The sequence below is a fragment of the Pituophis catenifer genome, unplaced genomic scaffold (assembly GCF_029215685.1).
Source record: "Pituophis catenifer annectens isolate HBS135680 unplaced genomic scaffold, rPitCat1.0.hap2 SCAF_6, whole genome shotgun sequence".
Lineage (NCBI taxonomy): Eukaryota > Metazoa > Chordata > Lepidosauria > Squamata > Colubridae > Pituophis > Pituophis catenifer.
The window spans coordinates 34,015,977-34,125,743 of NW_027256886.1; the positions used below are offsets into that span (position 1 = coordinate 34,015,977).

At 36.4% G+C, this 109,767-nt stretch overlaps 1 protein-coding gene across 1 annotated transcript; it reads left to right on the forward strand.

Annotated features, from left to right (window-relative positions):
* Window positions 1–14,553: 14,553 nt before the first annotated feature.
* PIK3CB (phosphatidylinositol-4,5-bisphosphate 3-kinase catalytic subunit beta) lies at window positions 14,554–89,153 on the forward strand. The gene is made up of 25 exons (XM_070946110.1): window positions 14,554–15,055; window positions 33,129–33,240; window positions 39,292–39,376; window positions 39,733–39,916; window positions 40,776–41,001; window positions 42,413–42,636; window positions 50,243–50,425; window positions 51,529–51,690; window positions 52,837–52,923; window positions 54,416–54,667; window positions 56,128–56,224; window positions 57,321–57,451; window positions 60,441–60,494; window positions 62,160–62,348; window positions 65,655–65,776; window positions 70,765–70,908; window positions 73,481–73,580; window positions 75,941–76,119; window positions 76,958–77,067; window positions 78,123–78,201; window positions 81,962–82,129; window positions 83,583–83,706; window positions 84,767–84,912; window positions 86,683–86,815; window positions 88,874–89,153. The coding sequence occupies exons 4-25, from the start codon at window positions 39,764–39,766 to the stop codon at window positions 89,009–89,011; spliced, it is 3,201 nt and encodes a 1,066-aa protein (XP_070802211.1). The 5' UTR covers window positions 14,554–15,055; window positions 33,129–33,240; window positions 39,292–39,376; window positions 39,733–39,763; the 3' UTR covers window positions 89,012–89,153.
* Window positions 89,154–109,767: the final 20,614 nt, after the last annotated feature.

Genomic DNA, 109,767 nt, shown 5'->3' on the forward strand with positions numbered 1-109,767 from the left:
TTTCTTCAGCCACTGTGCAGAGATGGCATTTGCTGTCTGTTGCTGCCTTCTCAGTTTTGGCTTGCATGCATTTGTTCTTAAGGCTTGGCAGAACTAAAAGCCCTGGATAAGAGGACTATAAAAATAATGACAATGAATCATAACCTTCATTCAGACAATGATGTTGAGAGACTCTTCTTACCAAGGAAAATAGGTGGCCATGGAATATTGCAAGGGCATAAGACTGCTGAAGAACATCAGACACTGAATAAATATCTGAAGAACAGTGAAGATGCACTGAAGCTGGTATACTATGAAGACTTAGTCAGTACTGGAGAGACCAAATTGGCTCAGAAGAATAAAGAAGATAAAAGAGACATAGCAAGGCAAAGTGTTACATGGCCAATACATTAAAAATATCAGGTAAAGCAGATAACAACAAGACCTGGCAATGGCTACGAGTGGAAAAATTGAAGAAAGAAACACAGAAGGGCTATTTCTGGCTGCACAACACCAAATGCACACAAAAACAGAATTGAGAAGACAGGAAGAGATAGCCAATGCAGCCCCTGAAAAGAAGCTGAAGAAACAGTTTGGTTAGCTGCTGCAAGATTGCACAGAATGATTACAAACAATGGCATGACAAATAGAATGAATGGCAAAAGAAAGCAAAGGCAGTACCAATAGTAATAGGTGCCTTGTGTGCAATCCCAAAACAACTGAAGCATCAGTTGAAGACCCTTGGCATTGACAAATTCACCATCTATTAATTGCAAAAGGCAGCTTTACTCGGAACAGATTACATCCAGTGACTATATCTTTAACACCATCAAACATCATCATCTACCTATCCTACTTTCTTGGGAAAGACTTGATAGGTGGATAAAAATGCCAAATTCAGTCTAAACATGTGATTAAATATGTAAAAAACCCAATCATTTATACACATACACATATACTATGATTATTATTTACAAAAAGCATACCCTTATTGTATAATTATATAATACTGGAGGATTGTATGAGTTCATCTATAAAGTTAAGCCTGACTCAGGTTTGTCACCTTTTCCAATCTGTTCTATAAGTGAGTTTTTTCCCCAGAAAAGCTCCATGAAAAGTTTATTAATCCTTAATATTTAGATTTTGTTTGTATGTTTTCTAATGCATATAGTTTTGAAAGTAATTTTCCTTGACATGCACACATTTAAATATGCATAGCAACAGTGGCATGCCAGTTAGAAAATATATCATACAGTATTAATAAAAAAAAGTTAGATATCTGCAGAAACATTGGGACCATTTGCTGTTGATGAATCAGTGCTTTAGTCCAGAACAGTATGATTCAAACTTGGCAAATTTAAGATGTGTAGACTTTAACTTCCAGAATTCCCTGAAATGCTGGCTGGAGAATTCTGGGAGTTGAAGTCTACAAAGTTAAAACTGCCAAGTTTGAAAAACACTGGTCTAGTAATTTTGTTTAGGTGAGGGTGGCGTTTCCTACGTCTCAGCTAACATTACTTAACTTATAAAGTTGAAGAAATTCCAGTTGGAACAAATATAAAGAAAAGCTGTAACTTGAAGGAGAGTACATCCAGCAGCTTTTTGTTTCTGGAACAATCTGGTCTCCTACTTCTAATGTGCTCACCTGACAATAGGGCACATTAACATTATGTTGTGGGTTATCCAAAGGTTAGTTTTGATGTAGTGTTGTTTGGTTTCATTATGAATTATAGATGTGTGCCATTTTAAGGCAAGATGCAAATTGCTCTAGAGAACAATGCTCAGGTTGATCTGTGTAGACTGACAAGTTAAACTAAGAACAAAATGTAACAATAACATTTGCTGATTTCTATTACGTTATAATCTTGCCTTTCTTCAAGAAGTTTACAGTAGCACACATACAGTAATGCCCATATACTAATGCTTTAAATATGATAGATTGAGAGAATGGATCTGATCCACAGCCATCTACTGAAATTTTCTTCTAATTATTGTTTGTATATGTTTAGAATAAATAGATTCTCATATTTATGTCTCTCACCTATAACGTCTGTGAGAATGGATCTGTACCTATACTATAGCATGTATAGCATTTCAGTCTTTAGATGTTGACGCATTCAGTTGAAAAGGTATTGCACTGTAAAGATGAAAATTTAGCTCAAGCTTTAATCACTCTGTCCCCAGAAATAAACAGCAGTACATTCAAACACAGCCTTTTGTTCTTCCTACACCTACAGATACTATGACTGAACAGATGTGAAACACAGAAAGGCATGTCATTACATAACACTCGACAAGTCAGTACAGCAAAATAGACTATTAAAAAAAAACCAACAGGAACTTGGCATTTAATTGTACATTCCTATATAAAATACTAATAAAGGAGGAAACAAATTCCAGTGGAAGTCTTCATCTTGTAATCTCACTTGATTTTATTCTTTACCATCCTTTAAATAGCAACTGCTTGAACTTTTAAGAATTGCTTGCATGTGCATGTCACACTAGACACCCACATATACATTGTTTAAAGCTTTTATCACAACTTCTAATGGTATGCTTATATCCGTTAATGATCAGGAAGAAGTGCTGGAATAAACAGAATGTTTTTTTAAAAAAAACAACAACAGTGTGACTCATACCTAGCCAATTTTAGTAAAATACACAAAGGAAATATGAAAGTGATGGATTAGAAAGACCAGGATGAAGTTAGCTTCCTGTATTTTATATCTTCAACAGCCAAATGCATTGCAATTGAATGATTCACCTGTTTGGCACCTTGTTTTGTTGATAAAGTAAAAGAACAGTAGAAACTGCAAGAAATATAAAAATTCAGGTATCTAAAATATTTCTGACAATTAAAGAAAATAAATAAAAATTTGATATATATTAATGATGGGGTAGAGGCTAGAAAAATGGTATAAATAGATGCAGAAAGAGGAAGAACAGTATCACAATTTTAAACAGTTAATGTGAAACAATAAGTTTTATATGTTAAGAGTCACATAAATATATTAAAATATTTCATCCCTATTTAAGCTGTCCTTTTTCATTTCCGTTTTATAATGACACTTAGTTCCACTTATGGACAACTTTCCAGCTAAAAGTTCAGATGATTTTCTTCATATGAAAATTAAAAATCATGAGTTGCTATTGGGTTTCCCAACTTTGTGATACAATTCCCTAAAATGATCAATCAATTTAATTACTTCCCCCAATAAACTAATGTTGTTTAATTGTGATGAAGATTGATGAATAAACAAATATGCCACTTACTAAAAGATACATAACATTCATCTAGATTTAGGTGTGCTTTTATTAGCAATATCAGTAGACTAATCTTTAGCTTTTTTCTTACCATCTAACAAAAAAATTCAATTTTGCAAGTTAAAAATGTAAAATAATGGATAAAAAATATTGAATTTCACTAAAATGTACACTTCTATAAACAATTCAGAGACCATGGATGTACTATCACATAGCATGCCAGGAATCACCAGCCCACAGGAAGCCAACTGCCAATCAAAATCTTTCCAGATTTGCTCAACTACTTTCTCTGCGCCCAGCTCAGGCTTTTCCAGGCAAAGGGGAAGTGAGTTTTGACCGCCCTCACACTTTATCTATGTAAATCTAATCAGCTTTTTTAAAAAGTTTACAATTTCTACGTTGTCTATGATCTCCTGGAAGACTATGAGTCACAATTTGAGAAACCCCAAATTACAGGATAGAACTTTGTGATATACCATGTGATAATCCCATGGCACCATATTTGGAAATTATGTCTTCTACCTCCTGATAAAAGGATGCAGCTAGTACTCAACTTATGACCACAATTCAGCTCAAAATTTCTGTTGCTAAGCAAGGCAGTTGTTAAGTGAGTTTTGCCCCACTTGCAACCTTTTTTTACCATGGTTGTTAAGTGAACCACTGCAATTGTTAAGTGAATCATGCAGTTGTTAAGCAAATCTGACTTTCTCCATTAACTTTGCTGGTTGGAAGCAGACTGGTAAGGTTACAAATAGTGATCACATGAGCCCAGGAAAGGGCAATTGTCATAAATACATGCCAATTGCCAAGTGCCCAAATTTTCATTATGTGATCATAGGGATGCTGCAGTAGATTTTTTAGATTTTAGATTTTATTATATTTTTATACCGCCCTTCTCCCGAAGGACTCAGGGTGGTGAACAGCCATAATAAAACAATATACAAGACAAATTTAAAAACCATATTAAAATAATTCAATTTTGGCCAAATTTAAAATTCCCATTCTAAAACCCTTATAAAACCATATTAAAAACCCATATTTAAAACCCAATTAAAATTATTGTCCCATCAGACCAGCTTGCTGGAATAACAGGGTCTTCAGCGCATGATGGAAGGCATGGAGATCGGGGATCCTTCGTATATCCGGGGGCAATTCGTTCCATAGGGCAGGAGCCCCCATAGAGAAGGCTTTTCCCCTGGGAGTCGCCAGTCGCCATTGTTTGGCTGACGGGACCCTGAGGAGGCCCTCTCTGTGGGAGCGTATCGGTCGGTGGGAGGCAGTCAGTGGCAGTAGGCGGTCCTGTAAATATCCAGGCCCTAAGCCATGGAGCGCTTTAAACACATTGAAACGCACCCGAAAGACCACAGGGAGCCAGTGCAGCTCGTGCAAGAGAAGTGTTATATGGGAGCGACGGGTCGCCCCCCTTATCACTCGCGCAGCCACATTCTGGACCAGTTGGAGCCTCCGGGTGCTTCTCAAGGGGAGCCCCATGTAGAGAGCATTGCAATAGTCCAGACGGGAAGTGATGAGGGCGTGGGTGACTGTGCGCAAGGCTTGATCATTAAGTGTGAAAACAAGTCATAAGTCAATTTTTTTGTTTTAACTCCGAACAGTCACTAAATGAATGGTTATAAGTTGAGGACTACCTGAACTTTAGCCATGGTACCAAATGCTGCTGAAAATAGGAGTTGTAATTTTGAACCATTTTCCCAAGCTCAAAGGCTTTAAATAGGTTGTTAGTGAAACTGAAATTAAATGTTACTGATGGTATGCAACATACTATCTACTATCTGTAGATGCAGATACATGTACACACACATTCTCAAGGCGTCACATATCTCTACATAATCAGTGTGTTTGTTATAGCTTCATAAATCTATTTAGCTGTTCCTTGTTTGTACTCCAAGTCCTAGTTGAAATCCTAAACGAAGTTATCAGGAGAGAGGTGTTTTGTATATTTCAGGTGCTTCATATATTTCATTCTTATGTTGATATTTTTAAAGCAGATATCTAAAAATAATTTGATAGGCAAACGAAACACACAGTCATCAGAATGATAGCTTCAGGGACAAATGTTTGCTGCACGGTTGATTCAAATCCAAAGGTACTTTTTTCCAGTACCTTTTCCAGTACCTTTTCCAAAAAAAAAAAAAAAAAGAAGCAAGTGGCCTGTATAAATGTGAACTCAATTGTTTCTGCACTATTCATATTAGCCCCATGTTGCCCTTATGCTACAAATTCTACATAGTTTTTAAAATTCAATGGGATTTATATAAATATGTAAAGCACCTAAAATACCTTTTCATGATCAAGAACAACTACACTAGAGGTCTAGCTTTAATAATGACAGCTATGCCTCTATTATACTAATTACAGCTACTGAAAATGATACATGTATTCACCTATATTCAGTCACACGGAAAGCTATGAGGACTCTGTATGGAGATGTAACAATCCATTGGAATTATTTAATTATATACAACAAGAACAATTTGTATAGCAGTATTTTTTATAAATACAAGAGTCACTGTAATGTGGCAGCTGAGTTAATAGATTTGAATCAAGATGTTCCTGACTATAGGTGCTACTGTCACCTCAAATGGATCATACCACGTCTGAAAACAATGAAGTTACAGCAAACAAATAAACAAACAAGGATAGTTGGAAATTTGTTACACAATGCATTGGAGGTATGGAGAATCTTGATGTGGGAATAGACCAAGTCCAACTTCCTCTGGACCATGCATCTTGGGCAGCAGTTTGACAGTTTCTTAAAGTAAATTCTTTGAACTGAAGCAATGGGCCAAACTGTGCCCAAGAATGACGCTGTCTGAAGGAGTTTTGGCATGTTCCCGAGGGAATAGAATGGCTCACAATGCACTAGAACAATACATTCCTGGACTGATGAACTTTGAAAATCTTTACATCACATCTCTTTTGCTGAAAAACAAAGCAAATTACACTTTGCAGTACGTTCTGTTTGGGATAATAGATCTGATTTTCTGACTCTTAGATCTGGAAGAAGATATCCTGGAAGGGGAGCCTGCTGGATCTCAAGGGGAAGGGGTATTTCAGTGGGTGGGGGCTACCATGGAAAAGCTTTGGTTTAGGAAATTTCCAGACACTTCTAGTATTTAAAGCTTGAAACAGAATGTAAGTCAACAATGTTGATTTTAGTGATGACATTTAAAATGGAGATATAGCATTAACAAAACATGTTTACAGAGTACTCATTATAACATACAATATTTTAAGTCTTGAAATCTCTTAATTTCTACAAACTAGTATGGCAACTAATTTTTTCTCCAGCTTTGTTGGTATAAAATCTGTTTAGTTCCTTTCTAATTATGTTTTCCACCTAAGAAGAAAATTGTGTGTTTCACATAGGGGAGAGTTGAGCTTATGCAATTTCTGGGTATTATATTCATTGGGAAGTAAAATACTGCTTATTTATTTATTCCAGCTGTCCTAAGGACAAAGTACACCCTGAAATCACCGCTCCAGTAGGTTAACTGTAACTGGAATATTTCTCCTTTAGCATTTCATCCCAACACTGTGAGTAGTTGGAGATTACATGAATTCAGAATTAACTTTTTTCAAATGCCTAATGAGTTCTGAATAACTTGCAAGCTTGCATTCTCTTTTATTATTTTATATACTCATCCAACAAAATACTATCCTAATATAGAACTGAAGGAGGATGGAGGTGGGGAAGTTTATTGTAAAGAAGCACCAGGCTCTAACAAAGAACAACTGCATATAACACCTTCTTAGAAGACTATTTCGCTCAGTGTTCCAGCAACAACAAAGCATTCAGTGTACTGAAATATGGTAATTTTAGCTCTCTATCTTGGGAGAGAATACGCTGTGGTCAGTTTTGCTATCATGAGACAGCAGCTCACAAGATCAGATGCTGGGTTCCCAGATCACACGACTGGTAAGGTCCCACTGCCAGGACAACAGTGTAACAGGCATCCTATAGGCCTTTTCATAATTTAGTGATCACAAGTGATAATACATCTTTGTTTAAACAGGAAAGCTGTTCCTTTACTAATGGAATACTTACCTTGTGCAAAATGCTGACCATGCAAGGGAAAAAATAAGAGAAGTAAGAGTTGTGATGGGAAAAAGATGGTTTCTTTGATATTTTCCTATGGAATGGATCTAAGAAATTTTAGTCCCTGGACTTAATATACCTAGAGAAACCCCTTTCTGAATTGTGAGCTACTTCTGTTATGAAGCGTGCAATCAGTATGTGATCCATTATTCCATATTTTATGATTTATAATTGGTCTTCCTCACTGGGGTAGGGGACTTTATTTGACAACCTTGAGACAGAGAGGGGAAAAAACACATTGGGCCTTTCTAAAATATCCTAAATTCACTTAAATCAAATTGCATAATGGCTACTTGAATTAAATTGAGTTTTATAGTAGAACTCAAGTAGACTATGGTAAGCTTTAAAATAAAACAATAGAGTAAGTGAGCATTTATAACCTTGCACGTGATAGTTGCTCCAACTATAAAATGACAGAACGACAGAATAGCAGAGTTGGAAGGGATCTTGGAGGTTTTCTAGTCCAATTCCCTGCTCCAGGACGAGACTTTATACCTTTCCAGACAAATGGTTGTCCAATCTCTTCTAAAAAAAACTCTTCAGTGATGCAGCACCCACAACTTCTGGAGGCAAGTTGTGCCACTGATTATTCTCAGTCAGAAATTTCTCCTTAGTTCTAGATTGGATCTCTCCTTAATAAGTTTCCATCTGTTCCTTCTTATCCTGCCTTCTGGTGCTCTGGAAATTAGGTTGATCCTCTCTTCCCTGTGATAGCACCTCAAATGTTGGAAGGCTGTTATCATGTCAACCCAAGTCCTTCTCTTTATTAAGACTAGATATGCCATGTTCCTGCAACTGTTCGTGTTGTAGCCTCCAGTTCCCATCATCTTTGTTGCTCTTCTGTGCACTTCCCCCCCCCCACCAAAGTGTTTCTAAACATAATATGGAAAGGATACTGCAATAAGTAACCTCAGCCCCAGTAGCTATTGGCGCACCCATACCTGCCAAAATGCTGTTTCTGAGTCTGGTTTCTATCACTGCCATCATTTGATGCTTTCTAGGCAGTCATGAACATTTGGTATTTCTATCATGGTTAGATGTAAAGACATAGCCTTTATATTGGGGGTGGGTGAAGTAGACCAGTGGTCCCCAACCTTTTTATCACCGCGGACCAATCAGCCTTTGATAATTTTACCGTGGCCCGCTGAGCGCGCGCAGGGGTGGGGGCTTTGGGCCACACGTGCGTACCTGCGTGGGGCTCTCTTCCCTGGAGCCTTTGCGCACGGCCCAGGAGCTTTTGCGCACGGCCCAGGAGCTTTTGCGCACAGCCCAGGAGCCTTTGTGCTGCAGCGTTCATGTCCCCCGGCCGCTGCGCGGCCCGGTGCCAGGTACTCCACGGCCCGGCACCAGTCCGCGGACCGGGGGTTGGGGACCACTGAAGTAGACTAACCACAGATACCTCTAGTCTGGATTATTTCATTTATCCTTCTCTTATATAAATTCAAATAGCATGGATTGAAATGTTGTGCTATGAAACTAAATCAGAAATTGCATCAAAGAGATCTAATGGATCAATGTCCAATGTGGTTTTGGACTCATTTTGTATGTAAGCATTTTGACTAATTATTAAAATGACAAACGTTCTTTACTTTTATTTTTACTAAATGATAACCAGATGAAGAGAGATGGATACGACATACTTAAGTACAATCTAGCCAACCACATTTTAATCTACTGTGATCTATAAACCCAGCCCACTTTGCCAGTTTATTCTTTAATGAGTCATATAAGTGGTGAATCAAATAAACCACAGTTTAACTAAGTACAAATAAATGTCTATTGGGAACGAAGCCAGTAAAATAGACTTAATTAAACAGCTTAAGAAAAACGAGTCAGAAGCAGCAAGAATTAAAATTAATCACGTCTAGATTCTGGAAACACCACAAAAAAAATCTTAAATTATCATACCTCTTTGAATAGTGTGAATCCCAGGCATATAAGCATTTCCTCTAAAATGTATTTTCTCTGGTATTAGTGCACTGATTTCTGAGCTGGATTTACTCAGAATATATTATTACAAATATGTAAATTCACTTTAAGAAAAAGTTATATTTCCTTTTCCTCACAACAGATACTACAGGAAATCTTTAGCAGTCAAAGACTGTAGCAATCTACGTTTTCTTACTTGTATTATGAGTACCTTCACGTAGCCAATCTATGTGTTTCCTAGGAGTTGGAAATAACTTAATAGCTCATAATCAGTCATGAGCCCCATCTGTTACTACTGATCCACAGCAAAATCATGCTTTGATTACACTAATTGTCCTCCTTGTCCCCATGATGGTGCCCTCTTAATTCAACCCATGAGCGAGGTAGCCTTGCAAATTGTCATTAGTTCTATTGGTATAAAAATAACATTTCCCCATTTATCCTGGCACTGCCTAATTCATACTTAAAATGAATAAAACCTGATATACTTTGTGACCAATTATCTTGCAGGGAAAGTCAGTTGAGCTGTTGTGGGTGTAACTGGAGATGAGTTGGGAGTGTTGATGAGTGTTGGGAATCTTAAGAATGCCCTTTTCTGGTCACTTGCTAGCTTCCCCAGTTGGCCTTCACCTCTCACCATCTGCTGTCTCCATTTACACGTCATCTCGGGAATGCTTTTCATGCTCTTCACTTCCTGTTTTTGACACCAGCCTCTATCCAACCAAGGATCAAAAATACAAAGGAGAGCAGAGCAGATTTCAGTTAATTCATTCAGGGAAGAAGAGACTGTGTTTTGTATTTTCATAACAGTTAATGTAATAATAATTTATTAAATCTACATGCACCTCCCACTCTGTGAATCTACCGTGTTTCCCCCCAAATATGACCTATTCAAAAAGTAAGGCCTATCCTGATTTTGGGGGGAGCCTAATATAAACCCTACCCCAAAAATAAGCCCTAATGAAGGCGATGGGCATGGCTAGCACAGGAGGCAGTCTCTCCCTTCCCCAGTCACCTCATGGCTGCTCGGTCCCTTAACTGCGACCCGCAGATCAGCTGATCCAGTGAGGGCCAGGAGTTCTGTCCCTCTGGGCGCCTGGAGATGTTTCTGGCACACTCTTGCCAGCCCTAGCCCTGCCCATGGCACCAGGCAACCTTGCAGCCAAGGGCTCCTCTCTTCCGCAGCAACATCGTGGCAACAGTCTGAGCAACACCAAAACTCCAGTCCTGGCGGAGCACAAACTGTGCTCGCCGCCTGCTCCATAGCCACAAGGTGAGCTGTGGAAGAGATGAGCCCTTGGCTGCAAGGTTATCTGGTGCCATGGGCAGGGCTTGGGCTGGCAAGAGTGTTCCAGAAACATCTCCAGGCGCCCAGAGAGACAGAACTTCTGGCCCTCGCTAGATCAGCTGATTCGCGGGCCACGGTTAAAGAGCCGAGTAGCCATGAGATAATCACGCTCACTACCTCCTGCACCTCAAAAAACATAAGACCTCCCTGAAAAGAAGCCCTAGCCATTTTTTTGGGAATCAAAAGAAAATAAGATTTGGTCTTATTTTCGGGGAAACACGGTAGGCAATTTACGATTGTTAAAATATTAAAAAAAGAATAATACAAAAACATACAATCAGCAAAAGATAAAGGAATAAAAGTGGCAAATAAGCCTAAAAGGAAACAAAGGAAGAAGGGGCATCAATCAATTAAAAATTAATCTTTACCTTAAATCCTGCTTTTCCAGAAATTGAGGGATGTTGACCTGGTCCTAGGCCTTTCTTGATCATATGCTGCTCTCTCTCTGACAGTGATGGCGAACCTTTTCGGCACCAAGTGCCCAAAAAGTGGAACACGCGCACTGGAAACCCAAACACCAGCTGGCCAGTGTGCATGTGTGTGCCGGAAACCAGAAGAGCAGCTGGCGACGGCGTGCATGCCCACAGAAAGGGCTCTGCATGCCACCTTTGGCACACATGCCATAGGTTTGCCGTCACGGCTCTATGAGATCAGTTTCAATTACGCCTTGCTCCCATGAAGAATACTGAGTTATATTCCCTATAAACATACCTAGTTATTCAGTCATAATAGGGCCTAACTTTCTCCTTTCTGAGGCCATTTCTTTCTTGGGTTCCATATATTATTGCAACTTTAAGGATGCCGCAATGGAATGCAAGAAGATGAACAGGCAGATTAGCTTAATGAAGACAATGAAATGACATCCACCACATTTCTGCCACAGTGCCTGATTGGTAGATATTTTATCACTGACTGTTGAGAGCTGAAAAATAATAGCAAGGCCAGAGATTGCCTATAAGTAATAGTATACTTTGAAATATTCTATTACAAAAACCAGTGCTTTAGAACAGGTACAATAAGGGGGGACCTGACAATACAGACAAAAAAAATCATGCTAGCATTGTTTTGTCAGTCCGAGGATGAGTCAATAGTCCTTTAATTAATTAATTAATGAAAAGTGTGGAGTCTTCTTTATTTATTTCTGCTTAGGTCCAAATAACATTCTCCTTGCAGAAGAATCTATTTATTCATATATATATAACCTTATCAAAGCAAGGTAATTTCTCAGAATGATCAAGATTATGTTCACCTGTTTTATCTATCATTAACCTCCTCCTGGACAAACCACAATTTTGTATCCAATAATTACATTGGTCAAAGTGAACCAAGTCAATAGTAGCAATTAAACTTAAAACTTCACTAAGTCATGAAGCTCATGGAATAAACAGGCCAAACACAAAAGAAGTGCATGTATTATACTATGTGGTTTGGTTTATGTACTAAGAGTGGTGTATGAATTTAGCCGCTGTAGTTTATAACACTTTGTTAACATGACTTAACTCATATCACAACCTCACAGAGAAGAGTAGAGAATCATGTAAGCTATCTTTGGCCCATTGGGTCATTGTTTCAGAGAAGCAGAATGACTGCAGGTGGGCAAAAAAGCGGTAGGCGTGAGAGCAACTTCTGACTTCCTGCCAGCTTCCCCACTTCTTTGTGGGAAGCTAGTGGGGAACATGAGAAATCTTCCTTCCCCTTCCCTTTCCTAGTAAACAGGTGGTTACTGCACTTGGAGGAGGAAGCAAGTTAGTGGCTGACAGTGTGAACTCAGAAGAACTGACAGATAATACACCATTTTTCTGTTGACTTTTTCCCTACGAGGTTCCCATAAGCAAACACTTTTGCTAGTGAAAAAGTGGCAAGGAGCATCAACAACCATATCAGTACCTTCTAGTTTCCCATGGACTTGTGGAAAGCTGTTAGGGAATATTGAAAATGAAAGTAATGTATCTACAGCTGGCAGGCAGCACTGTACAGCCAGTATCAAAGAAGGGAAGTGGCAAACAACAACAACACCCAGACTTCATTCCCTTGGCAAAAATGGGTCCCGGCATTCTGTAACCCATTGGTACCCAATTTGGTAGCTGTTTCAGGTACCTTTCTTGACAAAAATTTGCCTTTAATGCAGTATTTCTCCCAACTGAAGGTTGCAAAGTATCAAACAGTCGCAAAATGTTTAGTACCATATAGATTATTGCTGGACAAAAATAAATCCTAAACAGAAATAGATATCTAAAATGTTACATAGATAAATGCCAAATTTCATTACAGTAGAATAGGTTGCACACTGATGTTGGGAGAGGCAGACATCAGAACTGATGTGTTCAAAAGTAGCAAGAAAAAGATAGCAGTGAACAAATAATTGAGGTTATTGTGTATTAAGAGGCAGAGAATGAAGAAGAGTCTGAGGTGTAACTCAACAAAGTGAAGACAAACATGGAACCCATAAAAAAATTCCACAGATACCATAGCCTGTTTAGGAGAATGCAAGAATACAAATAACATTCAAGTCTCCCACCCACCCCAGAAAAAGTTTGTCATGCAAGATGCAAGATGGTAAACAAAGCAAAAGGAATGAGAAATCAGCACTTCATCATAGTCTTGAAATGAGGGAGGTGGTTGCAAACATGTAGACTTTCCAATCAACAGAATCTAAAATTTATATGCTGCACTGGCTTAAAAAGATATTACCTAGTAATTAGAAGGGATGTGGTCACAAAGAATAAAACCTCATCTTCAATACTTATCTTTTAATGTAGGACTGGTTAATACTATAGTTATTTTAAAAAGCCAGTTTTATTTTAAAAAGTAAGTTCACGGCATTCAATATTATAAACAACTTTTTTTGATGAAGAGTTTTGAAGAACTCAGAAAGTTGCATCTTATACCTTGGTTGGTTTACTGGCTGAGCCATCATTGTTTTTAATAACAATTTATTGGGTTCAATAATTTGTCATGATTCCTGGTTTGTAGACCAGTGGCTGATTATGCATTAGCAATAACAAATCAAATGTTTTATTATGTGAGAATGTAAATTCTGAGTTAGTGGATTATACCAATGGTTTGGGAGTTAACATGGATTTTGGAATTTCACAGGTTTAAGTAGAATTAGAGGAAAATGTTATATATGTGGGTCCCCATTTTTTGACAAATTTAGTACCTTAAGTCTTAGGGTACATTAGGCTTATATAAGTCTATTGTAAAGGGGAACAACAGAAATAAAGTCTGTGAAAGTCAAACCATTTGACCCAAATTAACAGATATAGATATCAAATTCCAAAGATGACACCATAAAGTGTCACCTTAACATCAATATTTCATATAAACTTTAATCAATTATATAGAAATTTGACTGAATATGACAACAGCAAGTAAAACAATTTCGCGTAAAGCAAGATTAAAACAATAAAGAAGCCAAAGTTTTAGGAAATCAACATCAAATGTTATCCAAATAAAAGACTTAATCTTTTAAAAGTAACAATGATCTTAAATGTGGCAAAATTTAGCAGGCATTTCTCCAAACTGGGGGGTTATTTTTCACAAGGATCAACTGCCAAGCTTAGTCTTTTACCAGCTACAAATTTAAGGCATACTTTGTAATTATAGTCCATTGAGTACACAGGTATGCAATTTTGTATGAGACCGAGTTCGATGTCTACATTAAGTCAGTGGCTTTGTTCGCAGCACACCCTGAGTCATAAAGTTGCCAGCCACATTTTAGCGTAGGGGGTTACTTGCGCAACCTCAACCATGACTGAGTAAACAATAAACATGGTTTAGCTGGTCGTGGGAACACAGCCAAGGCAACCTACCCCAGCCTTTCCGCCCCTCCCACCACCCACCCACCCCAACCCCAAAAACTACGTGATTCCTCCTCGGCGTCATCGCTTCAGTCTTTCCTCGGCTACAGCCCGAAGCGAAGGAACCCAGAGACCGCCTTTCCCTCCGCAGCGCGCTGCGGTGCGGACGCATCTGGCCTGCGACGGATCGAACCTACCAAGCGGAACTCTCACTCTTCGGGTGGGGGGGTGTTTAACAAACCCGGAGAATAATGAGAGAAGAAAACGAAAGTACGTGTTGCAAAGAGTGACTTCTTTCACGAGATTGGCTGAGACGAATTAGAAGGCGGAGAGAGCGGAGGGCGAGAGCGAGAAGGGGCTGGTGGGAAGCTGTTTCCTAGGTAATGTTCGCCACCGGCGCCACCATTGCTTCCCTCCTCCCGCGGGTGCCTGCATTAGACGAGTAACGGGCTTCGTTTCCTTAGCCAGGCAGGCTCTGTCGCAGCTTGGACGCTACCTGAAGCCCAGCAGGTAAATACGTATTACCGGCGACGGGACTGAGGAGGAAAAGCCGCCGCCACCGCGGATTGAAGGAAGAGGAAGAGAGTTCGACTGCCGCCTCCACCCGCATTGGAATAGGTAAGTGTCTGAAACTAGAGGCGGTTGGCCGGAAAGTGAAATCACCCGATCTGTTTGGTGAGGAGGGCAGTCCGCCGTCGTGCCCAGTGCTGTCCAGCTGGGCTCGTTAGTGAGGAGGGAGCACCACGGGGAAGGCAACTCGGGACGGAACACGTTCGCGTTTGAAAAAGTCTGCCTGCTGGGCTGCCCTTGGGAATCTTTCCGGACCGCTGGCGTATATTTACCATACTTGGCTGTAGGTCCCGCAAGCGGTCTCAGAGAGACGAGATGCAACAAATATAAAAATAAAATATAATAAATAAGGAAACCCGTTCCCCCCCACCCGCCACAAGGGTGTATTTTATTGAGGTTTTTATTGTTTCGTAGGTGCATTGAGCTCAAAAAGATTGTGGCGCCATCGGAGGTGTGTACTTGGGTGTATGTATTCCTGCACTCCTCCTTTTTCTCCTCCCCAAATAATATTTAACTCCCTGGTAAAGCATGGCGTTTTTTATTTATTTATTTTTACATTTCTTCATTACAAGAGCATAGTAGAACGGTAGTAAGACAAAGATGTGTGTCTGACGTCTATATTAAAAAAAAATTGCAAGAGTAGTAAGCACAGAGGCAGACGGCTGCTGCCCTCTTTTTTCAAGCGATCATGTGAAGTTTAGTCACTTCGCAATCAGTTGGGATGAACAAGGAGGTTAGAAACAGCTGTGGCATGCTTAAAACTACGAAAATGTTAAAAAAAACCCTTGGGCTTTGTGAAAAAAGATGTTATCAGTTTTTGAGCATGCTATGTTCTGTAGAATGCTAATCTTCTTCTATTGTACCATAGCTCTGGAAGGTGAGAATCAACTGCTTCCATTTTAATGATTACAGTGATTTAATGATTAATAACATTGTTTTATTCGGATAATGGATATTATGTGAGAGGATATTTCACATCAGAGTGCTATTGTGTGTGATTTTAAAATAGCTTTCATGTTGTGATGTTTAGCACTCTTCTTACAAAAAGCTATTCTCCAGCTGTTTCCAGTTTTTCTTTTTCCAGGAAGAGGCAACAATAGTTCTGTAATAAAAATACACAAAAATAAAGCCTAAAAATCTGGGTGTTGTGTAAAAATTGGCAAATTCTCATTAATCTTTTCGGAAATTAGATGAGGCTATTTAACAGTGTTATTTAATTAAGATAAAGATTACTGCTGTGTCAATTGTACAACTGACCCAAGCCCGGCCCTTCCTGTTGACAGTTGGTATCTTTCTGGGTAATCCTTTGAGATTCTTAAATGAGGAAGGGGAAGTTGCTTGGGTCAATTATGTTCTCTCTCTCCAAATCTTAAGAGCTCATTGTACTTCTCATTATAGTATCAGACTAAATTAGACATTTTTCTCAGGTTGCATATGTTCACTGAATTTGAGATTTCATTGAAATACAACTCTGGCAGTTATGTATATCGTTTCATTAAAATAGTTTTTTGATGATTGTTGGCAACTTTCTTATAGTATATTTATGCATTTGTGTAATTTTTGGGTGGTATTTTAATTATTACACAGTAAGTGATTTATTTAAATCCAGATATGAATTCATTGAGGGTAATTTTTCAAAGAGAAGTTTGTTGGCAATGATAGAGTCCAAATTGAAAGTTCTTTTCTTTCTCCTTCTGCCAGCCAATTTATTTTCCTTTCTTTTCCTGCAAAGATGGCTATCTGATGAATAATACTATAGATCACTGTTGTAGGCAGTCTAGGCTGATTATTTACAGGGGCATTTTTTCATTTTGGTTGTGGGTTTCAGGTTGCTTACTCTGGTTTAAGAAAAACCACTCAGTAAACATGATTACATTGCAAGTATTTAAGTGCCAGGAAGAATATTAACTTTACCTTGAATCTACTAGACAAAATGCATTTTGTGGCTTGATGAGCTCTTCATGGGCATAATTAGAGACAAATTGATATACAGTAGTTTTAATAATACTAGCTATGGTGCCTGGAAGATAGGAGCTAATTGTCATAAAGAATAATGGTAGCTTTTTAGATATACATTCCAGTCTTGCTTGAAAATTCAGGGATGTTGGTGTAAATCTAGAAAACCTCACTTTTATTAACTTGATTTTGTAAGCCTGTTCAAGCATTATGTGAATTGAGAATTTTCACATTTGACTATTTAGATCAGGGGTGTCAAACTGGTGGCCTGCGGGCCGGATGTGTCACGCGCAGGCCATGCCCACCCCAGCTTCGTGAATGGGAAAAACATTGCAAAACATGATGCCACAAGTTTGACACCCGTGATTTAGATAGTCTTCCCTGACTATGCTGAATCTGTTTTTGTGGCAAGTTGATGTAATTTGTGAAAGCCAGCAACCTCTCTTGGTAATTAATTTCATTGTCAAACTGCTCTATTAAGAGAAAAATGAAATTATTTCTGTGATTTAGAATTGTGCTTCTGTTGGTGCAGCTTAGAATTACATTTCCCTTTTTTGTAGACATATCACACAGTGCTTTATAGTGAATAGGCAATCAAATGCTATGCCAAGACTTTTTCCCCCATCTAGTAATTATGCATTTGGTTTGTTTTTAGAAGGAATAAAGGTATAGTTAAGTTTTAGTCAGCATATTAGTTTCAGCTTATTTCTCTAACTGCTCAAAATCATTTTGAATTTTATTGCATCTAGAATATTTGTGTCATCAGCAAATTTGATATACCTATTGTGTTATTCAAGTAAAAAAAAAACTTTAAAATGGGGAACTGATTCTTGTAGTATTCCACTTGATATCCCTGCTCAATTGATGATGTACCACTAGTGAGCACTTTGAGTATGAATTTTCACACCATGCAGCCCTCAAACTTGCTAATCAAGTACCATCTGCTGTAATGTACTTTGATACGGTCAAAATGTATTTATTTGAAGCATTTATATGACTGCCCAATTAAGACATCCTGATTCTAAGTGGTATAGAAGCAAGAAAATGGGGGAAAAAAACAAGCAATGCAAAAGTTTTAAGTTACCCTTAAAATGTCCCAAACGAGTGGCCCCCCAACCTTTGGGCACCAGGGACTGGTTACGTGGAGAGAGGTTTTTTCATAGACCAGAGGAGGCATAGTTTAACATTCTGCCTGCATCCCGCAGATTGGGCCTCACTTGTTTACATGGTCCGGTTTCTGGCATGCCAGAGAACGGTGCCTGAAGGTTGGGAACCCCTGTCCTAAACAATAAAATAGTGGCTGGAACTGAAATATATCGTAAATCTTCAAATTGAGAACTCTGCTTATCCTGGCCCAAAGGTCTATGGAAAGAGCTAGTTTAAACTGTCTTGATAAATGCATGCTGACTTCTGATTATTGTATTGTTTTAAAAGGTTTATGCATTGTTCTCTATGATCCAATATGGAGTCTTCCTAAATATAAGTGTCATACTGAACTGTCATTTGCTGGATCTTCAAATTTCCATTTGTTCAAAATAGGAGCAACTAGTACTTCACCAGTACTTCAGAATTTCTGAAAGATAATATACAAGGATTCTGTAATACTATTAATTTTTTTTCAATACCCTACAGCGCAATTCTCCTGGTCTTAAGCATTTAAATTTAAAATATTTTTTCTACCAATCTGGAACTTCATTCCAGTCCTTCCCTACTTCCTGGTAGAAGATTCACTTTTTTTGTTAAGCTACATTGAACCAAACCAGAAGTTTATAGCAGTGCCTTTTCTTTATTACCTATTAGGTAATTTATTATATAATCTTTGTTACTTATTCTTTATAATCTGTTCAGTCTTCTAAATAGTCCCAAAGTGTGGTTGAAAAGAAATTGAAAAGATTATAGTAATCATGGTAAAACAAAGTAATAAGTAATATACAGTACTAAAATGTTAAAATGATAAATTCCTTAGGCAGCTATAGTAGGGTTACTGAGTCCCAAAAAAAGAAACCACACTGTTAAGTCCTATAGGGACTTTCCAGAAAATGCTAGAACCACTGGGTCTACAAAGCAGTGGAAAACATGCAGAATTCTAAATGAAGGCACACACATTCACCTACCTTCTCTCTCAATTGTACTATCATGCTAAGATATTTCCTGGATTTTTCAGACTTGTAATCCAATAGATTTGTAGCCCTGCTCCATTTTCACATGCATGTTTTGTTCTTCCAACCTACAAATTGTCAGTAGCAACAAAAATATGAGAAATCTGAGCATGGTATAAATTACTTAGTGTGAATATCATAAGAAAACTATGCTCAGATAACATTGTTTGTCTCCATATGTACGAGGGAGATGGGCAGAGGTGGGTTTCAGCAGGTTCTGACCAGTTCTGGAGAATCGGTAGCGGAAATTTTGAATAGTTCAGAGAACCGATAGTAAAAACTCTGACTGGCACCGCCCCCATCTATTCTCTGCCTCCCAAGTCCCAGCTTAAAGGAAGGAAATGGGGATTTTGCAGTACCTTCCCCTGGAGTGGGGAGGGAATGGAGATTTTACAGTATCCTTTCCCTGCCACACCCACCAAGCCATGCCACGCTCACCAAGCCATGCCACACCCATGGAACCGGTAGTAAAAATTTTTGAAACTCATCACGAGATGAGCTGTTAAGTTTGATAAGTAAGTTTGATAAGTATGTAAGTAAATTATTTATTTATTTATTTATTTATTTGATTTGTATACCGCCCTACTCCCGAAGGACTCAGGGCGGTGAACAGCCAACAATAAAATACATAAATACACAAAATTTAAAAACCCGATAAAATCAAATTAAACTTTTTGGCCCAGACAAATTAAAATACCCCAATTAAATAAATAAATAAATAAATACATACATACATACATACATACATACATACATACATACATACATACATACTTAATTATAGTACAAAACTATTCTGGAGGAGTGTAAAAGAACTTATTTGATTTTACATTCTGCGCTTCTTCTTTTTTCTTCCTGAACATCAAGTTATATTTTGCTTTAAGTAATTTTTGATTTGATATATGCAAATAATACATATTTTATATTAAATTTAGTCAATTGCTAAGCAAGTAAACCAAATAATTCATATATATTATTTAGCTATTTACTATTCATGAGGTTTATTTTAAGCTATAAATAAATAGTTGCCTTTATTTATTTAGCTTAAATGCAGCTCCATTTCTCAAGATGCAGAGTGGCTTACAATTAACAACTTCAAACTAAAAGCACTGAGCCGCCCAGAATTGTTTGCTAAGATGGATAGCTATAGAAATCAAATAAATAAATAAATAAAACAGAGAAAATCAGTAGCATAATCATAACAGCCATATGGCCATAATGTGTCACTTACCTGTAAAGCAAAATATTCAGGCATTGCAAGTATATCTTTGAAAAGCTATGTTTTCATGGATCTTTGAAAACATAATAGGGAAAGGGTGGTCTGAGTCTCTGAGTTAAAAGGCAGAGTGGCGTCACTAAGAAAGTTCAAGCACAAGGTTCGTGTAGGCATCTCTCTAGGTTTGAGATTTTCCACAAATCCTTTCTGCTACAACTCACTGTATAGGCAGGATCATTTCTGAGAAGATTGAAGATATCCAAATCTGAGCCACAGAGGTTTTAAAGATAATAACTGAATTGGCTTCTGAACCCAGAAGCCAATTGTCAACCAGTGCAATTTCCACAGCAGTGGTTTTCCCATAATTACTCAAGCTGCTGTCAACTAAAGCTTCTAAATAGCCTTGAAGAGCAGCTCCATGTAGCATAAATTATAATCATCCAATGCAAGGTGATGAAGTCACGCGCAGGCCATGCCCACCCCAGCTTCGTGAATGGGAAAAACATTGCAAAACATGATGCCACAAGTTTGATACTGTAGATCAATTGATTTATCCATCTGTTAAGTACTTTATGATTGGATGGTTCTTGAAATGGGATAAAATAATAAATGAGGAGAGAATCTCCTTCTTTATTCATACAGTGCTATGTCATTGTACAAAGGTTTGGGGGAAATGCTGCACATATGGAAGAGAAACAACATGTATCTTATATAATAATCCTATTCAAATAAAATATTAAGGTGTAGTTTGTTTTATCCAATCTGAAACTGTTTTGTCATAAGCAAAGAAATTATACCTTCTTTGGCAGTTTCTGATCCCCCCCCCCCCCAGTTGTTAAGTGCTCTTGCATAATTCCTCTGTAGATCAGTAAGAGTCTTAGGTAGGCACAAAAACAAACAATACATAAGCCAGAAAATTTGGGGGGGGGGGGGGTGCACACACATAATGATGCCTTGTTCATGCTAAACTGCAACCAGTAAGTTACAACAAATCCATATGCCATAGTCTCCTGCCCTAAAAACATGTTTTAGTCATTGACTTCCATTAATATAGTGCCCTCAAACCAAACCAAATATACTATGACAAGTACAAGCTTGTGAATTTAGATACTTTCTTTTTTATATAGTCACTACACGTTATATATGAAAGAATTCAAATGTAGAGAACTGCAATCCTCTCAATTCTGTCTTTCCATTTTTAATGTGACTCAAAAAAGCCAGTGGTCTCCCCATAATTAGTAACTGTCTAACATCTTTATAAGTGTGTAATAGCTCCAGTACAACTATACTAGTTGCTCAGTGATTTATAATGGCCCTACAAATAAATAGTGGAGTTATTTAGATGTTGATGCTAGGAAACAAACAAACAAAAGTCATGTGTTATATTAAGCTCAGATTCTGATCCTAGTCCGTAGCTCTTACCAAATTTAGATACTTTCATGTACAGATCTGATTGATACTGGAAGTTCTAATTCTGAATTTCTAGGTCTTTTGTCTTTAGTTATAAAGCATTGAACAGACGGATAGAGGGAGAAAAAGAGACAAATGGAAAAACATTCCTTAAACATACAATACAAATCTTTGAAAACACAGTTCTGTTATATAGAAAAATAGAGACCTAAACCTATATATTAATTCCTGTAGAAATAAGAGAAAGAAGAGCAGTGAAAGTTGGAGGGAGAACATAAAATCAGGTAACAGTTATCGCTATCTTACTAACTAACTGCCTTATTTTATGTTTATTTGTAATATAAGTTCATAGGGATTCAATCAGGCTTCATGTCCTTAGATTTGTTTGTTCAACAAAGTGCCAAATTAACAATAAGCTTTTCTGCCTTATTGTGCTGCCATTGTGTATGGGGGAGGCATTCACACATATGTATATTGTATATTAAAGAATAGGCATTTTTTGTTCTTTATTTTAAATTTAGAATGGGAATTACTATAAATGTCTCTGTGTTAAAAAGGACAAATAATTACGTTAATGTTATAGTACATTGATGATTACATTAATATTAACAATATTTAATTTTCCTGTATTTTTAAAGCTTTTATATGTTTCCGTCTCCTATTTCAGTGCAGGCTCCAACATGTTGTACTTACTATAGCCTTCAGCACCCATACAAAAAAAAATATATCCCTGGTTTATGGTTAAGATGCCCAATTTATAGTATTTCAGCCAGAAGTAATCTGCATTATACCGGATAATGCACTTAAGTTCAATTTAAACCTTAAGGAGAATGGCTTGCCTCAAGTCTTTATGACTAAGCATGTTTGCTTTAACCAGGCTTTATGCCAATACTATGTAATTGGAAACTGTTTTTAGTAAAATCTTAAAAGTGTTTTTTCCCCCTCTTTTTTAAGAAAATGGATGAGGAAGGATATAAGTACAGTGTGCTTTGTTGGCTGGTAAAATCATTATTGTCTGAACCAGACTACTATAGAAATGATGACACTGTAAACATTTGTAAATTTGGAATCACTGCTTCACCATTGGGATTTTTAGAAGTTATATTTGCATTTATTATTTTTTACATTGTTCTTTTTTGAGACAATGTATTGACTGCTTATTAAAAAAACATTCAAAATACTTTAGTTTCATAATTTGTAAAATAACTAGTTTCTTAAATCCTTAATTAATTAAAAAGCAAGAGAGTATTCAGTTTTTTTTATATATTAAATAACTTATCCTTTTCCAGCTCACAGAATGCAATGGTTTCATCAAGTGAAGAAGAAAATTGGGCTTTGGCCCACTGATTGCTTGACCAAGGGCCATACATACTTTTACTCCCATGTATATTCATCACCACTTTTGTATAAATTCTCTATGTTTGCACGTCTCAATATTTACCTTATACATATAGTCCTCAGTTAGCAATTCTTCAAAATTACAGTGGCTGTATGACCCATAAAGCACTTCCTGCTATTGTAATATGACCCCTCCTCATTATGTGATTGCATTTTGAGCACTTGGCAACCAGCTCATATCTACAACTGGTTGCATCATCCCACTGTCATGTGATCACAATTTCCAACATTGTTATCCATTTTCTGGAAACTGAGAAAAAATGGCCATTGAGTGTGCTGGATTGACTTAACCATGTAGTTTGCTTAACAATTACAGTGACTCACTTTATTATGGTTTTAAAATCAAATCAGGTCATATTGACCCATTTGATATTGCCCCAACTTTCGATCAAAATTCAAGACCTAGTTGTCATTAAATGAGAGCTACCAGTACATATTTTTTTCTCAGCAATCACTATGGATTAGTAGTTTCTTGTGATCTAAATAATTTGTTTGTTTTGGGAACCCAGTTGCTTTTTTTTTACAATTAATGATAATAAAAGATCATTAACCTACAATTATTTCTTTTTACCAACCAGTTGATTAGACCAGACAACTAGATGGAGTTTCTAAGCAGCTAAGTGTAATACAATAACATTTATAAAAATAATACCTATTTGCGCAGAAATGGGAAAAATGGTATTAAATGTCAGCTAATCATTTCAGTATAGGTAGATGTTAGGGTTATGTGCAGTACTTTATATTCAACTTCCCAAATATAGGACTACTCTACATCTCCTTAAAGTAGCTGTGCCTTTAAGGAGTTTTAGACAGTTATTAACATTTACACTCTGAATCATCTTTGGAGATTAAATCTGAAGTGTTGCACAACAATAATACCATATTTTTGATAAGAGTTAACATATTTTCAGTTAATGATGGTTATCTGACTAAACATCAGTGCTATCCTGTTTTTATATTGCTATCCCTATTCTTGAAGCTGTTCAAATAATAAAAATTATAAAATTGCATCAGTAAAAACAAATTGAAGCAATGTAAAAGATATTATTTTAAAATATTACCTAAATAATTCATTCAGGATTCATACAGAGAGAAAAAAATGGCTGAAACATTCCAGAATGCAGAGGCCACCGCAGAGATGTCCCACCTGTCAGTAGCTGCAAGATGATTGGCAGAATGAATACAGTAGGACTTCCCTTGGTGCTTTCAGTGACTGACCAGGTCTCTATTAGCAAAGATTGCTTTTTGGACATTTTGAAGGCCTTTTTTTAAAAAAAAACCTAAGATGAAAGTAATTCATCTTCATCATCATTACCACCATCACAGCAAGAATAATAATGTGAACAGTTAAAACAGTAAAAAAATATCAAGAGAAACAATAAGAAAGCAGAAAAGTATCCAGGAAAGAGGTTGGGCCGCTAGGAATTCAAGGGATACACTAGAAGAGGCTTGCACACAATTTGTAGAGGGAAGGGGCCTCGTTGATTAATTTATAGTTGTGGGCCACAAGAGAACAGCTGATCAGCTATTCAGTGGTTGTGTGGCAGCAACAATGGAACTGCTGGTAGGAATGAGCCTAGAGGCATTGGAGGCATTCAGCAGCTTATCTTTTGGGATGTCAACATCAGAAGATTCCCTGTGGTAATATTTGGTGGTAGTGGATTTATCAAGTTCTCAATGTGGGTAGACTGCATATTGTGCAGGCGTGTTTGAGAAGTATATTGAAACTGTTTCTCCTCCCTTCTTCATTTCTGCCCTTTCGGACACTCTACATTCTGCCACCGCCTACCTCTGCTACTCCAAGCTGGCCTTTGCTGTCTTCTTCGCATTGCTGAGGCACACCCAGTCAAATCAGCTGGTGGCTTTTTGTGAGGACCAAGCAGCTGCCTCAGCCAGGCATGCCTCATCAGCAGTGGAAGCAAGGAGACACTTGGGGTCAGTAGGGATAGGAGTGGCAGGGTACAGATGGCCCAAAGGGCAGATATAGAATATAGACAAGTGTTGGCAGGTCAGGAAAAATGTGAGGTCCTTGCCTAATGATGGTAACTGATACTATGAGGAATCCTGTTGCTAAGTGATGAAGTCATGTGATGTTTTGTCTAATAATTGCTTCACTTGACAATAGAAATTCAGTCCTAATTAAAGCTATTAAACTAGGACTACTTGTAGATATATTTGGCTTATTTCCTAAATTGTTCCCAAATAAGTGAATTTCCTTGTTATATACCCTGTTTCCCTGAAAATAAGACATCCTCTGATAATAAGCCCAATCGGGCTTTTGAGCGCATGCGCTATAATAAGCCTCTCCCCCTCTGAAAATAAGCCCTCCCCGAAAATATCTAAACACAGAGCTGGAAATCAGGTAAGACGGTAAGAGGAGCCCCATCTTGTTCCATGTGTCTAAAAACAATAAGACTTCCCCGAAAATAAGGCCAAGCGCTTATTTCGGGGTTCAAAAAAATATAAAACGGCCTTATTTTCGGGGAAACATGGTATTACCCAGCATATTATAAAGCTTACAACTTTCCTTCAGTTTTTTGATTCCCTAGTAATCCTTTCCATATTTTCTTTTCAAAAAGAGGCAATGTTAAGGAGCAATGTATTCCAGTTAAAAGGTTTACTGTACTAATCAAGTCTTGATTATCCGAATTAATAGAAAAAGGGCAGCTAACAAAATGTGTGTTGCTCTAAGAAAACATTTTACAATAATCATTAGAGCTGGATTGTGTTGTGATCAACTCAAGTTATTCAGTTACAAGGTGCATCTTTGCTCAAGCTGTTGATGTAGCTTTCCTTTCCTTCCTTTGGTGCTTATCCACATTTGTTCCAATTGTGTTTTGCTGCCCCTCATCAAATGAAGCAGTCTGTCCCCACTTGAGCAAAAATTGCAAGCATTCTAGAAAATTCTATGTTAATGCCAGACCACAAGGCTCTAGCATCTTGTTTTTTCCTTTATATATTTCAATAAACATGTCTTAAAACAATAGATTTCAGAAGCAGGTTGTAAGAAATGTGAATTTTTCAATCGTCTATGGACATGTAGAGAAATCCCACAATCTCTAGGTTCTGTCAGAGGGCATGTGCAATTTGAATATACTGTCACTTCATGATAAAACAAAACGTTGCAATATTTCTATAATTTCTTTGTTTTTGCTAAGGATTTTCCTCATAGACATTAGAGCATGTTTTGTACTTATAACTCAACTTTTCCCAGTTAAATATTTCACACATATTATGAGGGTGTTGTGAAATAGAGTCATATCTAGAAAGCAGTACACAGTTTCCGTGACTGCTCTGGAGACTGATGCAGCAAGAGAATCTGTTCTACAATTTCTTACTCTGTGCACTCAAGCACAATGGTTGCTGTAAACTTTTCTGAAATGAGTAGTTTTTGCTTTAGCAAAGCAATTTAGATTATTGGAGGTGAACTGCTTTGTTTCACTGAAGTGGAACAGACAACCTGAAGTAATGAATTGATTTAGGAGAAGTTTCTGTTGCAGAAAGCTTACTATAGCTTGGACTTCTCCCCTAATATCTCCAGTGTATGCTGAGATGTTTTAGCATCAATGGCTTTTATGTGGGTAATCCCACGGCACTTTGTGAGGCCACTCACCCTGGAGTCCCCTTGAATGTGCCCTAAAATTCTTTCAGACTGGCTTCTTTGTTGACCACTGCAAGGTTGTCTACAGCAGATGATGAAGGTAGCCAGTGTGGAAGTATTTCAGCATCCACTAAGAGATTTCTAGAGTGGTGTATGATAAGGAGTCATTATTGGGGGCACAAAAAATATCATACCACAAGTAAACAAGATACTTTGCCCTACCTCTCCTGCGCGAGCTGCACTGGCTCCCGGTGGTCTTCCAGGTGCACTTCAAGGTTTTGGTTACCACCTTTAGAGCGCTCCATGGCTTAGGGCCTGGTTATTTATGGGACCGCCTGCTGCCGCAAACGGCCTCCCACCGGCCGGTACGCTCTCACAGAGAGGGACTCCTCCGGGTGCCGTCGGCCAAACAATGTCGGCCAGCGGCCCCCAGGGGGAGAGCCTTCTCTGTGGGGGCACCTACTATCTGGAACGAGCTCCCCCTGGAGATACAGAGGATCCCGGATCTACACACCTTCCACCGCGCTCTCAAGACCTTTTTATTTCACCAGGCTGGTCTGGCCTAATCTCTCCCATTCCCTTTTTAATGTAAATTTTAATGTAAATTTTAATTTGTTCTTTACCTGAATTTGTCTTGGGCTAAATTGATTTAATTCGATTTTACTTCTGCTCTTAAACATAAATTTATGTGTTTTATCTTGTGCCTGTTCACCGCCCTGAGTCCTTCGGGAGTAGGGCGGTATATAAATCAAATAAAATGAAAAAAATAAAATGAAAATGAACAAGTTTATATTACTTTTCCACATATGCCTTGAATGATTGTGAGGTTTTCTCGGCTGTGGTTTCCTCTCCCAATAGAATTGGAATGACCTATTCATAAAATATTGTGAGAATAGTGATTGTTTTAATAAGAATATTCAAGTTGAAGGTCGGTTAGATACATGATACTACATTGTTTGGGGGGGGCATTTCTATTTAAATTATAAACAATGTTGAATGTTTGGAAAGCTATAGATGAAAATACAGTAAATATTAAACACTGAAAAATATTCAAATGCAATATGTAAAAAAATAGGTTGAACAGCATAATAACGGGATCCAATCTTTCTTTTGCTTTCAGGTATCTTGAAGTAAGTCTGTTCTGCATCTGTAGAATAAGATTTTCTTCTGCCTTAATTATGAATATGTGTATAAAATAATTCAAGAGCACACTCAAGATATATCTATATATGTCTTTCTATGCCTACACACACACACGCACACACACACATATATACATAACCAGAAATCTGAAGAAGAAGCAGAAATGGCTATTTCTGTTCACCATATGAGCTCTTTGCAAATTATCTGGCTATTTATATGAATTGCTGCATGTGTTGGACCAACAAATTAATATATTTGTATGACCATTTGATTCTCAACATAAAAAAGAAGTTAAAGCTATTCCAAATCTGTTAGTATCTTACTTAAATGCATGTTTTAACTCGTGCAGGAAAGGAATGGGGAACTAAAGAAATTAGGTTACCCACAGACTATTTCAAAATGTTAACAGAAGCAAAGCATCAGGAAATTAAGGCTGCATGAAAGTTCTTGCAAAGAATTGAAACTTTTTACATTCTGAAAACATGATTAAGATTAATATTTTTTGCTGAATTTTGCTGTGGGTTAAGATCTTCAATTAGTGCTAAACTCATTTAAATAGGGCTTCTAATCTAGCTAGCCAGAAATTGTTAGATTGTTAGATTAACAATATTAGATTTTTATCCTGCCTGCAACACTTATGGCATATACTGTAGTATGGAGCCACAAGTCCCCAAACTTCAGCATATTGTAATGCTCTCCCTTCAGCTGCTCAAGATAAGTAATAAAGATAGATCTTACATCCTGAATATCTATGACTCTGTGTAAGTTGCATGTGTCATATATGTTCTTCAGTACTAGTACTTGTTCTGTAGAATTCTTTCAGAGCACTCTCTGATCTCTGATTTACCAGGCTGCTAGTTCACACATATCAGTCTTAGGTTTTTATATTACTTCTGTATGTGTATCATCTGTCATACTTATTATTTCCACCTGTGGTGATCAGAACTGATCACCAGTAAGAGCAGATAAATCAAAAATTCTATCCATGTATTTGTATTTTTGCTCATTATTTTGTAATTTAGCCTTTTGGTTTTTATTGCTTTATTTTTACATATATTAACATACATACCATTTTAAATATTTTTTTGATATAATACAAAATATCAGAAACATTTCCTGTGCTGATGTTTGACTGTGTTATATAATTCAACATGGGCTATTTTCAAAACAGATACATCTCTGAATGTACCCAGCTTTTTCAATGAAGGAAGCACATTAGAAGCTCTGTCATTGTTGAAAGCATTAAGGAATCTGGTAAGAAAATATCTCTGAAAGGATGAGCCAAGGGGTTGTACAGTGTCTAATTACGTCATAAAATGCTTTATGGTAATTTTTATGTCATAAAATATTTTATAAAATCTGCCAGATTTCAGCGTCACACATTCTGAATTTTATACGCATTCTGTAGGTTAACACATATGAAGAACCTAATCAAAAATTGTTGCTCTATGATGCAACAATTTTGCCCTTTTAAAGGTTATGGGTGGTAGAGTTTTAGAATATCTAAATTATATTTTTATGTCCTTATGAAATGTATCTCTTAAGATATTTTAATTACATAGTTTAAAATTCTTGCAGTTTTCATTTCAGATTCTCATTTTAATTAGGCATTGAGTTCTTCATAAGCTGTATTAAACATTAGCAAAGCATGTGGAAAGTAGTGATACAGCTTTTGTTTAGTTTAGCTGTCTATTTACCATTTGCCTATTGGATTTATTTTCATGGCATTGTTTTGTAAGGGAGGATAGAGATTACATTGCTTATTTTTGGGCAGAGTTGTTGTCTATGACGTTAATCTACTGGATTACAGCAAAAACTATTTGTAAAAGTTTCACTACACTAATCTGAAGGGAATTATATCAGCTTTTTGGCCCCATGAACGGTATCGGAAATACATTGTTAGATTATAGCAAAGTTTGCATGTTATCCTGCAGAGCAATTGTCATCATAACATCATAGTTGATTAAGGCCTTACCTACACTGCTGTTTTGCCTTTGAGAAGGTATCGGGTAATAAAACAAAACACATTTATAAATGCAGAGGTGATTCTTCCTTTGAACTTGGAATAAGTTCAATTAGCTTATACAGAGAAAAATATTTCAATACTAAACCAAGCATAATTTTGCACATACAAGCATGCAAGTACATACAGTAGTAATAGAGAAAACAATAACAACAAAAATTTCCAAATTAACATAAAGAATAAAATATTTTCAAGGCGGGCATTATTGACCGTTCTCACTCATAGCCCCTGTGTTGAACCCATGATTCAGAAGAGTTAAAACATTACTTATTTTAATAGTTGCAATTGAAAGTAGAATGTAAGTGTTCCATACTGTTTTCTGCAGCCTTTAGTTAATCAGTAAACTTCTGTTGTTAGGTTGTTTTCATGAGGATTCTTGATCTGTACAGTAATCTAGATATAAGTGAAACTGAGTAATTATTATTGGCAAATAGCTTCAAGTAATACAAAATAGGCTTTGTAATATGTTATTCCTAATATTAGGCTTGTTGATAATGTAGTAAACCCAGAGCAGTACAGAATTACAGCAGAACAAGCAATGCATGTACAAATTCTTAAAAATTTCGTCACTGCCCCTAAAAGAGTAGAGACATAGCTTTTCTTCCTGTATAAGTTTGTTCTATAATTGCCAGCCAGTAAAAAGTGCTAACCTGTTATTTTGTACATATATGATTTATATTGTTGTAGTAAGACATTAGTTGGACTAGTCGCAATCGCCTTTAATCCAAAGCAAGAACATTAAGGCAAATTACAATTCCTTCCTAAAATTGTGAAGGCTTTGCCAAGATAAAATAGTTTTATTAATACGTTCTAAGAGAAGGATCAATGCCTACATCTATTGGTATAGTCTATGTTCTACTTCCGATCTTGCAGGCAACAGTAGGTGGATGAAAGAATTAAAGAAGTATCACTGGAGAAGCACAGCATTTGAATCTTGCAGTTGTTCACATTGTTTAATGTTACAGACACGGTTTCTAGATTAGTGATAGACATCCATTTATTTTCAGATGTATAGCCTGCCAGATCCATAACTCAGGGGTTTTGATAAAACAAAGTACAGGTAGTCCTTGATTTATAACAGTTCATTTAGCAACCATTCAAAGTTACAATGGCACTGAGAAAAGTGACTTTTGACTATTTTCCACATTTACGACTGTTGCAGGATCCCCATGGCAACATGATCAGACTTTGTATGCTTGGCAACTGGTTCATATTTTTGACAGTTGCAATGTCCTAGGGTCATTGTGACCTTCTGACCTTCTGACAAAGTCATTGGGGAAGCCAGATTCACTTAACAACCATGTTACTAACTTAACATCTGCAGTGATTCACTTAACAACCATAGTAAGAAAGGTCATAAAATGGGGCAAAACTCACTTAACAAATGTTGTGTTTAGCAACATAAATATTGGGCTCAATTGTGGTCATATCTCGAGGACTACCTGTAACTTTTTTTAAAAAAATATTATTTTAGAACATTGTGTACCAGTTTAGACACTCTTGAGATATTTGCATGTGTGTATATAGAATTCCCAGCAAAATGGGTATTGATTAGAACTCTGGAAGTTGAAATATCAAAATATCTGAAAAGTTGGGAAGGTTAATTCCAAAACAAACCCAGTTTTGCTATTGTTTATTTAGCACAATATTTATTATGTGACAAGTTGAGTGTTTCAGAATTCAAGGTGTCAGCAGTTTTGAAGCAAACAAGAAGATTCAGTATGGTTTCAGTCCTCTGTATCTGTCAGAACAAATCATCTTCCAAGATGGTGCTCGAAGTGCTGAATTTACCAATGCTGGAGATTTTGCTGGCTTTACTGCAACACATTGGAAGATAACAAAGCAGGGACATTTACTTATTTGTTAGATTTATGTTCCATTTGACCTTCAGGAGGTTGAGGCAGTGTTGATAGCATTCCATCCTCCCATCTTTCTCATACAAAACCGTGTGAATTGGTTGGACTGAGTGAATTATGTTACTGACCAAAAGTTATCACAGAAGTAATTATCTTTGGCTGAGGGTGAGCTCCAACATGGATGTCATGATCTGTTTGATGATTCAGATTTTGAACTGAAGGAACAGTTCACGTTCAAGTTCACAAGTTCTGAACTTGAACTCTCAGGAAAAAGTTGGTTCTCTAGAATCTAGCAGACTACCTGACCTACCATCTTAGTCATATACAAAGAAAGATCAAGTGAATAGAACAGAGGCATTTAGTGAGGCTCCTCAAAAGAAAAAGGCGTGTCTCAGGGAAAAATAGGCATCCCTGTGTCATTCCTGTGTTACTGAGATTTATAGCTCCTATAAAGAATTCTGGTCAAAGTCTGACCTCCTGCACTCGTAATTGATGGTACAGAACTGTAAGTTTCCCTTAGCCATTATATCATATTGGCTCTCATTTCTGGATGGATGTCAGATCTGGGAAGACAGCAGTAGGTTGTTTTGGCATAGTAGTAGATGACCTGGCATTTCATGACTTTCTTTATGGATAGTGGTGCAGTGGTTAGAATGCAGTACTGCTGGCTATTTCTGCTTACTGCCGGCTGCCAGTTTGGCAGTTTGATTCTCACGTGCTTAAGGTTGAACTCAGCCTTCCATCCTTCTGAGGTTGGTAAAATGAAGACCCAGAATGTTGGGGGCAATATGCTGACTCTATAAACCACTTAGAGAGGGCTGTAAAGCATCGTGAAGTGGTATATAAGTCTAAGTGCTATTGCTATAGTTGGCAAATCCAAGTGTTGCTTTCCTTCTCTAGTCCTTTTTAGTGTAGGCTTATTATAAGGTTTTTAAAAAGTTATATCTTATACTTCCAAGGAAATAAAGAAACCAAATTGAAAGCTGGAAAAAAATAGTGATGAAGATAATACCTTTTAATTCCATGTTTATGTCCCTGTTTCTTCCTTTTAAATTCCTTCCTATATTGTTTCAAGAACTCAAGAAAGTAGGATAGAAAAATTACCAACATCCCTGTAAAACAGATTAAGTTCAGGGCTTTCAATTGCCATGTGGTCTAATAAGAATTTTTTTCTCCCCTAGAGAATAATATGTACTAGGAGATATTAGTTCATGTGGTATTATAATATGAAATATACATTGTGTACATTTGCAATTTGCAATTAATTGGAAATGAGCATAGAGCTAATATATTTCATGATTTAACTGCCTTCTATTCAGACATCCCATTTTACTTTTCTTCTTCTTCTTTTTGGAACAGTTCTGTCATCCAGTGCGTCTTTCCAAGAAAACCAAGAGAAAAGATGGTTTGCACAAATAAGCTTAAGTGGCCAGAATTACTTTGAATGAATTCTGAACAGAAAAGCAACAATGTAAGTTATTTTTATTGTTAAAGTAACAATTCCATAAGCATACTATATGTACAAAGGAGAGAATTTTGATTGGTTTTTCTCAGCATTTTTAAAATATATTTTTATACCACCTTTATTATTTTTATAATTAATTCAAGGTGGCAAACATTCTTAAATACTCTTTCCTCCTCCTATTTTTCACATGACAACAATGCTAGGAGATGAATTAGGCTAAGCATGAGTGACTGGCCCAAAGTCACCCAGCTAGCTTGCATGCCTAAGGCAGAATTAGAACTCACACTTTCCTGGTTCATTAACCACTATCTAGATCAATATGTGGAAATTCTAATACAATAGACTTTTCACACCACTGTAATTCTTTTTTTCTGTTTTTTAAATCTCATCTTGAGAAACATCATTTAAAACATCATTTGTCAAGAAATCCATAGGCCTATGGAAAAAAATCAAAAATGTTACTCAAGTCTACTGCAGAACTTTGTTTAAAATTATTTATAAAAATCACCATTGTATAGATTGGAAAACTGTTTTCCTAATCTTAGAAGAACAAAGGGTGAAAGCCAACATCATATAGTAACTAAAACACATGACTTGGATATTAATAATGAATGAAATATCTGTGGCTCTTTTTGTAATATAAAAATCAGAGTTCTTGGCTCATAATGACAATTGGTTTATTGTTGAAGTGCTGCATTTTTGCACACTGCACCTAATTTTTATGTAAATAAAATTGGCAAACCACGCAAATTGAAATAAGGGTTTAAATCCACCTACTGAGTGTATCTAGATGGTGGCCACGTACAGTTTAACAATGATCCTTTATTTGATGAAAACTGTCATGAGCAGAGAAATAGTTTTGGTAGAATTATATTGTCACTAACATTGAAACAATCCACTCAAAAAAAAAAAAGGATTAAGCACTCCCTCCATTTCTGCTCAGTCAAAACATATACTTTATGTAGCTACATTTCTTTCTAATTCAATGGCAGACCTTACCATGATGGAAAAATCAGTCTATCCCTTTGTTTTTACTACTATATTTGGGAATATGATATATTAATGCTTATTAACTGTGATTAATAATAGTAATCATGTATTTCCCAATTATCCTGCCCCACCCATTTTGGTGGGGATGGTCTTCCTGGGAGGAATGAGCAAAGAATATTAAAGGTGTGTGCCAAGATACTGTATTTTCCGGCACATAAGACGACTTTTTAACACATGAAAATCTTCTCAAAAGTCGGGGGTCGTCTTATACACCCGGTGTCATTCTCCTGTAACCAGGCAGACCAGCCCGAAAGGCTCTGACGAGCCTTAAATGGCTCTGGCGATCCAAGCTCTGACAATCCCAGCTGAGTTGCCTGCTAATGAGGCAACTCAGCTTGGATCGCCAGAGCCATGTAAAAGGAAAAAAGTTTTCCCCCTCCAGCTTGCTTACCTTAGCTGCTAGTCACAACGCTTGCCTGAATCCATTCCATCAGCAAGCAACTCCCTGCCTGCAATCAAGCAGGCAGGGAGTTGTGGACTTCAACACCCAGAATTCCTCAGCCAGCAAAACAAAGCTGTCTGAGGAATTCTGGGAGTTGAAGTCTACAAGTCTTAAAGTTGCCAAGGTTGGAGACCCCTGTTCTATTGGGTAAGTTTTTTTCCCCTTTGGGAGCTTTAAAAAAAATAGTTAATTGGGGTTTGTTTTAGTTGTTCTTTTTTAGACCTAGCCATTTAAAGTTTAGGAAGTTTTAAATTTAGCTTTCACATAAAAATTAAAATAAAATAAAATAAAATAAAATAAAATAATATTTGTGCAGCTTTCTGAGATTTAGTGTGTTTCTGTAGTGTTTCACTCTAACTACACAAACACACAAAATCTCACAAAACTATATGTGGAATTTTGTGTGTGTAAAGTGTGAAAGTTGGGTTTTTGGGCTTTTTGTGGCTGTGTGAGGTTCCTGCTTGTTGCAGGGCCATTTTGGGTCTAGCACAGCTGCTTTACATTGTGGGTGAGCCAGGTGTGTTGTATTGTGTGTGTGTAAAGTGTGAAAGTTGTTTTTTTGGGCTTTTTGTGGCTGTGTGAGGTTCCTGCTTGTTGTGGGGCCATTTTGGGTTTAGCACAGCTGCTTTTACATTGTGGGTGAGCCAGTTGATGTTTTTTAATTTTTATTTGGTGTGCGTTGGAAGAGGGGTAGTCTTATACAGCGAGCAGTGCTGTGGAGTCGGAGTCGGAGTCGGAGTCGAGTCGGAGTCGGAGGAAATTTTGGGTACCTGGAGTCGGAGTCGGAGTCGGCAAACAATGCACCGACTCCGACTCCGACTCCGGAGGCATCCTAAACAATGGCAAAAAGACTGCTAACATAAAGTTATGAAAGGACGTTTTGTCTTTCTTAAAATGGATGCATGCACACGTCACAGAGTCAATTATTTCGCTATTAATGTTAGATTTGTGGATGAAAATAACAAAACAATAACACGGACCCTCGGAGTAAAGGACACTCAGGCACATCACACCAGTGATTACCTTCAGAAGTTAGTGGAGGGTGTTCTAGAAGATTTTGAAATTAAAAAGGAACAGATTTTATGTGTTGTGACAGATAACGCTTCTAACATGTTGAGCACAATTGAGAAGATGAAGGCAGATGAAGAAGGTATCAAACAGATATTAGACTTAGAGGAAGACAGCTCTGCAAGTATTAGAGAAAGTTTAGAAACTGAAGAGAATGCTGACATTTTTTTAGACAACTTTGTTGAAGAAGCATTGAAGCTTGCTACTATTCATCATATGCGATGTGCTGTTCATACACTGCAACTTGCCATAAGAGATGGATTAAAAGATCGCCATGCAGCTACATTAATTGGCAAATTACGGCAAGTAACTGTTGCAGCCAGGGCCCCAAAAACAGATGCAATTTTGAAAAGACGTGCAGGAAAAGGAGCCATTTTGGATCAAACAACTCGCTGGGGAAGCACTTATTTAATGGTGAAGCGTTTGCTTGAACTTAAAGACTTCATAGAAGAAATGGACAATGAAAATCTTGCATTAACTGCAAGCCAGTGGACACAAACAAAAGAGCTGGAGAACCTTCTTTCTCACCCCTTCACTGTCACCAAGAGGTTGCAATGTGATGATCTAACCCCGGGTAAATTCCTCTTGGAATGGAAGAGCCTGTTATATCGCCTGAACAAAAATGGAGGGTTAATAGCTGAGGGCATTGCATCTTCAATGATGAAAAGAGAGAGTCTTTTGCTGGAAAATGAAATCTTGTTAGCGGCTATTTATGTCGACCCAATGAGCCGACTTTTATTGAACAGTAAACAGATTGCTACTGGGAAAAAGGCCCTCTATGATGTAGCAGTTCGCATGAAGGGATTACGACCTGAAATACCTCCACAGGAGGATGGAGTTCTTTTAAGCAATAGTGGTAACTCAGAATCATCTTCTTCAAACGAAGAATTAGACTTTGATTCCTTCTTAGACAAAATGGAAGTTGCTAAAGGAAAGCGACGTCGCATAAGCGTTACAGAACCAGTAAATGTCCAAATAAAAAAATTCCAACAGGAGTTTTATAAAGCACTAAAAGAAGTTGAAAAGTATGATCGCTCATCAAAACTTACTGTTGAAGAAGCCATCCTTGTTTATCCAGAGATCGTTAGTGATGTGGCCAGAATAGTTACTGCAATGCCACCCACCCAAGTCAGTGTCGAAAGATTATTTTCAGCCCTAAAAATAATAAAGTCTGACTTAAGAGCCTCTATGAAAGAGGATCTGGCAGAGGCAATTCTCTTCCTTAGAACTCTACATTGAATTGATTTGCATTTGCTAAGCCTATAACTACATTTCAAGATTAATATAAACCATTTCTAGGTTTTACAGATTTTGTTTTTGGTTCATATAGATAAGCTTTGTTTTTGTTCTAAAACAACCAAATAATGTGGTTTGTATTTTTGAACTGGTAAAGTTCCTGTTCCTGATGTTTATGCCTGCTGCTACTATCCAGCAACTTGATTAATTAAATTAATAAAAAAAAATTAATAAAACTTTGTTGTTTTCATTGTGTTTGTCTTTTGCTTAAACTGTTCAATACAGTAGACTGTTGGCTTCCCAGCCAGTAGTCCTGTGGTAATGACATGTATGTTGCCTTTCTTTCCTTCAAGGAATGTATAAAATACATTCGCATATTAATACAGAGGAGTCGGAGTCGGGGAGTCGGAGTCGGAGTCGGAGTCGGAAGTACAAAAAACTGAGGAGTCGGAGTCGGAGTCGGAGTCGGAACATTTATCTCCCGACTCCACAGCTCTGACAGCGAGTATAGCCCAAACCCTATATTTTAACAGGAAAAGTCAGGGGTCGTCATATACACCCAGTCGTCTTATACGCCGGAAAATACGGTACATAATTCATAGCTAAGGCATGAAGGTCTCATTTAAAGCAAACAGCACATACGGTATAATGGACAACAGCAATACAAGAAGATTTCAAGTAACTGATCTCTTAGATAACAAAAAAGGCATAATTTTCATACAGCAAGGGACAAGCAATATACTGTATTTTACAAAAAACAAATCCCTCCTTATTGGATAGTTAAGATAAAATGATTAAGGATGATGGGCCCTTAGGCTGCATGGCACTCAGCATACACAGCTAAAATGTTTTGGAGTTCTAATGATGTTTATGATATGGCTGATTAAAACTTTCATGGCATATGGCTTCTGACCTTACCATACAAGAAAAGAAAATCTGAAGCCCCAAAGACAGAATTACAATTGGCACATGGAACGTAAGAAGCATGAATGTTAAAAAGCTCAACACAGTGAAAGATAAAACAAATTGGTTAAACTTTGGCATCTCGGGCATTAGTGAATTGAAATAGACTGGAACTGTGCACTTTCAGAAGATCATACTATTTGCTAAGTAATAGTAAAGATTTACTATTTAAGAGCTGTGGTGGCACAGTGGTTAGAATGCAGTACTGCAGGCTACTTCTGTTGACTGCTAACTGCCGGCTGCCTGCAGTTTCGCAGTTCAGATCTTACCAGGCTCAAAGTTGACTCAGCCTTCCATTCTTCCAAGGTTGGTAAAATGAGGGCCCAGATTGTTGGGGGTAATATGCTATTGCTAATGCTATTGCTACTATTAGGACATGAAAAACTAGGAAAAAGCGGTGTTGCTTTCACAGTCAGGAAAAATGTAGCAGTTAGTACTTGTCATCCGCAGGTCATCCACTTCATTCCTCATCATACATTTCACCTCTTTGAGGTTCATCATTTACTTCTTTTTTTTTTTTTAGCCCAGGGACATGCAGAAATCACATCAACCCAGTCATCCTCATAAATAACCTGCATTTGGTGGTGAATTTCAGTTCAGGAGACTTCTTTGACACTGAAAATCCAATTGTAGCATGTTATTCAAATTACACTGAGTTATCACAGGCTTCTATTTTACAAAGAATAGCTACACACACTTTTTCACCCACAGGAACTTACTACAAAATGAAATGAAAGAACAGATGCTAAAGAACATGTCAGAGCTTTTGGACTATCAGTAGTGACATCTGTTGGTGGCTTGTAGCATTGGAAACATTACTTTTAAATCAACCCTCATATTGCAGTAACACTTTGCATAGTGAACTACAGTTTACTGGCAGTTTGAACATAATAATAAATGATGCTGTCCTGTTCCTTTCATCTGTGTGCATGTTAGCTATTCTAAAAACATTATATCATTTTTTTACAGCTAATGAGAAGCTATATTTAATGTGAATCTTACCATGCTTGCTGTTAATAGGATAATTAGAAAGCTAACCAACAACAGCTTAAAAGGAAAAAGTGAACAAAGGCAAAAGCTTTCAGTTTTTATTTTATTTATTTATTTATCAAATTTATATAGCCATCTATGGCACTGAAGGCAATTCTGGATGCCACATAAAAATGGATTCCAATTATTGATAAAAATAGCTTCATAAAAATGGAATGCTAATGTTATATATAATATTAAAATGTGATAAGATTTTGCTGACATTTATATCTTTATATTTACACTAAATACTTAATTTGTCTTGATAGCTGGACACCTTGGATACAGTGGCTGCATATGAACATAATATTAAGCTAGTGGCAATGCCTGGCTGACTTTATCAAGATTTAAAAGGTAAGCAGGGGCAAGCCTGGTTAGTTTGAATGGGGAACCTCCAAGGAATACCAGGACTTTAGTCTAAGCTGAAAAATCAAAAAGATTCTCATAAGAAGACAATAGTAGATCTCTTCTGTACATCTACATTTCTGTGAAGTCCTGGCTCAAATGGAGACATTAGTGCAGCATCTTCTTAGCATATTGTATGTGCTTGTGGTTGTGTATTCAACAGCAGTTGAGCACATCTCAAGGGCACCTTTAACTAGAATTTGACTTGTAATTCTGTAGATTTTTGTTCCATCTTTTTCAAGCTAATCTGAGGGACGGGAAAAAAAATCTCAGCTTGCTCCATCTTTATTTTTTATTTTTTTTAGGTCCATGTGGTGATGATATTTAAATTCTATAATGCCTCCTGCCATGGCAGATATCTTGGACATCTGGGCAATAGATTCACACATAGCAGTTGATAGCTCAATCTCTGTGGATTGCCTGCTTCCCACTGGAATTTATATTAGTCTAGATGTTCCTCGTGATGCCACTATTTGTCATATCAAACAGGTAAAATGCTGCTTAGATAGTCATATATTTTAATTGAAACATATTTTATTAGTATTTTTACTTAGTGGTTTTACTAAGTGAGATTCTTAATATGAATTACTAAGATGCGTTTAAGAGCAGATGTCCTATGGGAGCACAATTCAGTCATTTTCGTGAAACATCCAGCTCCTCGTAGAAAAGGAGCAATATAATAAAAAAATAATATTTTGAACAGAAAATTATCCCACTGCATTCCTTAGAGAAGATTCAAGAGGTGCTGTTCTGAACCCTCTGGATCTTTAGGAGCATATCTGCTCAGCCAACTCTTTCTTCCATTAGCTAAATAATAAATGTGGGAGATCTCTGTTTGGTACTGAAGATGGCCAAGCACTTTTATTCCATTTTTAGGAAATAAATCTAATGATTGATTAATAGAGATTATACATTTGGCGTGGAATTGATTTTTGCTTTAATAATTACCCGACCTAGTTCAATAGTTTGACAAACTTACCAAAGAGATCACAAAAGAACCAACTTGGAGAAAAAAGGTCTTCCTTAGAACTTTCTGTTTAAATATAAATAAGATTTTATAAGTATCCCTTTTGTTACTGAAAGGCTGTTCTAGAATACTCATTGTAGTATAATGAACTAGTTTTCTCTTAAGCTCAACATACCAACACACTGAAATCTGATACATTTGTTGTTCTTTGAAGGCTTGAGTCGGCTGGATTTAATTTAAGGATGTTTGTTTATGCTGGAGTTTGAGCTTGCAAGAGTAGGAAAGGAACACCAATTAATGCTAAATGTAAATTGAAAAAGAATTTACTTTCCAGTGAATCAACTGGAGCATTATGTTATCACAATTTGGTCTTATTTGCAGCTATTATGGAAGCAAGCACACAGCTACCCTCTATTTCATCTTCTTCTGGAGATTGATTCCTATATGTTCTCCTGTGTGAACCAAACAGCAGTACGTGAGGAACTGGAAGATGAAACCCGAAGACTCTGTGATATTAGACCATTTCTTCCTGTTCTCCAGTTAATTACAAGAAGCTGTGACCCAGGAGAAAAGTTAGACTCTAAAATAGGTGTTCTCATAGGAAAAGGTAAATGTCAATGTTCTTGTTTTGGGGATAAAGCACTATAGGCACATTAACTTGAGGTAAATTGAAACAAGATAATGATATTTTTATTTTACACTAGACAACCCATGACCTGTTGGGTCATCCTTTTAGGGATATTTCCTTACCTAAATGGAAAAACAGAATGACCACTGGTGGGCAAAACAACAGTGGGAGCAGGAGTGATTTCCAACTTCCTGTGGGTTTCCCCATTGCTTTTGCTTGTGGGAAGCTGGCAAGGAGTATAGAAAACTACTTCTCCTTCTCCTTGGCTGGATTGCAGAACTGCAACTGTCACTTTGCTGACTCATGGACCATGAGGAAAACTGCACTCCCCTCCCTATCCCAGCATGTTCCAAAGGTTCCCTCCCTCCATGAAGAAGAGGATATAGCCATCAATCACCAACAGTCTTTAGATAGTCCTACCTCACCAGCAGGCATCTGAGTTGCTCCCTCACCGTCCATCACCATTAAGAGATTACAGATTTCAACTTCAGATTCAAAGCAGCCAATTGCTGGTCATTTCTCAATCTTTGCTGTCAACCTATTGAGTATAGGGAGGCAGAGGGAGGGCGGAGTTACAACTGTCCCATCTTTCCTTATAATGCAATGGATTTCTGGGAAGTATTGTCAGATGTATAATATTTTATTTATTTATTGCTGAGAGCTGCATTAAGAAGTCCAGAAACTTGGAGAATTTGGAGAACAGACATGTTCAAACTTGCATAATAGTTTGAGAATTCTGAACTGGGTCAATTTAAACAATATTGTCCAACTTCTTTAGCTCTCCTTTCCTCCATCTTGTTGTACTTTATACATGAACACCCTCTCCTCATTTAGCAACTACAATTCATTCCTTAAATTGGAAGTAAAATGGTTGCTAAGAGAACAGATAAAGATGCTGTGAAGATCACTGGTTTCTACTGTCCCATTTCAATAAACTGTTGTACAGCTGTGCCAGCATTATTCTCATTTCGCATGCATTGTGGTCAGATGCACAAAATTTAGTACGTGCATTAGTCAGAAAATGATTTTTTAAAATTACCACTGTATTTGCAAATGGTAATTAACCAAGATAGCCTGTAAACAAGGCGTTGTTTTAGACAGAAGTGTAAAATGTACAGATTGTATATTTTTTAAAAAATAATTTTATCCTACAAATGATTAAATATGCATTAAAATTAATCTTTCAATATAAAGAAAATAGTGTAATTCTATAGTTATTAAAAGCTTTACCCTTTAAGCTTCATGGATTGTAAAAGACCCTTAGTATGTAGGTGTCATAAATGTTCTTATATTAAATGGACTTTAATGATTATAATAGTAAGTAGGTACAGTAAAATACATCTAGTTTTAATGCCGCTGTTGTTTTTTTAACACACACAAAAAAATCCAGGCCTCCATGAATTTGATGCCCTACAGGACCCAGAAATCAAAGAATTTCGGATTAAGATGCGACAAATTAGTGAAGAGAAAATGCAGTCACTGATGGGATTGTCTTCGATGAATTGGTTAAAGCACACATATCCACCAGAATTAGAACCAGCAATCCAGGACAACTTCCAGGATAAACTTTATGGTGGCAATATTGTTGTGGCTATCCATTATGAGAACTGTCAGGTGGGGTTCTTAATCTAATTTTCAAACTTTTCTCTCCTTTAAATAATTTTCACTAAATGTGAAGGATTTGATGGGCATTCTGTATATTTCTGAAAGAGTGGTCCCTTTATTGTATTTTTTAGAACCAAGAACAGTTTTAAGATCTAATCTATGCCGATATGGCATAGCAGTTGATTGAGAACAAACATGAAAATTCTATGAATGAGTGTAACTGTACATTTATGTATTTTACATATTGTAAGCTGTCCAGAGTCTTTTTTTAAAAAATTGGATGGCATCAATACCTAACAAATTAAATTACATGAATGATTTTGGATCCGACTCCTTTCATATTCTTGTTTTTAAACCAAAACACTATTTTCTGATACCTTCTGAATTAACTGTTAAATTTCACATATTAAAGTGGAACACGGCTTTAAGCATTGCAACTTGAATTGTGAAATTACAGTAATTTCTGAATGTCTGTGAATCAATGACATTTTATGGCATTTTAAAAAGTGACTAATGTAGGCGGCATAGGAGACCTTAATTTCATTCTCAAAAAATCGAAGTGCTTATATCTGATTGTTGTGCTCCTGTTGAAGATTGTTTCTTTCAGTTCGAGACTTGTCCATTCATATTAAGATAGCTGCAATTGATGTCCTTTCCAGTTAAAACAGCAATTTCAAAATAAAAGATAGCATACATGTGCAAGTTACATAGTTACTAACAAAAATTGTTTTGTTTCTATATGCATAAGAGTAAAAACAGATATAATAGTGGTCTGAAAGTAAAATTATGTTATTTTTTCTGAGTTCTTAAGATTAATCAATATATTGATTATGAACCTGCTTGAATCTTACATGCTTGTCATTTTCTTTACAAACGAAAATCTGGGGCATAGAGAAATAAATTTAGCTAAGGGCATATTAACTCTTTCTTGCCATGTGTTTCCTGGTTCAAAATTTCCATGTCAGTTGATATTTGCAGGAATTTTAGTTTAAGAGGAATTTATCAACTGGGAAAATAGCTTTTTTGGAAAAAAAATTAAATCCCATCTCTTATAGCAATCTTATTAATATTTATGTTAGATTTTCTTCATTAATGTATAATACTTAAACTGATTGTAGAGCTTTATAGAAACAGGTGATTCCTGTGAAATAACAATTATATAGCTATATAGCTGATGACTTAATTTTTGAATATTTGCTATTTGCAAATATTGCGAATATCTGCACTTTGGCAGAAACTTCAGAGAACATAACAGTTTTGAGACAAATACATTTTGAAACTAAGAAAATATTGAATGGATTTTGACTGACTTCTTTATTATAGCTATGATACTCCATCATGAGGTTTGGCTGGTTACCAAAAAGCTGATTCATAAATAAAGTCCCAGACAAAAAATAATAATAATAAAACCAAATGAAATGAAAACTGAGCTATGATTTACATTTGTCAATAATTGCTTTTGAATCCTTACATTTTTTCTGGAGTGAAAGCTCCATATGTCTTTATAAAAGCATTTTGTGAATGTGGAATAGACACTGCTAGGAGGATTCTTAACAGATGTCCCATGGACATCTATAGCCTCCTGATTCGCCTCCTGATTTGCCTAAGGTGCAGCCGCCAGAACCATCGGAGGCTTCTCTTGGCCCGCGGACCTGTAGATTGGTGGCTGTTATTAATGCCCCCCAGTTGTAGAGCGAGATATTCCAGATTTCAAGCCTTGCATGGAGCCGGACGATGACTGCGGTTTCTGGCCCTTCCCAGCTTTCGTGAGAGGGCAGCTGGTGTCAACATCTGGCCTCAAAGCGGCTTAGACTCCATCCACTGCTGTGAGAGAGCAGTGGAATTTATTGAATTTATTGACTTGGAATTGATTGAATATCCCTCCCCAGACTTTGGACTATCTTGATTACCCCAGGTCGTGGACTTCCCCCTGATTAATTAATTAATTGATTGATTAGATGTATTCGCCAACAGAACTTCTTATTCTGCGAGACTCCCCCCTCTCGCAGGTGTGGCCCTCCACTTTATCAAGGGCCTACCTTTATGACGGGGTTTGGCACCCCGAGAGGTGGCATGCCGCAAAAAGGGGATTGAGGGGTTTTTTAGGGAAACTTTTTGATAGATTTTTAAGGGATTTTAAGGGGCGGGAGGGTTGTGTGGGTTTGGGGGTTAACCCACGGGGGGAGGGGTCCAGCCCAGCTGTCAGTGGGGCCATGGAGGGTGCAGATTCCAGGGGTAAGGGGGACATCAGAGTCCATTCTGTCGAGGGCTTCTCTATCAATGTGTTGAGCGGGAGGGGCAGATATGGCGGGAGCAGGGGGCTGCATCATGTGGGGACGCGCACTCGCTATCTTCGAGCGATAGCGCACCCCGGTCCCCATAGCCCTTCTCGCACCCCAGGCTGTTCAGACTCTCAGGGCCTGAGCCTTCGGCTGCTGTTGTGCAATGCCAGGTCCGTGGTAAATAAAGCCCCCCTCTTTTGCGATCTTATTCAGCGGACCTGGCAGGTATTACGGAGACCTGGTTGGGCCATGAGGGGGGTTCCCCTCGTGAATATGTGCCCATCAGGTTTCCGAGCATTCCATCAGCCGAGAGCTCAGGGCAGGGGCGGGGGGGGTGGCGGTTATTATAAAGGAAAGTCTTGATCCGAGGGAGATCCACAGATAGCCGGATGTGAGTCCCTTTTTGTGAAGTGGGGTCGTGGAGTACAGATGGGCTTGTTGATCACGTACCTGGCTCCCTGCCGCATGGCAACGGCCCTGCTCGAGCTGCTCAACGTCATAGCTGAGGTGGCAGTTGGTACCCCCAGACTTCTAGTCATGGGGGATTTCAACCTGCCATCTGTCAGCGAAACGTCTGAGGTGGCTCGAGAGTTCATGGCTTCCATGACGGCCATGGACCTTACTCAGTTAATTCATGACCCTACTCACACGGGTGGACACACTCTGGACTTAGTTTTTGTCTCTGGTCAGTGGTCGAGTGGCCTTGATAGAGGGGATATAGTCATTGAACCCTTGTCATGGTCTGACCACTCGCTCCTTCGACTGGACTTTCTAATCGCTGCACCCCGCCGCAGGGAGGCGGGACCGACCAGGTGGTTCCGCCCCAGGCGCCTGATGGACCCTGATAGGTTCCAGATGGAGCTTGGGCCATTTCCTGAGACTCTGGCTCATGACTCGGCTGAGGACCGGGTGGCCGCCTGGGATAGTGCGGCTGCCGGGGCCTTGGACCGTGTCGTGCCTTTGCGGCCTCTGACCCGGCACCGAACTCACCTAGCTCCTTGGTTCTCCGAGGAGCTTAGGGAGATGAAGCGCCAGAAAAGACGCCTGGAAAGTAATTGGAGGACCAGCCGCTCCGAATCCAACCGAACACTGGTGAGGTCTCATATTAAGACCTACCTAGTGGCGATAAAAGCGGCGAAATCTAGCTATTTTGCCGCTCTTATCGCGTCATCAGATAATCGCCCGGCCGCCCTGTTTAGGGTGACCCGCTCCCTCCTTCACCTGGAAGTGCGGGATGACCCCTTGCAGGGCCGAGCTGAGGACTTTGTGCAGTATCTGTATGACAAAATCGCTCAGATTCGGGAAGGGCTGGCCTCTGACTGGGTATGTCCGGACGGGATGACTGAGGCAGGTCTTGAGAGTGTTATGTGGGAGGAGTTCAATCCTGTGGCTCCTGAGGACATGGACAGGGTCCTGGGACGGCTGAATGTGACCACATGTTTATTGGACCCGTGTCCCTCCTGGTTGGTACTGGCTTCCCGGGAGGTAACACGAGGTCGGTCCTCTCGCCCCTTCTGTAAAGCCGCTGGGTGAGATCATCCATGGCTTCGGGTGGAGTTCCATCAGTACGCTGATGACACCCAGCTGTACATTTCCACCCCAGGCCACCCCAACAATGCCCTTGAAGTGATGTCCCAGTGCCTGGAGGCCGTGCGGGCCTGGATGGGGAGAAACAGGCTCCGACTCAACCCCTCCAAGACCGAGTGGCTGTGGCTTCCAGCGTCCCGATATAGCCAGCTGACGCCATCGCTGGCTATTGGGGGCGAATCACTCGCCCCCACAGAGAGGGCTCGTAACTTGGGCGTCCTCCTGGACGCACGGCTGTCTTTAGAAGATCATTTGACGGCCGTGGCCAGGGGGGCTTTTTATCAGGTTCGCCTGATACTCCAGTTGCGCCCCTTTCTAGATCGGGACTCCCTACGCACAGTCACTCAGGCACTCGTCACTTCCCGCCTGGACTACTGCAACGCTCTCTACATGGGACTCCCCCTGGGGTGCACCCGGAGGCTCCAGCTGGTCCAGAACGCGGCCGCGCGGGGGATTATGGGGGCGATGAGGCGCTCCCATGTGACACCTCTCCTGCGCGAGCTGCACTGGCTCCCAGTGGTCTTCCGGGTGTGCTTCAAGGTGTTGGTGACCACCTTTAAAGCGCTCCATGGCTTAGGGCCGGGGTACTTACGAGACCGCCTTCTGCCACCAATAGCCTCCCACCGGCCAGTACGCTCGCACAGAGTGGGCCTCCTCAAGGTGCCGTCCGCCAGGCAATGTCGGCTGGCGACCCCCAGAGGGAGAGCCTTCTTTGTGGCGGCGCCCACCCTCTGGAACAACCTCCCCCCAGAGATACGTACAATAACAGAACTCCGGATTTTTTGTCGGGCCCTGAAATCCTATTTATTTCAACTAGCTGGGCTGGCTTGAGTTAAATTTTAAATTGATTTTAAATTGGGTTGTTTTAATTTACGGCCAAAATATTTAATTATTTTAAACTGTTTTTAAATTTTGTATGTTCTGTTTTTTCTGTTCACCGCCCTGAGTCCTGTTTGGAGAAGGGCAGTATAGAAATGGAAACAAACAAACAAACAAACAAACAAATAAATAAATAAACAGGGAAAACATTTTTCTTGCTTTATTTCAGTTGTATAGTGTTGATATATATGTGCCAATTTTGAAGTGTCTGTAAGAATCAACATTTGAACTCTGAAATACTTTTAAAAAATTTAAAAATTACTTTTCACAGAAGGTTTTAAAATACTAAAACACAAAGTTTTTGTTTAATTTCAGTTTTTTCTCTGTAGAATCAATCTTTGTTTACTCTTATTCTTATTTGCCATGTAATAACCCTATATTAATTATTGCATAGGATTTATATATAATAATGCAACGATATGCATAGAACTAGAATATAATATTTTTACACATCGCTGTGTTTAATAAGTAATACCTTTTCTTTCTATTATAAGGCAGTTTCTTTGAATTTTATTGGCTTTCTTTTTAAACTTTTAGAGTCATTTGTTATAAAAATGTGATACATATTCCTTGCTGCAAGCAGTATAAACATCTATATCTAGATAATTTTATTTTAATTCTCTTGAGTGGTTTTTATTAAAGGATAAATATAAACTAATTTAATATATTTTAAAAGAAAAGGACTTAGTGATGTTTAAAACTTGGAAGATTCTTAATGAGTTTATAAAAAGATTAATCTGACATTTAACAACATTTATTTCATAATTTTATTTGCTACTTTCGTTAGTAGTTTGTAGGAATGGAATAGATATATTTTGAATTTAGCAGAGTAGTCAATGACTGTATTGTTAAAGACACACTTAATTCGATATATAGATGATTTCAATCTAGCTATATTCAAAGAGAACTTAAAGACACTCTTCATCAAACTGGAATGAATACCAAATGACGTGCCATAAGATTCATTTCTGGGCTCTCTACTCTTCAATATTTCCCCTAATGATTTGGAAGAACAAAGGAAGAAGAACTTATAATATAATACAGCAATGAATGAAATACATAATACCTTAGAAGATAAAAATAAAATTCAGATTAGTCTTGGGTTGTTTGGGAAATGGGCTGAAAATAATAGTAAAATTTAACATGGGCAAATGTAAAGTTCTTCACAAAAATCAAATACACAGGCACAACAGGGCAAAGAACAGGCTTAATAAAAAGATATTGAAGTGATAATTGAGTTCATAATGTAGTCAGCAGTGTAAAACGGGTGCTACAAATGGAAACTTAGTTTATTGATTAAAAGACCAGATCAAATTTAAAAAATAGAGCATATTGAAATATGTAAAAATATTGGGTGAAATAATTGTATAAGATCATTACCTTGGCAGTTGATTCCAATCTGTTCTAGATGGGAAGTCAGATGGCTTTAGCTATCAAGTTTGGCAGTTTTTCTTACTGCTATATATTTGTACTTTGTAGGAGGTAAGATCATCTGTTGATGGGGTCCTAAGGGGCTGTCCTATCAATTAATGATTTTAACATCCTTGCTTTAGCTAAAGGGCGGAGTTGGCAGTCAAAGAGGATATGACTGATGTACTTGATTTGTGGTGCACCACATGTACATATCTTTTCTGAATAAGGAACTTGATGAAATTGCCCCTGTTCTACCATAGAAACCAGGAACTCAAAGTTGATTAAAGCTGCTTTGTCAGGCACAGTTAGATATTTTTCTAGTTGTTCTGGGTCAGTTATTTTAAGAATTTGATGTTAGCAATTTGAACACTAATATCCAGGACCTTTTGTTTGAACTTGTTTTTGCTTGGTAGCTATCTAGGATTAAATATGAAAATAAAAATCTATGGCCTTGGTAAAGTTATCTAGCCATGTGACAGGGACATGCTAGATTGTTCAACAAGACACCTTTTTGGTAGTCTATCCTGGTCCATTGAAAATATCTTCCATCAGTAGTTAAAAGCTCAAATTGTGGTAAAGCTGTAGAAGGATTGGATGTTTATTTCAGGATTTACTGCAGAAGCTGGAATGCTTTTGTTTACACAATGGATCTTAGAAAGCAGATGTGAGTTTGTTCAAGTAATGATGACTGTGATAAGCCCATGGTTCTAGGCCATAAGTCATTACAGATGTTACTTTAGTTCTGCCATGTTCTTAGTTGATTAGACCCTACCTTTATTGTTATATTCAGTTTTAGACACCATTCCAAGGAGTCCAACAAACTGAAATAGATTCAGAGAAGGACAATGAGAATGAACAGAAATTAACATCCTTTTTTCAATAATTTTAGTAAGAATTATACATGAAAAGAAATTAAAGTCTTCTGGGCTTTACCATCTTACCATGGGAAGAGAAGATTTAGAGGACAGATAAGTTATCAGATAGCATTCATCAAAAATTTGAAGGGATATCAAAGAGAAGGTCAATTCCTTTTTGAATCCATTCTTGTAGAGACTACTCAAACCATCTTTCTGAGATGCTTTTAATTTAAATTCCTGAATTGAGCAGGTTGTAGGTATAAGTAGTATCGTCTATCTCTATGATTTACTAATTTTATAAAACAAAGGAACAAATAAGAGTTTTATATACAGTATGAGTTTTCTATATGGTATGGGAGCCTTTATGAGTTAAAAACATTCCTACAATACCTCTAGTTATCAGTGATTTTACTTGTCAGATAAACTATGTCAATCAAAAGTAATTTTGTTGAAAAATATTTATAAATCTAAATCATTTTTCTATCAGTTATATAGTGTCTTTCTCATTTAACACAAAAGATACCTTAAAATAATTATAATTTCATAAACAAATTCCTTTTAATGCTTGATAATAATAAATTCTGTTTTTCTTAATAGGATGTATTTAGTTTTCAAGTGTCTCCTAATATTAACCCTATTAAGTTGAATGAATTGGCAATTCGGAAATGGTTGACTATCCATGGAAAAGAAGATGAAGAAGTTGATCCTTATGATTATGTGTTACAAGTTAATGGAAGACTGGAATATGTTTTTGGAGATCATCCATTAATTCAATACCAGGTAGCATTTTCACAAAATAATATACCGATTTGGAACTTGGAAAAACAAATCATATATAAAATATTGATTTAAACTGTGAATAATATTCTTAATTTTTTTCTTTTTAATATTAATTTATTTGGTAATGCTAGTACACATGGACTTAAAGAGAGAAAGAATTTCATATAAAAGATTATGAGAACTTTGTTGTCGTATTAATAAGAAATACTGTATATAGTACTATACATATCCCAATCAACATTTTAAAAACTTAAATCTGTAGAATTGGAAGCAAATTATTTAGTTACAATTTGGATGTATTGCTTAATTGGTAATAAAAGTATAATCTTTTTCCAACTTACTCTTATTTTCTGAAGTTCTTTGGCCTTAATTATATTTTAATATATGGGAATATGTACTGTGTTTTTGACTGTATACTTGCATACTCATTTCAAAAAATGAGCAAAATAAAAAAAATATACAGAACTGGAATGGGCTAATAATATTAGCATTAATAATTCATTAAATTTATGTGCCATTAATATGGTTTAATAATAATGATTATCAAAATACTGAATGCCATAACAAAAAATCTTAAATGGCACCTAGAAAATTAGCGCAGTGACACAATTTCTATCTGTCAATTGAAAAAGGCCACACTGCTTAGATCCACATACCATATATAGCATGCCTATACATTATGACATCCTTGGGAAGAACTTGATATATATAAAGGCCAACCCCAACTAAAGAACTGACAAGTGTGGCTTCATATTGTCATGAACAAATAATAATAATTTATTAACATTACATAAATATAATAAAAATATTATTGAATTTATATGCTGCCTGGCTCCCAGCAACTCTGGGCAGCTAAATGTGATTTTAATTTACTTAAAATACAGTGTGTATAGTTGACATATAAATTAACATTTTCTTAAGATTATTAAGTGCAGTTAATTAAATTATCTATATTTAATAATTCCCTGTTTCCATTACAACTTTTACAGGAGCTACAGAGCTCACATTGTGTCCTCTTGAAGGAGCACAAACTGCCCTTGGGACTCTGCATTTCCTATTTGAAAAGCTCCATGTAATTTTGAACTTACAATTTTCTTTTTCAGTATATCCATTGTTGTGTAATAAACAGAGCTCTTCCTCAGCTGACACTTATTGAATGCAGCACAATTAAAACAATGTATGAACAGGAAATGATCGCTATAGAAGTAGCAGTAAATCGAAAATCAAACAATCTTCCTCTTCCTCTACCACCCAAAAAATCACGTGTGAGTTTTCATGCATATATATATGGATGTTACTATTTTGGGGGAGGGGACTATTAATGCTTTAGACCTGAAGGGAGAAATTTATTCAGAGAACCCTGACTGCTATCCAGAGATTTTCAAACTGCAGTGTCTTAAAATGATAAAATATATTTATCCTTCATGAAAAAAACTAAATCATGAATAATAAGTGACCACAAAACTACTTCAGTTGTCATAGTTTTGAGATGGCTACACCCATGGTAGCCCACTGTAGACTTGTTCAGATAAAGAAGGCGGGAGTTTTGGCAGAGATTCCAGTTTGTCTGAACAAACCTGATCATTTTTTTTTTTAATGAAATGTCCCCAACCCACAATGTGAGAACTTTTGCAGTAAACAGAATTTATGACTTCAGTTTAATGTTTCTGTTCTAATCTGCTGAAATGTTATTTACAAAAGAGAAATGATTCTGAAAAGAATCCTAACAGGTAGTTTTGCATTTTCTCCTGTTATTGAATTGGAGGGATTAATGCCAGACTGGGCTCACTGGGATAAATAATCTCTGATTTGGGTTTATTGCCTGCAAATTTTCTGCAGTTACTCAGGGCTTCCAAAGTGGATTGTCCTTTTCTTACCTGGAACTTTATCCAGTGTTGGACAGGCACAGTGGTGGGTTTCAATATTTTTTACTATCGGTTCTGTGGGTGTGGCTTGGTGGGCATGGCATGGCTTGGTGGGTGTGGCTTGGTGGCATGGCAAGGGACGGATACTGTAAAATCTCCATTCCCACCCCACTCCAGGGGAAGGATACTGTAAAATCTCCATTCCCTCCCCAATCCAGGGGAAGGTTACTGCAAAATCCCCATTTCCTCCGATCAGCTGGGACCTGGGAGGTAGAGAATAGATAGGGGCGAGGCCAATCAGAATTTTTACTACCAGTTCTCCGAACTACTCAAAATTTCCGCTACTAGTTCCCCAGAACTGGTCAGAACCTGCTGAAACCCACCTCTGGACAGGCACTTCCATTGTATCCAAAACCACTCCTACCAGATGCTCTGCAAAGTAGAATTGTACTACTGGTATACTGATTTTGAAATGTGTATGTACAGTATATATGTATTGCTTAAAGAGAATGAAAATCACCCAGTGCTGTTTTCTTTCTACCACAGTTGACTCAAAGTGTCTGGGAGATTGGCCACCCTTTCAAAATTTTGCTAGTAAATGGTAGTAAATTGAATACAGAAGAAACTGCCAAAGTAAGTAACTGTTTTCCAATACAAGAGATACATTATCTGTTCATCCCAGTATATTTTGTATATTATGATCATACTTGAGTTATTATTTAATTTATGAGCAAAGCTATCAGATATAAGTTTATATAACTTACGTTATTTGATATTTAATGTTCCATTTGCTCAGTTTACAAACTATGGACAATTCAAATTGAGTCATACATAAACATTCTTTTCTGTGGTAAGTAAAAAAGGAAATGAACCATTATTTCCTATGAAACTAAAAAAAAATCCTCCTTTTAAAATACATTGTTTTAGTGTTAAATGCCATTAGCGTTTTTAGTAGCTTAGAGATGAATTATTTTGAACAATTTAAATAGAATGGTGCCCAAGTACAACATACAAATGTTTTCTTATATTTAACTACCACAGAGCCATAGAGGATGTATTTTATTGTTTGCTTATTGATTTCTGCTCAATTTGAGTAGTTTTATAATGCAGTTACTTTTTAATTCATTCTTGTGCTCCTTAGTCTCTCAGTGGCTTTCAGTAGTGTTCACCATAGTATCTTTCTGAGATAGCTCTGAGGGCAAGGGATTGAGGACACCATTCCAGAGTGGTACTTTTCCTTTCGCCAGGGCTGGTTCCAATAGGTGCTGGTTGCAGAGACGGATGTTCTCTGAGCCTGTCCTTGTGGAATGCCTTAGGGTTCTTCTCTTTTCTACGTCCTTTTCAACATCTACATGAAAGCAGTCGGTGATGAGAACCCAGTTATATCTTTTGATTCCTAGGTCAGCAAAGTGAGGCTGTTGAAGTTCTGTCTCAGTGTCTCTAGATTCTGTAGGTTTGGCTAAGGAGGGACCATCCCCAGCTCATCCGATCAAGACCAAGTGGTTGTGACTTTGTGGGCCACTAAGAAGTAGGGATATTTCATTTCTGACCTTGAATGGGGTTGCCTTTCCCACTTCAAGGGTGCTGTGCATTCTGGCCTCACAGCTGAAGTTGCTGGACTCACCGCTCCTGCTTTATGAGCACAAATGTCAGAGAGAGTTCAAGGATGTCTAAGAAGGAAGTATTGGTATCATCACAATCCCAACAGTGGTCATCAACAAACGCAGTCATGCCATCTCAGTTCTATAATCAGGCCCAAATCCTGATTGAAAAGGATTCAGATAATCTGTTTCTTCCAGGCCCCTCAGGAGTTGTAAGCCAACCATTTACTCAACAACCTTCTCTAAAAAGAGTTTCCCTCATCTTGTGCAGAGAAGCATTTGCCACTGCCTTTACCCAACCACCTGATACTTCCCAGAACAGAATATAAAATAACTTTGTCTCCTTACAGCAGAATTGTTTAAGCTTTATTGCATACAGCATAAAATAATATCATTAAGATCAATTGCATGAAAGCCACCTTTTCCATGTTTTTTTTTCAAGTACATATATTTTAATAATCCTTGGTATTATTTGTTTAGTTGATACAATATTTTAAAATAATTTTCTATCGTGTATCTTGTAGGTTCATATCAGGGCTGGCCTCTTCCATGGTAATGAACTCCTTTGTAAACCTATTGTAAGCTCAGAAATAGCAGGGAGAAATGACCATGTTTGGAATGAACCCTTGGAATTTGACATCAATGTCTGTGATTTGCCGAGAATGGCTAGATTGTGCTTTGTGGTTTATGCTGTTATGGATAAAATGAAAAATAAAAAATCAGCCAAGGCACTGAATCCATCCAAATACCAGACCATGAGGAAAGCTGGGAAAGTGGTAATGAATGCATTTAATTACTTCTTTACATTCCTGTCCGCAGCAGGGTATGCTACTTCATGTGTATCTGTGTGGCTATAGATGTTTTAGGTTTCTATTTCCCTCTATACATGCAAAGATATTTAAACTCCTGAAAAGCTGTTTCAAATCAGCAATTGTTTCTTTCAACCTAGTCTACTTCACAGGGTGGTCGCTTTGATGATAAAATGAAGGGAGAATCTTCCCATGTGCAGTGATTGAAACCATCAAAAAATATGCAGGTTGTCATTGACCTATGACCATTTATTTGGTCAGCAACAGTTCCAAATTAGAATGATTCTGAACAAATTATAGTTACGACTGGTCTATGGCGTTCTCAGCTATTCCAGCACCCCCACAGTCACATTATCACATTATCACCCACAATTTGAGTGCTTAGCAACCCGTTCACACAACCAGTTGCCAAGCATCCCAATCATGTGATTGCAACCTTTTCTGACATTCTGCGGATTGTCAGTGCAGAAGCCATCAGGGAAGGTTGCAAGTTGCGAGGGAAAGTTTTCCCCACGCACACACCCTTCCCCACCTGGTAGCATCCACTTATTTGCCCAAGGAACTGGGACATGCGACTTCCTGCCAGCTTCCCCATTGGCTTTGGTTGTAGATAGTCATCAGGAAGTTCCCTTGCATAACAGCCATGGTATTTAGTTAACAGTGGCAAACAGGACTGCAAGAATTGATGCCACTAAGTGATACAGTCACATTTGCTTAGTGATGGAAATTCTGGTTCCAGTTGCCTTTGTAACTCGAGGACTACCTTGTAATTGAAATAAGAATATGGTGTTTGAGGTTTCAGATTGTTTCAACACTTCACATTTTGTTTGCATTACACTAGAGCTTCCCTAATATTTTCTGTAATAAACATTAATCTTAACATTTTTATGTGTGTTTTGTGCACTAAGATATATTTATAGTCTAAAAAGGCAAAGGCATTTCATTCTACAATTATCTATTATCGGGCTAATTAAATTTAAAACAAATGTGCTATCGCTGTTAAACTGGTCTAGCATGTTAATGAACTATAAAATTTAACTATAATCAACTTGAATATATATTAATTATTTGAATCATTGATCTTTAAGTTCATATTTTTTGTAAATGTTTATGTATTTATTTACACTTGCATCTTTTCTATCAAGGTGTTCACTGTTTACATTCATTAGCTTTTTATCCTCATAACCATTTGCAGTCGGTCACATTGAGAGAATAGGGCTGGTCAATCAATGGGAAAATAAGTTTGCGATAGTTTGTGCCTGGGTGTCCTTTAGTCCCATAGTTCAAGCTGCATTATTCTTGAATGTCTTTCAAGATCCCTCCCACCATCAGCAACTTAGTTAGTAGCATTTTTTTTCCCCTTGGTGTCACTGTACACCTCCCCTCTCCTGATTTTAATTTTCAAATAATTTGGTTTGTCTTTGCAGCATTATCCTGTGGCATGGGTCAATACTATGGTATTTGATTTTAAAGGACAGTTGAAAACTGGAGACCTTCTCTTGCACAGCTGGTCATCATTTCCTGGTGAGACTGAAGTTGCTGTATGGGGACCTGCATAGCCTCCATTGATTTCAGAGTGGCTGAATTTGCTGGGACTGCCTACAACAGCTACTCTAGAATGAAAAGCATGCCGTGCGGATTAGGATTAATACAGTATTAGAGAACAGGATGAAGATCTGTAATGTATAGCTATAAAAAAAAAAGACTATTGATAATGAAATACTGACAGGAATGATAATCAATCCCAAATAGAGAGCTCTTTTCCCTAAGATGAAATCTTTCTCTTGGCTACCAGTATAAAAACTTTCTGTTAAGAGATGGATATCTTATGGTTGCTAACTTAATACTTAAGCTTGCAAGAGAAGCTGCTGTGTCGTTCTCAAGAAACAATGCATCAAAGTTGTTGCACATATGTGCTATAATTAGTGCACATTCTGAACCACATTTTGGAAATTAAATGTAAAGCACTACTTTGCCCTAGTAGAACTCTTAAAGTTAAAATTTCATTAAAATAGGTTAGAACTTGTTTCTCTGTCATTGTATTTTAAGAGTAAGATGAAGAATGGAAAATATGGTTGTGTATGGAATAAATATACTACCTATATTTATTTTAATACAGATATACAAAAGATTTTAGGGCAGATAACATTCCAATTTTGAAACATCCCATTCTGATTGTAACAAGTGATTCAGCCTCAAAAAAAAAAAAAAAAAAACCCATCCTGTGAAATAGAGGAGTAATCATTTTGACTCTGGACCACTTCCAGTAATGTCATATAGAACATTTTACCATTGGAACATTTCCAGTGAAGTCAGGATATTTCAGCTTTGAACACCTGTATTCAGAATATTTACATTTCCATCTAACTTCTAATTAGTTTAGAACTTCCATTAGTTTATATGGAAATACATTGGTCTCTGTTTTTTTGAAGGCTGTTCAATGATCTGTTGGCCCTCATAGAAGCAATTCAGTTAAAGTAATCTACCTCTGTTTATAAAGTATATTTAGCATTGGAAGCATAGCCATGAGGATCTTGAAATGTGTTTATATATTTACAGAAGTAATGCTCTTAAACAATATGTATAGTTAAATAAAATGTGTGTTATTCTGGTTACCTAGATGAACTTGAAGAAATGTTGCATCCAATGGGAACGGTACAGACTAACCCATACACTGAAAATGCCACAACTTTGCAAATCAGATTTCAAGAATATTCAAAATGTCCTATTTATTACCCCCCTTTTGATAAGGTAAGGAGTCATGATAATGTTTGCCTATGCTTTCACTTCCACACCAGTGCTCAAAAATATACAAGCCCAACATACCTCTTTGTCCAATTGTATTGTTACCAGGGAACTTACAACATAGTTAAAGAACTCACAAAAAAGCTTGGACATCTCACAGAGGGGAGCAAATATTCTATCAACTCCCCAGTACAGTGACTCCAGAAAATCAAAGACCTAATATAGAAGGTAAGATGATGGTTTCAATCGATGTCACAGCACTCCTTACAGCCATAGATTCAGAACTAGGGGAAAAATGCATGGCAGCAATATACCCAAAATAAACAAGTACACTAAGATTGACATACCCAGAACATAGACCTCATCAACCTCTGGCTCACTACCTAATTTCAGTATAATTGAAATTATATATCAACAAATCACAGGAACACTCATGGAATCACCACTTTAAGGACTTACAGCAAAGACTCCAATGCAGCATCTAGAAACCATAGCGCTCCCATGCATAAAACCAAAAGTATGAATCTGGTATGTGGACAACAGCTTTGTCATAATAAAAAAGGAAAAACTAAAGAAGAAATGAAGCAATCAACAACATCTTCAAAGAAATAAAATTCATATGGAAAAAAGATAACAATGCACTGCCCATCTTGAGTGACCTCATTAACAGAAGAAATGGTGGCAAATTAGAAAACTTTAAGGGAGAAACCACCCACACTAATTTAGTGATCCACTATCAAAGTAACAACCCAACCTCCCATGAGGGGAGCAAAACTTATTCAGATGAGCATCTAAACAATATCATCTAAACAATATCTTTTAACAAAAAAAATACCTATACAACTTTATCAAAAGTGGCTGACCCACATCAGCACAAGCTATGAGAAGGATAATACTACCATACATTAAAAATATCTAAGAAATAATCAATCTACAGGCTATTGCAACCACACAGCATCACCAGCACACAAACCAACTAAATCCCTCTACAACATCTTCAGTAAAAACAAGAGACAGTAGCCCAAGGCAAAAAAATAATAATAAATAGGAGTAATCTTCAACATACAGAATAAAATCTGTAACAGCCACTATGTAGGATAGACAGAGTGTACCCATGAACATCAACTTGCAGTCAGAAGACATAATGAAAAATCCTTAATTTCACAGCACACCGACTTAATCATAGTTTCATCCTAGACCAAACTAAATCCAAAACTGCTGGGAATTCCTGAAAGCTTGCCACTCAAATCAGCCATCAACAAGCACAGACAACATTTATACACCATTCAAGAGACAATTTAAAAAGGACCAGAACATCAACTCACCAGCAATCAATAGCCGAATAAACAGAAATTAACAGGATTAACACGAGACAATTAAGCAGTAAACAACAGCCTAATCAAGGAAATACCAAGAAGAAAACAATACCCTCATCAATTCTGACATGGCAAGCCACTGTATATAAACAGCAAACTCTACTTGCTTCTAGTACTGAAGATTTTACCTAACCAGGTAACAAAATATTTGCAAGAAAACAATCAAGCTCAGGGACCATATGAACTCAATAGTCACTTCAGTTTTAAATCTATGAGATAGTCTTCAAAACTTAGGTTAGATAGAAGTTCTTTTGGTGTATATAGGGAAACAAAGTTTCTATGAGAAATCTTTAGCTCTTAATCCTGCAGATATACTACTGTGCAGCTGCAGAATCCATATGTATGTTTCAATATGTGAGGGGGGTATGTTTCATTTAAATCCACTGTTACTGGTAATATCTAAAATGTGGAGCAGATCATTTGAATCTACAGTATCTTTGGATAGAAAATCTATTTTGTTCCTCCCATCTGTAGGGGTGATGTAAACATACATTTTAAATTGCCAATAAAAGTAGCTGAAAAATGAAACAATGCTATAGGTACAACTTGAAAACTTTAAATTGACAAGTTGCATAAATGGTTGTTTAAAACAACAGTCCCCAACCTTTCCTGCTTAGTGGCCTGGCAGGGAGATGTGGAGAGGATACTTCATCTGAGCACAAGCACAAATGGAACATTGTACAGGCTCTAGGTTGGAGAACAGCATGGAATTTGGGCCAATTTGATGCCTATTTTCATTCTACTCTTTCTGCTACCAACTACTGCTAGAAATACTGAAGCAAATGAATTGAGAATTTGAAACCATGAGGAATTTGAAATTACAATTATTTTTGTCATAAACCTGTTCCCAGTAGAATCTTGCATTTCACACAGTCTCAGGTTGAATCTTTGACATCTCTAGTTAGATCTGGGTAAAAATTCATGCATATTGAGCTAAGAAGAGCTAATGGGCAAATCCAATATAAGCTTCCTTCTCCTTTAATTAAAAGTGAGTGCAACAGTCCAGCCAGCCTAAATCTGAAATAGCAATAGCAATAGCACTTAGACTTATATACCGCTTGACAGCCCTCTCTAAACGGTTACAGAGTCAACATATTGCCCCCAACAATCTGGGTCGTCATTTTACCCACCTCGGAAGGATGAAAGGCTGAGTCAACCTTGAGCCTGGTGAGATCTGAATTGCCAAATTGCAGGCAGCAGGTAGTCAGCAGAAGTAGCCTGCAGTACTGCACTCTAACCACTGCGGCTCATGTTCACAAATGTGTAATTTCAAGGTCTACATTCATCGTTTAGTATTTAAGTTTTGTTACAGAGCTGTTGGTACAGTGTTGGTATTTGTTGGTATAGTGAATTTTCTTACAATGAAATAATGGAACCTGATTAATGTTAAGATATGATGGTATAAGATGCAAATTTTGTATCTGAACAAGGACAGGAAGAACAATGTAAATGACATTAATTTCCTTACATGCACATGTCATTTATTAGGCTGCACAGAAACCAGTTTATCTTTAATTCTAATATTGTCTGAACTTGTTCAGCTGTGTGTGTGTGCATGTGTGGGCAGTAAATTTTAAATTTAAACTTAAATTTCTTAACATGAGTTAAATTTTCTGCAGATACTTGAAAAAGCAGCTGAAATTGCAAGGAACAGTGATTGTTCTGGCATGCCAGTAAGTATCAGAGATGAAATAATGGCTATTCCCCATTTAAAACAGAATGTATTTATTTTATGTATTTGCTTTTACCAGGCGCAAAGTGCTAATATTCAGAAATAATTTAGTTAAATCGTGATATTCTTTCAGAATTCTATTTCTAGTAAAATGCATCAAAATTCTGCTCGTTAGCAGCCCACTAAATATTGTGATATATGAATGAATCATTGTCCTTGCAGGCACATTTAAATTCCTTGCTCCTTTCTTCCCCTCTTTATTTTTAATATCCTTACATTTCTATTTAGCTTTTTATTACCCATAGTTTTCTAAGTCAGTTGAGCCAGGAGTTGGAATTGGCTGAGGTTTGGATATCACGTTCTGAAGTTGGTTTATTTAAATAAATATAGCTTGAATACAAGACAACATGACAAATTGTGGGTAAATAAGAGCCTAAGTGGATGCTTCTATATTCCTTTTTACCACATTGGATAGGCCACAACAGCTCAAAAGAAGACTTAGTGTACTAGGCATAATTCCAAAGTAATTTACTACAGGTTCATGGCAGCAAGAATAAATTTAGCACAGCATTGGAAAGGATATAAATTACCAAAAATATCTGACCGGGAACTTAAACTTGGAGAATATACAGTAATGGCAAAATGCAGCAAAAACAGGCATAAATATCAATAAATAGCAATGCTGGATGGTGAATTCTGGGAGTTGAAGTCCACAAAACTTAATGTTGCCAAGGCTGAGTAATACTGATATAGAGTATAGTTTTTAAAGGGGCAAAAAACAAGTAGTGGGTTTTAAATCCCGGTGCTACTGGTTCGCTAGCAGTAGCTTTGCGAGCCTGCGGTGCTTTTGCGCATGTGCAGAGTGTTTTTTATGATATCTGGGTGAGTGGGCGGAGCCTCCTGCCACCGCCACTACCAGTTCGCCCAAACTGGGACGAACCAGGAGCAACCTACCTGGAAAAAACTAACTAAAGCATTAAAATCAAAGATACACACACACACACACACACACACACACACACACACACACACACACACAAAAATGAGATGTCTATAAATGTTTTACATTAGTCAAAATATGATAAAAGGAAAAGTAGAAACTAACGTTTATAAATTTATAGTTATAGTAGAGTTTTTCCCCCTCTTTTCTAGGTTTATTGTTTATATTGTATGTTTGAATATTGTACAGTGGAAAAAATGATTTCTAATTTTTTCCCCCATTTTTAAGACAATGTTCAAACATAAATGTCAAAAGTTCTGCTGGATGTTGACTTCATATGGTATTCTTCACTGTCCTTTAATCCATACATTTACTTTTAAATGATACAAACTTTTGCTTTTATCCATTCTACGAATTTTAAATTCAAATTCACTTCAGCAGAAATATTACCCAAACGAAATAGTAAAATAACAATACTGCCCCTTAGTGGTCTTCATTGAGAAGTGTATATTTCATGAACAACAATATTGGCATTTGGGGTGTATATAAAACTTGTAAAATAAATATCATTTGATAAACATTTACAGTTTTACATTAAAACAAGGGACGTTTCTATTACAGCCTGATAGTATTTGCAGCAGTACTAGAACAGAAATGCTTGTTTTTATACATATGTAAAATTTACAGAATGTTTGCTTGAACATTTATCAACATGTAACCTCCTAGGGTCGTGGTGGCAAAAAGTTCTACATTGAGCTAAAGGAGATCATGGAAAGGGACCCCTTATCTCAGCTGTGTGAAAATGAAATGGATCTCATTTGGACATTACGATTTGACTGTCGTGAGAATTTTCCACAATCCCTGCCAAAACTGTTGCTGTCTGTGAAATGGAACAAGCTTGAAGATGTTGCACAAGTAAGACATATAGTGAACTATGTAGACCAATATTAATACCAGGGACAAAGTGAGTAATTTTGTGCAGGAATGTGGCAGGTTATAATTTAAATGGGATACTGTTAATTGGAAAAATGTAGACATGCCAATTATTTTGTTTTAGAAAGCTGACATGCTACAAAGTAAAGACCCAACTTTAGCATCTTACTTATTTGCAGCCAGGCCTTTAGCCCTGCAAAAATCTTCTGGTAAGGTAGATGGTACCCTGGGAAGCTTATTCATCTTCTGGTAGACAGGGTTCTGGGATTTATTCATTTATATTTTGGCTGATACAGAGACAGTTCTTACAATCTTAGCTTTACAAAGGAAAATGTTCTAATTTCATTTTTATCAATTTTGTTCAAAAATGAAAATGTTATTGTAAGCTGCTTTATCAGTATTTTTTCATTTGTAAATTCCGTCCATTTTCTCTTCTGCAGTTTTTGCATTGTTTTAAAATCAGGTATTTGGGGGGTGAGAGGGGGAAGGGACATCATTGTTACTATACAATCATGGGTAGTGTTTCCTTTTCCAAATCAGTCTTGAGTAATTGTAGCAGAATAAAATGTAGATACATCAGAGCAATTCCTAAATGTAGTTCATTTACATTTCATCATGTGCAAGAAAATACAGTAGAAACAGTAGTCAAATCTGAATATTATGTTATAGTGGCATTGTGTTCCTTTTTGGTTTTCCTTTTGGGCTGCACAGTATTTTCTACTGTGTTTCCTCAAAAATATGACTGGTCTTATTCTCTTTTGACCCCCGAAAAAACAGCTAGGGCTTCTTTTCAGGTGGGTCGAATTATTGATTCACCTTGCGGCAGCAACACCAACAGCCCTGCCCAGCAGGAGCTACTGCCGGCCCACTTCTTCTGTGGTCGCTTGCCGCCTCTCGCACATGTCACCCCTGGCCTCCACTTTGCAGTCAGAGCTTTCGGGAAAGCTCTCTGCAGATGACAAACGGGCTCTGGATTGATGCGTGCGACACCCCCTGGGTTCCATTTCACCTTCAGATGGCTTCCAGAAAGCCCTCTGTAGCCAATAAAAGAGCTCCCCATCCCCACCCTACCTTATTTTTTACCTGTGTGCCTTGCCTCACCCCTGCATCCTAGCGTGGGCAGGGTCTTAATTAGGGCTAATTTTGGGGTTAGGGCTTAATTTTAGCACATGCGCTCAAAAACAGGATAGGGCTTCTTTTCGGGGTGGGTCATATTTTCGGGAAAACACTGTAACTTTTAATAACCCTCTTAGTAATTTAATATTACTAAGTAGGATTTTTATAGGATTTTTAGATACTGTTCTTTGGACCAGCTGCAGAAATCTGATTGACTGATTGATATGCCATCAAGTTGTTTTCAACTCCTAGTGACTGTATATTTTCTCCATGATGATTTATCCCAAATCTGGCCTTTCAGGTTTTCCAGTGGTGAAAATAATCTATTTAAAATATTACTGCTCTGATATTATTTATAATTGAAAAACTTTTGAATAATCTAATTATATAAAATAATGCCATAGAGAATACTAGTTGTCTGTTAATATTTTGTAAGAGCAAAATTGTATATTACATCAACTTTATTGTGTTCAAAAATGTTTTAAATTTGTTAAAATGTAGCTAAAAGATGGTAAAAAGGTAGGTGAAAGTGGCATAGTTCATTAATTTATGAAATAAGGAGAAAGATTCTTAGTTGCTGTAATTTTCCCATTTATAATGGGAACTTTTTTTGTGGGCACTTTTGCTCTGAATCAATATCATTGATTGTCCTACAGATGTATTGTTGTTTTGGGTTTTGGTTTTAGAAAAGAAAGCTTTGAGCCCAGATGTGATAAGTCCCCTTGTTGGCCTCTGACCAACACTCTTAGATCAGCCAGTACCCACCTGGGATGTTGATCTAGCTGGTCAGCATTTCCCTCCTTATTCAAGCTCAGAGAAAGAATGTAAACAAGAATTGGCTGTATTTTTGGAATCTTTTTGGCTCTTTCTCAGGTCATTGAGCTCTTGTTTCCTCTAAGGGTCATATCACTTAACTTTTTCTAGTTCAATAACCTCTGCCTCTAATTTTAAGTTTTTTTAAGCAGTCATAATCCTAGTGGCAACAGAACAATATTCCATATGTTGCACACATTTTTGAATGCTTGGATTCTGTTATCTGATATTATAGAGATGAAACCAAATATACATAATATTAAATTCCACGTTTCCTGCAAGGAAGGGCTCAAGTTAGAGCATTTCAGTGGTCAGCATATTGAGTTCAAGTGTAAATTCAGGGCTGCATCACTGCTCAAAGGATAGTGTTATTTGTACTTTTACAAAGGGACAGCTAATTTTAATATTAGCATTTAATCTATTTATTAAAATTCATATTTCCATATTTTAGCAGTCATCAACTGCTTTAACATTCAGTTGCATAGATAGGGAATCAAATAAGCTACAATAGATAACAGGTTGATAATATGGGACTATTTCTCATACAAAAAAAACCAGTCCTTTGTTAAATTAATGGCCAAATAGCATTTGTCCCCATTTCTAGAATTTTCAAATAAACAGAACTGAACTAATTTCAGTCCAGAGATTAACAAGATTATACAAATCTGTCACCTCTTTTTAAGATCATTCTTTTATGTATCCTGAATGTCTTCTCTAATATCTCATTTGAATTTCATTTGATTTGATTTATATGAGCAACTACTACCCCTTTGTTTCTCTTACACTATTTTAGTCTGCAGATCACCCTGATTTTTCTACCCTTTGGCACCCAGGGTCTTTATTCTGTCGCAATAATGAAGAGCTTTAAAATCTTCCCCTTTTACATAACTAGAAGGAAAAGAAACAAATGAAATTATTGACATTTTATCCAACTGTCTAGAAATAGGAATATTAAAGAGTCAGAGTTTGTGCTACCATTCTCCTCTTCGTTCGTTTGAACTGAGGAATTGAGTCTTAACTGGTGTCTCCCACTATATTATGTTTTACATCTCTGTTGAACATGTTTCAACATGTTCAACATGTTGATTAATTGAATAAATCTTGTTTTTTAGATTTATATTCTGCCTTTCCTCCAAGAATTCAAGGCAGCTCAAATGGGATTTCCCTTCATTTTATCCCCCTAAAAAACCCTGTGAAGTAGATTGAGCCAATTCCTTTTCTCTCTCTCTGTCCAAAATCATTCAATGGCTAAGATGCAGAAAGTTGGGTCCAGTAGTCCAACTCTATTTATGAATGAATTCTTCTCAAAAATATTTTAGTTATTGAATTCTGCATATATTATGTTTATTTTCTGAACAGCTTCAGGCTCTTCTTCAGATATGGTCAAAATTGCCTCCCCGAGAAGCATTAGAATTATTAGATTTCAATTATCCTGATCAATATGTAAGAGAATATGCTGTGGCCTGTTTACGACAAATGAGGTAAGTAGTATGGTAACTTTATCCTAGTAATTGGCTCACAAGTTGGATCTCAACAAGAAAATCCTGTGACTTTTACCCTGAGTGAAATAAATTCTCCAACTCAGGAAACAATTCCAGCTGTGGGCCAGGCTAAAATCCTAGTTTACTGATGATATCAGTAAGATCAGGCTGGGTGGTCCTCCTTTGGAAAGTGGTGTCCAGTCAGGAGAGGACAAGTCTCCCTTTTCTCTCTGGGGCAAATGCTATAGCATTGGAAAGACACAGATGTTTTCAAAATGCCAATTTAGAAAGCATCCAACTAATGTCCTATGGAAGCGAATCTTTGCAAATTTAGGATTATGTCATGTGAAACATACAGGAATTTACACTTGAGCAGATGTGCAACAGATTTGGTATGTGTTTTTATATAATAAGTTTTCCAAGAATCTGTTTATTTGTTTAATTTTGGTTAAAGCATAGATTTATGTATTCAATAACAAATTTTTCAGAAAAATCTTAACTATTATCAGTGCAGTGTTGTTGGATTTTGTGGCCTTGACTTTTCTGTACAGTGCTGTACATGATTAATAGCATTTCTTATTTATTTCCAAGGCTAAATTGTTAACAGAATATTTTGACATCCTTAAAATGTAAACAAAGTGGTATTTTTTTTCCTGTAAAACTTGTCTAAGTTTGATTTAGTATATAAAGTCCAGAGGATTGGTTCTACTGAGCATTTGGGATATTGTAAATTATTTCATTTTTTTTTTCTCTTTTGTGTGTGTATATATCTTTTAGGAGAACGTTTGCATTCAGCATGTTATGTCAATTTTTACGGGCATCTTCCTTGCTAAGCAATATATAAGACAGAAAAAATGTTTAAATAATCTCAATTGACAAAAGTAATAAGTTCTGGAGTCTGAGGGCAGAAATTCCATCGTTACCAATACTGTCTCTAATGTTGTGGCATTATGTAGTATATGAGTCACATCATTGTTGTACTCTAGAAGGTGTATTGAGGAGAATGTTGGCAGCCATGACTGGATGACTGAATTTAATTATTTTTTTGCTTTAATGCATATAGTCATTCTTTTTATATATGAATGGACAAAATATATTTTCTCTGTTGATATGATCTTTATTTGTAATTTTGTTTGAAATAAATAATTTTGTTTGAAAATTATTTTCTTACCGGTAATCAGCAAGAAAGTTGGAAGGCGGAGTCTTTGAACTTTCCCATTGATCTTTAAGACAAAATTCATATAACTAATGTTAAAGAGGTAAAGATGTAGATAGCTCTGACAACTGAGGTATCTTTCAGGGATGAACCCAGCTACCTGTAAATTACAATTTTCTCCTTGTAATGATACATGCATCCAGACAGGGAACAAAGAGATGAGAGAGGTCTGTTGCCTGCCTTGAAGGAGGTGATAGTGTATCTCGTCCGCAAAAAGTGATTCTTTGGTCTGAACATCTCAGAAAGTTATCAGCAAGTCTCCAACTTGCCATTTCTTGGTAAGGTTTTTAAGAAGATGATTAGGTTTCAACTACAGAAAATCTTGGATAAGATAGATTATCTTTTTAAATGGTATCAGGCCATAACATGGGACAGAAATTGGTTGTTCTTGTGAATCATTTGCAGCAGAATTGTTTTACCAGATCATTTTGATTCTGTAAATCACTTAGAGAGGGCTGTAAAGCACTGTGAAGTGGTATATATGTCTAAGTGCTATTGCTATCTTCTTGAATTTGCATCAGCTGCTCAGTAAGGAACCGACAACTGGCTAAGGAGAAATTCAGGTTATCTATATGCAGATTCATCTTACATATTGGTTGCATTCTTGGACTGGGAGGTCCTGCACATGGTCACTCAGATTTTCAAAAAGGAGATTGGGGAAGAGTTGTATTCAGTCGCTTCAGCCTGACCTTTTAACATTCCTTTTTTTTCCTTTAAAGTTTTTTATTTTTTAAGACAAACAAACATTTAATACATCAATCATCCCTCCCCTGTGACATCTCGGTGTTAACTTCTTCAGTTCTTTTTATTCTTCTTGTTCCAACAGTTTCTTCTATCTTAATCAAACCACTATAAAAGTTCATTCCTACAACCATATTCTTGCCATCAAATTTTTACACATTGTTATAAAATTAATCATTTATATCTTTTTTCCAACCAATAGTAGAAATAATTCCATATTCTAAAGTATTCTGATTTTTCCCTATCTTTAATCAACAGTTAATCGGTTCATTTCTGCACAATCTAAAATCTTTTTTATTACTTATATAATATAAATCAAATTAAAAAAAAAATTACTTCATCTTCCAAAGGTATTTTCTCTAATTTCCAATTTTGAGCATAAACAATGTCGACTGGCGGCCCCCAGGGGGAAAGCCTTCTCTGTGGGGGCACCTGCTATCTGGAACAAGCTCCCCCCGGAGATACGGAGGATCCCGGATCTGCGCACTTTCCGCCGCGCCTTCAAAACATTCTTATTCCAGCAGGCTGGTCTGGCCTAACCTCCCTTTTTAATTGTTTTTAAATTAGTTTTATAATTCAGGTGTTTTAAATCTGGCCAAAGTATTTAATGTATTTTAAATGGTTTTTAACATTTGTATTATGTATATTTTACTTTCTGGTTGTTCACCGCCCTGAGTCCTTCGGGAGTAGGGCGGTATATAAATTTAATTATAAATAAATAAATAAATAAATAAATAAATAAATAAATAAATAAATAAATAAATAAATAAATTCTTGCAGCTGTTATTACGTGTATAATCAAATAAATATATTCCTTTTTAATTTTGTCAGGTAGGATACCCAAAAAGAACAACTCTGGTTTGAATTCGATACATAATTGTGACATTTCTTCCCGCCAGGTTTTAATTTTATTCCAATAGTTCTTTGCTTCAGGGCATGTCCACCACATATAATAATAGGATCCTGGTAGTTGGTGACATTTCCAACATTTCACTGATTTATCTTTAAACATTTTTGCTAACTTCTCCAGTGGCATATGCCATCTATAAAACATTTTATATTGGTTTTCCTTATATGCGGTGGACATTGTTAATTTATAGTTCCTTTTCCATAGTTGTTGCCATTTTTCAAGCTCAATTGAATGTCCAAAATTTCTTCCCCAAGCTATCATTGTTTCTTTTATCTGTTCCTCCTCCAATTCAATATATAGCAAAAAATTATTTTAAAAAATTATTAAATTTTCTTCCATTCCTTGTGAGTATCCTATCCAACTCAGTCTTTTCCAAATAAAAACCACGTAACTTGGTGTCTTTTTCATATCTTGTTCTTATCTGCAAATACATATACCAAACTGTCTCAATCCCCTGTTCTTCCAGTTCTCGTTTCTCTTTCAATTCCCCCTTATCTATTAACAAATCCTTATATCTAACAATATTTCCAAAATTAAAGACATTTGGGTGTATTAAAGCTTCCATCGTTGATAACCATATTGGTATTTGCACATAGTATTTATCTCTAACTTTCTCCCAAACCAATAGCAATGCATTTCTTATATAATGTCTATGAAAGTATGTATGTATCTTATTTCTACCATACGACAAAAAAGTATGCCAACCCAGTTGCAGATCATGCCCTTCCAATGTTAACAACCTTATATTTCTTAGTTCAATCCATTCTTTCAGCCATGTCAATGTTGCTGCTTGGTAATATAATTCCCAATTTGGTAAACCAAATCTCCCTCGCAACCTCATGTCTTGTAGCATTTTCAAACTTATTCTTGCTTTTTTCCCTTGCCATATAAATTTTGTCATTATCTTATTCAGATTATGAAAATATGTCTTTTCAATTTTTATTGGCACCATCTGGAATATAAATAACAATCTTGGTAGTATGTTCATCTTTATCAATGCAATCCGTCCCATAAGTGATAGTTGGAGATTCTTCCATTTTTCCAAATCTTTTTTAATTTGTTGTTTTAATTTATAATAGTTTTCTTCCTTTATTGTTGCACATCTTGAAGTTAGATGTACTCCCAAATATTTGACTTTCTTCACAACTTGTATATCTAACTTTTCTTTTATCTCTCTGTTTTATTTTTCTGTTGTATTTTTCACCAAGATTTTTGTTTTATCTGTGTTTATTTTCAAACCAGAGATTTTTCCATATCTTTCTATCTGTTCTAATAATTTAGGGCCTGTTATTTGCGGTTCTTCTATAATGAATACCAAATCATCTGCAAACCATTCCTTTCATTATTTCATGTTTCTACTACTTTATTTCATCTTCTACTCTATACCTTAATAATATATATATCTTATCAGGACAAGTACAATAGCATAAGAGAACTCAACATGAAGCATTCTCTGTAGCAGGCCGCCTCCTTTAGATTAGCGAGCTCCCTGAAGCATGAATGGCTCTTACAATCATGACATTATGGAAATTGACAAAAACATGTCACTTTTTGACCTGTCCGTCAGGGCTGTGGAGTCAGGAGATAAATGTTCCGACTCCGACTCCTCAGGTTTTTGTACTTCCGACTCCGACTCCAGGTACCCAAAATTTCCTTCGACTCCGACTCCACAACAATGTCAGGGCTATGGAGTCGGGAGATAAATGTTCTGACTCCGACTCCTCAGTTTTTTGTACTTCCGACTCCAGGTACCCAAAATTTCCTCTGACTCCTCGACTCCGACTCCGACTCCACAGCACTGCCTGTCATGATACCACGTCTTAATTTTTCAAATATTTAGTTTTGTGTTTTGTTCTTAATTTAAGTTTTGGATTTTTATCTTATTCTTAACACATAATTTTTAAGAAGGTGGCTATATTCTTTCGGTTTTAGGCAGCTAAATACATTTTATAAATCAGTAAATATATACATACGTACTGTTTTATTGCTGATTTTAATTTAGTTTATTATATTCTGTATTGGGAACATTTTATAGAAAACAATGTAGAAATAGTATAAAATTGAGAATGAATTTATCCAGAATTCCACTAGTTTATCTACTTTTTTCTAACCTATTTCTAGTGATGAAGAACTTGCTCAGTATCTCCTGCAGCTTGTGCAGGTCTTGAAATATGAAGCTTTTCTTGATTGTGCTCTCTCCAGATTCCTATTAGAGAAAGCCCTGGCAAACAGAAGGATAGGACAAATGTTGTTTTGGCATTTGAGGTAAGACTTAAAATGACTCATTATACAAAACACCTATAGCAAATAGGTAGGGAGGGGGGATTCTATTCATTCTAAGTATTATATTTGGTTATTCTGTTTTATATCATATGTGTATAATTTATGTTTTCGCTATCCAATTAAATTGGTTTGTTTAAAAGTAGATGACATTTAAAAAATGCTTCAATTGTGGTTTCTTTTCAAACAGAGAGAAAATGGCTTATTTTTTACCATAGGCCATAGTCAATGGTAACTAAGTGAATTCCAGATAGATATACTATGTACAATTCTTAAATACAAACATATTAATAAGAATTAATAAAAAATGCATGTAAATGCATAAATATAGTCAGTTGGATAAACCATCTATAGTTGAATGATCAACCAAACTTGGGAAGAAATAGCTAAGAGTTGCTTAAAGAAAGATTGCTGTATTTTGTAAAGCAATTTTGGGTGACATTGATCTCATTATAACAGCTGGAGATAAAGGGAATGAAAGTGTTTGACCATAAATGATAACAATTCTTGCTGAGTGTCAGCATAAAGCAGGTAGTACAATATGATTCAGTGTTTCAATATGATCCCATTTGAGTGGAGACACTGTAGGACTGTTATCCTAGATATCTAGCACACTGGATAAGTAAAGCAAGTCAAAAACATGTTTCTAGGCAAGATTGACAGGTCTATTTGTATCTTTGTGTCCTTGGCATATTGCCTAAGGTTGGTGAAAGTTCATTCATAGCTCTGGGAAATTGTGGCCCATGAAAATTGAAGTGGATAACCAAGATTAGAGAAGACAGAATGGCTGGAAGAAAAAGTACCTTAAGCCAGTAACAAAATATATGAATCCAAGTAGATATTTCAGTTTTAAGTAACTGGCTGCATGGTACAGCATTGCACTGGGAATGAGTAGGAAACTTGGAAAATGAAACTTACAAATTGGCTTTGTATCAAGTGGAAGGGAATGACTTGTAGGGACTCAACTAAACTCTAAAAAGGAGTTAAATATGAATCTCAGCCAAGAAGAGTTTAAACACTTCCAGTACAAACTGAGCTCCTTTGGAGCCTATCAAACTAATTTTACTCTTTTCATATCTCACATCCCAAAATGAATTTATCAAGGGAGTTTTAAGGGCTTGTGAGAGATGGTGCCCATGAAGGCGGAACTGCTATGACAGACTGCAGTGAGAATAGTAAGGATTTAGTCTGCAAGTATCTTGCATTATATAGAAGAAGATTATTTTGATAATAATCTTGCGTTACCTGTATGATTTCTCCATATATTTGTTTTTTTCAAAGTATATCTTTAGAAGCAGAACCACATAGTTTCTTTAGGTAGTTTCTTTATAATTTATCAAACATTTCTTTAAAGATGTGTTCCGTTCTTCAAAAGCAGCAAGGTAACTTGGGAAACACTGCTTACTTTTTGGAATTGGGTGAACTTTTTATTTACTACTAGAAGTGAGGACCGGTCTTAGATTTATTTATATTTTATACATTTATGATAAAATATATGAAAAGATTCTTTTTTTGTTCCTCATAAAAACCACAACCATGTGTGTTGTTCCCTTCCATACAAAATAGTTTTGCATCATAAGGTCTTATTATTAATCTTTAGGTCCATTTTTTTTTTGTCTCTCATTGAACCAGTATCTCAAGAACCATTGATCCAGCTGAGATAATTAAAGAGAAAGGATCCTTTAGATCAGGGGTCTCCAACCTTGGCAACTTTAAGCCTGGAGGACTTCAACTCCCAGAATTCCCCAGCCAGCAAAGCTATTCTAGGCGTTGAAGTCCTCCAGGCTTAAAGTTGCCGAAGTTAGAGAACCCTGCTTTAGATTGTTCTTCAAATATTCCTACCCACAATTAATGACTCAAAACAGTAATGATCAGGCTTTTAAACTGCAGCGAATTGGTGCCTTCAAAATGCCTTCTTCTCCTTTACCTTTATCTTCCAAAAGTCATGCTTCGACTCTTTTTCGATACTGCCATAGTCTGTAGCTCTGAAGTTATCTTGACTTTCACTCCTGTAATCAACCATGTGTACTGGTGATTATAGTAACTGAAACCCAATTCATAAAGTTGTTATCATTTGAAAAGCTGCTGTAATCAATAGTTTCAGACCTCTCTTGAAATGGAACACCCAAGAAGAGGTTCTTCTAATACCTGTCTTATGATTTTGGCAGAGCTCTCCTCAAGCTAACTTTCAAGAACATCACAAACTTGCACATAAAACAGAATTTCTTTTCTCACATTGTTTCCTCAATTTTGCAACAAGACATTTTGACTCATCTCTGTACAGGTTCCTTCTTAGAAGGTGGGGAATTTAAAAGGCAGAGGACTTAACTTGGGGGATTAGATTGACTTCTGCTGCAAAGAGCTTGTGTATTGTATTTTAATAGGTATAAACTTTCCATGTGCAAGGGTGTACTTGGCTTTGCATCTATTTATTTGTAGAGCAGTAACAACATAATCTGGGTTTTAAGAGCTGCACATCTACCTTCTGATTTGGATATATATTATAAATATGTCTTTAAAATACATGGTTATACATTTACACATATATGTCTTGTAGATCAGAAATGCATATACCTGCAGTTTCTTTGCAGTTTGGTGTGATATTGGAAGCTTATTGTCGTGGAAGTGTCCCTCACATGAAAGTTCTTTCCAAACAGGTACTACTTATTTTAAATCCTTCCCCTGACATTATTTGCACAAAGTCAACATGATGTAAAATGCTTTAATAGGCCAGGCCCTTTTGAAAAAGCACCTAACAAATCCACAGTAGTCTTATTATCTGTAGAAATAACCAGCAATTGTTGCTTAACCAGTTGTGCAATGCTGCTGACAATATTCATTAGGAAACTGGCAAAATAATTCTTTTAGAGGGTTTTTTCCCCGATTTATCTCCTGCAATCAGTGTATAAATCTTTTCCTCATAAAATAATTACCTATTCCTGTAGTATAAGAAAATATCTATATTAATTAAGATACTTGAGTAAACCATTAAAAATTAACAGCTGTGTTACATATATTCAGTTTAATTTTCTGTGGGCTGTGACATTTTTGGTGCACTTTGGAGGAAGTGCATGTCAGTGCAATCAAAGAAGGGGCAAAAAATTCCCAACTGTGCAAACACGGAAAAAATTGAACTTAGAAATACTTCAAAAAGTTCCTGTTTGTCCAGCACAGGTTGAATTTGTTCCCTCCTATAATGTTTGCACAGCTCCTAGAATAGTAGAAAAGCAGGGATCTTTTGGTTTTCACAGATGGCTGACCTGACAAGACTCTCTTGTCATTTTTCTATAATCAAACTCTGTACAGTTTCCACAGCATCCTGCTTAGAATGACTCAGCCTTCTGTAAGAAAGTTTTAAGTCTTAAATTCTAAAATTTAAATTCTTTTTTTCATTACAGAACCTACTGAAAATATAAAAGTGGATACTAATTATTAAGCAATATGTATTTTCCAAGTTTATTAACACCGGTTGAAGTTTCAGATTTATAAAGAAGTTATTATTGTTCTATTTATTTTAGTAGTAAAAGTATCAACACACTGGATATTAAGAAATGTCTTCCAGTTCATGGTCTAAGGTCATATCCATTGCTTCAGCATTATGTTTCTAGAACTCTAAAACAAAGGAGGTAGTAATTTAACAAAATTGGAAGAAACAACCATGAAAAATGTTTGTTAGTCGGTCCATAATTAATAGTCAACATTTGTCAAAAGTAAGGTTGGATTCTGTATCTCTTATCCAAGATTTAAGGGCACAAAGACTGAGAAATAGATGGAGAATGTAAACTAATTTACACTGAAGCAGGCAGATATAAATCTAGTAAATGAATTGGACATTTTAAAAAATTTTGCTCCTCACAGTCACCTTCACAATTGTTACATTTTAACTATGCTTTTGAACCCTGATAGATACAGAGAGCAGACATGTTTGCATCCTGTAGACGTAAATGTACCAACATGGAAATTTCTCTTCTGATAATTTTGTTCCCTGGTTGCTATGTCAAGGTCATTCTAATCCGTTTAGATTAGATGCTCCTGCTATTAAAGCCTTTTTTTATTGACCACATGGGAAAAAGGCTTCCTGCTTCATGATAAAACTATGCCGGTCACCCACTTGGAATCATATTTGGCTATCATTTTCTTTGGTTCCGGTTCAACAGTTGACAAATGTTGCTAACTAAGTCTTCAAATGTAAATTATTTTAATATTTTTATATATTTAATTTTTTTACTTGCCAATAAAATAAGTAGCCATGTGGGGAATTCTCTGTACTTCTGAGCAAGAACATTACTTCAATTTATGGTTAGATTCTTTTGGCAGAATGCTATCTCATGTGTAAATTTAATTGATAAGAGGAGATGTGAGATAGAAAATTTATGGAAGTTAACATTTAGCTACAATTGCCCAAAAGAAACAAACATTAAATCTCACTTTCGTGGCTCCCTTAAAAGTTGCTCCTTTGTAAATGTGTCAAAGGCTAGAATTGGTTTTGTTGCAGCTCAGGGAAAAGTACTTATAAATTTACCATATATTTACCACCTTGTCTTTTATATGGTGAAGATAAATATGAGGGGAAAACAAAATAATAATCTTGATTTTTTTTAGGGCTTTTTTTAAATATGCTGTTCAATATGCTGTTAAAAGAAGTTTGCATAATACTGTATAATTACTCTAGTTGTGTTAATTTTAGAAATTATTGCCTGTATTTTGGATCATCCATTGACATATGCATAGTTCATACATCTTAATAATTTATTATTTGATTAAGCAATATTTGCTAAATAAGCCAGAGTAGCCAGAACAAGGTGGCTGGATGGAGTCACTGAAGCAGTAGGCGTGAGCTTAAATGGACTCCAGAGGATGGTAGAGGACAAGACGGCCTGGAAGAATGTTGTCCATGGGGTCGGACACAACTTCGCGACTAACAACAACGAACGGAATTAAACAAAGCACAAATTAGCATGATTTGTGAACCCATCCATTCATTCTAGAAAGTAGTATTTTCAAATATCTATTTCAGGTTGAAGCACTGAATAAGATGAAGACTTTGAATAGCTTAATCAAGCTGAATGCCATGAAGCAAAGCAAAGCCAAAGGCAAGGATACAATGCATACCTGTTTAAAACAAAGTGCATACAGAGAGGCTCTTTCCCATCTCCAGTCCCCTCTGAATCCATCGGTCTTACTTTCAGAACTTTGGTAAGATGGCCTACTTTCATTCATCCATGTACACTGTACTATAAGTTGTAGTATAAAAAACCAGAAGGCTCCAATTCTTTAAGTTCTCTGCTCTTTATTGCTCAGTAAACATAGGCATGCATAAGGCAGCATTTCTACATGTAGCTGACATTTTCTTTTTCTCCATCTTAGCCATATAAGCAAATCTCTGTTGTTTTAAGATTAAAATGTTAGTTCTAATTTGGATTAGTGAAGTTTGGATTAACTGTTAAATATTTAGCATTTCCAGAAGTAATGGCTTAAATTAATAATTTACTGCTAATGGTGTTATCAAAATATGCACAATAGTAGCTTATGGGACAACTTTTTAAACATAAAACCCAGTAAAATTTGGATGAAAACACTCATCCAAATATACTGAATTGGTTTTGAACGTAGTAACAACTGCTAGAATTGCTTTACACTAGAAATTACATTCAATTTATTCTCTCTCTCTCTCTCTCTCTCTCTCTCTCTCTCTCTCTCTCTCTCTGTGTGTGTGTGTGTGTGTGTGTGTGAGAGAGAGAGAGAGAGAGAGAGAGAGAGAGAGAGGGATTTTCAAAGTAAATATGCATCTCTATTTCAGGTTTTGTATTAGTAGCCACTAGAAAGGGGTCCAAGAATTATTTAAATAATGTGCCAGTTTGCCAGTGTAACTGATATTGAAGCAACAGAATGAACGTTTTGAAAAGCATTTGTCCAGGTTCTAAAATTCCATTATAGAATAACCTTCTGTCAGACTTATTTCTTCCCAATACATTTTTATGGCTCATTAATCTTTTAACTGAACTCACCAAAAATGTTATTACCTTTGTTCTAGTATAGAGAAATGTAAATACATGGACTCAAAAATGAAGCCTTTATGGATAGTATACAGTAACAAAGCGTTTGGTGCTGACTTGGTGGGAATTATTTTTAAAAATGGAGATGGTAAGTACACAGAAAACTTCATTTTCTACTGTTGGCATTTTAATGTTAGATTTAAGCCTTAAACTGTTTTTAAAAAAATACAGGTGTCGTGGAACATTGCATTATTTCAGGCAGATTATATTGAAATTCAGTCTGAGAAATAATAATTTTTTTTACAAATCCAAATATGTTTTATAGATGTTTGAAAAATTTCCATACACACGTAGACCTCAACCTATGACCCCAATTGAGCTCAAAATTTCAGCTGCTAAGAGACAGTTGTTAAATGAATTTTGCCCATTTTACAATCTTTCTTACTACATTTGTTAAGTGAATCACTACAGTTGTTAAATTAGTAACACGGCTGTTAAATTAATCTGGCTTTCCCATTGACTTTGCTTGTCAGAAGGTTGCAAAAGATGATATCACATGACCCTTGGACACTGCAACCATCATAAATATATGCATGAATTTTATGAACTGGGAATATGAATTTTAATCATGGGACCATGGGGATGCTGCAATGGTCATAAGAGTGAAGAACTGTCATAAATCAATTTTTTTCAGAGCAATTGTAACTTTGAATAGTCACTAAACAAACTGTTGTAAGTCAAGGACAATGTCAGGGTTCCAAGTAATACACCTATAACAAACAACTCCGAGGCAGGTAGATTCCTCAAAGAATAATATTATATTCAATAATATTCAATTTTATTGAATATATCATATTGGCAAAGGCTGGTGAAAACTGACTCTGAATTAATTTTTAATTAGTTTTCATCTAATTAAAAGGTTTTTTCCCTTCCCCAAACAATCACATGGTCCAATCAAATTGCTATCTGGTTGCCTGGTAACTTTACTCTTCCTCTCTTTGACCACCTGTGAGAAAATATTTTGGTTTGGTTACAAAACCACCAGCTATCTCTATTCCCCCCCCCTATCCCTCAACTCTAGTGTGGCAACACTGAAGCCTCAAAAATGGCCTCGGTCAGGTCAGCTTCACAGTTGACAGACTACCTATATATTGCACATTTTTCAATTATTTTTCATATCCTATCTATTGATTTTTGTTACAGATCTACGACAAGACATGTTAACTCTTCAGATGTTACGTTTAATGGATTTACTTTGGAAAGAAGCTGGGCTAGACCTTCGGTAAGTAAATTTTCTTCTTAATGTTGTTTTTTAGATTGTTTAGTATTACTAGTATCTTTAAATACTATTTATTTGAAGACATACAAAATGATTCAAAGTTATCTTCACAACTTCAGATAATTTCTAAAAGAAATACTTCTTTACACTTAACAAGGAATAGAAGCATACATTACCATTTTCAAAGAACAAATTCTATACAAGTGTGCTAGTTTAATTTTACAAATAAAGATTTTCAATAATGTCAAAAATGTTGCATCCTGATTTAAAGAATGTAAAAAATGCAAGTAGAAAAATAGGGACCATCTTTCCATGCTCCTTTGGCATTTAGTCATGCCAGCCACATGACCATGGAGACGTCTTTGGACAGCACTGGCTCTTTGGCTTTGAAACGGAGATGAGCACCGCCCCCTAGAGTCGGGAACGACTAGCACATATGTGCGAGGAGAACATTTACCTTAATAGGAAGTCAATTGCTGCCCTATAGAAGATAATAAAAAGAAGCCATTAACCAAGATACTAGTTTTTAATATAATGTCAGATATAACAATATTTCATTACCTACCATAATGTTCTGTTCTCTTTTTTAGCCCAGCATGCCTTATAGGTATTTTTGGGCAATTTATTTATTTATTTTCCAATCTGAGCAGATCTCCAAAGTCCCTTCTATCTCTGTTATTTTGTTATTTATTTATTTTTATTTTTGTTGTTGTTTGAAAACTATCTAAATGTCAGCTTTAGTTTGCAACATGGAAGAATATTTATATTCTTGATGACTTTGATGTTAAAAATATTTTAAATATAAGATTTTCAGTTTATTTTCCTAATTGGATATGTGCGTTATTTTTTTCATTATAGAATTAAATAGAAAAATCCCTCTCAATCTCTACAGTCATGCCACAAATAAAGTTTGGTAATCGTGCTGTTAATTAGGAATAAAATACTCACAATTTCATTGTGTCTTCAATGACAAAGTTTCCTAACTTGGGTATTTTCCACAAATCATCACAGTAACAATGGCTCCGCGTGCCACAGGTTCACCATCATGGGTATAGGGTCTCCTGGAGGTTGGAATAGAAGACCTCCAAAGTCACTTCCAATTCTATTCTGCTTGATTGTCCCTCATTTACGTTGGAGAAGGCCAAATTTACGTTGGAGAAGTCCATTTACATTGGAGAAGGCCTGTAGTCAAATTTTAGCAAATCTATTGAAATGAACTGTTCATACTATAATAATTGATATGCAGCATGAAACATGAAACCTATTTTTGCACATGGACTTCTTGAAAGAATTTGTTATTGTATTCCACTTTATTTATTAAATCTCAGAAATCTGGAAGATCATGTGTGTAACTATCAAGCTCAATCTCCCTTTACAACTTTTCAAATCCTTGCTTAAATCATCAATCTTCATTTTTAAAATAAAGCCATTTTTCTATGTTTAACATACTAAGTCCTGTTGGAATACTAAATATGGCAACAGAACAATTTATATTTTGTGATGCCATTTTGGTGGTGGGAATATGATGCAGCCCATTGTACTTCAGTTTCCAAGTTGCTAGTCAGTCAGTAAATAAATAAATCACCAAGGAAAAAGAATAAAATGCCTATTTATTGATGCCTTTACTAATGATATAAAAACAGTACTGATTGCATTATTCATATATCCTTCAACATGACAACATAACTCATGCTCATGCCGTTACCCAGTTTGATTTATAAATACTACTCTCTAAGGAGCTCCTGTGCTTTCCCTGCATCCAGTATTTCTGCCCTTGGGCCAGTTACTCTCTCTCAGCCCAACCTAGCTTTCACTGGGGTGTTGTGAAGAAAATAGGAAGATGTATTAGGTATGCGCACTACTTTGTTTCATATACAAGAAAGGCAGAATTAACAACAGCAGTAACAACTTCATATGAATGTTTCCTTTGTTAATGTTTAATGTATTTACTTAGTCCTTGTTTAAATGGTCAGTTAAATGCAGCATTTGAAAAACTAATTTGCCTTTTCTCAATATAAATTATAAAAGATATAAAAGAAACAGAAAATCATTTTTTTAATAATAGAAATTATATCCCTAACATACCAGATGGTAATCTGGAGCTCTTAAATATTTTAGTTTAACAAACAGGCATATGGTAATCACTCACACAGATAAGAGCAATATTTATTAACAAGTAGCCCAGCAGAGAAAAATAAGGTATTCATAAGAAAACTTCTATAATTATGCCTCTGATAGCAGGATAAATTAAATGCAAAAGAGTCATTTAGGAACTATATTACTCAGAGAAAATGTGTGGTTATGTTTTCAGTTCAATTATGTAACTGCTCAGAAGTCAGTTACTGATTTACCATAATTTTGGAAACAACCCCCCCCCCCAATTTTACAAATAAGCACTGTAATTCTTACCAATCTCTTAGGAAGTGTTGGACCAGAGTGGGGAAAAAAGGATTAAAATTAATTCCAGCAGAAGACTTTATGCATGTTTTTAAATATACTTTTTATATTAGTGCTAAAAGCTACAAAGGAGATTTAAGCCAATATTGATGTATTGAATTGCAGGATGGATGAGAACTTAAAGATCTTACAGCTAAATTCATGCTGTAGATTTCCTCAGTGTTTTTTTAAAAATCCTCAGATACGACTTGTCACTTATGTTTTAAAATTGTCATGAATTGTACTTTGAATTCAGTTCCGATTTCCATAAAGTAGAGGTGGGCAGTACAGCATTCATGTTCATCAGAATGCTCACCAAACCTCAATCTTCAAGAATAAATATATGTATTTATTTAAACATTCTTGAAATTGTCCAGAATTTGATGTTCTTACGTAATAGCAATAGCACTTAGACTTATATACCATTCATAGTGCTTTTACAGCCCTCTCTAAACGGTTTTTACAAAGTCAGCATATTGCCCCGAACAATCTGGGTCCTCATTTTACCTACCTCGGAAGGATGGAAGGCTGAGTCAACCTTGAGCCGGTATGATTTGAACTGCCGAACTGCAGCTAGCAGTGAGCTGAAGTAGCCTACAGTACTGCACTCTAACCACTGCGCCATGTCAGCTCAGTATCACAAGATCTTGTGTTAGAAGGTTGCCTGATTTTGGAAATCTGATATGACAATTTCTGCTGAATCTTATGAGATTTCTGTAGGAGAGGGCAGAAGGTTGCCAATCCTTGCCATAGATAAGCAGAATATAATGTGATTAAAAATATGATAGTTTACAGTATGTTGAAAAAAAGAATATGCCAAGAATCTTGTCTAGGAATCTATAAGAAGTACCTCTTTCACTACTCCACTCAGACAAATAAGATCCAAAACCTATATTTATTAGGATCAACCAAAAATTGCTAAAGGGTATGTGAATGAGTTTCCTAGAACTTTTAATCAGCCTAAGTGGACAATGGATTGAGAAGAAACAGAAAAATTAAAAATGTGGACCAAATATTTAATTAATAACTGCAGTTATACAGAAAAACTATATTTTTCTGGAAACCTCATGCATTCTTTTTTTAAAATTGTGTTTGGCCAACAATTCAGTTGTAGTACTTTGAAATAAATAAGGGAGATAGCACCATCTGTTGTTAGAGTATTAGAAATTCAGAACAATGCTTCCTCTTTCTTTTCTTTTTTAAAAAAATTAAATACTGATTTTGGACAACATACTGATTTAAACTCTCTTTGTAGAAGTTAAAATGTGACAAATAACTTAAATAAATACAAATATTCTGATTTAATTATAAATTCATATTTTTCCAGATTGTTGCCTTATGGCTGTTTAGCAACTGGAGATTATTCTGGTTTAATTGAGGTGGTTTCAGCTTCTGAAACAATTGCAGATATTCAACTCAACAGCAGTAATGTTGCAGCAGCTGCTGCATTCAACAAAGATGCTCTGTTAAATTGGCTTAAAGAATACAATACTGGGTATGTAGAAAACTCTTAATTACTTTACTCCTGTATTTTAGCAACCTTTCAGTTTTCTGATAGATTAGTGAAGTTTGAGAAAGTCACAGCTAAAGGAATTGTGCAAACTAGTTGATCTTCAGTAGTATCTCTGCCCAGAGACTTAAACAACAAATCTCTTGTAAATTTTGCAATCACTGTTGCTACCTTTCCAAATACAAATACATTAAGACATTGCACAGTACTCCATTAGCAAATATATCTATATTTTCATGTAATATTCTCTACACCTGAAAAGTTTGTGTGTGTGTGTGTGTGTGTGTGTGTGTGTGTGTGTGTGTGTGTGTGTGAGAGAGAGAGAGAGAGAGAGAGAGAGAGAGAGAGAGAGAGAGAGAGAGAGAGAGAATAAATTGATTGTAATTACTAAATATTTAATGATATTTAATTTAAAGAATAGGCTGGAAGGAAAAGTTCATACCATTACAAATTATATTCCAGAATTATTAGGCTTTACAACATTCCTGCCAAACATGAAAAAATATCAAACTTGATTATTGCATTTCCAACTATTGTTTTAGTGAAAGAATTTGCTACAGCCATACCATTTTTAACATTCTCACCACACTTACGATTTCTTAGAATAAATTTAAAATCTTCCTTTCAATTGTGTTCTTTGATATACAGGTAATCCTTGCTTAATGTCCATTTATTCAGCGACCATTCAAAATTACAGCAGCATTAAATGAAGGGACTCACCACTGTTCCGCAAAGTTCTGGCTGTGAAAGCTTCTTTCACAATCACATAAACCAAATTTGAGCCCACCGGTATTTTGGTTGTCCACCTACCCACTGTCACCAACTGCTCCCACTGTCTGGCTTTCTCTGCCATCGCACCATGCACCATTGCTGCCCTATCCAGAACCATCTTTTGCAACTGGAACCATGTCTCATGTACTCAGTGAGAGCTTTCATGGTAAAACGGCAGGATGCTGCACCAACACATGCTATTTTTTTTATGTGTGAACATCGCAGCGCTCTACGGTGTTCTTGCAGAAAAGCAGATCTGTAGGCAATTCAGATGATACAAGTTTTAGGGGCTAAAAATGCACATGATTTCTTGCTTGTAGCTTACAGTGTCTTATAGAGGCATACAATCATTGTGTCAAATAACAATAAAGAGAATAGACCTTAAATCACTTCACTAATAGTTGCATGATGTGACGATGTAATTAATGGGGAAATGACTATAGTATGTTGTGAATTAGTGGGAAGTAATTCCAAAAGTTGCCATTCCATTTTGCAAGATGTTTTGCAAGATGTTTTCTTGCAGATAATGTGCTTGGAATTATTTTGGTAGAAAAACTAAATGAGCCTCAGCTCTGTAATTTAAGCAGCTCTTAAAAATATATGTAGTGTAAAATTACAAATACCTGGTTAAAGTCTGTTTATAAATACCATTGTCTTTCTAATTTAGAGAAGATTTGGATCGAGCTATTGAAGCATTCACTTTGTCTTGTGCTGGCTACTGTGTAGCTACTTACGTCCTGGGCATTGGAGATAGACACAGTGACAATATCATGGTCAGGAAGAATGGTCAGGTAAGAGTCAAAATATTAATGGGAACATGTTTGTTTGGAATGTTCCAGTAGAGACATTCACTCCCAGTTCAGAATGATGATTGCTATGTCCCTCATTGTCATGTGGCTTTCTGGCATGCAATGACCCTAAATGGTGATTTTGTTGGGGAAAAAAGGTTTTTTCACAGCATATTGTTACCTTCATCATTCCCATAAATGTGTATCATTCTAAAAAATATTTGAACACTTCTTACGTTATATTTTCTAACAAACATAACATTTTCACAGAAGAAAATAAAGCCATAACTTTAAAAAAAATATTTTTAAATAGGCTTTTGAGTATGTTCATGCTTTGCACATCTTTGATACATGACAATAGCTTCAACCTTGGATATGTGTGAAGTATTGTGAGTCATTATAGTGGAGTGAGTCCTGCCCTTTTCTGCTTAAGCCTTTTTTCCCCTCTTGGCTTCCTTGCACTAAATGCCATTCACAATTACCCCAAGTTGTCTTCCTGATACAGCAGTTTTCTCTCTGTGAGTAAACTGCTAGCACCTGTTTTGATTTTTCCCCATTCTACTTGGCAAACATTAAATTATTGTTTAATTCAAGAAGGATGGTAGTAACTCAAAATTCTTAGTTGGGTTATCTTTTTTTCAGGCAGCTATAAAGTAGCAAGAAAATATTTCCCAAACATATATCTGAGAATACTTGCCTAAATATAGATTCTTTACCTGGATTAATACTTCTAAACTCTGTATGGACATTAAGAACTAAAGATTAAATATTTCACTAGGCCAGAAGCTCACCTTGTTCCCAAATCTCTTTTTCCTTTCAATCAACTAACTCAATAGCCACTGCATTTCCTTTTGTCAGACCTTCCTTTCCCTGCCAAGGAGAAATAATTTAATCATTTAGATGGTTTAATTGAAAATATGCAAATTATTAGTTGAAAACTTGCAATTAATTATCATAATTGAAGACATGCAGTTGTTGTGCATTGCAGAAGAATTTAAAAATAAGATGATAGTGTTTTGTTATGAATGTTTTCCCAGAAATAATGACATATTCTGTTTCCCAGCTGTTTCATATAGATTTTGGTCATATTCTTGGAAACTTCAAATCTAAATTTGGAATTAAAAGAGAACGAGTCCCTTTCATCCTTACATATGATTTTATTCATGTCATCCAGCAGGGAAAAACTGGAAACACTGAAAAATTTGGCCGGTAAGTATTAAACTTGTTAGAATTATTTAGTTCTGGTTTAGTTTTAGATCCATATGTGACAGAACCAAATTGATGTTATACCAAACCTTTGATGACCTAGCCCCGGCGGATGGGAGATTAAGCAGGGTTAGACCTGGTTAGTATATAGGAAACCTCCACACTCTTGGATCAGATAGAGTAGATTTTTTTTTTAATCTAGGAAAGCAATAACAAATCTCTTATTAAAAAAAGAAAGAAAGAAAGAAAGAAAAAATAATAAGACATACATGGACATACAGTATTCAGGTCGTCATAAATAGTCACACTTAACTTGGGAAAGTAGATTTTACATAATGTCTAGCTTCATATATGAAAGAGTGCAACTAATATGATAGACATTATAGGAAAAGTAGTCTCTTTATAGGCATTCTTCTGTACATCAGATTATCAGAATTTGAACTACTACAGAATTTTAAGAGAATTCTTGGAGTGTCTGTGTGTGTGTGTATGGACATAAATGTGCATATATGCAGTCTATTATTTTCCCATATAAAAACTTTTTTGCTGATTACAAAGTCATATATTTGAACACTTTTGAAATAAATAAGATCTTCTTTTTTAACAACAACAAGGAAAATGATTTTTTCTTCTTGTTAGAAAACATGCAAAAGGATTATGAATATCTTAAGAACATAAATGAAAGTTGTTATTGGAACTCAGTGTTAAATGTAATAGAATAGACGTATTGGAAACCATTTTTTCAAACAATGTTCATTATTTAGTTGGGGGAATAATGTCTTTAGATTTATATAGAATAATCAATAAACAGTATTTATTTATTTATTTATTTATTTATTGAATTTCTATACCGCCCTACTCCCGAAGGACTCAGGGCGGTGTACAGCCATGAAATAAAACACATAGATATACAAAATTTAAAATCAAATAAAACGAATTAAATAAATTTGGCTGAATTAATACCCATAATTTAAAATACCCATAATTTTAAAATACATTAAAAATTTAAAATTTACACTTAAAAGGGAGAAGATTTAGGCGAGGCCCGCTTGATGAAATAAAAGCGTCTTCAACTCGCGGCGGAAGGTGCGCAGATCCGGAATCCTCCGTATCTCTGGGGGGAGCTCATTCCAGATCGTCGGTGCCCCCACAGAGAAGGCTCTCCCCCTAGGGGCCGACAGCCGACATTGTTTGGCCGACGGCACCTGGAGGACCCCCTCTCTGTGGGAGCGTACTGGTCGGTGGGAGGCTGTTGGTGGTAGTAGGCGGTCCCGTAAATAGTAAACAGTAGCAATACTATTAATTGTTTTTTCTTCTCTTGTGGAATAATCAGAATTAACTGATATCCAGAGTTGCATGAATTAATTCCTGTCATCAGACATGGATGCAATCATATTTCTGATCCCGAGGAACCTTTACCTATGATTTACTCACTTGTTCCATGTCTATATGAATATTTCTCACTCTAATTTGGATGATAATACACAGTTTCATTCTGTCAAATAACTAGAATTACTGTGCTCTTATATATGCTGTTGCTAAGTAGGAACCAAAGCAAACTATTTGCAAATAAGTACTTTTCAGAATAAATAAGCTGTATGTCTTTTTTTCAAAGAGTTGCAAAATAAGAACCAGTGATGGTATAAATGTCAACTCTCAGTGATGAATTCATTTTGTTCATAAATGTCTTAAACCACACCAGGCCTCCTGTGCAGTCTGTCTATTTTTATTGTCCTGATTTACTGTGTCTGTTTTTTGAATGCTAATATTAAGGTTCCGCCAATGCTGTGAAGAAGCATACTTGATTCTGCGAAGACATGGCAACCTATTTATCACTTTATTTGCACTGATGTTAACAGCTGGGCTTCCAGAGCTAACCTCTTTTAAAGACATCCAATATCTAAAGGTACATCTCTAATAATTTAGGGATATGGAGAAAACGTGTTCAACTCCTTTGTTGTTGATGAAACTCATTTCTTAATTTTCAGTCAGATCTTATGCTCTTCAAGAAAACTGGATACAGATTAAATAAATAATTAAAAGTGTAGTTAGATAGTATTGTATATTTTTCTAAATTCTGTCCAAGCTTCCTCAGACTAATTATCTAATATATATTTTACTATTTCTCATGCAAGATGAACTTACGCATCTACCTAGACAACAGTATTAGTTCCAACTAGAGTAATAGCATCTTCCTAAAATCTCAGGCAGAGACCTTGAACAGCCCTGCTACAATATCCACCTCAGCTCCCTGACATATCCCAACATACTGTATTATTGAAAGGAGTGGTGAAATGTAAAATTTGTTACTACCGGTTCTGTGGGAGTGGCTTGGTGGGGGGTGTAATTTGTAATATGACTTTTTTTTTTTTACTTTTAAAAGCATTTTTTCTACAACCTCTTCGGCTGAAGAGGTTGTAAAAGATGCTAACTTGCCTGATCAGCAGAGGCTTTTTTTTTTAAAGCCTCTTGACGATCCCAGCTGACTTGCCTGATCAGTAGATGCTTTTTTTCCTCTTCAGCCGAAGAAGTTGTAGAAAAAATGCTTTTAAAAGCCTCTGATGATCCCATCCCAGCCGCGCAATCATCAGAGGCTTTTTTTTTTTACTTTTAAAAGCATTTTTTCGGTCAAAGAGGTTGTAGAAAAAATGCTTTTAAAAATAAAAAAAAAGCCTCTGATGATTGCGCGGCTCAACTGGGCAATGGGGGGGGAGGGCAGGGATTTTTGTTACCGGTTCTCCGAATCACCCGCCTCCATCGCTACCAGATTGGGCGATCTGATCCAAACCGGGAGCATTTCACCTCTGATTGAAAGGCTGTTTACCTCAGCATTTGCATTGATCATGATGGCCAGACCAGACGAGTTTATGTTCAGCAGTATCTGGAAGACATTATGTTGCCCATTCTTTTTCTTTAGAGAGACTCTTTAACTTATTTCTTGGACAATATGTGCGATAACATAGATTTATGTACTTTTCTAATAGCTTCCACTGAGCAAATACACAAGTATACATTATATAGTTTTGCTTGTTTACCCATTTGAATCCTGAATAATTCTTTAATAAACAGGGCAAAAATAATTTTCCAAAAAGTGAACATCACTTTTATCACTCTTATGTAAAGAATGGTGAAGTAAATACGTTTTCTAGCTTAAATCACGTGCTTTAGAAAGGACTCTATACCTGGAACTTTTTAGATTCTTTTTTACTGAACTGACTCTTTCATGAAGGAATATTTTATTGTTAATTTTGGTTTATAAATAAATATGTAATTGATATTTACTCAGAGCAGTATCTGCAAACTTTCAACATTATCTTGGTATTATGTAAAAATTATTGTGATAAGTTTTAGTCATTTTTTGCACCACAAAGTTTCTGGCCATTTGTCTCTGAATCCTGTATTCTGCTTAATCTTCAATTGTGAATTACTTAAATGCAGTTGTTTGATTTACGGGATAAAGTGGACAAACCTCTTCACATAATTTTTTGATAAAGGGAAGGGTAAGATCCTAATATTGTGAATTTAAAGTGGTGGGAGGTCCTTGTGGATTTTGTCAGATATCTTCCTACCAATTCATTCATAATTTAAGCACAAGTTAAAAGAATACCCCATTCCCAGAGACGAGCCTAGGAAAAAACCTTTGAATTAGTGAAGTACTTAGGGATTATTTTGTAAATTAATAGCTTTTGATTGTAAGGGAATCAACATTCCAATATAATTTCTGAACTGCAAATCTCCATAGCTATTATCACCATAGCTTTCTGTTGAATTGTTTGTTGTGCAGTAACATAAATTCCTTTCATCTAAAAGTAAAAAATGCTAGCACTATTATCATATTTTTGTTGAGTTCTGCAAACCCATAGGAATTAACTGTAGAATAATAGATTTTGTCAACAGTCTGCAAAATAATCTGAAAATATAGTGCACACAAAACAAATAACCATGTTTCTGTTACTGTTCTTAGGACTCTCTTGCCTTAGGAAAGAATGATGATGAGGCATTAAAACAGTTTAAGCATAAATTTGATGAAGCACTCAGAGAAAGTTGGACTACAAAAGTGAACTGGATGGCGCACACCGTTCGGAAGGATTACAGATCCTAAATGATGGATGAATTTGCACTAACCTTAGAAGTTATCCTGACAATAAAGCATTAAAGGAGAAAAAAACCTCCTAACTATTTAAAAAGACACCCAAGAAAATTACCTAAAGATTCCTGATTGTTTTGCACTCTGCTTTGGGAATGCTTCAATGAGACTTTGCAGAATCAGTAATCGCTTCTGCTTACTTTGCACACTGAAAGTGACTACTAAAGTTTTATATTGTTTTGATACAGTGTAAATATTTGGGACTTTTTGTTGCTTAGACTCAAACTCTGATTAGATAGAGATATTTTTGAAGAACTGGTACTAAACTCCACCAGAGGTTTTCACAATGCCTTTAATTTTGCTTCAAGTGAACTTTAAATGCGTCAATATATCTATATTTTTACTGGCATAAACATACATTCTACTGTACATAACAGCATTCATAATATTGCACAACAAATAGCTGCTTATTGGTTTCTACTGCTGCCAGAAAAGAGAACTCTATACCGTACTTAAAAATGGGAAAATGTAAAGAGATTATGCCTTTTATTATAATGTTGTTTAATATGTTCAATGTAATGTTTTAAATTTTATGTGGAGGAATTATATTTAAAAGATTTTTCAGCTATTGGAAAATTCTACAAAATTGATGGCTGAACCTCTTTTTTTAAAAATCCATAGCATCTGTAATGTTGGATAATGTCAATAAAAAGGAGTTAGCCTTTCAATTTTCCAGTAATATCTGGAACAGATAGATTGTCCACTTCCATGTATATATGTAAGCATAAAAACATGAATCTATATAAAACAAAATCTCCTTACAAAGTTTATATATTTCTCCCAAAATCTGTGTGTGTTAAAACCTGGAGTTTAAAAAAAAAAAAGTTCCATTTTTAAAAGGAATGTCAAAATTAAGACAAATCCACCCTATGCTATACTCAGTGACAAAACATTGAAAAGGAAAAACAGATGAATTAAAATATAAAAATACATATGAATGATTCTGATTCTTTTGCACCTTGCTTTGGAATGCTTCAGCAAGTTTTTGTAAAATTAGTATTCTAACTCTGATTAGAATTTTGATTAGAATTATAAATATCTGGTTCTGCGTGTTGTAATACTCTTTGTGATAAAAGTATTTTCCCAGGATGTTTGTATTCAGCGTTAAAATGACTGTGATTGAAAAACTGGACATACTTTAATTTATGAAACGAGGTACCATGTTTTAAGGCAGCAGGTCCTAACCTTTTGGGCACCAGGTTCTGTGGAGAGAAATTTTTCCGCAGACCAGAGGGGCATGGTTTCACGTGCTGCCTACATCCCGTGGATGAGATTTCACTTGTTTGTGCGGCCCAGTTTCTGCCATGCCACAGACCGGTGCCAGTCCAAGGACCGTAGGTTGGGTACCCGTGCTTTAAGGTGCTTAAAAGAACAGTTCAAATTAAAAGTGCAATAGAATTTTTTTGGTTTAAAGATGTAACATGAAATATTTTGAAAAAATAGCAAAATGTATTTGTAACAGGCTCTTGCTTGCCAAAGAACCTAGTAGCTGTTAATTTCTGTTGTGGGTGAGTGAACATATAATCAAAACAGTGATTTTAAATAGAATTGCATACAGACTATTATATTTTGTCAAAGACTTCTGTTTCTCTAAACAACATTGTGAATAAAGAATGTAGTTCTTGTTTAAAATCTTGTTAAATGTTAACAGTCAAATACTGATAATACAAGTGTGTAGCTAAATTACAAAATATATTGTAGTAACAAGCTTTCATTATGAAGTAATTGTTACAGAAGTTCCCCATTCATTTTCATTATTGAAAGGTCAATTTTCAGTTCATTGCTTTAAATGATCTTATTTCTATTAATTTTAAATGCATATTTTGCTACTTATGACTATAGAAAGTTTTAGATCGTATGAGCTTTTAATATATTAATGTTTTCCATCAATTTCCCATCCCCAGCTTTGTGCCTGCTGAATTTCAGACACAGATAAAGATTGCCTTAGCTATTCTGGTGTGAAATGTTTAAGGCTTAGTTATGCAAAAAAAAAAAAATCATCAGACTACCAAAGTTAGCTCAGACAAAGTCCTCTATTCTGTATAATTCATTTAATTCCTGTCAGTTTTATTACTTTATCTTCCTCACCTTAACTCGTTCAGCCCACTGCTATGTATGTTTTTCCAGCAGAAACAGAAATAATGCAAGTGAAAACAATGAGTAATGAATTTTTCATTTGGAATTCATTAATTGAATTTATTTGGTTTTGTAATTAAAATGAATGAAATGTATTCATTCTTTTAGATTATTAAAATGAATGCACATCTGCATGACTACCAACTCTGCTTTTCTGAAGCGTCTTTGTTTTGAGACATTTTGATATTTCTCATATAGCTAACATACATTGTATATTACATGGCATTATATATTACAAGGCATCAAAAAAACTGTTAATATCTTTTCCATCAATTATTGTGGGTGCTAATGGAGTATTATTACAAACAATAAATACAAAGATGTTCTCCAGTTGTACCAAAGAGGGTATATCCATGCAATTTTCATAGCAGCAGTGAGGAAGTGCTTTGTCATTATCCTTTCCTGGGATGCTGGATATTTGTACTAGTTGCACTTATTTGATCCTAAGTGACAATAATGGTCCTTATCTTTCTACTTACACCTTTACGAACAGAACAGCTACTTCCGATTTTTCTTTTTTTCATTATCCTTCCAAACAGAAAAGGCATGTTGGTATCAATTTATATAATATTTTATTAATTCACAAAGGGAGATGCAAAATAATACATTAACTACTGAATCGTGCTGATTTCTCATGCAAGCCACCAAAGAACAGAACCATATATGGAGAATGATATACCAGTTGATCAGAGAAATTTCATAAAAGGTATAAAGGTGTATTACCGTGATGGTGAACCTATGGCATGCGTGCCACAGGTGGCACGCATAGGCCTCTCTGCCGGCATGCAAGCCCTCGCCTCAGCTGAGCTCTGCGGCGCATTTCCCACCGGCCACCTGATTTTCAGGTCTCTGCAGCACTGTTGTTTAATCAAAATGCAGTTAAAACACTATACAAGCCATTGAGAATATAACTATATACATCCAACAGGAAGTGCCTCACAGGAGCAGATACAGGTAAATCCTAGAGGGCCAAGAAATACATCACTGAACAATGGAGATGAATGCTAGAGAGGAATAAAGCTGCATACAAGGCAGACATAACAGCATAGGCATGCAGGGGGGGTTGCCCTCACACCCCGTTTTTGGTCCCAGGAGGCTTCAGGGAGGTCTGCTAGGGCCAAAATGGGACGGGGGGGTCTCATGCATGGAGTGGAGGGAGCGCGTGCAGGGGGATGGCACACGTGTGGGGGTGGCACGCATGCACGGGGGCACACATTGTATTACGGGTGTCGACACGTACTGTCGTGTGCACACGTGCACTTTCAGCACACAGACAAAAAGGTTAGCCATCACTGGTGTATTAGATAGCCAATGTAAGATGTGAAAAGAGGCAAAAAATACTTTTAAAAAAGATTTGTCTTTGCTTTATTGACTACAGGAGGGGAGAGTTAGTGTATATTATGAAATATACACAATGTGTATATTGACAATGTGAAATATACTAAGGTTATGGTTAGGCCATGATATTTTAATATTCTTCCAAATAACTTTTACAATGAATGATAATTATTGAATTTGGAAAACAGATGGCTCAGAATGGGAAAAGGCATGAGAAAAGGATGCTTATTATCCTTGCATATTTTACTTATATGTGAACATACAGAAATGGCAGTGTTAGAAGCAATGTCAACTGGAATGAAAATAAATGGTCAAACACATTTTGAGATGCGTAGATTACAGTTTTATGAAATGTATAGGCTGTTCCAATTTGTCCACAGTTCTGAACAGCTAACATACTACACCAATAGAAGCAAAGATGCACATTGTTTTAAAAAGAGAGTATGGGAGAAAACAGCAGCCATCTAAGAGACCCAAAACATCAAGAGAAAAGATCTAGCACAGTGGTGAAATGTAAAATTTGTTACTACCGGTTCTGTGAGTGTGGCTTGGTGGGGGGTAATGTGACTGAGTGGGCATGGCCAACTTTTTTTTTTTTTTTTTACTTTTAAAACCATTTTTTCTACAATCTCTTTGGCCGGAGAGCTTGTAAAAAAATGCTTCCTTTTTTTTTTTTAATTTGATTTATATGCCGCCCTTCTCCGGAGACTCAGGGCGGCTTACAATGCGCTAAGCAATAGCCTTCATTCTTTTGTATATTTATACAAAGTCATCTTATTGCCCCCACAACTGGGTCCCTAATTTACCTACCTTAGAAAGGATGGAAGGCTGAGTCAACCTTTTAAAAGCCTCTGACGAGCAGGCAACTCAGCTGGGATCGATCCAGGAGCATTTCACCCCTGGTTGTAGGGCATGAGTATGCAAACGTTTGACCACTAAGAACATTTAAAATGGGTGAAGATAAATACTATTTTCATGTATTTTTCTTAGGTTTGAAGGATAATATGAAAACCCAGTCCAAGGTTACCTTTACATGTTTTTTATGACTTCCTTCATTACATTAAATAGATAGTATCTCCCATAGTGATGCTTGTAATAAGAAAGGCCATATGCGCCTGCTGTGTGTTCTGTCCCTTGGTGCCTGGTCACCATTCTCTCAGCATGTTACTTCCTGCTCTTTCCCTGCCTACAGGCTTTAATGCTCCTGTGTTCAATTAGCTGATATTCCCAGATGCAGATTAAGTGCCAATTTTTATGGTAAATTTAGAAAAGCTATATTGAGAATTGCATAAAGGGAATCAGAAATGTATGTTTATGGTTACTTGCATATGTAGCTTTGTAAAATGGAGATATGAGATAGCTTCCTTAATTTATAACCATATATGTATGAGAATTGCTGATGCATCCATGTGTGTCAGTGGAGCTCCATCAGCCCTAGGAGGCAAAAGCAGTAGAAAATTCTAAATGGCAAAAGCTATAGGTGACTGTCTTTATATACTGTATAATCAAGATCCTATGCAGTATATACTTAGCTTTTAACTAAGTATATGACTCCCAATGATCCAAATTTGCCAAGAGACTGTTCAAAGCTGATAAAGACTATCAACCGTGGTGGCGGTTGATACCCCTAGGTTTATGGTCATGGGGGATTAACCTGCCGTCCGTGGGTGATGCGTCTGAGGTGCTCGGGAGTTCATGGCTTCCATGACAGCTATGGACCTGACCCAGTTAATTCATGGCCCTACCCACATGGGGAGAAACACGCTGGATCTGGTTTTTGTCTCTGGACAGTGGTTGAGTGACCTTGAGATAGGGAATATAGTTACTGAGCCCTTGTCATGGTCAGATCACTCTCTCCTTCATCTCGACCTTCGAACCACTGCACCCCACCGCAGGGAGGCGGAGCCGGTAAGATGGTTCCGCCCCAGGCACCTGATGGAACCTGACAGGTTCCAGATGGAGCTTGGGCCATTTCCTGAGGCTCTGGCACACGCCTCGACTGGAGACCTAGTGGCCACCTGGGATAGGGCAGCTGCTGGAGCTCTGGATCGGGTCGTGCCTTTGCGGCCTCTGACCCGGTGCCGATCTCATTTGGCTCCTTGGTTCACTGAGGAGCTGAGGGAGTAGAAGCACCGGAAAAGATGCCTAGAAAGTAGTTGGACGGCCAGTCTTTCTGAATCGGACCGGATACTGGTAAGATCTCATATTAGGAATTACCTAGTGGCGATAAAAGCAGCGAAATGTAGTTATTTTGCTGCTCTTATTGCATCATCAGATAACCGCCTGGCCGCCCTGTTTAGAGTGACCCGCTCCCTGCTCCCCCAGGAAGCACGGGAGGACCCCTTGGAGGGTAGAGCCGAGGATTTTGTTCAGTATCTGTATGACAAAATCACTCAGATTCAGGAAGATTTGGACTCTGACTGGGTAGTCTCAGGGGGAGGGACTGGAGCAGGTCTTGAGAATGTTATCTGGGATGAGTTTGATCCTGTGACCCCTGAGGACGTGGACAGGATTCTCGGCAGACTGAATGCGACCACTTGTTTATTGGACCCATGTCCCTCCTGGTTAGTGCTGGCTTCCCGGGAGGTGACACAAGGCTGGCTCCAGGGGATTATAAATGCTTCGTTGGGTGAGGGTGACTTTCCCGCTGCCTTGAAAGAGGTGGAGGTGAGGCCTCTCCTCAAGAAGCCTTACCTGGACCTGGCAATGTTGGTTAACTATCGTCCGGTCTCCAACCTTCGCTTCGTGGTGAAGGTTGTTGAGAGCATGGTTGCGCAACAGTTCCCCCAGCACCTGGATGAAACAACGTATCTGGATCTGTTCCAGTTGGGCTTCAGGCCTGGGTATAGCACGGAAACGGCATTGGTTGCGTTGGTAGATGATCTCTGGAGGGCTTGAGACAGGGCGTGCTCCTCTGTCCTGGTCCTGTTAGATCTCTCAGCGGCTTTTGATACCATCGAACATGGTATCATGCTGCACTGGTTGGAAGAGTTAGGGGTGGGAGACACTGTGTTGCAGTGGTTCTCCTCCTTTCTCTCTGACCAGTCGCAGTCTGTGTTGACAGGGGGGCAGAGGTCGACCCGAGGTCCCTCATATGTGGGGTGCCACAAGGGTTGGTCCTCTCGCCCCTCCTGTTCAACATTTATGTGATTTTGGGGTGAACTACCACCAGTACACTGATGACACCCATCTGTACATCTCCACCCCGGACCACCCCAACGATGCCCTTGAAGTGATGTCCCGGTGCCTGGAGGCCGTGCGGATCTGGATGGGGAGGAATAGGCTCAGGCTCAACCCATCCAAGACCGAGTGGCTGTGGTTTCCGACGTCCCAGTATAGTCAGTTGACACCATCACTGACTATTGGGGGCGAATCATTGGCCCCCACGGAGAGGGTTTGCAACTTGGGCGTCCTCCTGGATTCACGACTGCCTTTAGAAGAGCATTTGACGGCCGTGATCGGGAGGATTTTTCATCAGGTCCACCTGATTCGCCAGTTGCGTCCCTTTCTGGATCGGGACTCCCTATGCATGGTCACTCATGCCCTCGTCACCTCCCGCCTAGACTATTGTAACACTCTCTACATGGGACTCCCCTTGAGGAGCACCAGCTCCAACTGGTACAGAATGCAGCCACGCAGGTGGTAATGGGAGCGACATGGTGTTCCCATGTAACACCTCTCCTGCGTGAGCTGCACTGGCTCCCGGTGGTCTTCCAGGTGCGCTTCAAGGTTTTGGTTACCACCATTAGAGTGCTCCATGGCTTAGGACCTGGTTATCTACAGGACCACCTACTGCCACCAATAGCCTCCCACTGGCCAGTACGCTCTCATAGAGAGGGGCTCCTCAGGGTGTCGTCGGCCAAACAATGTCAACTGGTGGCCCCTAGGGGGAGACCCTTCTCTGTGGGGGCACCTACTATCTGGAACGAGCTTCCCCCAGAGATACGGAGGATCCCGGATCTGCGCACCTTCCGCCGCGCTCTTAAGACCTTTTTATTCCACCAGGTGGGCCTGGCCTAATCTTTTCCCTCTTTTTAATTATGCAAATTTTAATTGGTTTTATAAATGATTGGGGTTTTAATATGTTTGGGCCAAAATTGTTTATTCGATTTTACTTTGTTTTTAAATTTTGTATCTATGTATTTTTACTGTTTGGTTGTTCACCGCCCTGAGTCCTTCGGGAGTAGGGCAGTGTGTAAATTAAATAAATAAAATAAAATAAATAAAATATTTCAGACTTTTCCCCTTTTCCTTTTAATATAATTTTCATACAAGTATTTATTAATGTTTTAAAAATAATAAAACTTTAATACCCAGAAGACTTCTTATAACAGACAGTTAACGAGTATTAATATACTATGGTACCTTGACTTGTCAAGTTCTATCGTCATATGACTTTGTTCTCATCAAATAATATCTGTCTTTAAATATAGCATGGAGAATGGAAGCCACCTGTTGCAATTTCACCAATGAAATCTAGTACTTATTTGGTAAAATTAACTTCCTGTTTTTATATAGGAAACTTATCATTTATACTTATAATATACTTATAATATACAACCTATTACTCAGAGTTTGCTTCCATATAGTCATTGTAAGAAATGATCTATAGAAGTACATTTTCTAATATTGTGAGGTTACAAACCCTGGCAGCAAACAAGACCTTGTAGATATTTCTGAAGCATGTTTCTTACATACATGGTGGTCTTGGGATAACCCAGAAGTTGAGCAGCACGAGGAGTGACTTCCCCTATCATAATGGTCCAGCAAGCTATGAGCAATAAAACTGCTTTCAGTACGTAGCATATGGCATTCACTGCAGACAATGATCTCACATTTGGGGCACATTTTTCCAGTGTGAATCTTTTCCAAGGAGAGCACCTTCTCTTCATTTGTCTTCAACTTCCTGGGGTCTCTTCTTTGCAAGCCTCCTTTCTTCTCTTCAAAAAGAAATGCCTTTTTGTTGAGACTGAAAAGCCAAAAGACAGATCAATGGTCTAAATTGAAATAAATGAATTATATCAGTTATTTATGCAAATATGAGGTGATCCAAAATCCAGTCTGGGCATCCCAAGTGAGACTTCTGCATTATAGGAAAAAAGGGAAAGCTTTAGCCTAAGACTGAAGTATTGACTGACCTTCAGTATTTGGACTATTGAGAGCTATTGGGGGGGGGACGGGGAGGATTACCTAGGACGGCATAGGTGAAGGTCCCAATATGAAATTGAATATGAATAACCATCACCAATGGAGCAAAAATGCCTTCAATATAGTTACATAATACCAGGCAAAGGAGAAGTTTCATTCAATGTTAACTTCTGCCAGCTAGAGAATCTAGGTTTTTCAAAATAAATGTTTCAGAATAAATGTTCGGGCTTTGGACTAGCTATCCCTCCTTTTCTCCCAGTACTCAAAGATACTTCTGCAGCATTGGGACCAGTTAAAGCAGAATGGTAAGTCTACAGGCATCACTATACTGTAAGTCTGAAGGGTGTGCAAAACAGAAATGTTGGATTTCAACTTCCACTGATAATAAACTTTTTATCATGAAATCCTGGGTATATTTACTCAAAAATAACATTCATTTAGTAAACTTTATCCTCAACAATTGTGTAGATGACACATAACCAGCATGGCTGATCTTAAGTAGGGTGGAATCCTGTTAGTACTTGAATTATAGTTGAAAGTGAAAACAAAAAAAGCAATGGTAAACCATTTTTTAAATGCTGCCAAGAGAACTCTATGCATGCATTTAGTAGGAACTGTGCTCCCTTAAAGGATGTATTATTTTTTCAGTCATTAATTTAGTAAAATCTACTCATAAGTAAATGATTAGATCAGTGTCAGTCTCTAACTACATGTGATTTGCAAAAATCTGTTGATTTTTAGATGTCAGCAAAAGGTTAGGATTTTATATGCATCTCTACATAATCCATGATTGGCCAGAGATTTTAAAACAGATCTGCTAAATAATTGTATATATAAATAATATATAAATAATAATATTAATAATAATAATAATAATAATAATAATAATAATAATAATAATAATAATAATAATAAAAAATAGTAATTTAATGGCAGTTTTATAAAACAATTTTATTCATTCTGCTTATCATTCATATCCATCACAATATTCAGCACTTGAAATCCAGTTGTCTGTACACAACACACTAGCAGTTAGCTTAACCAGACCTACTCAACTGATCTGTTTTTCTCGATTTGTATGATACACTGTACCAGAAACTAACATCACAGTTCAGGTTATGCATAATAGGCAAGGTGCAGATTTGTTTGGCTTTCATGCCTTTGAGGAATACAGGGTGCCTGAAATTATTACATTTATTTTTGTACAGTTTGATAATACAAGATGAAATTTAAATCCTCTAGTTGTCTCAAATGAGAAATTGGAGAGGTTTTAATTGCTTAAAGAGAATCTTCAAAGTTTCTATTAAGTTCCACGACTGGTCAGAAAATAATACCATGACTATGTTTGCACAATAATTTGTGCAATTTATGGCTCAATATGTTATATAAATGCAGCGAATTGAGTTACTTCATTAAAACATGTTCAAATAAACCATTGATTAAAACAAGTGTGCATATTTTTGTGCCTTTAACATCAGCTTGATATGCATTCATCAACAGGTGAACATTTAAAATTACTTACAAGAACCTGCTGATTATGCTCCTTTCTTTACCTTTTGTACAAAGAATCTTTAAAATATACCCAAGTTACAGCACAACAATACAACAAATCACAATTCGAATACTGTTTCTAAACTATCAGAGGACCAATTAGCTTTTTCTAGTTTATTTTTCTTCCTACTACAGTCTAGTTTATTGTTTTTGTGAAAGAAAAAAAGTAAGAAAAAAAACCCTTACATTATATTACTTGAATGTCCAGAAAAGAAACGCAATCTGACAAACTTCTTAAGGAGGTGCCCATCCTTTTCTGTCCAAGGTTTTTCATCTCCTGTGCTTTCCTCTTTATTTCCTCTCTGTGCCTTCCGAGAATTCTGTCCTAACACAACAGAGCAGGACATAAAATCATACTGAATAATATGAAATCTCTGATCCTCTTTCCATACAAGTAGAACCTATTGGGCTCTCCTAATCCTACCTGCAAAAAAAGCTACATACAGTAAGGACAAAGCTTATGAATTAAAGCCACAAAAGTACTACTAACCTGAAGGCATCTCTTTAAAGTTATGCACCTGAACAAAGAAAAACTTTACTTTAGAGAGCCTAAAGAAGAAGGAGAATGTGACAGCAAGTTGCAGCTTCTGAATTCAGTAAATAAGCAACAGTGATCACAAAATTTAAAAAAAAATAATAACTTTATCCTTTCAGATATTGCAGACCACAATTTTTTTTGTCTCTAGATAGGTGTGAGGGAGAAGGAAAGCCAATTCTTGTAGCAAGCACACAAATGCAGATGTAAAATACAGCACAAGGGTATAAATATTTCCTTTCATCTCTGGAAAGTCAATCAATTGATCTTCATTTCCACAGTATGTCACTGTGTCTCCAAGAAAGTTCCTTTAGACTGCTCTAATCACATTAGCCTTTCTGTGTTCCCCATTTCATATTTTAATAATTGTATTTAATTTGCGCCTGACAAACTCACCTAGCAGATTTTGGCCATCAGCAAGTGGTTCTGGCTCATCCTGATAATTTGTTAGATTTGGAAACATTTCCAATAATTATTTATTTGAACAAAAAATATAAATTATGCAAATGGGCATTTTTATTTAACCATTTTTTAAAGGAACTTGTTTAAAAAGATGCATTTATATGAAAGGCCCAGCCTAGCAAAATCCCTCTAGTATCATTGGGTCAGATTCTGTACCTTAATTTTTTTTTTTTTTTTATTGCAAAAGTTTTTCAATTACATTTTCACCCCTTTTTTCACCCCCCCACCTCCCTCCCCAAACTTCCCATCCTCCCTAACCCTCCCTAACCCTCCCCCCCCAGACTTCCCTATTACATACTCATAACTAATAACACTAATATATAAACCTGAACCCATCCCTCCCCCTATATAATTTTTCCTCTTTGTCTCTTTACATTAAAATATTTCTAATACATTATTTTCAAATAAAAGCTATTTGATACTTTCTAGTTTGGTATTTGTTCTGAACATATTCTATCCACCTTTTCCATTCCCATTCATAAGTCTCTTGTGAACAATCTTTTAAATACGCTGAAATCTTCGCCATCTCTGCAAAACTGGCCATCTTCAAAGTCCATTCCTCGATAGTAGGCAAAGCTTCATTCTTCCAATATTTACCTATCAACAATCTTGCTGCTGTTATCATATACAATATTAGTTTTATTTCACCCCGTGTAAAACCCTTAACTATACCCAATAAAAACAATTGTGGAGAAAATTGAATTTTTTTCTTCAAAACATTCTGCATGACCCACCAAATTTTTATCCAAAAAGCCTTAACTTTCCTACAGGTCCACCATACATGATAATACGTAGCATCCAAACATTCGCATCTCCAACATTTTGGCTGAACATTAGGGTACATACATGACAACTTTTTAGGATCCAAATGCCATCTATAAAACATTTTATAAAAATTTTCCCTCAAATTCTGCGACTGTGTGAACTTAACATTCTGAACCCAAATTTTTTCCCATGTTTCCAACATCACTGGTTCTTCAAAATTTTGTGCCCACTTAATCATACAATCTTTAACTAATTCAGTTTCTGAGTCCCTTTCTAACAAAACATTATAAAGCCTTTTAATATGCATTGGGCCTTTCTCTCTTATATGTCTAACTAATTCTTCCTCATGCAGTATAATACCAGTTTTTTGGTCCTCTTTCCATCTCATTTGTAATTGATTATATTGTAACCAGGTTAAATTAATCCCTTCGTCCAACAGTGTCTGCAATGTCTTCAGCTGCCATCTGCCCGCATCTGTAAAAAGAACCTCTTTGTATAAAACCCCCCCGAGTGACATTATATTTGTATTCCACAAAGTATGACCAAGATCCAGCCATAGCGGTATTTTATAATCCCATTTGAGTCGGTGCTTCTTCCAAACTCTCATCAAAGAATCTCTGAGTATATGACTTTTAAATACTTTATCAACTTTATCATCATAAAATAAGTAAGCATGCCATCCAAATTCAAGATCAAAACTTTCTGCATTCAATATTCCAGCCTTTTTATTTCCAAACCAATCACTTGTTAAAGTTAAAGCTGCTGCATCATAATATAACTGTAGGTTTGGGAGTTTAAGGCCTCCTCTTTCCGGAACATCTTGCATAATTTTCAATTTCACTCTCGGCTTTTTCTCGTTCCAGACAAACTTATTCACACCAGACTGCCAGACTTTCAGTTGTTTATCACTTTTAAGCACCGGAATCATTTGAAACAAAAACAGAAATCTTGGCAAAATATTCATCTTAACTGCTGCTATTCTTCCAAGTAAAGACAGTTGCAGCTTTTTCCAAGTCTCCATGTCTTTCTGAACCTCTCGCCACAACACCTCATAATTATTTTGAAACAATTTCATATTTGATTCTGCAACCTGAACTCCAAGATATTTTACCTTAGGTACAATTTCAAAACCTGCCTTCCTTTCAAGCTCATGTTTACGATCTTGTGTCATATTCTTAACTATCATTTTAGTCTTTTTTGAGTTCAGTTTAAAACCTGAAACTCTACCATAGTCTTGTATAATGTCGTTCATCAGGATTGTTGATTCCATTGGTTGTGATAGGGTAACAACCAGATCATCTGCAAATGCCTTTATTCTATAATCCTCTTGCCTTATCACTATACCTTTCAAAATTTTTGAGTCCCGTATTGTATTTAGCAAGACTTCCAATGTTAAAATAAATAAAAGTGGGGACAACGGACAACCCTGTCTTGTTCCTTTTTCAATTTTAAACTCTGTCGTCAAACTTCCATTAATAATAATCTGTGCTTTTTGCTCTTGATAAATTGCTGAAATCGCCTGTATAAATTGGTCCCCAAAGCCCATCTTTTTTAAAGTCTTTAGTAGAAAGTTCCAATCCACTCTATCAAAGGCCTTCTCCGCATCCAAAAAAACCAGCACTGCAGAAATCTGTTTATTCTTATCAAGATATTCCAATAAGTCTATTACTTGCCTTACATTGTCCTTCATGTATCTGCCCTCAATAAATCCCGCTTGGTCCTCATGAATCACTTTTTGGATTACTGGCATCAACCTGTTGGCTAATACCTTCGCATAAATTTTATAATCTGTGTTCAAAAGAGATATTGGTCTGTAGTTCTCTGGTTTTTTAGGACCAACTTGTTCCTTTGGTATCAAAGATATATAAGCAGTTGTCCAAGATGGGGGTATTTTACCCCCTTGTTGAATATTGCAAAATAAATCTCTAAGTTGTCCCACCATTTCAGCTTGTAAAGTTTTGTAATACACTGCAGTCAAACCATCCGTGCCAGGAGCTTTGGCTGTTTTTAGCTGCTTAATTGCTACTATTATCTCCTCCTCTGTTATAGGATAATTCATTCTTTCTTTTTGTTGATCAGTAATTTTTGTAACTCTCTTATCCTTTAAATATTTTTCTATAAGTCCATTCTGCACCTCTTCTTTGGCATATAATTTAGTATAATAATCCACAAAAGCTTCTTTAATTAATTTTTGTTGAAAAATTTCTTTCCCTCCAATGTCAATACTATCAATAGTCCGTATACTTTGTTTTTTCCTCAAAGTGTAAGCCAACCATCTGCCCGGTTTATTAGCATTGCAAAATGTATTATGCTTCGCATATTGTAAACTTGTTGCAACTTGTTCCGCCATAAGCATTTGAAATTGGTCTTTCAAAAGTTTTATAGCACTTCGTATTCTTTCATCTGTTGGGTTTTTAATAAGTAACTGTTCTTTATTCTTTATTTCCATTTCCAACTCTAATCTTTTCTTTTGTCGGAACAGTCTATGTTTAGAATTCATGTAGATAAGTACCCCTCTCATATAAGCTTTACTAGCGTCCCAAACAATTTCAATTGGGGTACCTTTATTCAAATTTATTTCAAAAAATTCTTTCAAATGCTTTTTAAGTTCTATTGTATTAATTTTTAACAAATATATATCCAGAACAAATTCAGATGTTTTTTTAATGCAGACAGGGAAGGAAGAACCAGGTATTCTCCAGTCACATCATCTTTGTGCAAGATCTAACTAATCTCAATCCTTCATGATATTATTTCTACAAATGAGTATTGTATTGAATGAGATGGCATAAAATGAAATAAAAATATAAATGGAATAAAATGATTAAATAATAAAATAAAAGTGTTGTGAAAACCATGCCTTAGAAAATTCTGTCTGTTTTAGCTCTTCAGTGTTGTGTGTACTTCTACTGTCTCTGATGAGAAAGAGAAGCAGCAACTGATAAGATTTCAAATAAAGCTAACAAAACAGCTACCAATCTCTTCCTTTGCTATTACAACCTGATATACAGGATATGTAGAAGAACAATAATACTAAATATAATTAGATTTTAGTCTTACTTTTATTACTGCTATGATTACACATGGGGCATTTGCATCTATGCATTGGGGATATTGTTATGTACATATAAAATTCTGTGTGTGTGAGAGGCATGCATATGAAAGAGGTGTGCAAGGTTTCCAGTTGGGAAATTCCAGAGACCTGTGGATCTTCTTGAGTTTTACACAGAACACATTCAATTTCTTAAAATGACAGATAATAATTGTAAATCTCATGCTTTTTCAGTAGATCCTATGCCAATATAATAATACATGTGGATCCACTTTTTATACCCTTCTGTTTTTGTAACTAAGAAAGGATCCATGTGAGAAGGGTCTTTTCAATTGTCATTAAACAGTGAAAGACAAAAAGGAAGAAACTTGATCAAGTTGTGACAAATAAAGGTATTTTTAATGTGCCTTCCTATCTTGTGCTTGTTTTATAAGTTTGAGTTTCAGAGAGGCAGAGATGTGTCCAGGGAGAACTTTAAGAAGTGTGATGTCCTTAATTATTTGATTAATGTACTACTGATGAGATTGCGTTAATGCATCTACAATGCATAATACATCCCCTAATTTGATGCACTATACTACTTGTGCAGGCAACAATTTAATAGGTACATGATATATTTCTTCATGATCTCAAAGACTAAACTGGAGAGATCCTGCTATGTAAGTTCAATACAGAATATAAGGCTGAACATTACAATAAGATTTCACAAAATACAATTACCTTGCTCTTTTATCCCAATGTTAGGATTTTTAAAAACACAGAAATTGGAATAATACTTTGCAGTTATCATAAACTGAAATTTGGTTTCCTTGTTAAACATATGCTACTTCAAAACCACACTCCTGGTCACAGTAATCAGAGTGGTTCTTCATTGAATTTGATAAGATACTTGTCTCTTTGTAACCACCATGAAACAAAGCATTTAATTTTTCTCCAGGGCATAAACAGTTGGATACAGAAAGCAGAGAAATGGAAATAATGGAATAATTTCAGCTTGATAGCAGTGAAATTTAGAGAAACACCTTTTTCTTTTTGCACATTTAAGAAACCTGTGCTTTACTTGAGGGAAATAAAATGTGTGACACTTCACATTAGAGCGCAGGTGTTATATCCCTTGAGGTGTCTGGAAGTGCAATCCTTGTCTGAAAATGGTATTTTTGTTCTTAATGACAGTTTAGTTCTTTAACAACAATCCATTCTTAGGGGAGTTGGTCCTTGCTGTACAGTACAGTATTCTCCAATCATGAAAATGTCACGATGGTAAAAATCTCTATTGCTTTAAATGATCAGATATTTGCAGATTGTTGTTGAAATTGTTTGTTAGATTCAAAAATCAGGCAAAAGCGTTTAATATTTGCTAGTATCTGTACTGCAAATTGCTCTTTAAAAGTTACTTCTGAGCAGATTGTTTATAATTGCAGTGACATTTCCCCACAGGCAGAGAGACTTATTCTCAAATCAGTACCACCAGAGTGCTTGCATGTAAGGTATTTTAGGCTAACATCTGCTGAAATTAGCACAGCTGTTTAAGAGTATATGCATTTCTCAACTATTTCAAGAAAAATGAATTCTATGTTTCTGGGATGCTGCTCCTCCCCTTAATCTTTAAATTAAATCCCAATGTTTCAATTTTTTTAACATATGGGTTTCCCTTTAAAATTTGATGCCTTTTTCAAATTTTGGGTACAGAGTACATACAAACTTCTTGTTTTATACCTTATTATATACACTTACATAATTAACAGTGTTTTAGTGGCATAAAAAAATGCTGTCAAATTTATTTCAAGCCAAAACTCTCAATAAAGGGACCACAAAACTAGCACCCTATGCTTGCAGATTACTAGCGAAAATCATATATTTTAAAGAAAAGAAAGGAAATACATAGCAATGTGTCAGAGGAAGTTTATCAAAGTTCAGGAAGAAAACAATAAGTGCATTTATACAAGACTGGAACCCTTTTATGGACTTTTTCCTGAAAATAGAAAAAAGTGAAGTAGTGATTTCCAGATTTTCTGGTGTAAACAAGAGGATGAACATTACAGAAATCATCTTGTAATGTAATTTTAAAAGGGGAGAGGGATATTTGTTTGTAGCTGCTACAGAGAAGTTGCTTGTTTGTCTTTTTTCCTTTTTTTTTACTATATGTATTGCTTTTTTTCTTTTCTTTCTTCTTTTTTCTAACTTTTCTACCATATACTGTATATATTTACACATTTATCTACATACAAAAAGTATGTAAATTAAAAGTTTTATACACACACACAGACAGATATATAGATGGCATGGTGGCTCAGTGGTTAAGACACTGTGTTTGCTGACGGAAAGCTGGCAGCCAAGATTCAAGACCTGAGTGCCATGTGACAGGGTGAGATCCCGTAATTGCCCCAGATCCTGCCAACTTAGTAGTTCAAAAGCATGCAAATGTGAGTACATAAATAAGTATCACTTCAATGGGAAGATAATAGCACCCCATCCTGGACACATGTCCACATAAATGTCTTTAGAGAATTCAATGGCCTTGAAACAGAGATGAGCACCCCACCCTATAGTCAGCAATGATTAGTGGAGTAAAATCTGCAGAGACTTCTTTACACACACACAACACAAAGACATTGCAGTTTATATAAAATCTCTCCCTGAGATATGATCTGATCCAATCTAATCCAGCATTGGATCAGATTCACATTTATGTGTAAAGAATTTTAAGGAGAAGGGGGAGTATACCAATGAGCATATATGAATTGTTACAGTCAAGAACCATTTCTAGTATGCACCTTGTATTTTTGTTTAAACTAAGATCTTACGCCTTGTGATGACAACTCCCTGTGGCATCTCTAATATGATCCCAATAAGAAAAAAGTCCTATAAAAACAAAGTGTGGGAGAAATTACATAAGGTTGATGAAGACTTTTGCACTTAAAAAGTCATAAAATGAATCAAAGCACAGAAACTTGCACTTAGATCACTAGATCTCTTCTCAAAGCCACCAGAGTAATCTTTCCTTTCTCTTGCTGTTTGAACAAGAATAGAATAGAAGTACATCAAACCTTCCTTGAAAAGCTTTTCCCAGGACTGCAACTGCTGGAAAGCTTTGCCTTCGCATTTCTTTGCGGATGGGAGAGGGAGAAGTGAAGTGCAGACATGCTCAGTAGCTGATGTCTCCTCCACAGCAACAGTGTCTACAATATTAAGAGGTTGTTTGCTTCAGAAGCACGGTGAGAAAGCCATCTTTGCTAACGACTGATAGAGAGAACCAAGACTAAATCATCAAGCAACAAACAATGTAAGTAAATCTTGATTAAATCGGGGAAGGAAGCTTCAGAACGGACGGAGGGCTCGAGAGAACGGGTGTTGTCAAAGTGGCGCTCGGGCGCTATCCGGCACCGATGGTGCTGAAAAACTCAAAACACTCTTCTTATATATGGGCGTGTTCCTAGTTCTAGCAGAGCACTGGAAATCCCCAGAAATTTGGGGTTTCCTCTCAAGACTTCCATCCTTTAAGATTTTTTGCTTTGAATGTTGTACATTTCCTCCTTACAAAAGATTTTATTTATTTATACATAATACCCAGTCAGTTCATGAAGGTAATGAAAAGTTGCTATTTGGGTCCCTATATACGATAGCCAGATTATCCCATCCCCTCAACCCATAAATGGAATTACAAGTATTGACTAGAAAGGGTTTCTGTGGAACAGATAACCATGTGAAAGAGAAGAAAGTAATAAAAGGTCTCTACCAGAAAGTCCATCAATAAATGAGCAAGCTCATATTAGATTGCACTAGGGACACTCAAAATCTAGAATATCTAATTTGATGTCTTGCAGAATGATTCATTTTCAGCAGTCAATCATACTGACATCACATGGTGTACAAAATCATTTTTCACTTGCCTCTTGTGAATTTAAAGGAAGTAAATCAATCAATCAATCAATCAATCAATCAATCAATCAGAAGACACTTTATTATGCAGATATCTGGCCCAATGGCCTTGAGGTAATCAACCCATCCCCAGTAAAGAGATTCAGTGGTAAAATACATTCTTTCCATCTATAGTTTTTTTTTAATCCTTCCCTAGTCTTTTTAATAAAGGACCATAATTGGCATTACTCTTGGAGAAACACCAGCTTTCAGATCAGAAATTAGATAGAGTCTTGTTCTGATTAACAGTGGGCATTTACTTGGTTTATTTTAGTATTTGTAGCTATTGTATTTATTTTATTCTTCAGTGAAAACTTCACCTACTGTAGCATTTTACATGTATGTAAATGCTAGAAAGATCTTTATTGAGCTAATCTCAACATTCTTTTGATCTGAGCATTTAATGATATAACTCCAGGCTTCTGGTTTCTCTTTAGAGAGTTGGAAAAATTATAGATGAATTCAAACTTTTGTATTTGCATTACCTATTCCTTTTGTATAGATTCATGGGAGTCCACTTAAAAAAATCAAGTGCAGAATAAGCCACAAATTAATATTCTGGGAATGTATGTCTTGTATTCTGAACCTGTTATAAATTGTAATATTATGTTTCTAATATTTTACCTAAATAATATGAAAGTGAGGAAATGTGAATCAAAAAGCCTAATACTTAGACTGCTCCAAGCTCTTCAGTTGATTAGATTTTAATTAGTTATGCATAGATAGATAGATAGATAGATAGATCTATAGATAGATAGATAGATAGACAGACAGACGACAGACAGACAGTGACAGACAGATAGACAGACAGAGACAGACATTTTGAAAGGAGATATATTATTGAACAAAATAGTCATTGTAGTAGTTATTGAAATGTTTAAAAGATAAAATAGAGCACTTTTTAGCACTACTATTATTCAGTAATTATTAAATGTGTTTTAGGAGATACAATTTAACAATTGTGTATAATATTTTTATTTATAATCCACCTTATTATGACAAGAATATAATTTACAATTTAAAAATATTAATCACAACAAAAGTAATCAATGCAATTTAAAAGTCATGCCTGAGGATGTTCCTGAGTGTTCTTGTAAAGATGCAGATACAGTAATATAGACAACTGAGAATAAAAAGGAAAATGTCTTACACACTTGTCTGATAATTTGGTTTATGAAATTGTAGGCATCAATATGAGAACTTTTCATGCTATTCTTATGACCTGGTCAGTTTCATACAAATTAGGTGATCTCTCAGGTAGACAGGCCTTTAGATTAATCTTTTTTTGTGTTTGGAAAATAACTGACAAATCAATTACTTGGCATATACAAAGAAACCTCACATTTGGGCATATATTTCACAATGTTAATTGCTTTTGTGCATATGTTTACACAAGCTAGTTTTCACCACTCAGGAGCTAAAAGTAGCAGCAGATAGTAAATATTTATATTTAAATCTGAAGAGCCAATTGTTCTAGCCCTATTTAATCTATGCCAGTAAAAAGGGTATGTTCAATTATTGTTTCACCTGAATGCAAAGCATGCAGAGTCATTGCACTGTAATTCCCTACTTTGTAAATACAGTATGCATTGGGTTGCTTAGCATGTTTCATACAGTGTCTTCAGTAGCTTCACAATACATGTTATGTAGGTTCATTATTATGGTGTTCAGGTAGCCAAGCAAGCATTTAATTCCATGTGACTGGAAGACTCATTCCATCGATCCAGGAAACCAAATGTAAATAACAGTTAGCATATTTCTTCCCTTACAGTAGCTTTCTGAATAACTAGAGGCTTGGAAGTCTAT

What these genes read in the sequence shown, in the direction of transcription:
- PIK3CB (XM_070946110.1), top strand. Translation starts at nt 39,764, where the DNA reads ATGCCTCCTGCCATGGCAGATATCTTGGACATCTGGGCAATAGATTCA. An exon ending in TCCATTATGAGAACTGTCAG is followed by an intron (nt 42,637 to 50,242) that starts GTGGGGTTCTTA and finishes TTTTCTTAATAG; the next exon opens with GATGTATTTAGTTTTCAAGT. An exon ending in GTCTTACTTTCAGAACTTTG is followed by an intron (nt 76,120 to 76,957) that starts GTAAGATGGCCT and finishes CCTTTGTTCTAG; the next exon opens with TATAGAGAAATGTAAATACA.